General features: G+C 37.8%; 1 protein-coding gene, 1 long non-coding RNA gene and 1 other non-coding gene across 4 annotated transcripts; all 3 read left to right on the forward strand.

Moving 5' to 3' along the window:
- Positions 1–24,587: 24,587 nt before the first annotated feature.
- On the forward strand, positions 24,588–78,621 carry LOC131164580 (uncharacterized). Its single transcript, XM_058121875.1, has 5 exons — positions 24,588–25,378; positions 26,405–26,441; positions 39,250–39,486; positions 40,140–40,187; positions 77,932–78,621. Exons 1-5 carry the CDS (start codon positions 25,044–25,046, stop codon positions 78,421–78,423), a joined length of 1,149 nt encoding a protein of 382 aa, XP_057977858.1. The 5' UTR covers positions 24,588–25,043; the 3' UTR covers positions 78,424–78,621.
- Positions 28,299–31,601, forward strand: LOC131164581 (uncharacterized). Of its 2 annotated transcripts, XR_009139285.1 has the most exons (3): positions 28,299–30,469; positions 30,599–30,860; positions 31,018–31,601. It is a non-coding gene; the product is annotated as an uncharacterized LOC131164581 (long non-coding RNA). The 2 variants fall into 2 exon arrangements; XR_009139284.1 differs by having other exon boundaries at positions 30,036–30,860.
- A 17,231-nt stretch (positions 78,622–95,852) lies between the features above and the next one.
- LOC131165190 (small nucleolar RNA R71) lies at positions 95,853–95,958 on the forward strand. Its single transcript, XR_009139506.1, has one exon. It is a non-coding gene; the product is annotated as a small nucleolar RNA R71 (small nucleolar RNA).
- Positions 95,959–118,011: the final 22,053 nt, after the last annotated feature.

Consider the following 118,011-nt stretch of genomic DNA (forward strand, 5'->3'; position numbering starts at 1 on the left):
GGAAATAGTAGAGCCCCGTAATAGCCATACAGAGGGAATGCTACGACACAACGTGGCGGTCAACAGGGAGTACGACCCAGGCTAGGGTGTATTCTCTGACTCCTAGTGATGCTGAGAACGCTGGTGACGTAGTCACAAGTATCATTTACATGTTTTCTCATGAAGTTATTGTATCATTTGACTCCGGGGCAACACATTCTTTTATTTCTCGAGGTTTTGTAAAATTGTATGGATTAGAGGTACAATTGTTAGATTATGAACTAATGGTGGCTACATCGTCTAGATCTGTGGTCGGGTGTAGCAAGGTAGTTCGTGACTTCCCGGTTAAAATTCGAGGAAGGGTGCTACTAGTTGATCTTGTGGTGTATGACATGTATGACTTTGATATCATCCTAGGGACGGACTGGTTGTTTTCCAGTTATGCCAGTATCGATTGCCACATGAGGGAGGTGTTGTTTAGACCGCCAGGAAAGCAAGAATTTCAGTTCCTTGGATCGTGTGTGGATTCTACACCACGGATCCTTTCTACTATGCAAGTTAGAATGCTACTCCTTGAAGGGTGCCAAGGGTATCTGGCGTTTGTGAAAGACATGCTAGCAGAAAAACTGGAATAGGAGATGATTGCTATAGTATGCAAGTTCCCTGATGTGTTTCCAGAGGACTTGCCAAGGTTACCTCCGGACCGTGAAGTGGAATTTGCTATTGAGTTAGCTCCAGGCACGACGCTGATATCGAAAGCTCTGTATCGTATGGCTCTAGCTAAAATAAGAGAGTTGAAAGAACAGCTTCAGGAGCTGCTAGACAAGGGGTACATTTGACCCAGTGTTTCTCCTTGGGGAGCACCGGTCTTATTTGTGAAGAAGAAGGATGGGTTGATGAGGATGTGCATCGACTACCAAGAACTGAATAAGGTGACAATAAAGAATAAATATCCGCTACCCAGGATCGATGATTTTTTTTACCAACTCCAAGGTACACAGGTCTTCTCCAAGTTTGACCTACGGTTTGGGTACCACCAGCTGAAGGTGAAAGTGGAGGACGTTTTGAAAACTACATTTCAAACTCGGTATGGCCATTATGAATTTATGGTTATGCCTTTTAGTTTGACTAATGCACTTGCAGCATTTATGGATTTGATGAATAAGGTCTTCCACGAATATCTAGACCGGTTCGTTGTGGTATTTATCGATGATATCCTAGTGTACTCTAGGAGTGCTGCAGAGCATGAAGTTCATTTAAGGCTAGTATTGCAAATGCTTTGGGATAAGAGGTTGTGTGCTAAATTGAAGAAGTGCGAGTACGAATTACATTTCTAGGGCACGTAGTGTCTAAAGAAGGTATATCAGTGGACCCGAGTAAGATTGAAGTAGTAGTGGATTGGGAGAGACCGAAGAGTGTTTAGGAGGTTAGAAGTTTTTTGGGTCTTGCAAGTTACTACCATCGGTTTGTGGAAGGATTCTCTAGTTTAGCAAGTCCTTTGACGAAACTCATGCGGAAGAACGTGAGGTATGATTGGACGGATGAGTGCGAGCTGAGTTTCTAGGAGCTGAAACGGCGACTGGTCACTACTCCAGTTCTAACTCTTCCATCCAGTGATGGTGGCTTCGTTATTTATTGTGATGCTTCAAAAGGGGTCTAGGTTGTGTTCTAATGCAGCAAGGCAAGGTAGTTGCTTACGCTTCTCGTCAACTCAAAGAATACGAGAAGAACTACCTGACGCATGATATGGAGTTAGCAGCGGTAGTGTTTGCGCTGAAAATTTGGAGGCACTACTTGTACAGTGAAAGGTGTGAGATTTTTACCGACCATAAAAGTCTTAAATACTTTTTCACCCAGAAAGAGCTCAACATGAGATAGCGTAGATGGCTTGAGTTGATTAAAGACTACGACTGTACTATTAGTTATCACCCAGGAAAAGCTAATGTGGTAGTTAATGCTCTGAGTCGGAAGTCTATTGATGCATCAGTCTCAGCAGTGGAGGTTCAGCATCAGATCTGTATGGACCTTAAAAGGTTGAGTTTGGAGGTAGTAGAAGGAAAACATCAGGCTATCCTTACTAGCTTGGTGGTACAGCCAACTTTGTAGGAGAGGATCCGTGTGATGCAGAAGGAGGATCCCGAGTTGGTTGAAGTTACGAAAGGAATTCAGAAGGGGTGAAGCCGGATTTCAGTGTCTCCGGTGATGGGATATTAAGATTTCGCGGCAGGGTTTGTGTATCGAATGATGTTGTGATTAAACGGGTCATTCTAGAGGAGGCACATCGTTCACTTTACACTGTACATCATGGTAGTACGAAAATGTACCAGGATTTAAGGGAATCTTTCTGGTGGTCTAACATGAAAAGAGAGATTGCCCGTTTTGTAGAGTAATGCCTGACATGTCAACGGATCAATCAGAACATTAGAAAGTAACAGGACCACTTCAGCCACTCGACGTTCCTGATTGGAAGTGGGAACATGTCTCGATGGATTTTGTGACGGGTTTACCTACGGCGGTGCGTGGGCAGAATGCCATATGGGTTATAGTGGATCAGCTGACGAAGACTGCACATTTCATTCCAATCAGAGTCAGCTACTCACTAAATAGGCTAGCAGGACTTTATGTGCAGAAGGTGGTACGACTCCACGGTGTCCCTATTTCTATTGTTTCATATTGGGATCTGCGTTTTACATCTCGTTTCTTGAAGGGTTTACAGGATGCCTTGGGATCGCGACTGACGTTCAGTACGTCTTTTCACCCGCAGACGGATGGACAGTCGGAGAGGACTATTCAGACAATAGAGGATATGTTGTGAGCTTGTGTACTGGATTTTGGTGATAGTTGGATACGATATCTACCGCTTGTTGAATTTGTATATAACAACAGTTACCAGGCGAGCATAGAGATGGCACCTTGTGAGGCTTTGTATGGTCGTCGGTGTCGATCTCCGTTGTACTGGGATCAGGTAGGTGAGCAGAAGATACTGGGTCCAAAAATAGTTCAGCAGACCTCTGCGAAGGTCGAATTAATCAGGGAAAGGATCAAAGCAGCTCAAGGTCGACAGAAGAGTTATGCTGATACTCATCGACGAGATTTTGAATTCGAGGTAAGAGATATGGTATTCCTTAGAATCGCTCCGATGAAAGGGGTGATGAGGTTGTGGAAGAAGGGGAAGCCAAGTCTTCGGTATATTGGGCCTTTTGAGATCCTTGAAAGGATAGGTTCAGTTGCTTATTGAGTGGCTTTACCTCCAGCACTATCCAGAGTTCATGATGTATTTCACGTGTCTGTACTAAGGAAGTACATACTAGATCCATCACACGTACTAAGTTACGAACCTCTAGAGATCAGCGATGCCTTATCGTATGAGGAAGTACGAGTGCAGATATTGGATCGGAAGGTGTAGTAGTTATTTACTCAGGAAATACCTCTCGTAAAGGTATTATGGCATAACCATGCAGTGGAAGAAGCGTCATAGGAATTAGAATCTGAAATACGCCAGAAGTACCCACAGTTATTTGATGATATATAAGTATGTATAGTAGTGTAGATGGTATAGATTAAATGGTATGATCTTTGGGAGAGTTTTGTTTATGTATGTAATCTTCTGAAGTATCTTTTGTGTAACCACGATATTCTTCCACCATATGTGAGGGTATGTAATGAATTTGGGCCAAAGTCACTTTGTAAGTAACGATCGACTCTTTTGTAAAGCGGGACTATAAGAAAAGATTATGTTAGCAATTGTTAGTAAATTTCGAGGACGAAATTCTTATAAGGAGGGGAGATTGTAGAAACCTAAACCCAAAATGAGCTGGGTTCGTCGACGAAGGAGTCACGTTCGTTGATGAAGTCCTTCAAAGCCTCATTGACAAGCAAATACCGAGCGGGTCAGAGAAATATCCGAAACTTGGGCTCGGCAACGAAGGAATGGCTTCGTCGACAAGCTGTGTGGCAGATTCGTCGATGAAGACGCCTCCTCGTTGACGAGTTGGACTTGGTCAAAGGCCCTATAAATATCTATTTTGGTTGCTTAGGAGCTAAGTTTCTTCCCAAAAGCTCTCTCTCTCTCTCTCTCTAACCTGCGATTTTCTTTCTCCCTCTCTTTAAGATTCTTCGTCGTTCGTCGTCCGTTTCCAAAACCGGAGGGTACTGCGTGGATCAGAAGAGGAAACTCTACACTTTTAGCAGATCAGATCGTCGTTTCGGAGATTTTTGGGTTTTCCCAAAAATCGAGGTAAGGATCTGATTTCAGTTTTGATTCGATATTTGGATGGTAGTCGAAATTATAGTAGGGTTATGTTCTATGGTTTTAGGTTTCCAGGATCCCGGGTTGTCAATTTGAATCGGTTTTGTACGTAGTTTCGTTTCAAGTTTAAGGTAAGGGGAATTTGATTACAACAGCATTTTTGGAAAACTAAACCGCTAAAAAGCTAGTTTATACTTATATGTATGATTTAACTGCTTATTTGCTAAATTCTACCAGGTAGAAATGCCGGTAATACGATTTTACGATTTTTGGTAAAAACGAGGATTTTGGCGTATAGTTTCCAAACTTTACAAAAATCACTTATTTGCATTTAAACTGTAGTAGGAGATGCTTAAATCCTTTACTTTTCCATTTAAATGAAGTTTACTGAACTTTTTATCATTTAGCAGTTTTTTGGATTAAACTCGCGTGGTATATGTTGAAATGGAAATGTATGAATTTTCTATACTATGTGTATGAGATATAGGGACTGAAGTTCCAAATTTGTTATACTGAAAATGTAGAAAATAGAGGCCGGTTATACACCGAGCTATATCAGTGAAACAAAAAGGGGTAAATCGAGTGGATAGGCGTCGGTTTGAGCCCGATGTGATTATTTGAACTTGTGAAAATACTGGAATTGCACATGTTACTATATTTTGCTATAAATTTTATATATGATAAATGGAACCACAGCTTGCTACCAAAGGAGTTTAAAGATACTCCAGTAAAAGGGGTTGAAAGATACTCCAATGTGAGAAGTTGAAAAAGCTTCATTAATGGAGTTGAAAGATACTCCCAATGGCAGGGAATTCCTCAGCTGGAAGGGTACAGTGCAACCACACATGTAAATCAATGTGGGTACATAGATAGTCGGCTAGCAGGAGTAATGAAACCACTGGTGAAATAATAAACCAGATGGGGGCAGTTAGACTATATATTAGATACTTGACAAATGCCTGCACGAACAGGGCATTGTTGGAGATATCAGTGCATAACCCGTGTCACGGGGTAAATCGGAAAAACATGTTATGACAAGCTGGTCGTTGTTCTAATATTCATATGCATGATTTAAATACTAGAATGTGCGAATAAATCTTATATATTGCAGTATTGTAAAGAAATGTTTTATGTATATATATATGGGTTTTATTCAAATATGCATATGTGGTCACACACTGTTATAACACTTTCTCCCTTACTGAGAGGTGTCTCACCCCATTATACAACCTTTGATTTCAGGTCCATCAGGACGTCGATCCTAGTTGCTTAAGGGACTTTAAGAATTGTTTTTGGTTGTAGCATACGTAAGTAGTTTATGTGTATATTGAACTTAGTAGGAATGTCTCTTTTGGGGTTGTATTAGTGTTCTAAGTCTGTATAAATGTATTTAAGGATACAACAGTAAACTTTGGTATATGTCTATTTGAAATCCCGATGAATGTTTAAGTTTTTCCGCAACATTTACATTCTTGTTTTGTATGAGTTACACTCGTATGTCCCTATTTAGGGCGGGTTGTCTATGTATCTTGAACATGTACAGGTATTTGCTATGAGTGAGTGACACCTGGGTCCATATTAAGGGTCGGGTCATTACACCCAGCATCTCGATCTCCCTTCTAGAAATCCTATCAGACATCAATATATGAATTCGAAGATAGGGATCTCTTCTTCTGTTTTGCCTCTGCCTCACACTCCTGTATATTGATCTCAACTGCCATGACTCTATCCACCAGCTCAGAGAAACTCTGAGTCATCAATGCCACAACCTGAGCGCGTATCCTTATTCTTAATCCTTTCTCAAACATCCGAGCTTTCAGAGGCTCGTCCGGGACCATATGTGGAGCAAAACGTGATAACTCCACAAACTTAGCCGCATATTATTGCATCGTAAAGGACCCCTGAGTCAAGTGTAGAAATTCTTTTGATTTCGCCTCTCGGGTGGTAACCGGGAAGTATTTGACGAAGAACACCTCCTTGAAATGACTCTAGGTAATAGATGTATACCCTGGCCGCTGCTCCTCCACCAGTTTTTTTTACCTCTACCATCTTTTGGCCTCCCTAACCAGTTTGAAGGTGGCTGTAAGAACCCGACTTGATGTATGTAGATTGAATAAATGAAAAAGGGTGAAAAGGTAAATTTTGTAGGTTTCATCGACGAAGGCCCTCGTACTATTCGTCGCTAAAATTCAGAGTCTTGTCGATGAATAGATACCGAATGTGTTGTAAAATATCAGAATAGGGTTCGTCACCGAAGGAGCCGATTCGTTGACGAAATGTATGGAGGGTTCATAGACAAAGGAGCTGATTCGTTGCCGAAGGCGCCATCTCTTCGATGAGGTTGGACGAATCAAAAGGACTATAAATATCCTATTTTATTGCTTTATGGCTAAGTAAGCTAAAACTCTCTTTCTCTCTCTCTCTCTCTCTCTCTCTCTCTCTCTCTCTCTTCGATTCTTCCCTGTTCGACACCTAATTCGATGATCCGATATTACTGTGTGGATCAGGGGAGGAATCTCTTCGAGAATAGTGAATCAGATCTTTGTTTCGGGGATTTTTGAGTTTTGACCCAAAATCGAGGTAAAGGTTCGATTTCAATTTCGTTTCGATTTATATGTAGTAATAAAAACTATAGTGAAGTATAGTTCTTAGATGTTTAGGCTTTGGGAACTCGGTTCGTAGTTTTGGAGTCATAGAGTTCATATTTTGGTATTTGGGAAAAGGTAAGGGCTGTTTATATCAATTATTTTTGAAATCGGGATCGGTAAACCTATAGTTTACGATCGTATGTATATTTTGATTACTTATTTAGGAAAATCTATCGAGTACAAATGTATTTTCAGGTTACAGTTTTTGGGAAAATTTGGAGGTTTCTGGAATCATCTCTATCTTCTTGGAGAAACCATATGTTGTATTAAAAATGTAGTATTGAGATGACCGTACCCATATTTGTATTAAATTGTATTCTTGAACTGAAAATGATAGGATTTGCGGTATACCAAATAAGTGTGGAATGAACTGTTGTATGTAAAATGTTCCAAATTTTGTAAAAACAGCTAGGGGCGGCTAATTACCATACGCTGATGAGTATAAGGACATGAGTTCCAAAATTGTTCCAAGTTTTGTAAATTAGTTAGGGGCAGCTAATTACCATACGCTGAATCAGTTAGGGGCGGCTAGTTACCGTATATTGATGTCATGTCTCGGCTAATTACCGTGGGCGATAATGTCCGACTCTATATCCTAGGGTGCAAAATATCGCTTGTAATTTTCGACTGGTCACCGATGGGTGTGAACTACATTGTAGTGGCAACGGTATCGCTGTGAGGTTTCGGTTATCACAGGTTATTAGGTGCTCGTATTGGCATCGTTATCGTTGTGAGGCTTCGATTATCGCAGGGTAATTAGATGCTTAGTGTGACGACACTGACCGTATGTTTGGATATCGTATGTACTAGAACTGGATTGTGAAAAATACCGAAAATGTATTGAACTGTATTGTACTATATTATATTGTGTTATGTTTTACGCCGAAATAACACTCGTATGCCACACACTGATATCACACTGATATAACTTGCTTTCTTCCTTACTGAGAGGTGTCTCACCTCGAATTTACAAATATTTTTCAGGTCCTTCTAGTAGCTGAAACTAGCATCCTAGCGTCCGGAAGCGTGGGTGTCAATTGGCTGCGTTTAGTACCTGTGTAAGTACGGGTTTTGTAACCAAATTGTCATTATTGGGTTTTGTAGACACCCAGAGTATGTATTGTATTTTGGGAACTTATATTCTAGTTATGTATAGACTATGGTATGGTATGATGTACGTATAGAAAGAATATTTATGCTGCGTATTGGATTAGTATGGATATGTATGTGAATGTGTATAGGGTGTATATGAACCCCACGAGGTCGGACCCTCATTCAGTTTAGTATCATCTATGTTTTAATTGATACAGAGACAGGTTAGCTTACTATATTCACACCGGGGACACATCTGTGGGTTTGGGGTGTGACAGTGGCGTATTGTACCTTTTGTTCCTCAATACAGTGTAGCACAGTCAGGTGTTCCTCCATCTTCTGAATCCAATCCTTAGCTACAATCGGATTTGAACCCCCTTCAAAGTCTCCAATAATAGGAAAGGTTACTCGCCCATACAAGTAGTTTCCCTCTGCTCTAGCATCAACTGAAAATACCAGGGCACTCGCCTTTCTCAACAAACTCTTGGCAGAAAGTTTTACTTTGCCATATATATATATATATAATTAAATTAATATATATCATTCATCTTATCAGATCTCATTCCACATATTCGATACACGGTCCACACGAGACAAACATCATCACATAGTCCACATAGGACAAACATCATCACATGGTCCACACAAGACAGACATCATCACAAAACACATCGTGGCCCTCACAAGCACCACTAACCATCAGTACAAATCCCCATGACCTACTCGTAGTATATTAGTAGAACAACCTCCTCAGGCTTGCCAATGCTCTACCCCAATATATAATGATGATATACGAACTGCTCAGGCCTACCAACGTGATTACATCAAGGCAATATAACGAACTCCTCAGGCCTACCAACGTTATATTGTGATACAAACGAATAATCACACGCATACCATGTGACAACCCGAATAAAAATGGAATTTAAATAATAAAAAGGAAAGGAGATTATCAGAGGACTCATCGATGAAGTCAGGATTCGTCGATGAGGGTAGAAGAGAATTCATCGACGAAGACTGAATTTCATCAACGAAGTAATACTAAGAGAGTTTTGAGCCGACTGTATTTCGTCGATGAGGACTGAATTTCATTGATGAAATTATTGAAAGATTCGTCGACGAATGACGTGGCTCGTCGACAAATCCAGTTCTATAAATATAAAAAATTTGAATTTTTAATTTCACCCTTAAGCAAACTTTCTCCTTTCTCTCTCTCTCTCTCTCTCTCTCTCTCTCTCTCTCTCTCTCTCATTGATTTTGGGCCGGATTTATGCCGGATCGACAATTCGAAGTCACCACGATGCTCCTGGGGAAGTTCTCTCCAAATCTACTGAACCGGATCGTTGATGAAAGTAAGTTGGAAATCATCCCTAAGTTGAGGTAAGGTTTTTTAAGCCAAATTTGGTCTTGTGGTAGTTATAAGAAATGATGTACATGTAAAAATTTTGAAATTTAGTATTGTGAGTTTTCATTTTCAGGGTTTTGATCAGAAATCCTACAGGTGTTAGGCTAGGATATTTTAGGGGGCTTTCTCAGTAGCTAGGTAAGGGAATAAACTAAAGCAGTTACTTTTCACACAAACTATTATTATTTATGAGTGACTTAATTTCCTGAAAGTATTTACGGTATTTGAATATTATGGAATAAATGTACGTTTGAGAAAATACTGCTAATGTGATGAAATGTATATATATGTATGAGATGCCGGAAATTAAGATTTTTAGAATATAATATATGGTTTTATACAGAAAATGTGTGGCATGAATGTTATTTTCCATGAAAGAATATTATGATACGATGATGATATGAATGAAATATGTTTTGAGAAATTATGAAAGAGTACAGTACATTACAATGTTGAATTACATGATAAATGATTTATTTTTAGAATGATATATATGATATGTTCAGCACGAGGTCGTAATTATGATATGTTTGGCATGAGACCGTAATTATGATATGTTTGGCACGAGGCTGTGAGTATGAAATGTTCGGCATGAGGCCATAATTATGAAATGTTCGGCGCGAGGCCGTAATTATGAAACGTTCGGCACGAGGCCGCTATATTATCATGCACTATATGTTATCAAAACCCGAATGTTAGTTTAGTTCAGTTCAGGAGCACGGTATCATAGCTTATAGATCAGATGTTTATGATCAGATTAGTGCTAACCATCCCACGAGGGGGTGGGAGATGGATAGTCGATGTGGCTTTTAGTAGAGTGTGGACGTCCACCTGGCAGCTTAGACCAAGGTGTGGCGGGATCATCATACTTACAGACATTTTTGACTCGGCAGTGGTCAGCTAGCCATTGTCGGGTCCCACCTTCGGGCTGCACAACCCGTCATGGGGGGTAATACATGACATCAGCTAGCTATTCATCCTGGGTATGTTTTCAGTATTATCAGTTATAATAGATGCTTTATGTACGTTATGATTTATTAATAAATATGAAAATATATAAGAATTTAGTATGTTATGATGAATGTTTACCGATAAATGAAATGTACTGTATATGAATAATTGCATTAAATGTTCATGTTGCCATACGACTGTATTTAGTTTATTTTTCCTTACTGAGAAGTGTCTCACACTCGAACTTAATATATTTTTCAGGAGACCCTGAGTAACCAGCGGGTCGTGACCGCCGTTGAGTTTACTAAGCTACCCCGTTAGGAGGGTAAGCAATGTACTAGGATCAGAGTTGTTTTGATTATGGGATCCTAGATGTATTTTGAAATATTTTGGAAGAATGTAAGTAGATACAGTATTTTGGGAATGTAGATAACTCTGGTATTGTGCTTCTGGTATTATGTTTTATGGATGGATGATTGAGATTTTATACTTGCTGCTGCTTAAGTTTCTGCTGTGATTGACAGGTGTCCTTGTTACCCACGGGCTAGGGCCGAATTTTCCATTTATTATGTTATATTCTATTTTAAGAATTTGAGGTCGTTACATTTGGAATCAGCGCCTAGGATTCTAGGTTCTGTAGACTCTAGAGCGCAGTAGTAATAATACCAGAGTATAGGATAAGGAGATTTGAGGTCTGGTTTTGTAGGTTAGATGCAGGACTTCCGTGGTGGTTTATGTGATTTTCCTGAGGTGATGATTTCAGGAAAGTCATTGTAAACTATCGTCGGGTTGGGTATCTAGGTTGCTGGATTGAACCTTGAATTAAGATCAGGAGTGATGAGTTAATTAGGAAAATATATTATATGAGTTGAGTGAAATGTATAGGAAAGGAGGTTTTGAGTTAAGTTACATGTTTTTCAGGATGAACCCTGGTGGCAATAATGCCCATGCCAGTGGGAGTGAGGGTGCTGGACCCTCAGGCGCTGTAGGTAGTGATTCAAATGCTGTTTTACGCAGCGTGGCACAGCAGGTTATGGCAGAAATTGCCAGGTGTTCGAAGGAATAGGGTGGTCCATCGGCAGGCCACAGTAGTTCGATTGAGAAGTTTATTAAGATGATTCCTCCGGCTTTCTCAGGAGGGACAGAGACTGCAGTTGCTAAAAACTGGGTGCAGGAGATAGAGAAAATATTTTCAGTGCTGCAGTGTTCAAAGGAGCAGAAGGTGTTGTTTGCCACTTATAGACTGACGAAAGAGGCCAAAAGATGGTGGTCAGCAGTGAAACTTTTAGAGTAGTAGAGGACTATACCTGTGGAGATGACGTGGGAGCGGTTTAAAGAAATATTCTTCGACAGGTATTTTCTAGCCTCGTCTAGGGAGGCTAAGATTGAGGAGTTCCTGAATCTGAAGTAAGGACAGCTGTCAGTACAGCAGTACGCGGCGAGGTTCATCGAGCTATCTCACTTCGCCCCATACATTATTCCAGATGAGGTGAAGAAGGTACGACAGTTTAAGAGAGGCTTAAGGAGAGAAATATACAAGCAGGTATCGATTCTGAAGTTGCAAGATTTTGTCGAACTAGTGGATAGAGCCACTATAGCAGAGATTAGTTAGCGGTTGGAAGCTGAGGAACAGAGACAGAAGAAGAGATTCGCACCTTCCGGTTCCCAGTAGGGAGTCGGTCGTGCTACGTGGAAGAGAGGTGGCTATTATAGAGACCAAAGACAGAAGATCGAGAATCGCGGTTTTCAGGGTGTGCAACCATCTCCAGCTTGCCCATCTTGCGGGAAGAGACACCTAGGGGAGCATCATGCCGGGCGAGGTGTCTGCTAGATATGCGAGGAGCCAGGACATATGATGAGGGAGTGTCCGATGCAGTTTGGTGCTGCTCCTGCTCCTAGACCTGCACGAGGATGTCACCAAGCGCCACGAGGAGGCCAGCAGAGGAATATGGCCCCAGCCAGGGTTTTCGCTTTGACACTGAGTGATGCTGAGGCGGCCGGCGACGTGGTGATAGGTACTATTAATATGTTTTCATTTAAAGTTGTTGCACTTTTGATTCTGGAGCCACACACTCGTTTGTGTCCTTGGAGTGTGTTAAATTATGTGGGGCGAAAATGCAATCATTAGATGTTGAACTGTTAGTGGCAACACCGACTGGGTCAGCAGTGAGATGTAGTAGGATGCTCCGTGGTTGTCCAGTTGACGTTCAGGAGAGAATTTTATCTGCTGATTTGGTGGTGCTAGATATGCACGGGTTTGATATCATCTTCGGTATAGATTGGCTAGCGGCTAATTCTACTATTATAGATTGTTGTGCTAGAGAAGTGATATTCAGACCTCCAGGGAAACCAGAATTTAGATTTATAGGGTCACGAGTGCAATCTTCACCACAGATGATCTCAGCTGTTCAGGTAACGAGATTGCTCCAGAATGGCTGTCTGGGATTCCTAGCTTTTACGAAGGAAATGTCAGAAAATGAATTGAAGCTTATCAATACGCCTGTGGTGAAAGAATTTATGGACGTGTTCCCAGATGAATTACCAGGTTTACCACCTGATCGTGAGGTAGATTTCCCTATTGATCTACTTCCAAGTATAACGCCAATCTTTAAAGCACCATACCGAATGATGCAGCAGAGTTGGCAGAGCTGAAAGATCAGTTGCAGGATTTTCTTAATAAAGGTTTCATACGACCCAGTGTATCGCCGTGGGGAGCTCCAGTACTATTTGTGAAGAAGAAGGACGGGTCTATGAGGATGTGCATAGATTACAGAGAGATTAATAAAGTTACCATCAAGAACAAGTATCCTCTACCCCGTATCGATGATTTGTTTGACCAGGTCCAGGGTACACGGGTGTATTCGAAGATTAATCTTGGGTCAGACTACCATCAGGTAAAGGTGAGAGTGGAAGATGTATTGAAGACGGCTTTTAGGACCAGGTATAGACATTATGAGTTTTTTGTTATGCCATTTGGTTTGACGAATGCTCCTGCGATATTTATGGATTTGATGAATAGGATTTTTCATCCATATTTAGATAAGTTTGTGGTTGTTTTTCTTAATGATGTACTGGTTTATTCGAGAGATACATTTGAGGCAAGTCTTGCAGATGCTTAGGGAGAAGAAGCTGTATGCAAAATTTAGTAAATATGACTTCTGGCTCGAGAAAGTGGTGTTTTTGGGGCATGTTATCTCAGGAGATGGAATTTTTGTAGATCCTAGTAAGATTGAGGCGGTAGTGAATTGGGCTAGACCGAGGAACATCCAAGAGATTAGGAGTTTCTTGGGGTTAGCTGGTTATTGCGGTCGTTTTGTCGAGGGATTCTCAGCTTTATCAGGGCCTTTGGCACGACTGACAAGAAAGAATGCTAGATTTGAATGGGATGACAGTTGTGAGCAAAGTTTTCAGGAACTGAAGCAGAGGTTAGTCACAACGTCGGTATTGATCATCCCATCTGGGGGTGAGGGGTATACTATTTACAGTGATGCGTCCTTAAAAGGACTTGACTGCATATTGATGCAGCATGGCAGGGTAGTGGCGTACTCGTCTAGACAGTTGAAAGAGTACGAAAAGAACTACCCTACCCACGACGTTAAATTAGCTGCAGTGGCACACGCATTGAAAATTTGGAGGCATTACCTGTACAACGAGCAGTGCGAGATTTTCTCCGACCACAAGAGTTTAAAGTATTTTTTCACCTATAATGAATTGAATATGAGACAGAGAAGGTGGTTAGAGTTGATTAAGGATTTTGACTGTACTGTTAGTTACCACTCAGGGAAAGCAAACGTGGTAGCTAATGCACTGAGCAGGAAATCTGGGGTATCAGCGTTGACAGCTATGGAGATCCAACGTCCAATCATGATGGATCTAGAGAGACTCGACATTGAATTGATAGAGAGTAATACTCCAGTATGTATCTCTAGCCTAGTGGTACATCCTACGCTGTAAGAAAGAATTAAAGCCGCCCAGAAAGAAGACCTAGAGTTAGTTGAGGTAGTGAATAGAGTGCAAAGTGGTCAGGGAGAGGAATTCTGTATTTCAGATGATGGAGCTTTGCGGTTCCGTTCCAGACTGTGTGTTCCTACTAATGCTGACATTAAGAGGACTATTTTAGATGAGGCTCACCAATCTTTGTATACGGTTCATCCTGGCAGTACGAAAATATACAAGGATCTGCGAGAGTTTTACTGGTGGAGTGGAATGAAGAGGGAGATTGCTGAGTATGTAGCCTAGTGCTTGACGTGCCAGCAGGTAAAAGCTAAGCACCAGAGGCCGGCAGGTAAAAGCTAAGCACTACAGGTTGGCAGGCCAATTGCAGCCGTTGTTTATCCTAGAGTGGAAGTGGGATCATGTATCCATGGATTTCGTTTCAGGGCTGCCATCGACATCGCATGGCTAGAATGCAATTTGGGTGATAGTAGATCGGTTGACTAAGTCTACCCATTTTCTTTCTATCAAGATCGGCTTTTTCCTCAACCGATTGGCAAAGATTTACGTTCAGGAGATAGTTCATTCTCATAGGGTGCTTGTATCTATTGTGTCGAATCCAGACCCGCGATTCACATCACGATTTTGGAGGAGCTTGTAGAAGGCTCTGGGGTCTCAGTTATCATTTAGCACGACATTCCATCCTCAGTCAGACGGGTAGACTAAGAGGACGATACAGATACTAGAACTCCGTGTATTTGTTTTAGATTTTGGGGGTAGCTGGACTCAGTTCATACCACTGGTAGAATTCGCCTATAATAACAGTTATCAGTCCAGTATTGGCATGACACCGTTTGAGGCCTTGTACGGTAGGAGATGTCGATCTCCTTTGTATTGGGATGAGATAGGTGAGCGGTGAGTTGTCGGTCCAGAGCTGGTACAACAGGTGTACGATAAGGTTTGGCTTATCAAGGAAAGAATCAGTGCAACTTAGAGCTGACAGAAGAGTTATGCCGACAATCGCCGTAGGAATTTGAAATTTGATGTAGGTGGTCACGTGTTTTTGAAGATAGCTCCGTTAAAAAGAGTCATGAGATTTGGTAGAAAGGGTAAACTTAGCCCTAAATTCATCGGTTCGTTTGAGATTTAAGAGAAAGTTGGGCTGGTGGCCTACAGGCTAGCTTTGTCACCTACACTATCCAGGATACATGGCGTATTCCATGTATCTATGTTGAGGAAATATGTCTCAGATCCTTCTCATATTATCAGCTATGGTGAGTTAGAGCTCAGTGACTCGCTAGTCTATGAGGAGGTACACGTGCAGATTCTGGACAGGAGAGAACAAGAATTACGTAGTAAGAAGATTCCTCTAGTAAAAGTTCTATGGAGGAATTATGAGATAGAAGAGGCTTCTTGGGAACTCGAGGAGCAGATCAGACAAAAATACCTGCAATTGTTCTAGGAAGATCAGATGTAATTAAGAAATGTGAGTAATATATAATATTTCTTTTGCAGGCACATGTAATACTTTAGTTAGTATGTGATCTTTTAGTTTTGGGGGAAATTTTCTTTTAGTATATGTAATCTCCCAGAACTTGAGTTGTAACCACATTTTTCCTCCTCCATAAATAAGGGTAAGTAATAAAGTAAGTAGACCATTTTGCTTAAGGGATGATAAACTGTGTGAATAGTAAATTTCGAGGACGAAATTTTATAAGGAGGGGAGAATGTGACAACCCGAATAAAAATGGAATTTAAATAATAAAAAGGAAAGGAGATGATCAGAGGACTCATCGACGAAGTCAAGATTCGTTAACGAGGGTAGAAGAAAATTCGTCAATGAAGACTGAATTTCGTTGACGAAGAAATACCGAGAGAGTTTTGAGCTGACTGAATTTCGTCGACGAGGACTGAATTTCATCAATGAAATTATTGAAGGATTCTTCGACGAATGACGTGGCTCGTCGACGAATCCAGTTCTATAAATATAAAAAATCCAAATTTTTAACTTCACCCTTAAGCAAACTCTCTCCTCTCTCTCTTTCTCTCTCTCATCAATTTTGGGCCGGATTTATGTCGGATCGACAATTCGAAGTCACCATGACGCTCCTGGGGAAGTTCTCTCCAAATCTGCCGAAGCGGATCGTTGGTGAAAGCAAGTTGGAAATCATCCCTAAGTTGAGATAAGACTTTTTAAGCCAAATTTGGTCTTGTGGTAGTTATAAGAAATGATGTACATGTAAAAATACTGAAGTTAAAAACCGTGAGTTTTCATTTTCAAGGTCTTGATCAGAAATCCTACAGGTGTTAGGCTAGGATATTTTAGGGGGCTTTCTCAGTAGCCAGGTAAGGGAATAAACTAAAGCAATTATTTTTCACACAAACTATTATTATTTATGAGTGACTTGATTTCCTAAAGGTATTTACAGTATTTGAATATTATGAAATAAATGTACGTTTGAGAAAATACTACTAATGTGATGAAATGTATATATATGTATGAGATGCCGAAAATTAAGATTTTTAGAATATAATATATGGTTTTATACATCAAATGTGTGGCATGAATGTTATTTTCCATGAAAGAATATCATGATACGATGATGATATGAATGAAATATGTTTTGAGAAATTATGAAAGAGTACAGTACATTACAATGTTGAATTACATGATAAATGATTTATTTTTAGAATGATATATATGATATGTTCGGCACGAGGCCATAATTATGATATGTTTGGCACGAGGCTGTAATTATGATATGTTCGGCACGAGGCCGTGAGTATGACATGTTTGGCACAAGGTCGTAATTATGTAATGTTCGGCACGAGGCCGTAATTATGAAATGTTTGGCGCGATGTCGTAATTATGAAACGTTCGGCACGAGGCCGCTATATTATCATGCACTATATGTTATCAGAATCCGGATGTTAGTTTAGTTCAGTTTAGGAGCATGGTACCGTAGCTTATAGATAAGATGTTTATGATCAGATTAGTTATAACCACCCCACGAGGGGGTGGGTGATGGATAGTCGATGTGGCTTTCAGTAGAGTGTGGATGTCCACCTGCCAGTTCAAACTAGAGTGTGGCTGGCTCATCATACTTACAGACATTTTTGACTCGGCAGTGATCGGCCAGCCATTGTCGGGTCCCACCTTCGGGCTGCACAACCCGTCATAGGTGGTAACATGACATCAGCTAGCTATTCATCCTGGGTATGTTTTCAGTATTATCAGTTATAACAGATGATTTATGTACGTTATGATTTATTAATAAATATGAAAGTATATGAGAATTTAGTATGTTATGATGAATGTTTACCGATATATGAAATGTATTGTATATGTATAATTGCATTAAATGTTCATGTTGCCACACAACTGTATTTAGTTTATTTTCCTTTACTGAGAAGTGTCTCACCCCCGAACTTAATATATTTTTCAAGAGACCTTGAGTGACTGGTCGGTCGTGACCGTCGTTGAGTTTACTAAGCTACCCCGTTAGGAGGGTAAGTAATGTACTCGGATCAAAGTTGTTTTAATTATGAGATCCTAGATGTATTTTGAAATATTTTGGAAGAATGTAAATAGATACAGTATTTTGGGAATATAGATAACTCTGGTATTATGTTTTATGGATGGATGATTGAGATTTTATACTTGCTGCTGCTTAGGTTTCCGTTGTGATTGACAGGTCTCCTCGTTACTCACGGGTTTGGGTCGACTTTTCCATTTATTATGTTATATTTTATGTTAAGAATTTGAGGTCGTTGCACACCATATTATTTGTCACACAACAAACTCAATCAGCCAGTATTCACAACATTCAATATTTACCATAAGCTGTACTCATAGCTAATCATTAGTTCACAAATCAACAGTAAATTCATCATTCTATACTCATATCAGGTAGTTAAAATTATGAAAAATTGTATTCCTGCCACACAATTTCTTTTCCATATATATATAAATCAGAAGTTAATATTTTCCTAAATGTTCAACTATTCAAATAAATCATACTTAAATATAAATATTTTATATTTTCAAAGTAACCAGTTTAAACTTTAATAAAAATCCTACCATAATAAATTCCCCTTACCTGTTTCCTAGATTACGCCTGCGAAAACCCTGAAACGACGCCGACGATACTCACCCGGATCCTAATTCAAAAACTTGAATTTATCAACTCAAACTTCAACAAAATGCTATTTTATCACTCCCTAGACTCTATACATTCCATATTAACAATATAACTTAAAATATCCTATTTACCTTGATTTTGGGATGATTCCCAAACTCCTCAAACTAAAACTCTGTTCCGGCTAAGTTGTAGAGAATCTCCCTAGGATCAACGTGATAACTTCTGATCGTCAAATCGGGGAGAAACGGAGCCAAAATCTTAGAGAGAAGGTGGGAGGGTCGTTTTTTTTAGAGAGAAATAAAAGAAGAACAAATTTCCTTGCTTTAAATGTGATTTTCGCATATTTATAGGTGGCTAGCCACTTGGCTTCGTCGACGAGCCTAAGAAGACCATTCGTAGACGGGATCGAGGGTTCTTCGACGAATTTCAGAATACTTGGAACCTCTCCTAGGAAATCCTCGTCAACAAGACACACAAACTCGTCGACGAGAAAATCAACATCGTCGACGAGAAAATCAACATCGTCGACGAGTCCCTGCTTGATTCTTTTAAAATCTCTTTTCCCCCTTACTTTTATTTCCCCCCTATTCCATTTATTATCTTCCTTATTATTTTAACAGTTAAAATTTTTTGGGTCTTTACAATATATCTTTCCATTTCTTCTGGGATTAGCTCTTAAGCATCTCCATCTTGCTTCTCTTTTTCATGCTCAACCTTGTTGCATTGTAACACCCTTTCTTTTTTTAGTAGCTAAAGCTTTTGAAAACTTCATGAGGTTGATCCATGTCTTTCTCATTCTTTGACTACTCATAAAACAAACTATAAATTGAGTGCCAAATTCTTTAAAGGTTAAGATTAACCCTTACTTTAGACTCGTCTACCATGTTTGTGTAGAGTTCATGAGGGTGGTTGTGAAAGCTAGACACATGAATTTATGATGACATTTGAGATTCTGTATAATACCACTAGAGCCTAGAAGGTCTCTAGGTGGTCTATCGGGTCCATAATGTCATTGTAAGATTCTACAACTGGCATTGTACCCTTATTAGTAGATGCTTATCTGTTATTTCCTTTGTGAATGGAGTCTTTTCAATCACCCATCAAATTTGTGTTAACCAAATTTTTTCTTCCACAAACCTTTGATTCAACTTGCCAATTTTTGCTTTTAGCACGAGTTGGTTATTTATCATTTTCTCTCCATTATGGTTGTGAATTGGTAGATTGCAAGCCCCTTTTTTGACCTAAGGCATCACACCCTAAGAGTCTAAAATGTTCTTTGTGAGCAACTTTATATAATCTTACATGATCTGAAACTATTATTAAGGAGAACACGATCTAAGGGAATCCTAGATTCTTGTTCCTCTTATCAAGAGAGATGACCGAGATGGAAGAATACTAAAACATGTTCCCGACCACTCCTTGACCTACTATCCCTTTCTTATTATGGCAAGGCTATGAGCAAACCATGTTTTATAGCTTTGCCATAGATGACCCCATACTATTGATGAGGTTTCTAAGTAACCTTCTTGGTTAGGGGTCTCTTTGGTCTCAATGTCCCTATAAGGACAGAACAATGGGATGACTATGGTCGGGACTTTCAGAAAAATCCTCCAATGCTTATATTGTAAGGGCTACAAAAAAGAAACCAAATAAAACTAAGATGATGTTAGATAAAATTAAGCGTTAAGAGCTAAACATTGAATTCTAATATGTTTTTTTGTGAACTAGTTTTAAATTGAACTTAAACGAGTTATTGAATTTAAATATTGAATTAATTTTGACATCTAATATTTTAATGCTTGTTGTTTTCAAGATAACCTTCTCAACTCATAGGAGCATAAATATTTGATAAAATTTAAAAATAGTGATAGAAAATAAATTTTAAATTTAACATAAATAATATTTTTGTCATATATATGATTAATAATTATAAATAAAATAAAATAAAATAAATTATTTTCATAAAAATAAATTTTATTATTTAAATTTTAACTACCCGAGGTGTTGAGTGTTTTGCTACCAAATAGTATGATGTATGATTGATTGACTTATGTAGGCAGTTAGCTAAGACATAAACTGTATTTAGAGGTCATTTATCAACATCTAAAAATATGTTAAGACTTGCTTTCATCTTCTCCCTATTGACAACTACCTAGGAGTTCTAACTGTTACCCCACCTTTAGTGACAACTCATTTTAAGAGGCGATGCATGTACCTTCCTTGTATGTCATACATTTCTCCCATCTTAATAGAAGCCCAACAACACATGTTAGATTACACTATATACATATGAAGCAAATAAGAGCTCTCTCAATTGCACCTCCTGGGTTCGATTCTTCCCCTAGGCTCCTGATTTACCTTCTCGTGGTGTTGTGGGAGCAGTGTCACGGGGCGTGGGATTAGTCACGGACCGTAAAACGGACGTGAACACCCGGGTGATATCCAAAAAAAAAAAAAAAAAAACAAGAGCTCTCTCTAAAATCTCAATGCTAATTTTAGTAATTTAAATTTAAAATAAAATAAAATTATAAAAACAAATTTAAAAATTTTTACTATAGTTTATTAAATAAATAATATATCTATTGAAATGGCACACATAATTTAAGATATGATATTTAATACTCTTCTAAAATAATAGATTCATTAAATGTGTGGGTTGGTGCACAAATAAATTGCTCACTTTGTTTATAATTTATCCTAAATTGATCAATTTAATTTTACTCTTCATTCCCGATTCCATGCATTCCAAGGAACACACTATTTGTTAATAGTGTGATAAAAATATACTTGAAGTAATTTATTTCTATACAAAAATAAAATTTATTATTTAAATTTTAACCACTTGGGTGTTGAGTGTTTTGTCATTTTAAATTTTTACAAGTGATAAAATTAGAAAATAGACCTTTGAATTTCGTTTGATTCTATAAAAAATTTTAAGAAAATTCAGAATTACCCCCAAATAATATAATGTCTAATCAATTCACTTATTTAGTGAATTAATTTAGACATAACCTATATTTAGAGGCTATTTGGATCCAACATATGTACTTCGGGTACTTTGTGTTTTTTCCCCTTTTTAATCAAAGCCCAACACCACTGGTCTCTTGGATCCCAAAAATCTCAACGCTAATTTTTAGTAATTTTAAATTAAAAATAAAATAAAATCATGAGAACTAATTTTAAATTTTTTTCTACTATTCATTAAATAATAATAATATATCTATCAAAATGGTTCACATAATTTAAGATATAATATTTATTGGACCCTTTTAAAATAATAGATTCATTAAATATGTGGGTTGGGCCATAGATAAATTGCTCATTTTGTTTTAAAAATATACTAAATTGGTCAATTTAATTAGTTTTTGTTAGTAGTGCGATAAAAGTATATTTTAAATAATTTATTTAGAGGTTAGCCAAACTAAATTGAGCAATTATATCTTGAAATATAATAAGATAGAGTAAAGATATTATGTTTTCAATATACTATTGTCATTTTAGAATTATTTTATAATAATATTTTACTCTATGAAGTCATAAAACAATGCTTAAAGAGTTGAATAACATAAAATTTTCAAATTTTGTATTATTGCACAATAATTAAAAAATTAAATAAGCAATTATTGTGTGTCTCTCAAATGTCTCTGTAAGTATATATATATATATATTTTTTAAATTCTACCATCACATCATTTCAATGGTAGGGATAATACTAACTCATGTATGGCAAGGGTTCTTAAAAGAACTTGAATTTTTTTTGAAAAATTAAATAAAATAAAGAAACTAGTTTGAAAACCTCTTCTCAAACCTTCTTTGTCATCGTTTAGGAAACACTTTGAATTGACTAACCCTTTTCTTTTTTCTTGCACCTTTTGCCTTGCTCTTCAAACACCCTAATTATCTTTTCATTGGGAGAAATCAAAATATATTCACTAGATTTTGAGTTATGAAACCCTTTTCACTTATCTCTTCTTTGGAAATTTCAGGGTTTACACAATAATACCTCTTTGAGCTCAATAGACTAATTCTCTATTTATCAACATCTACTTCTTTGTTAGTGTCTTTTTTTTAATCTTCAAAAAAAAAAAATAAATTCTCCCATGCCTATTCAAAGAGTTTTCTTGGGATATGAGAAAATATGTTTCACAAAGTTTGAAGAATACAAGATAGAATGATATTGCTTAGAAAATTAATCTAAAAGCAAATAATTGCTACACCCAAAATTACTATCAAATTTAGTCTTCAATTTTCATGAATGCTATACTTACCTTCTAAATTTTACCTTTTTTTTACTTACCCATTGCTATGTGGGTATTTATATGCATGGTACAATCATTGAAGACAATAAATAAGAAAAAGTGTGATGTCCAGTAAGTATAACATTATTTTTTATTTTCTAATTCATCACCCCTTTTTTATTTGCTAATGATGCTTCACTGTCATTGTCATTATCCTTGAAAGCACTCCTTATATAAATTGGGTTCTTTAACTTCATATCTACTAGAACTTACTTTTAATGGGACAAATTTAAGAGTCTTATAATTTAGGGAATGGTATGTTATTTCCATAATTAAAGTAATTGCTTTCACAGGCTCGAGGTCCACATCCCTATCTCAAGAGATTGTAGAATTGACCATCTTAAATATCAAAATTAGCCCTCAAATTTATGAGGTAAGTTCACTGAAAACTAATTTGTGTAATTAGTTCAAATTTGGATTATTTTTATTTTACTACTTGACGGAGATCATAGTAGCATTATTCTTGTAATTTTTTGTTTTGGATTTCTTTTTTGTTAATATTTTTATGAAATATCTAGGGAATATTTCTAGGAAATTAGGGTTTCAAGTTTAGAAAGAGTATATATGGTTTTAATTTAAGCCCCAAGTCATCAAATTCCTTAATACCTAGTCACGCACTTTTAATTAAATTGAGTTTTTGTTATGTGTGCTTATAGACATTTTGATCCTTTGCAAGAATTGCCCTTCCCTTCCATGCACTCCATTTTCCTCTCTCTCTCTCTCTCTCTCTCTCTCTCTCTCTCTCTCTCTCTCACACACACACACACACACACACACACACACACATATGTTCTCTTTCGCATCTCTCTATTAGTTGGTATTGAAGTCAAAAGTTGATCCAAAATCTATCATGATCACTTTTTACTCATATCGTTGATTGGTTGTGAAAGAAATAAACAATATCGAGATCTTGCATCGTTGATTATTCATGAGAGAAATCAACAATCATCCGCAACCCACTACTATCAACCTTAGTTTTATGAGAAAAAACGCAAAATTTTTTCCCCTCAATCATCATCATCTTCAATTGAACCTTTACCATCTACTCAGCACCTTTTCTCTTTTCCTATTTATGTAATCTTAACCTCGACTTATTGCTTAGACTCGTAACTCTTCCAATTGTCATTGCCTGACAATTGTCATCGTCATCATTGCCATTATCATCCAACATCTCATATGCACTTATCTTTAGAAGGCCAATCACAAGAAAAAAAAAAAAAAAAAGGGAAAATAGTGAAAGTGGAGTGATTTCTCAATTATTATGACAATAGTTAGAGAAAGAAAAAATCTATAATACCTACTTGTAATGCAATTTTTGTACTTTAATTAGGGTAGAATTATGAATTAAAATTTTAAAATATTTTTATAGATATAGTGATCCCTTCCGAGCATCTTTTTCCCTTCTTTACTTATTTCTTTCATTTTAATCCCTTTATTTCTGAATCGCACTTGTCTAGCATATCAATATCATCGTAAATGCTTTCTTCATTCTACACATATCAATTAAATGCACATAATTATACGAAATTATATTGAGATATGAACCAAGCTTGGATTTTGCTACAAGTGGGTTTCGGTTTTGAGTGGCTTTGTTGTGAGGTTTTTTTCCCTACACTTTTGTGAAAGCAGCAGAGGGAGAAAAGTGAAATTATGAAACCCATGGAGTGCGAAAGTGAAATTGTAAGAATCTTGAAGGACTCCTCCGAAACTTCACTCTTTTCCAATGCAACATCCACAGGGTCAGGTGAGAAACAAATTTTGTTTTTCTCTAAAAGCGAGTTCGTGTTAGTCATAGACACACGGGAGCGTATGCACTGCATAGGAAAGTGGGAAGCGGCCAAAAAGTGTGCTCCATTAGAGAGATCGATATTGACCACCAAACCCTGTGGCCCTCCCTCTGCACACTGACATATATAATGAAGTCATGAACCTGAACCCAGCAGTCCTCGGGTTTTTCTCTAGCTTAGCCACGCTCTTCCCCGACCTTCGTCACTGGGCTCTGTCCCTCCCTCTCTCTCTCTCTCTCTCTTCTCCCATAAACTTCCATGCTCTTACACAGATTTAGCAAGGCAATCAGAAAACGTAACGCCAACGTACTGGCCACACTTTCCACCACACCACAACTACCCCTGTGCAGCTCATGAACCCCATCCTTCATTTCCTAGCTATTCCCTTACCAAACCCATAAACGCTCCTCAACAAGCTCGTAAACTACCCCATTTCACAGCAAGCCCATAAACCCCCCCAGACTCTGTTTTCTGTGTCTGCTTCTCTCTCTGTACAGTCCTTCACATGCATTCAAGCCGTCAATGAATTGGGTCTCTGCGTTTCATCATCTGGGGGGGAATGGGGTGCATGTTTTCTCGTCTGGCGGCGAAGTTCGCCTTCTTTCCGCCCTCTCCGGCGACCTATGCGGTGAAGAAGCGCGAGGACGGAAAGCTCGTGGCTGTTTCAGCGATGAACTCGCCGTCGATGCCGCCGGCGTTCCCACACGGCGACGACAACTCTCTCGATGTTTTGCTTCTAGACACTAAGCAGGGGAACAGGATTGTTGCCTTTTATCTGAGAAACCCTTATGCTCGCCTCACTCTGCTTTACTCTCATGGCAATGCTGCGGACCTTGGCCAGCTGTACGATCTCTTTGTGCAGCTCAAGGTCAATCTCAGAGTTAATCTCATGGGGTTAGTGCTCTTCTACCACTATTAATGAATCTTGTGTTGGAGATGACTATTTTTCTCTCTAATCTACGGAGTGAGCAAATCTTATTACCTTTTTTTTTTTCGTCTCCTCTTTTTGAAAATTTTCAGTTTCACATGAATGGATTCCCGCTTTTCCCATGTGGCGATTTGTCTTTTAATCTTTATCTCCGTTGGATCTTCTGGTTTATGTTTAAAATACGTTGCTTTTTAGTCTGATGCAGTTTTGCGGTTTACCTTCCGTTGCTGCCCTCAGATCTGTAATCTGTGCTATTTATTTATAGTTAAATATATGAGCCTTCTGCATATTTACTTTGAGATGGGTTTTCCTGTTCAACAAGGTGAAAGTAAAGAAGGTGGGTTAATGGTTACCTAATTGATGAACAGTGTTTTCCGACTTTTTTTTCTTTATGGTATTTAATTTTTATATTTTTGGGGTTTGAAGTGATTGATTTTGACTGCTGAGCTTGGATGGAGACGGCGCTCAGTTTCTCCTTGAAAGTTGTGCCGTAGGTGACATGTTAAGATATAATCTGTCGACTACTTTCGTATCGATCTAGTAAATTTCTTGCAATGGAAATTTGCTTTTTGCTTGCGGTCACTTTATGACTTTAGAGCAGGCGATACTCCACGATTCTTCTTTTCATTATACTTCAAATATACGACCCTTGTATATACTACGTTTTTATTTTTATTTTTTCCCTTTTAATCTTGAAATCCGTTGTCCGAGTTTATGAGATTGACATAGTAAAGCATATTTAATTTATCCATTTGGGTGTCGTTCAACTGTTTCTCTCTACGCCACTTTTGATCCCAAGAGATTCAACCAATTCTGGATTTTAGTTACTGGGTCTTCATTCTGGTTTGCATTTGCCTCCTTTTTTTTGGGTGCAAATAATGAATTTTCACCTTTGTGTTTTTGGTTTTTTCCTTGAATTGCCCACGTATGCACCGTCATTATCTTTATTTGGCAGTATTTGATGTTCCATATCTTGATTTTAATATATGCAGATACGACTACTCTGGTTATGGAGGCTCTAGTGGTAAGGTAAGAGTTTTTTTTTCCCCTTCCTCTGAAGCCAAATAATGATTTTGTAGTTATATTAACATCTGCTACCACTGCAAATTTGATAACGTAATACCAGCAGTTTCCCTTCATATTGGCATCCCTGTTGATGTTATGCCAATCGAAACTTCATTTCTGGGTATCCAACCAGGTAATGGTAGCAAATTAGAATACCATAATAATTAAGAGTGTGTGTTAGCGCAAGGTCTTCTCTTGTTTCCAAATCCTCAATGCTAATTTGAGGTGTTTCTGAGTTTAAAAGTAGAAAATTACAAAAAAAAAAAAAAAAACAATTTTTAATGTATTGTAAGCAAATAGGCCAAAGTAAATAATATATTATGGTAATATGAAACAAAATTTAAGATAACATTGGATTTTATTTTTGGAAAATGGGAAATGCATTAAAATGCTAGTTATTTTTATTATGAATCTGTCAATCTTCGAAACATAGTAATAAGCCTCTCTTAAAAAAAATGAAACAAAACCATGTAGTTTTTTCCTTATCCCTTTCCTAAATTAAGAAACTAAAAGATCCCCTCTTCTCACTTGCTACCCTCGACATGGTTTTTCGGAGAATCTCCAGTACTCTCTCTCTCACAATGAACGGGCTGCACTGTGATCACCACCACCACCGGCTATTTTTCCCTAAGCCCCTCATCTCTCTCTCTCTCTCAGTGTTTGGTTGTGTTGCGGGATAAAATTGGCGGTGACCGGTGGGATTGCTCTCCGACTTTCATTGACTTGAAAAGGGGAAAAGAAAAAAGACTTGGAGGACCCGGGTTGTACTCTGGGGGGACTGTTGCGGGATAAAATCGGCAGTGACCAACGGGACTGCTCTCCGACCTCCGTTGACCTGAAAAGGAGAAAAGGAAAAAAAGTTTGGAGGACTCGAGGTGTAGTTCGAGGGATCACTTTGATGCTTAATTAAGGAAAATGCTTCAAAGAGGTTAAATATAATAGTAAGAATGGGTGCTGAATGACTTACTTTGTCCTCGTCCCTGTGTCCTTTCTTATAGTGGTTAGAGTTGACCCAAGGGGGTATGACCATTTATTGGCTAGTTATGGTGTGGGCGTGAATCGCTGTGGCCTTTAAGGAGCTGATGATAGCTTTTAATGGCACGGGCGTGGATCGCTCTGGTGTGCATGGAGTAGAATTCTCAAGAATAGCTGCCCTTGGGCAATAATGACCTTGATCATGGCTGTTCCTTAATACTCCATTATGATAGATGAATTGTTTTAGGGCTAGTATATTTGGGACATATCAGTTGTCTCCTCCCTTAGTTTCAAATTTCTAGAAGGAATTTTAAAAGTTGCTGTCTTCTCATATATATCAGTTGTCCTCCCCTTATTATTATTATTATTATTATTATTATTATTATTATTATTATTATTATTTTTTAAGGAATATCTGTTGCTCGGCTGGTTGACGTCAACCTGGTTCGGCTGATCCGAGCCGATGGTGGGGCTCAAACGGCTTGCTAAGCCGAGGGGGAGTGATACAACTTTTTCGAGTCGATCTGAGAGGGGTCGACTGATCCGAGCCGACGATGGGGCTCGAACGGCTTGTTGAGCCAGTCCTGACGAGATTTGGTTGATTTGAGCCGTAGTGACGCGCTGCTTATGTCGAGCTGATTGTTTTTGAATCATCATTCTCGAGGATTTGTGCTGAGCAGACATTTCCGACTAGCTCTGTTCGCTCGTTTGTGCCAAGTAGATCCTTCCGACCAGATTTTGCCGAGCAACCTCATGGGGGAATTTTGTTCCCCCCTGGCCCTTGCCGAGCAGCTTCTTGAGGCTTTGCTTTGAGCAAATTCTGCCGAGCAACTTTCTTGGTGGCATTTTGCTCCGGCTAGATTTTGCCAAGCTGATCTTGATGACACTTTCTTCTGAGCTGTTCTTTTGGAGTATTTTTTGTCGCGCTATTTTTTGAAGCATTTCATGGCACTCTTTGTCGAGCTTTTTGTGGCGGGTTGCTCTCCCTAGCATCTGTTGCCGAGCTGGTTGTGCCAAGCTGCTCTTTGAGGTGGTTTTTTTTTTTTCTTTTTTTTTGCCGAGCTGCCCTTCGAGTTACTTTTTGTCGAACTGTTTGGCCGAGTTGATCTTCGAGGCAATACTTGCCGAGTTGGCTGTGCCGAGCCACCCTTCGAGGCACTTTATGCCAAGCTGCCCTTTGAGGCACTTTTTGCCGAGCTATTCTTCGAGACATTTTTTGTTGAGTTAGGCTTAATGGCTTTTCTTACTGAGTTGGCTGTGCTGAGTTGTTCTTCAAGGCACTTTTTGCCGAGTTAGTTGTTCTGAGTTGCTCTTCGAGGCATTTTTTGTCGAGCTGGTTTGTGTCAAACCGCTCTTAATGGCTTTTCTTGCTGAGTTGGCTGTGCTAAGCTACTCTTTGAGGCACTTTTTGCCGAGCTAGCTGTGCCGAGCTGCTCTTCGAGGCATTTTTGCTAAGCTACACTCTTTGTTTGCATGTGAGCTTTGTTCTGCTAATGAGCTCTGCTAATTTGTTAGCTGTTGTGCGGCCTCACGAGCTGTGCTCGTCAATTGGGTCTTATTTGTCTAATGAGTTGTGCTTATTTGTTGGGTTGTTGTGTAGCCTCACGAGCTGTGCTCGTTAATCGGGCCTTGTTTGCCTAGTGAGGTGTGCTCATTTGTTGGGCTGTTGCGCGGCCTTATGAGTTGTGCTCGTCAATTAGGCCTTGTTTGCCTAATGGGCAGTCAATCTGACCGCTTTGAAGCGAGTTGAAGTTTTTTTCGATGTCCGCCGTCTTGCAAAATTTTAATAAATACTTGTCAAATCGGTTGTACCTCGAGAAGTAAAAAATTCTAGCACCATGTCAGCGTATGTATGGGGATTTGATATCTTTTCCCTTGAGATGCACACCTTGTTGATGCGTTCCCGGCTTCTTGAGATGCTAATTTTCTCGGGGATTCATGTAGGCTTTCTATATAAAGGTCGTGGGCTCCCTCATTTGCTTCTCATCTCATCCAAGGGACCTTTTTGGCTTCTAGGTACGCTCTCCTTCTACCCTTGGCTGCTTTTCTCTGCTTTTGTGTGACATTGTATGTTTGTCTTGTTCTTCATGTTCTTCGTTGTTCTTATGAGAAGTTTGCTTTTTTGATCTTTTTCTGCATAGTGTCTGTCATGTTTTTATACAAAATCTACTCGTTTGATCTTGTTTCGCACAGTATCTTCTGTGTTTTTGTGGGAAGTTCACCTGTTTGATCTATTTGTATACTTGCATAAATTGCTTGTTTCGTATTTCGATTTTGTCATGGAGTTCTCGGCTCCCCCAGCGAGGGCTCCCGTCACGGTGAGGAGTGCTAGGTGTGATTTGTCCTCCTCAGACATACAGAATGTCCGCTACTTCTTTGCTATTCCTGCAAACATTAGTATTAGGTTACCTACTAGCTCGGAGTCGGCTCTTGATCCTAGCCCCAGTGAACTCTATTTGTAAACAGACTATTTGGACTTAGGACTTAGACTTCCTTTTCTTCCTTTCATTTCTGAGGTGTTACGTTTTTACTGCATAGCCCCTTTGCAGCTTATTCTGAACTTGTACCTTTCTATGGTGTGTTTTGCTGTCCTCCTGCTCAGAAAAGGTCATCAGCCCACAGTGTCTCTTTCAGAGCTGCTTCCAGATGAGGACGCACTTTGTGGAGAAGGAACTATACTACTTCAACTTTTTGTCGGATTATAAACTTTTTACTTTGGGCAGCTCTTCTATTCACGATTGGAAGTTTCGATACTTCTTTGCATCCGGAGAGTTGAATCATATTGGGCCTCGCGTTTGGTCTGCTCCTCTTAATGGTGATGTTCTCTTCACTTTATTTACTTACTACGTATGTAGGAGTTATGTGTAGGTACATGTTGCTTACTTGTTTTTTCGTTTTCTTTTAGCTCGGGTGCGTCATATACTTCCGACGCTGTCTCCCGCTGAGCAGGCCACTCTAAAAGAGCTACGAGCCCTTGGTCGACAAGGGATAGTCCCTCACGAGGAGCTGCTCAAGGAGTGAGTCTTTTGTGTAGTGAGGGACTGGCCCCGTTTCTCCAAGTCTTATCTTATCTTTGATCTCATGATGTATATATTTGAATGTCCCTGCGGTTTTTTGTAGTCTTACCTCTTGTTCTCCCTTTGCAGATATAGAGTTTAACAAGTACGAATTTCTCATGGGTGAAGCTAAGAAACAAAGGGCGAGCAGGAGTACGAAGAAGAGGAAGGAGCTCGAGGGGGAGCTGTCTCAGAGGGAAGCGGCCATTGTAAGCGAGAGTGAGCCTCTTGCTGCGTAGAATGTTGCGGCAGCGCATCTTCCTAGTCCGACCGTGTTTAATGAAGCTATCTTTCCCGAGCCGACCCGTTCTGCTCCTGCGCTGCATAGGGCGGTTCACTTGGAGGATTTTGTGTAAGCGCAATGTTCCCTTCCAAACATTCTTTCTGAAAAGATTAGACATACCACATACCAAGTACCTTTGAAACTCATGTTTTTTGACTGTGCCTGTCCATCTCCCCCCTTTCTCCTTAGAATTTTTAACTTGTTCTTTCCTTTTGTTTGTTCTCAGTTGGCGACCATGACCTTGGCCGAGGAAAAAAAGGTTACCGAGATGTACCGGCAGACCTTGGATGCCAGAGAAAAGTACGTTGTTGCCCAGAATGATCCCCGTGAGGCCAAGTTTCGCGAGCGGGTCCTTTAGGAAGAAATTGAAAGGATCTGAAAGGAGGAGGTTCTTGCTGCTGCTACGGTTCTTGCTGCTGATGCTGTCAGAGCTGCGGTGAGGGAGTATAAGGATTCATCATGGTTCATCATGGACACTGCCAAAACTTATCGTGTAGGTTTCAGGAGGTGCTGGGAGCAGGTCAGGACCATGCACCCTGACCTTCTTGGTGGTGTGTGTTCACATGGGTACGGTCGTGAGAGTCCTGAGTTCGTAGACGAGATGAACGAGGTGGATGAGGTGGAGAAAGAGGTTGCAGAGGGAGGCAAAGCCAACTGATCTACTGAATAGTCCAACTTCATAGTTTTATTCAATATGATGTAATGCACTTTTGAGTTTCTTGGTTGTACAACTTTTGTATTTGAGACTTACTATTCCGTTGTACAACAGTTGGTGAAATGAAAAAGTCAAAGAGTAATATTTTTTCAGCACATTAAAGTTCCATGTATTTTTCAACTCCTTTGTCTCTACGTCCTCCAATTTGTATGTCCCCGACTTTATTTCCGCTGTAACTCGGTATGGTCCCTCCTAGTTCGGTTTTAGCTTGTTAGATCTTGGTTCTGCTGGGCTGGTTCGCGCCTTCCCGAGGACTAGATCTTTGGGGTGGAACGTTTGCACTCTTACGCAATTATTGTAGTACTTCACCACCTTTTGCTGGTATATTGCAATTCTCACACGCGCCTGCTCTTGCCTCTTCTCTAGGAGGTCTATCTCTGCCTAGAGCTCTTCATTGTTGTCTTGCTTGTGAAAGTATTGTCTTCGCTAAGAGGGGATCCCCACTTCAATAGGGATAATGACTTCTACTCCAAATGCGGGCATAAATGGGGTTTCCCCTGTCGCTGCTCGTTGGGTAGTGTGGTATGTCTAGATTATAGAGGGGAGCTCTTCCACTCACCTACCTTGCGCAGACTTGAGTTGTGTCCTTAAACTGTGTAGTATCGTTTGGTTCATGTTTTTCACATAACTATTACTTTGAGGATGTGCTACTGATGTGAACAAGAGTTTAATGGACTGGTCGGAGCAGAATTTCTTGAAGACTCATTATTGAACTGTCTCTTGTGGTCCGTGACTATGGCCCATGGGATTCCGAACCGGCAAACCACCGACGTCCACACAAATCGTGTGATGTTCCGCTCGATTATGTGAGGTAGGGCTTCGACCTCTACCCACTTTGTGAAGTAATCAATTGCCACCAACAGAAATTTCCATTGCCCGGTTGCTTGAGGTAGTGGCTTCAAGATATCTAGTCCCCACTGAGCTAAGGGGTAAGGACTGGTCAAATGGGAGAGGAGATTGGATGACATGTGTGGTATTCCCGCGCATCCGCTAGCACTTGTCACACTGTTTGACGAACTCGACTGCGTCCTTTCTCATCGTGGGCTAGTAGAATCCTTTTCGTAAGGCTTTGTGAACTAGAGCTCTGCTGGCTAGATGATTTCTGCATACCCCTTCGTGGATCTCCCTTAGTGCGTATTCTCTTTATTCATCACTTAGGCGCCGCAGGTATGGCAGCGTTAAGGACCGCCTGTACAACTCTTTGTCTATGAGTGTGTACCTTGGTGCCTTCCTCCTCATCTTTAGAGATTTCTTCTTGTCCTCTTGTAGGGATTTGTTGGGAGGTATCGCAGAAGAGGAGCTCTCCAATCCCCCTCGTTGACTTCAGATGTCAGCAAATCTACACTGCCCTCCTCGTATGAGGGTTTTCCGACTCGCTCTAGGTAAATAGCATCCATCCATTTTGGGTCTGTGGCTGAGGTTAATCTTGCTAATGCATCAGCCTTTGCGTTTTCGACCCTTGGCACGCGCTTTATATCGAAATGAGCGACTGCTTTAGCTTATTCTTGGGTCTTGGTTAGATACTTCTTCATTTTCTGATCCCTAGCCTCAAATTCTCCTTTCACCTGCTCCACCACTAACTGGGAATCACTTGATACCTTAATTTGTGCTACCGTTAGTGTCTCCGCCAAGCGTAGCCCTGCTAGCAGAGCTTCATACTCAGCATCATTATTTGTTGCTGAGAACTCAAACTTTGGTGCATATAGGGTCTCCGTATCGTTCGGTGCCGTGAGGATAAAGCCCGCTCCTCCTCCAGCTGCGTTAGATGACCTGTCAACGCGTAGCGTCCATATCTTTGATTTTTCATTTGTCTCGGGGATCGTTCGACTGTGAAGTCAGCTAGTACTTGGGCCTTGACGGCAAACCTTAGTAGGTACTGTATGTCGAACTCGCCCAACTCAATTGACCACTTCTTTATCCTTCCTGAGCTCTTTGGCCGTTGGAAGATTTGCCTCAATGGTTGGTTTGTCAACACAATTACCTTGTGCGCCTGAAAGTAAGGCCTCAATTTCCGTGTAGCACACATGATGGAAAAGGCTGCCTTTTTTGCTTTATTGTAATTCTTCTAAACTCCGCTCAGCACCTTGCTAGTGTGGTATATGGGTTTGTGTTGCCTACCTTCTTCTCGGACTAGGACCGAGCTGATCGCATTTGGAGTCGAAGTTATATACAGGTAAAGGTCTTCTCCTGCCTTTGCCTTTGTTAGTAGCCGCCGGGGTGGGGGGGGAGCCGAGATACTGTTTGAGTTGTTTAACGGCTTTATTTTGCTCCTCCTCACATTGAAATCCTCCTTTCTTCCCTAGTGCCTTGAAAAAGGGTAGGCCCTTTTCCCTCGAGCAGGAGACAAATCTGCTCAGAGAGGCTATTCATCCTGTCAAGATTTGGATTTCCTTCTTTGTTTGAGGGGCCTGCATTTCTAGCAGCGCCCTTATTTTGTCCGGGCTGGCTTCTATCCCTCTACGTGTCACCATGAACCCAAGAAAATACTATTGAATTTTTCATTTCACCAAATGTTGTACAACGGAATAGTAAGTCTCAAATACAAAAGTTGTATCACCAAGAAACTCAAAAGTGCATTACATCATATTGAATAAAACTATGGAGTTGGACTATTCAGTAAATCAGTTGGCTCTGCTTCCCTTCGCAACCTCCTCTTCCTCTGCCTCATCCTCCTTATCCATCTAGTCTACAGACTCAGGACTCTCACGACCGTACCCATGTGAACACACACCATCCAGAGGAAGGTCAAGGTGCATGGTCCTGACCTGCTCCCGGGACCTCCTGAAACCTACACGATAAGTCTTGGCGGTGTCCATGACGAACCGTGATGAATCCTTATACTCCCTCACTGTAGCTCTGGCAGCATCAACAACAGCAACCACAACAGCAGGAGGAGCCTCCTCCCTTTGGATCCTTTCAATTTCTTCTTGAAGGGCTCGCTTGCGAAGCTCAGCCTCATGAAGATCATTCTAGGCAACAATATACTTTTCTTTGGCATCTAAGGTCTGCTTGTACATCTTGGTAACCTTTTCTTCTTGAGCCAAGGCCATGGTCGCCAGCTGAACAAACAAAAGGGAAGAACAAGTTAAAAATTCTAAGGAGAAAGGGGGGAGATGGACAGGCACAGTCAAAAAACATGAGTTTCAAAGGTACTTGGTATGTGGTATGTCTAATCTTTGCGGAAAGGGCATCTGGAAGGGAACATTGAGCTTGCACAAAATCCTCCAAGTGAACCGCCCTATGCAGCGCAGAAGCAGAACGGGTCGGCTCGTGAAAGATAGCTTCATTAAACACGGCCGGGTCAGGAGGATGTGTCGTCGCAACATTCTCCGCATCAGGAGGCTCACTCTTGCCTACAGTGGTTGCTTCCCTCTGAGACGACTCCCCTTCGAGCTCCTTCCTCTTCTTCTTGCTCCTGCTCGCCCTTTGTTTCTTAGTTTCGCCCATGAGAGATTCGTACTTGTTAAACTCTATATCTGCAAAGGGAGAAGAGGAGGTAAGAGTACAGAAAACCGCAGGGACATCCGGATATATACATCATGAGATCAAGTGTAAGATAAGACTTGGAGAAACGGGGTTGATCCCTCACTGCACAAGGACTAGCTCCTTGAGTAGCTCCTTGTGAGGGACTATCCCTTGTCGACCAAGGGCTCGTAGCTCTTTTAAGGTGGTCTGCTCAACGAGAGACAATGTCGGAAGAATATGTCGCACCCGAGCTAAAAGAAAAAGAAAAAACAGGTAAGCAACATGTTCCTACACATAGCTCGTGCATGCGTAGTAAGTAAATAAAGTGAAGAGAACATCACCATAAAGAGGAGTAGACCAAACGCGAGGCCCTGTATAATTCAACTCCCCGGATGCAAAGAAGTACCGAGACTTCCAATTGTGAATGGAAGAGTTGCCTGGAGTAAAGAGTTTATAGTCGGACAAAGAGTTGAAATAGTACAATTCATTCTCCACAGAGTGCGTCCTCATCTCGAAGCAGCTTTGAAAGAGAAGTGCTGTGAGCTGATGACCTTTTCTGAGCAGGGGGATAGCAAAACAAGTAAGAGAAAAGTACGAGTTCGGAACAAGCTTCGAGGGGGCTATGCGGTAAAAACGTAAGACCTCAGAAATGAAAGGGAGAAAAGGAAGTCTAAGCCCGAAGTCCAAATAGTCGGTATACAAACAAAGTTCACTGGGGCTACGATCAGGAGCCGACTCCGAGCTAGTAGGTAACCTAATACTAATGTTTGCACGAATAGCAAATAAATAGCAGACATTTTGTATATTTGAGGAGGACAAATCGCATCGAGCACTCCTCACCGTGATGGGAGCCCTCGCTGGGGGTGCCGAAGACTCCATGACAAAATCGAAATACGAAACAAACAATTTATGCAAGTATACAAATAGATCAAACAGGTGAACTTCCCACAAAAACACAGAAGATACTGTGCGAAACAAGATCAAATAGGTAGATTTTGGATAAAAACACGACAGACACTATGCAAAAAAAATCAAAAAGGCAAACTTCTCATAAGAACAACGAAGAACATGAACAACAAGACAAACATACGATGCCACACAAAAGTGGAGAAAAACAACCAAGGAAAGGGTAGCAGGAGAGCGTACCTAACAGACAGAAGGGACCCTTTGGGTGAGATGAGGAGCAAATGAGGGAGTCCACGACCTTTATATTGATAGCCTACACGGATCCCCGAGAAAATTAGCATCTCAAGAAGGCGGGAACACATCAACAAGGTGTGCGTCTTGAGGGCAAAGGTATCAAATCCCTGTACATACGCTGACGTGGTGCTTGAATTCTTGATTTCTCGAGCCACGACCGATTTGATAGGTACTTATTAAACTTTTGTAAGGTGGCGGACATCGGGAAAAGACTTCAACGTCGCTTCGAAGCGGTTAGACTGATTGCCCATTAGGCAAACAAGGCCCAATTGACAAGCATAGCTCGTGAGGCCGCGCAACAGCCTAACAAACGAGCACAGCTCATTAGGCAAACAAGGCCTAATTAACGAGCACAACTCTTGAGGCGCGCAACAGCCCAACACCCACAGACAAACAAAGAGCGCAACTTAGCAAAAGTGCCTCGAAGAGCAGGTTGGGACAACTAGCTCGACAAAAAGTTTCTCGAAGAGCAACTTAGCACAACCAGCTCGGCAAGAAAAGCCATTAAAAGCGGCTCGGCAAAAACCAGCTCGGCAAAAAATGCCTCGAAGAGTAGCTCGAGATAGCCAGCTCGGCAAAAAGTGCCTCGAAGAGCAATTCAGCACCACCAGCTTGGTAAGAAAAGCCATTAAGACTAGTTCGGGAAAAACCAGCTTGGTTAAAAATGCCTCGAAGAGCAGCTCAGCACAGTTAGCTCGGTAAAAAGTGGCTCGAAGGGCAGCTCGGCATAGCTAGCTCGGCAAATATTGCCTCGAAGAGCAGCTCGGTAAAAAAAAGGCTTGATGAGTAGCTTGACACAATCAGCTCGGCAATAGATGCCAGGGAGGGCAGCCCGCCACAAACAACTCGGCAAAGAGTGCCTCGAAATGCTTCGAAAAATAGCGCGGTGGAAAATGCTCCAAAAGAATAGCTCGGAAGAAATTGTCATCAAGATCAGCTCTGCAAAATTTGGCTAGAGCAAAATGCCTCCAAGAGAATTGCTCAACCGAATTTGCTTAGAGCAAATCCTCGAGATGTTGCTTGGCAAGGGCCAAGGGGAACAAAATTCCCCCATGAGGTTGCTCGGAAAAATCTGGTAGGAAGGTTTTGCTCGGTACAAACCAGTGAACGGAGCTGGTTGGAAATGTCTGCTCGGCACAAGTCCTTAAGAATGGCGGTTCGGAAACAATCAGCTCGGCATAAGCGGCGCGTCATTGCGGCTTGGATCAAGTGAAACCTCGTCGGGACTGGCTCGACAAGCCGTTTGAGCCCCATTGTCTGCTTGGACTAGCCAACCTCCCTCAGATCGGCTTGGAAAAGCCATACCACTCCCCCCTCGGCTCGGCAAGCCGTTTGAGCCCCACCATCGACTTGGATCAGCCGAAGCAGGTTGAGGTCAGCCAACTGAGCAGCAGATATTCCTTATAATAATAATAATAATAATAATAATAATAAGGTAATAAGGGGTGGACAACTGATATATATGAGAAGAAGACACCGCAACTTTCAAAATTCATTCTGGAAATTTGAAACTAAGGGGGGACAACTGATATGCTCCAAATATACTATGCCTAAAACAATCCATCTACCATAATGGAGTATTAAGGAGCAGTCACGATCAAGGCCATTATTGCCCAATGGTAGCTGTTCTTGAGGAGTCAACTCCATGCACATCAGAGCTATCCACGCCCGTGCCATTAACAGCTATCATCAGCTCCTTAAAGGCTAGAGCGATTCACGCCCATGCCATAGCTAGCCAATAAATGGCCATACCCCCTCGGATCAACTCTAGCCACTATAAGAAGGGACACGGGGAAGAGGCCAAGGTAAGTCATTTAGCACCCATTCTTATTGTTGCATTTAGCCTCTCTGAAACATTTCCCTTAATTAGGCATGACAGTGATCCCCGGAGTACACCACGGGTCCTCGAAGCCTTTTTCCTTTTCACCTTTTTTGGTTAACGGAAGTCAAAGAGCAGTCCCGCTGGTCATCGCTGCTTTTATCCGGCAACAGGTTGCTTTGTAGTTGCCACCGACACAATACCACCATTGGCCACGACCCTAGGGTTCCTTGAGAAATATTGTTTAGAGTTTAAGTTATAACTACATTTGATTATGTTCGTCGCTTGACATGTTAATTACATATTTTTACCTTAAAACTACCGTGAATTGGTGAATTTAATTTTTTATTCTTAATTCATGTTCCTTGCATCCCATGGTGGAATTTATTTATAGACTAGTTGGTTGAATTGTTGAGCAATTAGCTGTTGAGATAAAATAGGAGAGCAAAAAGAATTACATTTATAATTTATTTTTGTTAAAAGAATTATATGTACAATTTATTTTGGTTCAAATAATTATATATAAAATTTATTTTTGTTCAAATAATTATATATAAAATTTATTTTTGTTATATTTTGAATTATAATTTTTATGAAAATATTCCATTGATAAAACTACGAACATGTATATTTCTGTGTTTAAAAAAAATTAAGTAGTCAATGTAAGTGGAAATGAAGATCTCTTGTCCTCTCCTAGGTTGTAGTTCTTTCTCTTCTCTTAGTATGTTTCATCTGCTGCGATAAAACAATGGAAATGATAGAAAACGAGGTGTAGCATTTTGGGGGTGACAGTTAAATTCTGGAACAAATTAGCTTGAGGGAAATTGATTCATGTGTAATTGTAGAAAAGGAAATAGAGAACCCCAGTTTCTATTTTATATTTCCCATTCGAGTTGAAATTTGGAAACATGCAATTCATGATGATCATGAATAGCAATTATAGGATTATATATGATAAATCTCTGCTTCTTTATATGAAGGGACTTGGTCTTCGACTCAAAGATCTGCTAAATTTATGATCTGGTGAATACTAAATGAAATACAACGGTACCATCTGCGAGAAACAAAGTTAGTAAATGCTTGGCTACAAAATCATTTGATGGAGTTGGTCTTTTACATAGTTGAGTTCCTGTAGGCATCTATGAATGGTGGATTGGCTAGCTCTTACTAGTTGGAGTTTCCTCTGGTTTAATATATCGTTTGAAAGGCATATCAATTGCACTATAAGTTCTTAATTGTGTTGTGTTCTTCTGCTTCAGCCAAGTGAATCCAATACATATGCGGATATAGAAGCAGTGTATGAATGTCTTGAGACTGAGTATGGAGTTGGCCAGGAAGACTTAATTTTATATGGACAGTCAGTTGGAAGTGGGCCAACCCTGCACCTGGCAGCTCGGTTGCCAAGGCTGAGAGGTGTAGTTCTGCATAGTGCTATTCTTTCTGGCCTTCGCGTGGTCTGCCATGTAAAGTTCACGCTTTGCTTTGACATGTATAAGGTGAGGACCTCATGTTAGTGAGCACTGTACCTTAATGTTGGTTAATTTATGGGGAATGTTCTGCCGATTGGGCAATTAGCATGTGTGTATATACAGCCACATCAGTTTGGTTTATATTCTAATATTTTTATTAAAGTCACTTTTATACCCTACAATTACTTTATTTGTTTTTAAGAATTCTAATTGTATCACTAGTTGGGGCTAAATTATCTCCTTGGTTCTAGTGAAAGACTTGGCCTCTTAATGAATTATCACATTGCAAGCAAAAAGTAAACAAAATTCTATGGATGTTGAGGTTATGGAAAATAATTAGGCAGACTGATTCAGACTTTTCTAGGCTGTTTAGCAAATGTCAGAATCAGACCATCCAATTAGCTCTCTGGTCTATCTGCAAATTTTTAATATATGTTTTTGAATCAGTTGGCCTTAAACCTGTGATTTATCATGGTCTGTGAAAACTTTCAAAAGGCTTGTGCTCTGTGACTCCATGTGTGCATGATACAACTGCTGGGTGCTAGTATGCTGATATATTGGTAACACCGTAATTGACCCTGTTAGACTGATCTAACAGCTAAGTTAAATTTGATGATCATGCATTGATTTTGGATTTTTATGCTTCATTTTTTAACCATTACTTGTCCTCGTAAATGCAGAACGTGGACAAAATCCGGAAGGTGAAGTGTCCGGTGCTAGTGATTCACGTAAGTACTCATGGACACTTAAATGATTACAAAGCTCTTATATTTTGGTAGTTTTCTTTGCCTTCTAAAGCTTGCTCAAAATTTAAGAACTTGAAACTTTGTATTCTAAATGCTTATATTTCTTTCGGGAAGTATGTTATCTTTTGGATGATTGTTGAAGCAATGAATTTTTATTTTTATCCTCTTAATTTTGTTCAATTGTATGATGGCATTTACACTGATGCATCATCCCATCAAATAAGGGTTGTTATCTATCCACCTTGTGGAATTTATCTTTGACCACAAACCATTACAATTTCTTGTGGAATTTATCTTTGACCAAAAACTTTTACAATTTAATGATTATGATTGGTGACCTACTGCTTTTCACTGCTTTGTTCTTCCCCCCCTCTCACCTGGGGATCATTGTGGTTGGCAAATGGGGGTGTGAAATTGTGTGTCAGTGCAAGATGGGAGTGCTTTCTTTTTTGAATTCTTGGGCATTTTAGTTTCATTTGTTTTTTGGGATTAATATTAGGTTAGAGCCATTTAATTGCAAACTGAATATCCGTCTTTGTGCCGATTATGTGCAAAAAAAAGGTATTTTTAGTCATTGGCCTATTGATTGAAGCAAAGGATATTCTTAGTTTTAGCTTCAGTACTGCCCTGTTTTACATTTGCTGGCAAGTTGGTGATTGTTTGGATCTCACTTTTGCAGTTCTTTTCTAAAAAATACTGAATTTATTAAGCGCTGATAACAAGTACTGTGCAAAAAAAGTGCTGAAGGTTGTAACTATTGTTTGGTTGCATTTAAAATTAAGTACTGATGAAATAAGTGGTGTTTGGACATTCAATTTATTATAAGTCCTGTGTGAATTTATATTTGTTATAGTGCATCAATAATAATTAATATGTTATAATACATAATAAATTATTATTTTCTAAATAATATTTTTAATTTACAATATTTGTATTTTTCTAATTAATAATTTAAATAATAATTATTTTAATTATAATTTTTAATTAACATTTAAATATTTTGTCTAATTAGGTATTTAGTTAAAAATTTTAATTAAAATTTTAAATATTTCCTCATTAACAAATTAATTAGAAAATTTGTGTGAAAGGGGAGAGGAGAATCTGGTGAGCAGCACCAAATCTGGCAGTAGACTGATGAGGGAGAGAGGCAAAGGTTGGGGGTGGGGGTGGTGCAATGGCATGGCAGAGCATAAACCACATCTGGCCATTGATGGTGGTCAAGGGCAGAGGACGAGGAAGAGGTTGGTGGCAAAGGCTTGAGATGGTGGCGGTGGTGCGATGAGGAGGAGGTCATTGAAGATGACTGAGGATGGAGGAAGAGGAGGAAGGAACGATGGTTGCATGAAGAGGAGGTCCTTGGGGTGGCCAAGGTGGGGGATGAGGAGGAGATGGTGGAGTAGCAACAACCTGCATATCACCACAATTGGGAGAGGGCTCGGTGAGGGGGGAGGAAGGAGAAAGAGAGAGGGAGAGAGCGATAGATAGATAAATGAGGGAAGTTACATATTTGTCCAGTTTTATTTGAAATTTACAGAATTGCCCCTGCATGTATTCAGTCCACTTTTGAGTTGCCAAAAAGCCATCTTCACTTGCTTTTCAAAATCCACTTCTAAGGTTCTTAAAAAAATAGTTTTAAAAAAGCACATTTGCAAAATACTTATTATAGTACAAGCCAAACACCACTCTTTCATGAAATTACTTATTTTAAGTCATAAGCACTTTTTTCAAGTGCTCCAAAATGGGAGCTTAGCTGTCTTAGTATTGGATTTTATTGTATTTGATTTGATTTGTTATGTATATTCAATTCTATTATATTGTTACTAATTACTACCGTATTGAGTTAGCTTTACCCCAATGTCTAAGTGATGTAGGAGAGGAAGCAGATGTTTGGTTGGATCATTTTGACCCAATTTGGAGAGCAAAATCAAAGAATATAATCAAGGGATTGTTGGGTTATGCGTATTTGAGGCTTCATTTGTAATATTGTGTTTTAAGGGTTGGTTTGTTATTTAATATTTTGTTTGGTGCATATGTGTAATTTCTTGTGTTTTAGGCTTTCTTATATGCAGGGTGTGAAAGCCATGTAGGAGTTAGTTTTTGTGAATTTGAATTGAGAATGGAATATGTTTCCCCCAATTGTATCCCTTTCTTCCTTTAATTTTCTTCGTCCTTCTTCCTCTTCCCTTCTCCCTGCAGTGCCTGCACTGCTGTTCTGTTCATTGCCCTTCACTCTTATTTCTCTCTCAAATTCCCTCGTTGCATTGGGCATACATTGCTGTTCTGCATCACTAAGATTTGTAACTATTGCATACTCTTGTATCTCTATTTAAACATGTCAATGAAGCAGAGGCAGTTGAGCCTCGCCGGAAATTTACCTGATTTCAGAGCATGGATCATAGTTCCCAAGCAAAAGGTATCAAAAATCTAATTTTATATTTCAACAAGCTCTGCCTTCCTAGCCTTGTGACTAAAGTTCATTTTGCCAAAGACACGACAACCAATGGCACTAATTGTCAATAAATTCAAGAGATCCTTCATCACCCTGTCACCTAAACTCCTCGGATAACTCATGACAAATTCTGGTTTTTGGTCTTCCTAATGTAGAAAATTACCCCACTTGCATCACATGATTGTTAACAAGCTTCAAACCAAGAATAAATTTGCTTTTCCTGACAAATCAGCCACAAGACTTGATGGTGACAGTTGAGGTGAACATACTTGGATGAAGTGTAACACAATGCTGCTATCTTGTATCTTCAGTTCCATTGCACTGGAGTCTAGAGCTCCATGATAGTGTAGCTTATTATGATGTTACCTGAGACATGATTGATCTGAAGGAGAGGTTCTCACAAGGTAATGCCCCCCCGCCCTCTCATTCTGAAATTGAAGTGTCAAATAGCTAATGGATAACATGAGGAATTGATTGCTGCTTTCTTTATGCCATGCTGAAATGTATGTGGGACGAACTTTTTTAGCTGAATTTGGACTTATACTCAACCACCCAAAAGTGTGCATAAATTTTGGAGATATGGAACGGTGTCTTACAACCCCCACCCTCCCCCTCAAACTCACACAACCAATATGGGATGACTTCAACAAGGCTATTGCGGAATGCATTTTGTATGAAACGACAACTTGCGCACACCATTATCCACAAGTGCACACGATTTTTGAAGACGAAGAATGCCTTAAAATTGCTACTTATTTTATTGTACGTAATTGCACTTGGTGCTGCAAAGGAATTTGTTGCCAAAAGATATGGGGAAAAAGTTAATCAATTCCTTGTGGGATTGAATGACACCTATTGCATGGTGCAAGAGAGGAGAACCAGCTATGGTTCTGTTTAAAAAATAAACCTCATCTATTTAAATTGCGGCCTTTTCTCTAAAGAATTCTATAAACTTTCACTCTAACAAAATTTGTTGTAGTGTAGATGAAGGTAGATAATTTCCCTCCCATATTGGCTAGCAAGCCTCTCTTAATACCTCGATGGCCAACATCAATTGCAGAAAATTTCGGATATGTAGAATCCTCCTTTGCTTGATGGGATGGAGAAAAAGCACCACAACCATATTGAAGAAGGTATCCATGTCATCCTCCCCCCCCCCCCCCCCTCTTTTTATTTGTGAATCTAGAAGGATGTTAATGTAAAAATCCTGAGTATTTTGGGGTAAATTAGCGAGGTATATATGTAAAGGATTGTATATTATTGAGAGAGATTCCTTTAGGAGGGAGATTGTTTCCATATTTAGAATTCCTGATTGTATTATAAATATTGCGTATTGGCTTGTACAAAATTATTCAAGAAATACAGAAAACCTATTCTGATTTCATGGCATCAGAGCTAGGGTTTCTAGACCTAGTTAGCAATGGTAGACGGCGCTGTCAACAACAGAGGGTCAAGCACCTCTGAAGCTCTCGACGGCGAGATTAAAGCCACCTCCATCGTGGGTTCGAATGGTCTAGACAACTCCTTTCCGCTCTTGGTGGAGAGATTAAACAGAAAAAAATTCCGTGAATGGGCTCAGTCCATCAACCTTGTGATTGAAGACAAAGGAAGGTTGGGATACCTTACTGGCAAGAGGAAGAAGCCCACCTCAACCGATGCTGCAGCTCTGCAGAAGTGGAGGTCCGAGAACCCCATGGTGATTGAATGGCTCGTAAACCCCATAAAGCTCTCAATCGGCAAAACCTACTTGATCTTAGCAACAGCGAAGGATGTTTGGGATGCCGCCTGAGACGTACTCGGATGTCGAAAGCTACTCCCAGATCTTTGAGATAAAGACTCGACTATGGCAAATGCGGCAAGGAGAGAGAGACGTCATCGACTACTACATGGAGATGACGAATTTTTGGCAAGAGCTCGACCTGAGTGTTGAGGAAGAATGGGAATGCTTTGGGGATAGTACTCGCTACAAGAAGAGACTTGAGAACGAACAAGTCTTTGATTTCTTGGCTGGACTCAAATGCAACCTAGACGATGTGCGAGAAAGGATTCTCGGCTGACGCCCTCTACCTTCGACTCAGGAAGTCTTCTTGGAGGTGAGGCGTGAGGAAAGTCGTCGCAAAGTTAAGCGAAAGGCGCTGACCGAAAATAATGGGTCTGAGATTTCGGCCCTAATCTCGAGAACTCATGCGGGTATATACCAAAAGATGCAAAAAAGGAGACCATGGTGTGAGCACTGCCGCAAGCCGGGCCATTTTAAAGATAATTGCTGGGAAATACATGGGAAGCCTGTAGATTGGAAGCTGAGAAAAAATAAAAAAAATCGTGGTTATCAAGCTGCTATTGATAACCTAGCTGAGAAACCACAAGTGAGAAAAATAACAATTCCACTTCAAGTGGCGCATTCAGTCCAAAGCAGTTGGAGCAACTCTATAAAATGTTCTCTACCATTCAAGGATCAGGTTAGTCTTCCACAAGTATTCCCTCTGGTTCTTTAGCCCATTGAGGTAATTTTTTGACAGCCTTAAATACCATATCTCATTACAAATCGCCATGGATAATTGATTTTGGTGCCTTTGATCATACGACTGATTCTTATCATATGTTCTCATCTTGTTCACCATGTGATAGAAATTTGAAAGTTCAAATTGCAGATGGACCACTTTCATCTGTTGCAGACAAAGGGAGTATTCGAATCTCTGATTCTATAATTCTAAAATCTGTCCTACATGTCCCTAAGCTGTCTTGCAATTTGTTATCCATTAGGCCAATTGACAAAAGATTCCAATTGTTCTGCTAAGTTAGTTTCCTCACATTGTATTTTCCAGGACCTATCATCGAGGAAGACGGTTGGCAGTGCTAAGGCGTGTGAGGGACTCTACTACTTTGAGGAGGCAAATACGAGTGAATAATGCAAAACTGCTATTTGTGATTCTGCATCTGTTTCTAGAGATAGTGAAATTTTGTTATGACATTCTAGAATGGGTCATCCAAATTTTCAATACTTAAGACGTTTACTTCCTTTCATTTGTTCAAATAAAACGTCTTCTGAATTTTAGTGTGAGATTTGTGAACTTGCAAAACACCAACGTAATTCCTTTTCAAAGTTCACATACAAACCATCCAGACCTTTTACTATGATTCACAGTGATTTATAGGGGTCCTCACGCTCTTTTAATCGCACTTAAACGAAATGGTTTGCTACTTTTATTGATGATCATACACGTGTTTGTTGGGTTTACTTGTTGAAAGATAAAACTGAAGTCTGTTCTATTTTTGTCAGTTTCCACTCCATGATTCAGACACAATTCTAAACTCACATTCAAATTCTACTTACTAATAATGGTACAGAGTATTTCAATGATATCTTGGGACATTATCTTCAATAAAATGGAATTGTTCATCAAAGTTCCTATGTGGATACCCCTCAACAAAATGGGGTTGTTGAACGTAAAAATAGGCATATTCTTGAAGTAGCTCGGGCATTGATGTTCACTACAAATATGAAAAAATATTTTTGGGGTGATGCCATTTTAACAGCTACATATCTCATTAATCGAATGCCTATTCGAATTATTTCTTTTGCAACTCTTCTCCAGAAACTCCAGGAATGGTTTCCCAAGACTCGGCTCCACTCCAATCTCTCTTTGAAAATATTTGGATGTATTGCATTTGTCCATGTTCATGCTCATAATTGGGATAAATTTGAATCTCTTGCCATTAAGTACGTTTTTATTGGTTACTCTCTTACTCAGAAATGCTACAAATGTTGTGATCCTATCATGAAAAAGTTGTTTGTTAGCCTTGATGTCATGTTCTTTGAAATCACTCCTTACTTCCCAAAGCATTCTCTTTAGGGGGAGAAATGGTGTGAAGATCGGTTCTTTGATTTCTCTATTGATGAATTTGTGCCATACATTGAGTCTGCCATTGCATCATTTTCGGACCTGTCATGTGCAAAAGATCACTTAAACTCAGGGAGAGATGTTGAAAAACAAAATGACAAGGAAATAGTTGTTTACTCAAGAAAGCCAAAAACAAAGAACAAGGAGAGTCTCATACCTGAGGCACCAAGAGAGTTGGAACTGGTGATAGCTTCGAGCAGCCACGAGTCCACGCCCAATCCCGATCAGGTAATAGATGGCCATGAGCTTCCTTCTGTTAAGTCTGCACCTAATTACATCAATTTACCCATTACAGTTAGAAAACAAACTAGGTCATTTGCTCTACATCCCTAGTCAAAATACATGTCTTATAAAACTTTGTATATAGGGTATCGGGTTTTGATCTCTAAACTTGATAGGATAAAAATTTCAAAGAATATCCAGGAAGCCCCGGAGATTCTTGAATGGAGGGAAGCTGTCGTGGAGGAAATGTGGACCTTGGAAAAAAATGGAACTTTGGATGTTATGAATTTTTCGAGAGGGAAGAAGCTAGTAGGTTGCAAATGGGTCTTCACAGTGAAATATAGAGTTGTTGGGACAATTGAACGGTATAAAGTCCGACTTGTTGTAAAAGGGTTTACAAAGATCTATGACATTGACTACACAGAGACATTTGCACCAGTAGCAAAATTGAATACAATTCGGGTCCTCTTGTCCTTGGCAGCCAACTTAGATTGGCCATTATAGCAACTCGACATTAAGGATGCTTATCTAAATGGCGAGTTAGAAGAAAAAGTCTACATGATGATACCACCAGGTTTCAGTAAGAAATGTTGAAATCTTGAGCATCCTTGGGTATATCGAGTAAATGAGGAAAGTAGTAAATGTAGAAGATTGTATATTATTCTGTAGGAAGATTGTGTACTTATTTATAATCTTTGATTGTATTCTATATTGTAAGGTTTGCATGTACAAAAAATTCAATTGAAGAAATACATAAATTGATTTCTGTCTTCATGGGATCAGAGCTAGGGTTTTTAAACCTTAGCTGACTATGGCCAGGGGCACTATCAACAACAGAGGATTGTTTTCCTCTGAAAATCTTGACGGCGACTCGGAAGCCACATCCATTGGGGGTTCGAATGGGCTAGAAAACTTAGCCTTTCCACTCATAGTGGAGAAATTAAATGGAAAAAATTTCGTGAGTGGGCTCAACCCATCAAATTGGTGATTGAAGGAAAAGGAAGGTTAGGATATCTTATTGGCGAAAGGAAGAAACCAGCCTCTACCGACATTGTAGCCTTGCAGAAATGGAGGTCCGAAAACTCCATGGTTACTGCTTGGCTTGTAAACTCAATGAAGCTGTCAATCGGGAAGATTTACTTATTCTTGCCAACGGCGAAGGACGTCTGAGACACTGTTTGTGAGACGTATTACGACATCGAGAGTTACTCTCAGATCTTCGAGATAAAGACCCGATTTTGGTAGATGAGGCAAGGCGAGAGAGACGTTACCGAGTACTCATGGAGATGACCAATCTTTGGTAGGAGCTTGATCTGAGCATCGTGGAGGTGTGGGAATGTTCCGGCAACAGCACATGTTGCAAGAGACGACTCGAGAACGAACGTGTCTTTGAGTTCTTGGCTAGCCTCAACTGTGATCTGGACAACGTGCGAGGAAGAATCCTTGGCCGACGACCCCTGCCATCGACCCGAGAGGTGTTGATAGAAGTGAGGCGTGAGGAGAGCAGAAGACACGTGATGCTGAGACCATTGATGGGCCATATTGGGCTTGAAGTACTATTCTCGAATTCGAAATCAAATGGGCCTAAAGTCTCGGCCTTAATTTCAAAAGGCCTTGTGGGATTTGGGCAAAAATCACAGAAGGGAAAATTATGGTGCGAGCACTGTTGTAAGCCAAGTCATTCAAAAGATACCTGCTGGGAGATTCATGGAAAGCCTGCAGATTGGAAGCCGAGGCAATATCAAAAAATCGTGGCTATCAGGCTACTACTGATAATTCAATTGAGAAGTCCCAAGACAAGAAAAATAACAATACCACTCCAAGCGGTGTATTTAGTCCAGAGCATTTGGACCAGCTATATAAAATGTTTTTCCTATCAATTCAAACATCGGGGCAGTCTTCCACTAGTTCTTTAGCCCAACAAGGTAATTTTTTATCAGTCTTAAATTCTATATCCCATTACAAATCACCATGGATAATTGACTCGGGTGTCTTTGATCATATGATTGATTCTTATCAATTGTTGATGGATCTCTCTCACCGGTTGTAGGCAAAGGAAGTATTCGCATATCTGATTCTAAAACTTTAAAATCTGTCCTACATGTCCGTTAGTTATCTTGCAATTTGTTATCCATTAGCCAGTTGCCAAAAGATTCCAATTGCTCTGCTAAATTTGTTTCATCTCACTGTGTTTTTTAGGACCTATCATCGGGGAAGATGATTGACAATGCTAAGGCGTGTGAGGGACTCTACTACTTTGAAGAGGCAAATACGAGTGAACAATGTAATACTGCAATTTGTGATTCTGCATCTATTTCTAGAGATAGTGAACTTTTGTTATGGCATTCTAGGATGGGTCATCCAAATTTTCAATATTTAAGATGTTTATTTCCTTCTATTTGTTCAAATAAAACGTCTTCTGATTTTCATTGTGAAGTTTGTGAGCTTGCAAAACCCCAACGTAATTCTTTCCCAAAATCCACATACAAACCATTTCGCCCATTTACTATGATTCACAGTAATTTATGGGGGCCCTCACGCTCCCTTAATCGCTGTCATACTAAATGGTTTGTTACTTTTATTGATGATCATACTCGTATTTGTTGGGTTTACTTGTTGAAAGATAAAACTGAAGTCCGTTATATTTTTGTCAGTTTTCACTCCATGATTCAAACACAATTCCAAACTTGCATTCAAATTTTACGTACGGATAATGGTACAAAATATTTTAATGATATCCTGGGACATTATCTTCAAGAAAATGGAATTGTTCATCAGAGTTCTTGTGTGGATACCCCTAAACAAAATGGGGTTGGTGAAAGGAATAACAAACATATACTTGAAGAAGCTCAGGCATTGATGTTCACTACAAATATGAAAAACTATTTTTGGGGAGATGCTATCTTAACAGCTACACATCTCATTAATCGAATGCTGAGTCGAGTTCTTTCTTTTGCTACTCTCTAGAAATTCCAGCAACATTTTTCTACCTCTAGACTCCACTCCAATCTCTCTTAGAAAATCTTTGGATGTACTGCATTTGTTCATGTTCATGCTCACAATCGGAATAATTTGGAACCTTGTGCCATTAAATGCGTCTTTATTGGTTACTCTCCTACCCAAAAAAGCTACGAATGTTATGACCATGTCTCAAAAAAAAATGTTCGTCAGCCTTGATGTCACATTTTTTGAAACCACTCCTTATTTCCCAAAGCCCTCTCTTCAGGGGGAGAAGTGGAGTGAAGATCGTTCTTTGATTTCTCTACTACTAAATTTGTGCCATGTAATGAGTCTCCTAATGCATCATTTCCTGACCCATTTACTGAGTCTCCCATTGCATCATGTCCTGACTTGTCATGTACAAATGATCACTTAAACTCAGGGGGAGATGCAGAAAACAAAAGGAAATACTTGTTTACTCAAGAAGGCCAAAAACAAAAAACAGGGAGAATCTCATACCTGAGGCACCACAAGAGTTGGAACTAGTGATAGCTCCGAGCAACCATGAGTCCACGCCTAGTCCTAGTTAGGTAATCAATGACCATGAGCTTTCTTTGGATAAGTTTGCACCTGATGACATCAATTTACCCATTGCAGTCAGAAAACAAATTAGGTCATGCACTCTATGTCCTTGGTCAAAATACATGTCCTATAAAACTCTGTCTACAGGGTATCGTACTTTTACCTCTAATCTTGACAAGATAAAAATTCCAGAGAAAATTCAGGAAGCCCTGGAAATTCCTGAATGGAGGGAAAAGCCGTTATGGAAGAAATGTGGGCCCTATAAAAAAATGAAACTTGGAATGTTATGAACTTGCCGAGAGGGAAACCAGTAGGCTGCAAATGGGTCTTCACAGTAAAATATAGAGTTGATGGGATAGTTGAACGATATAAAGCCAGATTCGTTGCAAAAGGGTTTACACATACTTATGGCATTGACTACACTGAAACATTTGCACCAGTGGCAAAATTGAACACAGTTCGGGTACTCCTATCCTTGGAAGCTAACTTAGACTGGCCACTACAACAATTCGACATTAAGAATGCATTTCTAAATGGCGAGCTAGAAGAAGTCTACATGACCATACCACCAGGTTTTAGTAAGAAAGGTGAAGAAAACAGAGTATGCAAACTCAAGAAGTCCTTGTATGGACTCGAACAATCTCTCAGAGCTTGGTTCGACAAATTTTCAAAAGTGATTAAAAATTAGGGATATCGACAATGACAAACATATCACACTATGTTCTTCCAATAGTCTGAAAGTGGTAACAAAACAACTCTGATAGTATATGTTAATGATATAATTCTATATGGAGATGATACAGTGGAGATGGAAAGATTAAAGAAAGTCCTAGCTGTTGAGTTTGAAGTTAAAGATCTGGGACAATTGCGTTACTTCTTGGGAATGGAAATTGTTAGATCAAAAAAGGGTATCAGTGTCTCTCAGCGAAAGTATATTCTTGATCTCCTAGTTGAAATTGGCATGCTTGGTTGCAAACCTAGTGAAACTCCGATTGAAGCGGTAAAGAGGGTCGAAGAATGTGGGATACCAGTTGAAAAAGAAAGGTATCAGAAATTGGTTGGTAAACTAATTTACCTATCGCATACTAGACTCGACATTGCATTTACGGTAAGAGTGGTAAGCCAACACATGCATTCACTGAAAAAGACTCACCTAAATGTTGTGTATAAGATCCTTAGGTACCTCAAGGGTTCTCCGGGCAAATGACTTTTCTTCAAAAAATGTGAAAGCAAGGAAGTAGAAATCTTCACAGATGCGGATTAGGCAGGATCAGCGGAAGACAGAAGGTCTACCACTGGATATTGCACCTTTGTATGGGGAAATTTGGTAACTTGGAGGAGTAAAAAACAGAATGTAGCGACTCGAAGCAGCGCTAAAGCTAAATTCAGAGCAGTTGCACAAGGAATATGTAAAACACTATGGTTACGAAAACTCTTAGAAGAGTCACAAATTCAGGTGAAATTACCTATCAAACTCTATTGTGACAACAAAGCAGTCATCGGTATCTCTCTCAATGCAGTTCAACATGATAGGACTAAACATGTGGAAGTAGATCGACATTTTATCAAAGAGAAGGTTGAAGAAAGAATTATTTGTGGGGCTTATGTACTTATCAAGGAACAAACTGTAGACATCTTTACTAAAGGGTTAACATGACAGAACTTCAATGATTTCATTGGCAAGGTTGATATGATTAATATTTATGATCCAACTTGAGGGGTAGTGTTGAAATCCCAAGTATGCTTGGGTGTACCCATATTGAGTAAATTAGGAAAGTAGTAAATGTAGAAAATTGTATATTATTCTGTAGGAAGATTGTTTACTTATTTAGAATCCTTGATTGTATTATATATTGTAAAATTGGGATGTACAAACAATTCAATTGAAGAAATACCGAAATTGAATTTCGATTTCAAGAAAGGTGAAGAAAACAGAGTATGCAAACTCAAGAAGTCCTTGTATGGACTCCAGCAATCTCCCAGAGCATGGTTCGATTGATTTTCGAAGGTGATAAAAAACCAAGGCTTTCGACAAAGGCAATCTGATCATACTATGTTCTTCCAACAGTCTGAAAGTGGTAAGAAAACAATTTTGATTGTGTATGTTGCTGACATAATCCTAACTGGAGATGATACAAAGGAGATGGAAAGATTGAAGAAAGTCCTAGTTGCTGAGTTTGAAGTTAAAGACCTGGGACAAATGCGGTACTTCTTGGGAATGGAAGTTGCTAGATCATAAAAGGGTATCAATGTCTCTCAGCGAAAGTATATCCTTGATCTCCTAACTGAAACTAGCATGCTTGGATGCAAACCTAGTGAAACCCCAATTGACGTAGTAAAGAGGGTTGAAAACTACGGAATTAATCTATCTATCACATACCAGACCCGACATTACATTTGCGGTAAGTGTGGTAAGCCAACATATGCATTCACCAAAAAAGACTCACCTAGATGCTGTGTACAAGATCCGCAGGTACCTTAAAGGCTCTCTGGGCAAAGGACTCTTCTTCACGAAATGTGAAAGCAAGGAAGTAGAAATTTTCACAAATGCGGATTGGACAGGATCATCGGAACATAGAAGGTCTACCACCGGATATTGCACCTTTGTATGGGGAAATTTGATGACTTGGAAGAGTAAAAAATAGAATGTAGTGGCTCAAAGTAGTGCTGAAGTTGAATTCAGGGCAGTTGCACAAGGGATATTTGAAGGACTGTGGTTACGGAAACTCTTGGAAGAATTACAGCCTCCCGGTGAAATTCCCTATCAAACTCTATTGTGACAATAAGGCAAGCCATCAGTATCTCTCTCAATCGAGTGTTCAACATACATGACTCTGCATGTAGAACCGTGGACCGAACTTTATCAAGGAAGGTTTAAGAGAAACTATTTGTATGACTTATGTACCTACCAAGGAACAATATTGGAGACATCTTTACCAAGGGTTAGCCGATAAAGCTGATGACTTCATCTGCAAGTTGGATATAATAATTCTAGATCCAACTTGAGGGGAGTGTAGAAATCCCGAGTACTCTTGGATTAATTTAGGAGGTATATCTTGTTAGAGATTATATATTATTGGAAGGATTTCCTTTAGGAGATTGTTTCCATATTTAGAATTCTCGATTGTATTATAAATATTGTGTATTGGCTTGTACAAAATTATTCAAGAAATACAGAAAACCTAGGATTTTTAAGGGATATTACGGGAGTTTTGCTCTTTAGAGGTTTCTTCATCGTTTGCAGTTTGAGGGGGGTAGCACGAGTATCGATGTCGGTTGGCTCACCTCAAACATGGAAGTCCCTCTAACACAAGAGTAAGGGCTCAAGAAGGAAAAGGTTGCTACAAAGCCTTGACCAAGGATTGTTTTGAGGCTTTGGCTGGACTTTTTCCCCAAGGCTTCGACAAAAGGATGTTGTGAACCCTCAATTAGGGAAGAGGAGGCTATGACTACAACTGTGGCTAAAGGTGGAACCTCGAATAGAGATGATTGTAGCGGCTCGCCTATTGCTTGTTGTCTATTGCATGAACTCAACAAAGGATGTTCCTTTGCTTGTTGTGTGGCTGACCAAAGCATAATCACTTGAGGCTTTTGCCTTCATATTTTTCTTGATTAGGCCTTGCTCGTGTACCATAGAGTATAAGGTGGAAGGAGAGGGAAAAATCACTTGGGATATCAAAACATGGAAAGAAAACCTACCTTTTGAGAATAGCAAGTTTTCCTCTAGGATCAAGGGAACTTTGCGCATGATGGACATGACCTTGTTGTAATGCTCGAAGTTTGACACCCATTTTCCAAGCTAGTATGGTTGATGTTGATGTTTCCATCAAGTGTTTAGTATTTGGGCTATGTTGAAATGAGTATTGGGTATTGGTGGACACTTGATCATATTGAAGTGCTCGTAGACCTCATCTATTCCTTGTCGAAGCCTCTTTTCCTTGCTCAAGATCCACTGGACGACATGGATTTGGCTTTGGTAGACTCTAGAGGAGAGAGAGAGGTTGAGGAAAGGGGAGCTAAGGAATAGGAGAAAGGCTGAGAAATTAAGGAGAGAGTTGGAAGATTGGCATCGTTAGTGAACTACGACAAGGGAACCAAGTGTTTTGGGGGCTCTTAGAAGTGTAAAATGAAGCTTCTCTTATGGAATGTTAGCATTGTAAGAGGAGAGATAAAAGATTTGGTAAATGAGGTCAGTCTTGACATGTTGCTTCTTCGAGAGATTAAGTTGAGAGAAGTAAACTCTTCCTTATCAAAAGCTTTTGGGACTCTAGGCACAAAGATTAGGTGGTTTTACCTTCATTTGGGGTGTCCTAAGGTCAAGTTGTGGCTTTAGGTTACGAGGGTGGCCTTCATTAAGGATTGCCTTAGGAGATCTCTCCCTTTTTAGAGACTAAAGGCTTAGGGGAATGGTGGTTCACATTAGTTTATGGCCCGAGTTCATCCTCAAGAATATTTTTTTTCTTTGATGATTTATTAGTGGTAGGTGTTTTTGAACTTTGCAGTTCATGTTGGGTGGTGGATGAGGATTTCAATGTTATTAGTAGCTATAAAGATAAAAATAGGGGTTCAAGGAAGTATTGAGGAGGTTTTTTTTTTTATTTAGGAAAATGAGCTTAGGGGCATTCCTTTAAGCAATGGCCACTTTACCTGGATGGCATCTGGAGATAGGGAGGCTTCCTTTTGCATAGACTGGCATTATCACTAATAGGTGGGAAGAAACTTTTCCACATCCAGTGCAATAAATCCTTTCTAGACCTTCCTTTGACTATTGCTTTATGCTCCTTAAGTGCAACTCGCTGCAGTGGGGACCCACCCCAATTTATTTTGATAACATGTGGTTGATGCATCCCTTCTTTTAGGAGTGTGCGCAGGAATGGTGGGTAGGTGTCAGGTTAAGGGGTGGGAGGATTGTAAATTGATGAAAAAGCTTAAGTATGTCTAGGTGAAGTTGAAACAATGGAATAGAGACATTGGGTATATTAAAGAGACAAAAAAAATCCTTTGAAATTGTTGGGTTGGATAGGCTAGAGGAGTGTGGTTTGCTTGAAGACTAGTTGGTGAACCCTATGCATTGAGTTGGAGGTGCACTTGTTGAGAGAGGACATTATTTGATGGTAGAAAGCGAGGGTGAAATGGGTTAGGGTGGGGGATTGCAATTACACATTTTTCCATTGGGTGGCGTGTGGGAGAAGGTTGGAAGGCTATATCAAGGAGTTGGAGTTAGATTTATGAATGTGGTGAGGGGGTACTCTTAGATTAGGGTTGAGATTACTATGGGTTTGTTTGGTATCATTGTCAAAAGTTATGAAAATGAAAACTAGGGACAAAAACTAAAAACCTGAAACAAAACTAAAAATTGAAAACCAACAACATATTTGTTTAATATTTATAAAACTAAGTAAATTAAAAACTTGATTAAATGAATGTTTATTTTTTTCCTTGATTCAAATAATGATTAAAGAATATGTGGTAGTTAATTAAAGTACAAAATAATGCAAATTAAAAATGCTATAATAAAAACAAAATTATTTTAATTATTTTACTTAATTATTATATTTCAAAATTCACTTTACAATAATAGTTTAATTGTCATTGAAAATTAAAAAATAGTAAAAATATTTTGTAAATGACTTTTATTATTTTTAAATATGTTTTGAAAATTTATGGAAATCTTTATTTTAATTATTTTTTAAATTAATATAATCTTTTTATTTTAATTTTAAAAAAGTATGAATAAGATCAATGATTTAATTTGAAAAAAGTTAATTATGGTTATTAAGATATTTTGGTAATAGGAAAAATATAAAATCTAGTTTTGTTTTTTCCTTTTTGCAAACAACTGGAAATCGACAATAGAAGTAGAAAACTGACAGCCTAAATAAACAAAGTTGCATAGTCTATTTCTTTATTGTATGGGAACAAAAACTGAAAATGGAAAAAAGAAATGATGCCAAACGTACCTTAACTTTTACAAACGGTTGTTTACTAGGTGCTTGTGAATATATTGATGGAGAGTCTCAATTGGGCCTCATTGAGATGAGCTCAATGGCTTGAGCGATCTTTCAAAGTCCGAGAAATTTAAAAACCGGTGTTTGAGTTGAGCTAGGATAGGGTTGTTGGTCTCGATTTCACAATTAGCTTCTTTTTTAGGAGAACTAGGAGGCATTGCAAGAAGACATCTTGAGGTTTTTCGAGGAGTTTCATCATATTTGAGTGTTGCATAATATTTTGAATTATACCTTTCTAACCCTAATCCTCTAGGTAGAGAGGTCCTTAACAATTAGGGACCAGACCTATTAGTGTTGTCACTATTGTTTACAAAATTCACTCCAAGGTCTTAGCTAAGAGACTTTTAGTGGTTTGGGGGATACAATTACCATGGCATGATTTGCATATATTATAGATAGACAAAAATGCTTGTGGCTAATGAGGTGGTTGAGGATGTGAGAGGAGATGGGGGCTTCTATTTAGGTTGGATTTTGAGAAAGCATATGGTATTGTAATTGGGGCTTCTTAGATGAGGTGATGTGCAAGAAAGATTTTGAGGAGGTGTGGAGAAAGTGGATCAAAATTTGCTTGTGTTCAACCAATTTGTCATTTATTGTCGATAGACAACCTAGAGAGTGGTCTAGAGATGCTTATAGGCATAGGCAAGGGGACTTTTTGTCTCCTTTTTTATTCACTAAAGGGGTGGATTCTTGAGTAGGATGCTTGCATGCTCAAGGTTTGAGGGGCGATCAAAGGAGGACGTGGAGGTGGCTCATTTTTAATTTGCTATGAAATCATAATGTTTGTTTAGGACAATGTTGCTAAATTCTGTAATGTCATTATCTTGCTTAAATCTTTGAAAAGATCTAGAGTAAAAAATGTCCAAGAGTGGGGTGTCTTATACCATTTTGGGCGTTAGGAACTTAAGAGAGTTTTAAAAACATTGATAGGTTGTGTTTCCTTCAAGTGGTCGCGTTCTTATCTTGGTATCCCTCTCAAGCAATTCAAACTCCTTGGCCTCTTGAGGTTTTATGATTGAAGATGTGAGTAGGAGATTAGAGGGCTAAAAAATGGTGTATTTATGTCTCAGGGTTTGTATCACCCTCATTAGTGCCTCACTTTCTAATCGTTAAAATACCAAATCTTAAGCTATTTGGTTGTGGGCTAACAATGTATATCAAGCTTTAGCACTCCCCTGCACGTGTAGCTCGACAACATGTAGAGAGACAAACACACGATAGATACATCCATTGCAGGGAATGCGACCTTTTTTTTAAACCCTCACACAATAAACGTAGGCAACATACTGAAAACCCAGGACCTTCTGGTAACCCACTTTGATACCATTTTAGTATACCACTTTACCTAAAAGCTTAATTTGTTAGGTTGGGGGCCAAATATATATCAAGCTTTAACACTACATTGCTATTTATTTCTTTTCTTTGTTTGGAGTGCCTTGAATAGAACTAGAGCTATGGAGTGGTTGATGCGCGATTTCTTGTGGTTAGGTTCTACGGAGGGTAAGATAGACCATATGGCACTAGGTGATTAGAAGCAAATATCTCCATAGAAATGGGTGGGGAACTAGAGGAACTAGTATTATTTCTCATGGAAGTTTTTGTCTCAGGTGGCATGTCAAAATTTTCCTCTCACCTACTTCTAATTGGGAGCATTGTTTGCTTATTGGAGGATGCCTGGGTCGGTGGTGGCTCTTTGGAGCTGAAGGCCCATCATTTCTTTAAGCTTTCTTCTCTCCACAATGCACTTGCCAAGTCATTCTTTTCTTCTAAGGGGAAATCTCGTTTGCGGGACGTTCGTTTTTTCAAGAATCTAAATGAAAGAGAGGTTAAATGGGCTTACAACCTTACTTTCTGTATTGGACTGTTTTGTCCTTCCAATATAGAGAGGATGAGAGAGTTTTGGGGGGTGATTCTTCATGGCTGTTCTAATTGAATTTTTATTCTCACCTCTTGAAACCTTTTCCCCCAATTTGTTCCCTTGGAGCCACATCATTTGGAAGGCTAGTGCTCCGTGGAAGTTTCAAAGTTCAGTTTTGGGGTGTTTGCTACTCTTACTTTGGTGAAGCTTGGGCGATGCCTCGGAATGTGGGAGATATCTTGCTAGTGCAACATTGAGATTTTGGATCAAGTAGAAAGGGCTGCATTTATGGAGTGGTGCACTATTGACTATTGTATGGACTCTTTGAATTAATAGCAAAGCAAGAACTTTTTAAGGGCCTTTTTTTTTTTTTGGGGGGGGGGGGGGGGTCGTAACTTGTTCACCTAGAGCACATCTTGTTCTCTTCCTTCTTTGCATTGTTGCGATTTTTAAACAAAAATTTCCTTTTATTTCAAAAAATAAAAACAAAAAGAAATCTACAAATGGGATCTTGAAAACTTGTGTCGCACATTTGGTCCAACACTAGGGAGAATCAAAGGTGGTCCTTGGTAGACAACTGAAACGTGTAGAGAGGAATTGGGACTTGAGCTCATGGAAGATATCTATGGTTGGGTTTTGGAAGGTTGAAGGGGGTGTTTATTGAAAGTCAAGCAGTATGGAAGGGGGATCAATTGCACCATACCAAATTGGGGAGCATCGGAGTGCATACTATAGACTTTTATCCCGCAACTCATTATTCTAAACATTGCCAATGAATTGTGGAAGTTAAGATCCAATTCAAAAGGATGCTTGGCCACACATCCCTATTGACTTACTCGAACCACAAGGGTCCATTGAGGGTCAATATAAAATTATGTTGGTAGGCTTGTCAGTCATTGAGTAGAGGCACTACTAGTGGCAAATTGTAGTTAGAGGTGGACAAGAAGGCATTTGATGGGTATTGATGGACCACTTCCAGGATGTTCGTGACTGGCTACTTTTTAAGGATCCACAATAGGTCTCCTACATTATCGAATTGCCTTTCAACATCAAAGGGACTGACTAGGTGACAAACTCTGTAGGTATGGGGATTTGAGGATAGAAAGCGAGCTTTCACCCTTTTGGGGGCTGCATTTAGATGTCTTAGTGAATTTATGAATGTTGGATGAAAGATAAACTTGTACAACTATTATAGGACGAAGGCTTCCTATTCAGTATTAAGTTGCAAGGGACCATGCCTCTCCTGTGTTTTGCTTAAGAAAAGATGAGTTAAGTCGGCCCCATTTAGTGTCAAACTATTAGGTTGGAAAGAGTACGACGCAAACATTTTCTTCGGTAGTAAGGTCACTAGGGGTGGGAGAAAGATGACTAAAATGAAGGATGGTTGAATTCACACTAATAACCTGAAATGCGTTGAAGGCTTGTAGAGGCAGATGATGGGAGAACTGGCTGTGACTAAGGTGCAGTCAGGTATAATTTTCTCCTTCTCTCTCTCTCTCTAGTGGGACTAGAACACACTCTAGACTTGGTTGAATCATTAGATTTGCTCTTTAGGAATGCTCATCCATATGAGAAGGGTGTTTCGGTTTAGGCATTCATGTCGAGGATTGCACGCTATACGAACAAGTCCTCTTGGTGATGCTTGGAGTTATTGTTGGACTTGGCCAACTCTTGGGTTAAGATCATAGGGCTGAGCAGTAGCTATCGCTATAAAGAATTAGGATTTTGCGTGACTTGGTGTTAGGCTTGTGCACCAAGTAGGTTGCTTCCTCATTTGAAGTTGGCTATTTAGTAACTTCCATCACCATATTCTTCTTGGTCGTGCACGTTGGAGTTGTGGATTCTTTGGGATGACAATAGTAGGGGTTTCATCACTTTCCATTGGAGAGGGTTCACAAAGTAAAGGTGTTGAGCAGGTGGTAGGTGACCTTTGGTACACCAACACAAAGAGTAGGTCTAGACAAACTTGGCTTATAGATAGAAGGGTCACAGGGGCAGGAACAGATGAGATAACATAATAGAAATGAAAAACCTTGTGGAAGTAACAATGGTGAAAGAGAGAAAAGCTTTAGAAGGAAGGCAATGGAAGGAGTAACTTGTAAAAGGGGGATGAGGCTATGTATAGTCCAAGATTGGGGTTTGGAAGTTAGATCACTAAATTTTAAAGAGACATTTCATTGTGTGTGGCAATGATGTGCAAAGTTCTTGAGTCGGATTTGATGTTGAGGAATAAAAGGGAAGTGATGGGCAAACATTCAGGAGCTTGACATGTGGCAGAACAATGTTTGACAACAATTAATTTGATGGAAACACCTTATCATTTATTAAGGACAATTCATTTGCCCTAAGGCATTGGAGGCATTGTTTAGCCTAAATGAGCTCTTGTTTGGTAGTAAGCCACACATATTTGACACGGGTTTTGGGCCATGTGGCTGCCCATCACATGTGGCCTAGATACTAGAAATTATGGTTGAGTATCTTTTTGGAGCATCTAGAATATGAACAATTGATCACCTTATTTGGCAAGAGTCTTGAGAAATTAAGTGACAAGTGGCTTGGATACTAGAAATTATGGTTGATTGTCTATTTGGAGCATCTATAATATGAACAACTGATCACTTTATTTGGCAAGAGTCTTGAGAAATTCAGTTGAGAAAGCTAGTGATATATCCTTGGTTTATCATTTGATTCCCTGTCATTTAATTTCTAGTGCTCTTTATACTTACAATCATTGTTTAAATCCATAGTTACCTTTCCATTACATTCGCTTAAGTCTCTAGTGTTACTTTCATCTTTTATGTTGTTCCTCTTTTGGGAATTAATTTTCATATTGCAATTGTGCTTCTTATTGGGGTGGCATACTTGGAGTCCCTGAAAATATCTCATACTTAAAAACCACCCATTTCCCAGGATGAGGAAAATTGCTAGAAATAACAATTTTCTTTTGTAGATGTCACTCACAAAACTTGATGGCAACAATTGAGATGAACATACTTGGATAAAGTGTAACCCTAGATTAGGTGTGACTCAATGGTGTTATCTTGTATCTCTAACTCTATTGCATTGGAGCTCCATGATAGCATGGTCTATTATGACAGTACCTGAGTTGATACATGTGGATTGATTTGGAGGAGGTCCTCATAGGGTTATGCCCCCTTTCATATTGGAATGTGTAAAACAGCTAATTGCACAGTAGAAGGAATTGATTGTTGCTGCTTATTATCGCATGCTAAAAAGTTAGTGGTAGCTGAACATGGACTCATAAACATGCCATCATCTAAACGTGCACAGGAATTCTAGAGATTTTGGAATGCTGCTTTATCCCCGCCCCCGCCCCCGCCCCCTTTAAAAAAAAAAAAAGAAAAAAAACTCACAACCAATGTGATGAATCCTGTAAGGCCTTAGCGGAAAGCATTTTATACTGAATGATTTATGTGCATCATCATGCATAAGTGCACACGACTTTTGCAGACAAGGAAAGCATTTTATACTGAATGATTTATGTGCATCATCATGCATAAGTGCACACGACTTTTGCAGACAAGGAAAATGTTCCCATTAACTTGGTACATATTCTATTGTACCTCATTGTACTTGTGGGAATGAGATGGGAAAAAAGTTCATCAATTCCTTGTGGGATTGAATGAATCCTACAATGTGGTGCAATAACAGATTTTTAGTACCGACCCTTTGCCAGCATCAACAAGGAGCATATCTTTTGGTTTTAGGAGTGGAGACACCTCAATGAATTTTCACTATTAAAACTGCTGTCTTTGCTCAAACCTAGCTAAAGGACAAATTCTAGCAAAGGGCACAAATAAACCTCAATGTCAAAATTGTAAAAAGATAGGCCATACTAAAGAAAGATGCTTTGAGCTTGTCAGTTATGCAATAGGTTGGAAAAACAAGGAGAGAACATTAGGAGGAAATCTTGCTCCAAGAAATTTCATTGACAATGTCCCTCTTCAATTTGATCAAGCGCCATTATGAATACCATTCTTGGTATCATCCTCTCCAATGAGTGGACTCACTCAAGAAGAGTATGATGAATTCGTGTCCTTACTCTCTTTTGGTTAGTGTACTAGTGTAGCCAATTTTGTTAGCAAGTCCACAAAATACTCTAATGAATATTTAGGTTGGATTTTAGGTATTAGTTTCTCAAACTGTCTTGTTTCACACGGGTCCTGTTAGGTTGATTCAAATCCTTCCCATTATATTATGCTAGTAAGGTTAAATAATTGTAGTGCTTTGTGCTGTTTGTGGTTTGATAATCATACTTAAATATTTCCTTCATTTTCCTTCTTTTACATGTAATATTTTTCTTATTTTGCGTCATATTAGACCTAGTCAAGAGGAAGTTTATTGGAATGGATGAATTGTGAGATGGTTCATAGTTTATACTGGAGGAACTCCACATTCCCCCAGCTACTACTAGTGTGGTTCGCAGACTCAACTTGAGGCATAAATGTTCAAGCCATTTTTTTTTTTTTTGAATTACTATCTTTAGTTCCCTAGGTGTCTACATTGTCATCCCAGAATTTTAAAATTTTGTGTACGTTTGCCACTCGAAACGCCTTCTCTTTGCATTCCAATAAATTTGAGTTACCCTTTGTTCTTGTTCATGTTGATTTCTAGGTCCATATTGTGCTCCATTTTTTTGGTGCTCAATATTTTTCTCACCATTGTGGATGATTGCACTTGTGTCACTTTGATTTTCCTGGTGTAGCAACATTAAAAGCCCATCAATGTTCTTTATCTTTTATAACGTTATTTGGATTAAATTTGGCCGAACCATTGAACAATTATGTATTGATAATGTGCACAAACTCGAAGATGGTCACATATGTCTTTCTTTCAACAAATTAGAATTTTGCACTCGACCTCTTTTGTGGATACTTCACAATAGATGGAGTCAATAAGCAAAAGTATTGTCATCTTTTAGAGGTTGCTTGTGCTATGCATTTTTAACCTAGTCTGCCTATCAAGTTTTGGGAGGATTTTTTCTGGACAGTTGCATAATCATTTACATCATGCTAATGCCATCTAGGTTAGATGAGATGAATGGTTAAAAAGCGTTGTGCCATTTTAAAATTGTTAATATGTGCTCATTTAGTTGTGTAAAACAATTTTTATTTTCTATTTCTAATCTTTCAAAAATATATTCTTCCTTGTTTTCCAGTTTTTGAACATGAAAATGGTAAACTTGGAGGATAATAAAAAGGTTTTTTTCAAGTTTTCTGTACAAATGTTGGAAACCTAGAAAATAAAGTGGCATTTTTGGAATTATTTGAAAATCTAAAAATGCAAGCGAGAATTGCTTTCCACGACAAAGCACGCGAGGTTCCACAAAATCCTGATTTCTCTTTAAGTCTTGCTCCCCTATCTTTTGTGATTTGTTAAAATCTCATAAATGGCAGTCTCTTTCTACCTTTCTCCTTAATCCTTGTACTCTCGCCATATTTAATGATTTCTTTCTTTGTGCTCAAATTTTCTATGATTGCATCCTTAAATTTTCCCTTTCATCTCTTGTGATCCTCAAGTGTTTTGTTTCCCTCCTTGGTTGAAACATGAAAGTTGGTCTACAAAACTATGAAAGTGACATGTGGAGAGGGGAGAGATTCAAACTAGAGGGTGAAAGAGTCAAATGTGAAAATGACTTGAGAGATTTTGTTGGAGAATCTCAATATGTATTTTTTGGCTTATGTGAAATGTTTATTATTTTGTTCAATAGTATTTTATAGTGTTAATTCATATTTTTTTTGCATAGAAAAATTCTAAGGATAGTGGCAACTGACACAAGTGTCCAATCCTACCACCCTTCGCATCGCACACATACATGTTATATGTTAGTACAATGCACATAGGTTGCATGGGTTACACAGTCGCATCATTATTCTATGGGGCATCTTTTAGAGTGTAGTTGCTAAATTTAGTTGGAAAATAGAACTAGATTTCTTGTGATGGTCCTTTGAACGGAAACCATGAAAGAAAATAAAGCTTCATTGGGTAAAAAAATGAGTTGTTCTTTATGGTTCATGGTTTTTCTTGAACCATGATATGCATTAATGACCTGATACTGGAGTATCTTTTCAAAGTCACCGATGTGCTTATGTCTCTTTATTCTTCCAAATAGTTGAAGTTTAGAACTCTGAAAATTCAAGAACTAAATAACTTTGAAGGGGGAAACTAATGCTAAAATATATCTCGTGGCGTTCAAAAGCAGCAAAATAATCACATGATTTGAAGAGAAATTGATAATTTTCCATTTTTTCCCCCTAGGATTCTATCATTTAATTTTAGTTGCGGATGGAAAGGGAATGCAAGAAACTTGGAAACTACCTTAACAATCAAAATATAGGAAGATAGAATTTTTTTAAATTTGATGATGTGGGAATAAGAAGACCATGAGATTGTAAGATATTGTAAGATATTTTAATCAAATCGATTCAATCATTAGACAAATCAAGTCATGCATTATTTGAATGCTTGACATTGTATCATTGAAGATTAGATAAAATAGTGATCATATCTCAACATTATTACATTGCCTCTAGGGACATTTATCATATTGTTTGTTGGATACATCCAATTACTACCAATGCATCTCTCCATAAGATTCATTTAAAAAATCTCTAGTTATCAAGAATTTCTAACCATAAAATGGAACAACATTTATGGGTTTATTTTGGCTTAGCGTTGCTTGCTAATCTTCTCTGCTTATGGAATTAGGGAGAAAACCTGTACTTTTTGATTGGAGGGAGATGGTGGCTTGAAGTAGCTTAAGATGTTTTCTTTTCACTCATAAAACTTTTTTTTTTTAATTTTTTTGTTTTTTTTATTATGCTAGATCTCCATTCAAAATGTGATAATGGAAATATCCTAATAACAACTTACTGAAAATTCCATGATATGTCAGATGAAACACTGATAAAGATTCTGTGTTTTGGGGGAACAATTTTATAACAAATTACAAAACTAGGTGAATCCACATCTTCGTGCTGCGGATGATCCAAATCTACATATTGAAGATGTGGAAAACTAATGTTTGTTTAAAAAGAAACCCTTATATTTCATGCATTGATTGTCGATTGGTAAAAAAATTGATGTCTGCATTTTGAAGACACAAAAATAGAAGAAGATAGTCTCGTTTCATGTGCTCTCTTGGGTTCCTTAAAAAAAATGTTGTGTGAACTACATTGGCGACTTCAAAATGTAAGCTTCCAATTTGATTTTGCCTGTTATTTAATTTTTATTTTGGTTGAAAGGCTTGCATGCCTTTTATATATAATTCATGCCCTTTTTAAAAAATATTTGCATGAAAATTATTTCCATAATTACCTTATCTACATTATTAACATGAATATTTCATGAAAAGAAATCCACATCTCTGTGCTGTGAATAAATGAAAGTCTACATATTGAAGATGTGGGCAACTTGTGTGTGTGTGTGTGTGTTAAAAAAAAACCTCTTATATTTGATGCATTGATTGTCGATTGGATAAAAAAAATTGATGTCCGCATTTTCAAGTCACAAATATAGAACACAATCTCATTTCATGCGCTTTATTGAGTTCCTTGAAAAAAATTTGTAGACTACATTCACAACTTCAAAATGTAAACTTCCAATTTGATTTTGCCTGATTTTGTGTTAATTTTGGTTGAATGGTTTGCATGCCTTTTATGTATAATTCTTGCAATTTTTTTTTAATATGTGCATGGAAATTATTTTTCATAATTTTCTTATTTGCATTTTTTATATGATTTTTGCATGAAAAGAAACTGAATTTTTTTTTTCAGTACTTTATTTTTTTCTCTACATTTTTATTAAGATAATTTGTACATTTTTTAATAATGTAGGAATGGGGCATGAATATTTGTATTTTATATTACTTTTTCATGAGAAAAAGGTTTTAACTGTCTTTAGCTTTATTAGGATTATTTTTTCGTTGTTTTGAATTAAACATTAAAAAATTTGTATTTTATTTTTACATCAATTTTTCTTGAAAAATGGACTTACTTTATTCATTGTTTGTAATTCACATAAAAATAAACAATATGCATGCAAATTGTTATTTTTTTTATTCATGCAAAAGTCGCACATAATGTTCGTCTCTTAAAGCCATGGTCATCTCCTATAAAATGGTAATTGGTGCCATTATTGTTGTGGTTTTGCTCCCTCAGATGTCTACATGTCCTCATCCTTGGTAGCAGCTAGTATCTCATAATGGAAACTTTGATCTTGGGTCACCCCATCACAGTTGTGTTAGTCCTATGTACAAAGGTTGTTGTGATCCACTTAGATGTACAAATGATGGCAAATGGAAGAATTTGGAAGCCTATATATCCGAATAAGGAAGTCTGCAGTAGCCTGGAAAAAAAAAAGAAAAAAAAAAAGATGCAGTAATTATACGATTATATATAGGGATGTACATGGCATTGGTGCTTGCATGTATTTTCTATAAGATATCTCTACGTGTAAAAAAACATTAGTCTAGCGTAATCTGGACTACACCATGTCAATGTCAATGGACATAAGATCAAAAGTAGGTCGTACAATGGAAAAGTGAGCAATTTAGTGAACAATGGAGTGGCATATATGTTGAAATCCCAAGTATCCTTGGGAATATTAAGTAAATTAGGAAAGTGGGTAAATGTAGAAGATTGTATATTGTTCTATAGGGAGATTGTTTCGTTGTTTAGGATATTTGATTGTATTATATATTGTAAGATTGGGATGCACATGATTTAGAATTCAAGAAATAAAGAAATTTCATTCTGTTTCATGGTATTAGAGCTAGGGTTTCTAAATCTTAGTTAGCAATGGTCGACGGCGTTGTCAATAGCTGAGGATCGTGCTCCTCTGAAACTTTCGACTGTAACTTTGAAGCCACCTCCATCGTGGGGTCTCTCGGGTCGGGTCCAATAGTGGCATCGCGGCGACTTGGAGAACTCCAATCGCAGCCGGCGAACAAGACCTGCATCGATTGCTCGCAAAAGAACCTGCAATGGGTGTTGGTATCGTATGGCGTCTTCATGTGTCTCGAGTGCTTTGGCAAGCACCACGACCTTGTTGCTCACATCAGCTTCGTCCAATCGGTGACATTGGACTCCTGGTCAGAGATCTATCTCAAGAAGATGGAGGATGACATTAACGAGCAGCTTAATGTCTTCCACAAGCACAGCGGCGGCCATTTCGTGGATGACCTCCTGAACTTCTCGTCCGACATAGGCAATGACAACAACAATGATGATAGAACCAAAGCGGGTCTACTTTCTTCTATTTCTATCTTGACCAAGCTGGACCTCGATGATTGCAACCGTTCGTTCCTTGAAGTTGCAGAAGAAGAACTGGAATGGCTATCGAACAAAGTTGCCTTCCCAAAGCAACGGAGCTTAGTGTCAGTTCTTGAAACGAGCAATAGTAACAGTACTGGAAGGATGCATTCAAACTCTCACAGGAAGGTAATGGAGATGAGAAAGCTGAAGCAGAGTGAGGTGGTGGCGACGAAGTCTTTGGATATGTCCTTACAGGATAAAGCGGCAATAATTGCAAATGATGCTGCAATTAAAAACTATGGAGGGTAGCCTTTTATTGATGGAAAAATGTTGAGGCAAGGCCTACCTAGTTCGGTGGATCAGACCTCATTTGGTTATTGTACGACTTCGTCTTCTACAAACATTTTTTCGGGTTCTTTAGCCCAAAGAGGTAATTTTTTGCAAGCCTTGAATATAAACTCTAAATTCAAAACTCCTTGGATTATTGATTCTTGTGCTTCTGACTACATGACCGATGCCTATCATCTCTTCTCATCATATTCACCATGTGCTGAAAATTTGAAAGTTATTGCAGATGGATCTGTCGCAGGCAAAGGGACAATGCGCTCTTCATGTTCCTAATTTTTCCTACAACTTACTATCCATTAGCCAATTAACTAAAAACTCCAATTGGTTTGCTAAATTTCTTCCATCTCATTGTGTTTTTCAAGACCTATCATCGGGGAAGACGATTGGCAGTGCTAAGGAGTATGAGGGACTCTACTACTTTGAAGAGGCTAATATGAGTGAACAATGTAAAATTGCTATTTGTGATTTTACATCTGTTTCTAGTGATATGAAATTTTGTTATGGCATTCTAGGATGGGTCATCCAAAATTTCAATATCTAAGATGTTTATTTCTTTCCATTTTTTTCAAATCAAATGTCTTCTGAATTTTAGTGTGAGTTTTTTCAATTTGCAAAACATTAGCGTTATTCCTTTCCTAAATTCACATACAAACCATCCAGACCCTTTACTATGACTCACAGTGATTTATGGGGGCCCTCACGTTCTCTTAATCGTACTCACACGAGATGGTTTGTTACTTTTATTGATGATCATACACGTGTTTGTTGGGTTTACTTGTTGAAAGATAAAACTGAAGTCCGTTCTATTTTTGTCAGTTTCCACTCCATAATCTAGACACAATTCTAAACTCACATTCGAATTCTACTTACTAATAATGGTACGGAGTATTTCAATGATATCTTGGGACATTATCTTCAATAAAATGGAATTGTTCATCAAAGTTCCTGTGTGGATACCCCTCGACAAAATGGGGTTGCTGAACGTAAAAATAGGCATATTCTTGAAGTAGCTCGGGCATTGATGTTCACTACAAATATGAAAAAACATTTTTGGGGCGATGCCATTTTAACAGCTACATATCTCATTAATCGAATGCCTATTCGAATTATTTCTTTTGCAACTCTTCTCCAGAAACTCCAGGAATGGTTTCCCAACACTTGGCTCCACTCCAATCTCTCTTTGAAAATATTTGGATGTATTGCATTTGTCCATGTTCATGCTCATAATTGGGATAAATTTGAATCTCTTGCCATTAAGTGCGTTTTTATTGGTTACTCTCTTACTCAGAAATGCTACAAATGTTGTGATCCTATCATGAAAAAGTTGTTTGTTAGCCTTGATGTCATGTTCTTTGAAATCACTCCTTACTTCCCAAAGCATTCTCTTTAGGGGGAGAAAGGGAGTGAAGATCGGTTTTTTGATTTCTTTGTTGATGAATCTATGCCATACATTGAGTCTACCGTTGTATCATTTCTTGACTTGTCATGCACAAAAATCACTTAATCTTAGGGGAGATACAGAAAAGCAAAACAACACAGAAATACTTGTTTACTCAAGAAAGCCGAACACAAAGAACAAGGAGAATCTCATACTTGAGGCACCAAGAGCGTTGGAACCGATGATAGCTCCGAGCAACCATGAGTCCATGCCCAATCCTGATTAGGTAGTAGATGGTCATGAGCTCCCTTTTGATAAGCCTGTACCTGATGACATCAATTTACCCATTGTAGTCAGAAAAAAAAACCAGGCCATGTACTCAATATCCCTGGTCTAAATACATGTCTTATAAAAGCTTGTCTACAGAATATTGTGTTTTTATCGCTAGCCTTTACAGGATGAAAATTCCAAAGAATATTTAGGATGCTTTGGAAATTCCTAAATGGAGGGAGGCTGTCATGGAGGAAATGTGGGTCTGGAGAAAAATGGAACTTGGGACGTTATGAATTTGCCGAGAGGGAAGAATCCAATTGGTTGTAAATGGGTCTTCACAGTGAAATATAAAGCTGATGGGATAGTTGAACGATATAAAGTCAGACTCGTTGCAAAAGGATTTACACAGACTTATGACATTGACTACACAGAAACATTTGCACCAGTGGCAAACTTGAATAGAGTTTGAGTCCTCTTGTCCTTGGCAGTTAACTTAGATTGGCCACTACAACAACTCAACATTAAGAATGCATTTCTAGATGGCGAGTTAGAAGAAGAAGTCTACATGACGATACCACCAAGTTTTAATAAGAAAGGTGAAGAAAATAGAATATGTAAACTCAAGAAGTCCTTGTGGACTCAAGCAATCTCCTAGAGCATGGTTCGATAGATTTGCAAAAGTAATAAAGAATCAAGGATATCGACAAGGGCAATCAGATCACACTATGTTCTTCCAATAGTCTAAAAGTGGTAAGAGAATAATTCTGATAGTGTATGTTGATGATATAATCCTAAATGAGGATGATACAGTAGAGATGGTAAGATTAAAGAAAGTCCTAGCTACTGAGTTTGGAAGTTAAAGACTTGGGACAAATGCGGTATTTCTTGGGAATGGAAGTTGCTAGATCAAAAAGGGATATTAGTGTCTCTAAGTGAAAGTATATCACTGATCTCCTAACCAAAACTGGCATGCTTGGATGCAAATTTAGTGAAACCACGATTGAAGTAGTAAAGAGGGTCGAACACTGCGGAATACTAGTTGAAAAGGAGAGGTATTAGAGATTGGTTAGTAAGCTAATCTACCCTATCGCATACCAGACCCAATGTTGCATTTGCGGTAAGTGTGGTAAGCCAACACTTGCATTCACCAAAAAAGACTCACCTAGATGCTTTGTACAAGATCCTCAAGTACCTCAAGGGCTCTCTGGGAAAAGGACTCTTCTTTAAGAAACGTGAAAGCAATGAAGTAGAAATTTTTACAGATGCAGCTTGGGCAGGATTAGTGGAAGATAGAAGGTCTACCATCGGATATTGCACCTTTGTATGGGGAAATTTGGTAACTTGGAGAAGCAAAAAACAGAATGTAGTAGCTCGAAGTAGTGCTGAAGCTGAATTCAAGGCAGTTGCACAAGGAATATGTGAAGGACTTTGGCTACGAAAACTCTTGGAAGAGCTACCGATTTCGATGAAATTTCCTATCAAACTTTATTGTGACAACAAAGCGGCCAACAGTATGTATCTCAATCCAGTTCAACATGATAGGACTAAACATGTAGAAGTGGACCGACATTTTATCAAAGAGAAGGTTGAAGAAGGAACCATATGTATGACTTATGTACCTACCAAAGAACGAACTGCAGATATCTTTACTAAAGGGCTAGCACGACAGAACTTTGATGATTTCATTAGCAAGTTGGAGATGATTATTATCTATGATCCAACTTGAGGATGAGTGTTGAAATCTCGAGTATCCTTGGGAATATTGAGTAAGTTAGGAAAGTGGGTAAATGAAGAAGATTGTATATTGTTCTGTAGGGAGATTGTTTCCTTGTTTAGAATATTTGATTGTGTTATATATTGTGAGATTAGGATGTACATGATTCAGAATTCAGAAAATAAAGAAATTTCATTCTGTTTTCAATATACAGGTGCAATTATACTCCAACACGGAAGAGGTTTGGAAGACCCTGCAATATCATCACCCACATTAATCTTCGAGAATAAATTCTTTTTTATTCATTTAGAACTTATTTGAGTTTGGTGATACATAAATTTTGGTGCAGACCATGGGAACTTACATCGGTCTCATCCAATAACAACCTGTGTATGGTTTGAAAATTAATTGCCAATGGAAAAAAATAGTAGTGAAATAATATTCATGTTTTTGGTGACATGTAAGAGTAAGTTACTCCAATGAAAAAGTTATTTAGATTGAAATCACTAAATAAATAATCATACTATGATATCTTGTGATCTAGCCATTTATGTTATGGAAGACTCTTGTCAGTTAGGCATTAGTAATGAAGTTGTTGTGTTTGTCGTTGTACATATCTAACAACCTCTTTTTATTATTTATCTAGTGATTTCAATCTGTGTAACTTACTCTAGCATGTAGCTTAGAACATGAAAATTTATTTGATTGCTGCTTTTTTCTTAAACAACTAATTTTCAAATTGTGCACGGGTTGACATCATTGAATCCGACCAATGTAACTTTTGACTATCTACCTTGTGTCCAGAATTTAGGCATTGGCGAAGACGAGGCTGTCAAAAACCAAGAAAGACATTCTTAGATGCCGACATGACAACCCATGTTAGTGATATTATATTAGAGCCTTCCAAATCTCTTCCAACCATGCGTCAAAAAAGGCTATGTTGTGTGTATAGGAATCTTGGTCAACATGCAACTATATAAGCCATTTCACATTCCTAATGCTTCCATTGTGATTGTGCCATCCTTGTGCAACTTCTTGGAATGTGATGGTGATCGTTTAGTCAAGATAGTCACCTTAAAATGTGGTCACCAAGATAGGGCGAATCATGTGTTGCCTAGTCACCCTAGTTACTAAGTAGAGAATTGCCTAAAAGTGGCATAAGTCAAACATTGCAAGTGAAGTACAAATCATCCAAGGGATGAAATTGCTTATCATAAGGTGATACAAAAGTTGTAAGTAGCTACTTAGGCGATAGAGACCACGCATTCATCTGACAATGATAGTCACCTAAGTCATTATGTGAAGTTCGCCCATCATCAGACGACAAGGCAAATAAACATTGGGAAATATGTCAACTATAATAAATTGGACCTTTAATGTTATGAAATGATCCCAATTTATAATTAAGTTTAAAAATGTTTTAAAAATGTCCTTTTTTATTCGGATTTATTATTTTGAATTTATATTTGTAATCATAGAATTAATGTAGGGTTGACCTAAGAAGGGTATAAATGTGTATAATGGTTATTGTAAGGCGATCTCCATCTCAACAAACATAATTCAATAGCCTAGCGCTAAACAAGTCCCAATGCTTTTATCCTTTCTATCTCTTCATCTCTCTCCTAATTTCCTCTTCCTAGTCTCTTCCCTCTCTATCTCTCCTTATCTCCTCTAATTTTTCCTCCTTTTTTTCCCCCTCTTTCTATGATCTCTATGATTCTTATCATCCTTATCCTTGCACTTTTGATGAAAGTTGACATCAAGAGTTCATTTACAAGGAATCTACCATCTACTCATCTAAATTCACGCCATCCCTTAAAAGGTATTTGATTTTTAATCAAACACATTGTATGAGCTTACTTTTGATTTATGGCCACCAAACTGACTGGTAGTCAGGACTATGTTGGCCTAGTGGTTTTTCACATGTTGATGAATACATGCAAAAACCTATGCTATATAGACCTCTTGTATATAGTCTTGCATTCACTGAAACAGTCTCCCCTCATATGGATACATGTGTTTCTCAATTCATTGAACTACCATCATTCATATATCTAAGTGGGTTTTTGAAACACTATTAAATGGGAGGAGTGACATAGAATTATGTTGGGGTGACTTAAGATTGTGATCTTGATTATGGGATACCATCGACTGCTTAGAATGAGATCATAGTTGAGTAGAAATGCGATAATGGTGTAGATTTACCTCTGGAATTGTGACTATAGTAGCGCCAATTTCCATTCACATGAGACGAAGTTATAGGACAATGAAGTCAAAGTTACAAGACATTGAAAACATGTATGAATTTTATATAAACAAAAAAAAAAAACAATTTTGGTGCTTATTGTTAATTTTCATACAAATATCCGATTGCATGGTGTTTTTAAAATAATGAATAAATCATATTAACAAAAAATTAAGTATTTTTTTCTCATGCAAGATTTATGCAACAATAAGAAAATTCATGTTCCATTCAAAATAACTCACTAATAAACTTAAAAAGTTTCAATTTTTAATGCAAAATGTATATAAAAATACAAAATTAATTGTCCTTTCATTCATGCAAATTTTTTTTTAAAAAAATGCACAAATTATGTGTATAAAGAAAATAATGCACTTAGCATAAAGAAATAAAATGTATAACTTTTTCATGCAATATTTTTAAAAAAAATGCACAAATATGGAACTCATGGAGAATCATTTTCATAAAAATTATGAAAAATTAATAATAAATTATATGAATTTTACTTAAAGGCATGCGAGCCTTTTGACAATCAAAATATACAGGGAAAAAAAAGGTAAAATCACAAACTGGTGAAAAGGTTAAATCGCCTGCGTTACTCAGACTTTCAATGGTCAACATTTAAAAAAAAAAAATCTATCAAAGAGCCCACATTCTGAAGGTCTTGAACTTAGTTGACAGCATTTCTCTTGTTATTTTATTTTATTTATTTTTAATAACAAACTTGAGGCAATGCAGTGAATGAGATGTCTTCTATTTCTGCGTTTTGGAAATGCTGATGCCAGTTTTTTAAAAAAAATTTAACCGACAGGGTCAATGCACGGAATGCTATTTATTTATTTTCATTTAGACTTCTGCATCTTGAAGATGCTTGTTTTGGCTGTCCGCATCATGAAGATGCCGGATTCACCTAGTTTTTAATTTGATTAAAAAGAGTCCCTAGTCCCATAATTTGTTTCCTGTGTACATTTTTTTTGTTAAAATGAAAATTCTAATATTTATTTGAATATTAAAGTTTTTCTGTATAGATGTTCATTCCTTAGTTTCTCTCAATAGCCATTACATGGCATGTTCATGAAGCTTTTTTTGGGTAAAAAATTCTTGTAGATGTGAGGCCTCCATCTTGTAGCCAAGCAGCATTTTCAGGCTCTCTAGATGCTATAGCAGGGTTGTAGAGCTTCACAATCCTTGCTAGCTTGTCCACTTACATTGACAAGTGAAGAGTAAATCTTTTGCCTCTTGTAGCATCATCATTATTGATTCCAACTAAAAACTCATTATTCTGAAGTTATGTTGCATCAGGAAAGCAAATGGCTTGCCACTGGAAGAGAGATTTATTGGCAATTACATATGCCTTACTTCTTTTCTCTAGTTTGAAGGAGCCTCTTGAGGAATTGACCTGTGCACTAGTAGTAGGAACACAACTTATGATATTGGTGCTGGATGGTATATCAGATTACACACCAAAATGATATGCATCGAGTGTGTATGATGTTATAACAGCTTGGATTTATTCTTTTGAATGACACGTCACTTACTGCAAATAATATATTTTTCACCCTATTTTGTCTCACTTTTTTTTGAAGATTTCTAGTGGACATTTGCTTTCCACTCTGTAGGATGCATTAGTTTCTGTCTTTTGACAGGAAACGACGATAGTTGTTGATTTTTTCTTGCTATTTTGCTAAGTTTCTTGCTGCACTGCACTGTTGCACATCCAAGCTATATTATCAAGATTGTTCCTTTATCAATTTTGTTTTATTGGCCAAGACAATGCACAATATCTGTATTAAATGGTCTATTAAGTTAACCAAATTTGTAAATATTTAAATTTTTGAAAATGGAAAAACAAATGCACATAACTACAGCACCTCAGATCCCTGAATGAATAAAGTTGGGCTTAAAAAAAAAAAAATACTGTGTTGATTGAAGAACATTTGGGCATAGGTTGACTTTGAATCTTGGTTTTTGAGGGATTGAAACACTTGAATAATGTTAACTATTTAAATGTTGAAGCTGAGGAGGCTTCACTGTTGATATTGTGTGAAATGAGGAATAGCTTCCCAAGAGGGGGGGTGAATTGGATTCTTTTTAAATTTTAATGATTTTTAAGCTATTGATTTTAATTACCCAGAAAACAAGATATAGAAACGATAACTACACTTAAAAATACTGAAATTTAAATTCACAAGTCAATTAATGAAATCAACGTAATTCAATCACTCAACCAAAAATATTAGAGTTTTAGTTGATTTTTCTGTAAACTCTTAGTATGCACTTTACTTGATCAAGATTTACGCAGATTAAACAACGTACTCCCTTTTTGGGTCCGCAAATGATTAATCAAAACGTACTTTTTAAATATCAAGTACCTTTATTTCTTTCTCACTTAAGAATCTGCAATCTGCACATTTAAATCATACCACAATAGCAAGTAAATAATATAAAGTAAAAGAGAGAGAAAGACACAAGATTTTTACGAGGTTTGGCTTCAACACAGCCTACGTCCTCGCCTTTGGCAAAACACCAAAGGATTCCACTATATCAGTTCTATTACCTGGTGGAACAATACCAATTTAGAACCACTCCTTCTGTCAGGCTAAAGCCCGCCTTTCCAAACAGTAACCCTTTGTTTGGTCCAACGATTTAACAACTCTGAATCGTTTAAGAATGATGATAAAGAAATTTGTGTACAAAAGAGAACTCTCACAATAGAGTAGATTAGTACAATGATCAGCTCACTTATACTCCAAAGTAATTCAAATATAAAAAATTTGAAGCTCAACGCTTAGTATGAATTACCAAATGATTTTTTAAAGAAAATGAAAGATTCTGATTTTTTAAAGCTTTGCTTCAAAAATATAAATCAATATTAGATCAGAAAGTTTAAGCACAAGAAAATTTTAGATCCTTTGAGAAATTTGAATATTTGAAAATCATTTGATCTAAAAACCTTTGAAAAGTAGCTTGATCTAAAAATCTTGAAAGTTGTTTGATCTTAAATTTTGAAGATTGCTGGATCTGAAACTTTGAAGATTTCTGGATCTGAAACTTTTGTAGATTTCTGGATCCGAAACTTTTGAGAATTGCTTAATTTCAAAAACCTTTCAATATTACCTCTATGATCATTATTTTAAACTTTTGAAGCTTTTAACTATTTATAGATGTTTTTAGAAGCCATCCATTACTACCAAAGATTCCTAAAATTCATTTCCAAATATTTTGAAATAAATATGTTTAAAAACATGGATTAAAAAATCTTCTCTTCTTAAGCCATTTTTATGTATTAAAAAAAAAATTCTTTTTAGAGTATATATGTTTAAAAAAAAATATTTTTGATTTTCTATGAGCTTCAAACCACTTTATATTTGAGTTTAACCTTTGAAGTACTTACATTAAGAACATCCTAAAATATGATTCTTTAATCTTCAGTCTTGTTCTTCCATTATCTTTGTTGTTTCAATCTTTTATTTGAGCTTTTCATTAGTATAATTTTATTTCTCATGCTCTTTGTAATCCATAAGCTTTTCTTTGTGTTCTTCAAGGATTCTTTGTAATCCATAAACTATACATGTGTTCTTCAAGAATTCTTTGTAATCCATAGGCTTTTTTATGCACTTGGGCTTTGTCACTTTCCTGAAAAAATTTTACTTGAAACATATTAAACATATCATTGATTTGTTATCATCAAAATAATAATTGTAAGCCTTATTAGGCCAACATTGTGGCCAATAATTTTTCTGCTTTAATGAATACTGGATTTCATGGTGATTGTTTTGAAAAATCAGAAATCAATGTGCCTATAAAGTAAACAAAAAACAACTCAAAATAAACACCAAGATTTATATGGTTTGGCCTTGAAAGCTTACATCTACAAATGAGGGAGGAGAATTTTCAATATGAATCAGAAGATCAGAATCACTCAAAATACTTAAATCCTAACCCTTGATACACTCAGTTTCATGGAAGTACCGCAGAAGAAAAAAATGTCCGAATCTTACAATATGTGTGTGTGTGTGTGTGTGTGTATGTATGATCCACAAATACAAAATGGGTCGTTGGCTTTGGGTTAAGTATAAATTGTGATGAGCCCTTTCTTTCAGTGGGTTCTGCCTTTACCTCGAGTTTTGCCAATTAGGGCCTGAGGAAAGAATTCAAGATATACTCAACAGTGGCCATAACTGCCGGAAATGATGCTTAGCACTTTCATAGGAACCATGGTTGTGCCATGTAATACCTTTGGCATTGGTTTGTATTTGAAATGAGGCTACGTATGGTAGTTAGAGATATGAAGATGACATTTCGTATGATTGTGATTCTGATTGTGTGTGTAGATGGTCTGCCTCTTTCTGATACTGCCATTTATTAAGCATCATCTTTTTGTCCGCCAAAAATATAACCACAATAATGCACATCTTACCATTTTCAAGTATCTTGGATTTGTTGCACTAATAACTTGCCGAGCTTATTTATTTTCCTTTTTATAACTGCCTAGTTATTGTAATTCTTGAAGTGGGATGGATCAACAATTACAGGGTACAGAAGATGACGTAGTAAATTGGTTACATGGCAATAAATTGTGGAAAATGGCACGAGAGCCATATGAGCCCTTGTGGATTAAGGGTGGTGGACATTGCAACCTGGAGCTCTACCCCGATTACGTTCGTCATCTTTGCAGCTTCATCCATGAAATGGAGAACATCACCACAGCTGTCCGGCTCAAAAAGATCCGGCAGAGCCTCCGCTTACAGGAGAGGTCCAATACTGCTATTACAAGTGCTTCTATCAGGTGCTGTAGACTTAAATTCAGAAGACCAAAATGCCCAGAATGTTCAAGGCCTCGCTGCTTAAAGTGCTTCTGGAGGCCCAAATGCCCTGGATGCTCAAAACCCAGCTGCATAACTTGTATCTGTCGACCCAAATGCCCCAAATGCCCCAAATGTCCTAGACCTGGCTGCATAAAATGTTCATGCTGGCGATGGTTTGCAGGGACATGTAATGGGACGGATAGAAGGCAGGATGGCTAGTCTTTATGCATGTATAGATTGCTAGACCTGCTAACATACCTTGAATCTGTGCAGTAGTGGGTGGAACCCGAGGAAGTGGTTTATTAATTAGATATTGAGAAACACATTCTGATGAAAACATTTCTCACAAGTGTTTTATAGTCTTATTAACTGTGGGGTATGCACTTCATCGAAAAGTTTTCCTTTCCTGGTTAAAAATGCTTTCTCGGAAACAAATTTATTAGCTTTCCTGTTGCTCAAATTGTCTCATGTTTACGGATGAGTTTGAAATGCAAAAGAGAGTTCTAGAAACTTGGGGAGTTATTTAAACTTTGGGGACAATATCATTTTATTCATAAGCTGATTGATCAGGTTCTGTAACAATAATTAATAATGGATGTGTTGTCTAGTGTTCTGGTGAAAGAATTTGATCCGGGTTAACAATGCAGCTGGAAAAAACAAGATTGGCTGCATTTTTGTATGTGAATGGGTCTCTAAGGAACGAGAATCAAAGAGGGAGAATATTTTCACTTTTATTTCCTGTTCTTCTGAATGCCAGCCATTGTGCATCAATCAGCCGGTTGAAATGGTTTGGGTTACTTTCCAAGTTTTTAAGTAGTGGGATGGTGTCTAACTGAGAATATTTTCAACTGTGCAAAGTATGCAGAAAAACTACATATGAAGTTAGGACGGTTTGAAGTGGCAGAGCAACTGCTTCTGTGGGATAAGTCTTTTTGGTGAAAAATTCCACTTAACAAGCAGTGAACATGATCTTGCTAAATGTGAGTTGAGCTAAAAAAATGAAGACAGTTAATCAGCTAAGCTGAAACTCCTATGCCTTCTATCGACGTCACAAGGCTATTGATGGGCAGTCTACAACTGGTTTTGTTTTATAGGTTTCCAACTCCGACTTCCTCTATCGAGTAATTCAAACTTTTGGGGCTCAAAATTTGTATCATCAATGAGCCCCAAATACAGAAAACTGGGGGGAGGGGGGTGCCAAGAAAAAGGAAAGCAGCTATACTCTACATAGTGAGAATACAGACCTAACAAATTACAACCCAACAAGAGGGCATTGTTCTGCAAGCCAACTTTAGAGCTAAAAGCCCAGGTTGGACTAATCAAAGCTAAAACTCCCGTCTTCTATTGACTTGGTTAGGCCTGAGACTGCTGTCACTGAGTTCGATCCCCCTATTGAACAATTTGGCTTAGTCAAGTTTTCTGCCTCCAAGTTTGTATCATCAATTAGCATCATCTACAGAAACGAGCACAAAAGCTATGGTTGCTTTGCTCTACAAGCCGAGGTTGGACTAATCAAAACTAAAACTCCTGTCTTCACTTGACTTGGTTAGGCCTGATACTAAGCACTGTTTGATAGGTCTTCTTTTTGAAAGTGTTGAACTCTGATCCCCCTATTGAACAATTTGGCTTAGTCAAGTTTTCTGCCTTTGTATCATCAATTAGCATCATCTACAGAAACGAGCACAAAAGCTATGGTTGATTTGCTCTACAAGCCCAGGTTGGACTAATCAAAACTAAAACTCCCGTCTTCTATTGACTTGGTTAGGCCTGAGACTAAGCACTGTTTGATAGGTCTTCTTTTGAAAGTGTTTATAGCCGAGGAATAACGTCTCAACAAGAGGGAATTGCTCCTTGTAGCAATCATAATTCTTGCCCAGCTTGGTTTGCTCAAGTTGTACTGGTGAAGTAGACCTTAGAGATCCCAAGGTTGTAGGTTCAATTCCCCACTTAATTTGTCTAAAGAATTATCAGGGGTACATTAATGGGCGAGCGGCAACGATTTCACCCCTAATTTGGTGCCACCTAGGTGGGTTCGAAGGGTTTGTCTAAGTAGGAGTTTTTGGTAAACAAAAAATTAAAAAAAATTCAGAACTCTTGGGATAGGTTTAGTTGTAGAAAATTATTTTGTTTTTATTTTTTATTTTTTTGTTTTCAAAAAAATATAAAAATTAGAACTCTTAAGCCGGAAGCTTGAATTTCAAACTTTAAATTAGGATTTGGGTGATTTTGGACAAATTTCAATATAATTTTATATTACATCTTATCCAAATCAAATACAAATCAAAATCTATGAACTCTCTTTATAGGTTTAATGTTGGTTTGGTTGTGGAAAATATTTCTTTTTTCAATTTTTTAAAAAAAGTTATAAAAGTTTAAGTTTATTCTTTAGTTTTTAAAATTCATGCGAGGTAGAAATAAAGAGTTCGTAAAATATTTTAAATTTTTTATTTTTAAATTCATAATAATTATAAAAATACAACTTATTTTTTAATTTTTAAAAAATTATATAAGGTAATATTTAGGTCATAGATTTTGAGTTTTGGGTTTGAAATTACAAAGATTTTTAAGAAACTCAATATATAATATACACGAATCAAAGTCCAAAGCCAAATTCCACTCCTGTATGCAAAGTAAGAACTAAGAAGTTAAAAATCTAGAAAATAATAAAAATATGTTTTACATTTTTTTTTTTTTGTATAAATCTAGAGGATGAGAAAATAAGATGAAACTTTTATAATTATTTTTAAAACTAAAAATGAAAAATAAAATTATTTTAATGAGTAAATGGTGTCAAAACCTTTTATAGTTGTTCATTTATTTCATACAAATGTTGTTTAATTGAAAAATTAACTAAATTTTAATTTTAGAGCTAAAAAAAGCCTAATTGAACTTATGTAAGAAGTAAAAGCCCTACGGGCAAAAAATAGGTAAAATACACCATGGTCACTTAACTTTAACTATAAATCCTAATACCACTAAATTTAATTTTTTGCCCCATGGTCACCCAACTACAATTTTGTTGTGGTAAGCCTCTTTACATCCACTTTAAACAACTCTCTGACATGTATGCTAAGCTGGAGCTCATTTTTTTTTTTTTCGTGGATATGTCGGGTTTTTAGGGTTTGTGCGCCAAACTAATCCCACGCCTACACCAACTGTGCCCTCAGCCAACACGTAGGAGGTAAATTGCGGACGTATGCTGCAAAGGGTAGGGTTTGAACCCCAGACTTCACCTTTGTCCAAGGTCGCCTAGTGAACCTCCTTACCACCTAAGCTTATACCCCGGGGCAATTGGAGCTCATTTTTTGCCTTCAAGGTAGCGTGGGTCTCAACCTAGCACACACCACATCATTTCCCTCCAAATAGAGGCACGTGACTCTCACTTTATCTTCTCCTTCTCTTCTCCTTTTGTAACACCCTCCTCGATGCGGTGAATATTTTAGGGTTTCAAGGATTTTGGTATCCGAATTTTGGGAATGTCCATCTCTAGCTCAAATGCAAATGTTCCCTATTGCCATTGTAACTTAGGAGCACATATGAGGACATCATGGACAAAAGCTAACTCAAGAAGGAGATTCTTTGGCTACCAAAAGCATGGGGTAAGATGAAATCTTGATCTTGCTTACAATCTCCTTGTTATTTTTTCACTCTTGGAAAATTCCATCTTGATTATCCTCATTTTCTTGCTCATAAGTCAAATGTATGTTTTTTAGTGGGCAGATACCCTATAGAAAATCATTCTTGGCGTGTGATTAATGGATTGCTTTAGAAAAACAAAAGGCTAGAGAGAAGTCAGAGGCTACGAGGGATTTTGATTTTTTTTTATAGGGATATTTTGTACAAATTTCATTTTCATAATTTGTGTGTTTTTGTTTTCTATTCGAAGGGGAACCCCCTTAGTCTAAACCCAAACAACTATTTATTCTATTATTTGTTCAATTTTGTACCCATGCCCACTTGAATTAATGGAAAAAGCAAAATTTTCTCTCTTTTTTTTATTTTTATTTTTAAAGATGGATAAATTACCTATGAGTTGTTATCCAACAATACCTTAATTCAAATTTACCTTTTAGGAAATACTTGTTGCCACTTGCCCATATTATTCATCTAGGTTTGAGTGGGTCTGAGTCATCTTTCTATTTTAGGTTTGATATTGTTTTTGTGCCACAACTAAAATCTTAATCTGGTGCTTGGTTGATAATTGCAATGAGTGGTGTGAGAATTATGTTGAATTAGCTGAATAAATCCAATAACTTATTCTTGTTGCCTTTATAATCTCTTTCCCTCTTTTCTAGCCTCATCTTGTTCAAGTTGTATTGCTTGGTCACCTGAGTTTGCTAGTCTTAATATTGTCTATAGCTTCAATTTTCTTTTCTTTTCTTTTTGGTTCAATTTCTAGAAACAAACATTTTGTAAAGAAGTTTGTTGGGTAGCATGCATGTGTCACTTTGTTAAGGAGAGGTTGCCGTTTTATATGGCACTAATTAAAAAGCATAAGGTTGTAAATTTTTTTCTTAATTTAAAAATTGCAACTAGCAATGGCGATTGGACATTATTCACAAGAACAATATAGCGGACAATGTACACAAACCAAAAATTAAGTATCTTAAAAATAAAACAAAGCCACAAAGCTAAGCATTTCAAAGTTGTGTTATAAACCACAATAAACATGTTTGTCACTCCAATTACATGAACAATTAAGCAGTTGTCCAATACAAAAAGTTTCCTTAACAGATCTGCCCAGCCACCCTTTAGATCACTGCACCATCCCATGTTGCTTTCCTATATATCTTGAGGGTACTAACTTGCCCTTTGGTTTTTCGGTAGTTGTTTGTTATGGAGGTGCTCTCCCCTCAATTCCCCATGTTCCCTCTATTCCATGCGTTCTTATGCTACTGCTTTCTTGTTGTGATGCTCCTTGAAAGGGGTCAGAAGGACCATCTTTGACTGTCCTTGACATTGCATTTATGGTGCCTTTAAATGTAATGGTTTGATCTCTACCTTGTATAGTTAACATTGCAATTCAATTACTCATAGGTATTTTTAATTATTAATTCAGAATAAGAAAATAAAGTAAACACTCACATCTGACATCCACCTTGCAGTTATTATAGTAGATGCTCCCTCCTTTGTATGTTGTGATTGTCTCTTTGCTTATACTAAATTGAAAATAACATTTAAACATGTATAAAGAAGTGGATTTTCAGTCATAGAAAATGTGCTTATGGGTAGCTTAAGTCTTATTTTTTGTTCCCTATGCAGGCTGTTGTTCCTATTCTGCTTCTTATTCTCCTCCCTATTCTTTTGTTTCCTCTGTTGCCTCTTCTTTCTTTTTTGTTTTTTTGGAGGTTGTTGTATCCCTCTTTCTCTTGCCTCTTTTGTGTTCTACTGCCCCTTTATTCCTCTTCCACTTGCTTCTCCATTTTTGGACCTCTTGTTGTGCCTTTCTTTCCTAGAAATAGAACATGTCATTTTTACCCATATTTGGTCATCTTCTTAGGATTTTTCAATTTGACTGGCTCCCTTTTCCTCTTTGTTTGCTTTTTGCTCTTTTCGAAGTACGGTTGATGTAGGGGCTTCATTGGGGCCAAGGTTGTGGTTTGCCACAACCTTGGCCTATATAGGGTTTATCACATGTCTACATATCCTTATGAAAATCTCCACCCTATAGCAGTCATCAACAAATGATTCAGGGTGCATACCTGCATAATTCATGCAGAAGAATGCATGAAGACAAGGGATACCAATTAGGTCCCACTTCTCACAGCTGCATGTGCTTCAATCCAAGTCAACAACAAGACACTTGAAACAAAGCCCCACTTGACCATTTGGGAATGTACCTCATGGATAACTCCTTGCCTCTATCCAAATTTTAAACTTTGGTGCAAATCTTCTGAATGAACTTCTTCATTGCATCTCTTCTCATATATAGTCTTCTCATCAAATAGTATTTGACCATCTCTAACAAAGTCAGTATTGACTTTTCCCTTGCATCCAAAACACACTTATTGAAGCATTTAGAAAGATTGTTAAGTAGCATGTCACATTTGGGTTGACATGAAAAGTGTGACCTTGACCATTGAGCAATTGTCCTTTCATATAGCCATTCGCCTTTGGAGAAACCTTCTTTATCTCACACATTTGGTGTTTAAACTCCTACACATATGTGCTTCTTGCTGCAAACCACAAATAACCTTTTTTAGGGTTTTTCTTTATTTTCCTTGCATTAAAAAAAATAAAGTGGCAACTCCATGTTTTTGTTGTTTTACCCCTATTACTTCAAAAACTCTTTCTTTCTCGTTTAGGGACAGTCATTCCCTTTTCATTGGCACCCCAAATAGAACTTGATGTCGACACCTTGCCGACTCCGCTGGGTACATTTAAGGTCGAGTCGCTTGAATTTCACTACAAAAAATAAGGTTATTAGTATTGAATTTCACAATACTTATTAGTGATGACTTAATGACGCTTTCAAATTCGTCACTAAAACGACGGTGACAAATACTTATTAGTGACGAATTCTAAAACCGTCACTAATAATAGAGTATTAGTGACGGTTTTATTCCGTCACGAAAAACCTAAGTCCATCACTATAAATTCTTCATTTTATCGGCTGAAAATCGTCACTTAAAGTCTAATTATTAGTGATAGTTTTGAAATCGTCACTAATACTTAGTAGTGGCACTATTAGTGATGGTTTCAAAACCTTCATTAATGCTTACTAGGCCTACTATTAGTGACGGTTCATATATTTGCCACTAATAGCCCAACATGCTACTTTTAGTGACAATTTCAAAACCTTCACTAATTCTTACCTATGGTACTAATAGTGACGGTTGTAGAACCGTCACTAATACTTTAAAATAATTATTATTTTTAAATCATTCATTAATTTCTATAAAAACTTGTTATTTATATTAAACATGTAATTACATTTTAGCATATATAATATTAAACCATAATTACTAAAAAATTCATAAATTGTTCAAAATTCAAATACAAATTGTTAGCCTTGGAGGCTACATGAGCTAAATTATCATGTTTTGATGATAACAACTCATTAGTGGTTTTAGATAAACTAATCTTCGCATATCAAGCTATGATAAGTACAAACTCAATTGCAAATATTAAGTAAACTCTTCATAGGTTATACATCATCAAAAAGGAGGAGATTGTTAATCTTAATGGCTACATAACTATGTTTAATGTGTTTTGATAATATTTATCTATTTGGTGTTCCAAGTGTATCCTATCTTTGCAGATCATGTTAAGTGTAGGTACTTGTGACAAATGCATGAAGGCATTGGATCAAAGGCAAACATCAGACCGAGTAGACATTTGAATAGGAAAGATCAAAAGGACACCCACTCGGAAGTACTCAATCAAGCACATACAAGGAAGATTATATTGAATTTATATGTGATGGGGATTGTGTGAGGTAGGAACATTTTGTAACTCTTGCCGTTTTGTTTCAAGCTTGATTTTTGAGCAAAAGTTGAGCGAAATTGCATGTGCATACTAGGACACAAGAGTATATAGGATTTCACTAAGTCACAAACTCAATACTCATGGTTTTCAGAGATAGAACAAAGAGTTTGACAAAATATCCACTCAAATATGGTTTCAAATGGGACAAGTGTTAAGTGGTATTTGTCCTATTAGCTTTTGTATACTTTGTCCAAAACGAGTTTTTTGTCCTAAAGACTCAAGAAAGTCAAGTATATTTTTATAAAAGACATACTAGCATATAAGATATCAAAATAAGCTTTCAAATGCATTTTCATTCACAAGATATCTTATGTTCAAATGAAACTTCATAAGGACAAGTATTAATCATCATTGGATTTAATATCTTTCATATACTTTTGTCCAATTAATTCATTAAAAGGCATATTAGTATGAAAAATAAGGCAATTAGTCGACTAATTAGTTTTATTCGTCGACTAATTAAACCAGTAGCCAAAGTGAGTTTCTACCTAGTCAAATTGTCGACGAATTGGGGTAAGTCATCGACGAATTGGGGGAACTTGTCGACGAATTGGAGCATATCATCGACGAATTAATCTAGTAGCTAAATGAATTTTCTACCCTGGAAACTTGTCGATGAATTGGGGTAATTCGTTGACGAATTGGGTATAACCGTCGACGATTTGCATTGAGACCTGAATCCAACGGGCAAAAAAATGGCTAGTTCTCGAGCCAATCAAATGAGATTCACTCCCAACATTCAGATAACGGTTAGCTAATGCATTTGGCTATTAATACAAGTCCATAGACTTGACTAAAAAAGGTTTTGAGGGTTTACAAGTTTTTAGTGAAAAACATCTCTTAAACATCAACCCTAAGCACTTTGCATTTTAGTTTATCATCACAAGTGCTCAATTTCTCTCTTGTTCTCTAAGCTTGTTTGATTCATTACTTGATAGATTAGTGTGAGAATTGTATTGTATTTGATATTTGTGATGACCCAAAAATATATATACGATTAAAGCACAATAATAATAAAATAATAAAAATGGTCATTAAGTTAATATCAATACAGAAGTATTTTTCTGTAAGATCCTTGATTTCATATTTGATGCCTAAGAAAGACCTTGTCTTAGTGAGTGCTCAGAGACCATTGCGGCTCAGTCGCTCCCTGGAGGTCGGCCTGATCAAAATGGAATTTCATAGGATAAACAAAGTAGACACTGTTTATATACGTAAATAAGTACATAAAATAATGTTTTGATTGACATAATTTGTAGAAATATATGATAAAATAATAATAATATAAGTATCCTATGTATGGGGCCCACATGAGTCCCGAAGCCATGTGGAGGTTTACATGAGTCTCAAAACTGTGTAGGGCTCATAAAATCGTATGAGGATTATTAGAGTTACATAGGATCCATTTGGGTCTCGAAGTTGTATGGGGTCCACAAGACCATGTGGGGCCCACATGAGTTTTCAAAATTTAAATTTAATTCTTCTTCAAAAATAAATAATAAAATAAATAAATACTAAAAATAGTTTAAAAGTAATAACAATGATAATAATAATTAAGAAAAATAATAAAATAATTAATTAACTAATTGATTAATTAATTAGGCAAGTGATTAATTAAAAATTTATTTACTGGGAATGGTGGCAAGCACTCCCACATGGCCTCCATCCCCATCCCATACTCAACCTATACCTTGCTCATCCCTTGCTCATTCTTTAATTTTTAAAAATTATAATTTCACTCATCTCCCCACACTTTTATAAATTTCATTTCTTCCCCAAAATTTTCCTATAAATAGGAAACTTTTAACCTTCATTTTTCACAACAATTTTTCCAAGAAAGAGAATGATTAGTGAGTGAAAGAATTTGTGGTGGAGAGAGAATTTTTGAGTAAGTTCTCACTCACCCACTCTTTCCGATCTCATTTCTTAGAGATAGTTATTGTGTTTGTAGCACAAGGTAAAAGAAGAAGGTAAGTAAATTTTGATTATATTTGTTTTTTTTATTTAAAATTCATACCCGAATTTATTTTATAAGTAAATTTCAATTATGTTAATTAGTTTCACAAAATTTTCATGAGTTTATTTTTACGCATATTTAATTATACCAATTATATCTTTAATATACTTACATCTATTTTTGGGTTAAGAAATGTTCTAATCCCCTCGGATAAATTTTCAGCATTTCTTTCTATTCAAAAATACAATTATATATATTTTTAACACGAAAATTGTGTGGCATGAGTTTATTTATACGTTGCATTATTTTATGAAAATATGAGTAAAGATGAGATTTTCATGATATTATTTTAAATTGCATAAATTATAATAAGATGATTTTAAAACCCCTTATGGCAACGAAAGTTCAAAGTTACAGATGTTCGGTACCGCAACTTAAAGTTTAAACGAATCAGAGTGCACCCACACTATTTACAGAGTGGTTATTTATGTTAGTGAATTTCTCCTGAGTGCACACCTGGTTCCGGACCAGGACTTAATAAGGAAAATCTCACTTAAAGTTTACGTACGTTGATTTAGTTTGGTCGGTCAGCCAGCTAAGTCCAGTCTTTGGACCGCACAACCCAGTCATAGGGGTAAACATGACCTACGACATATAGGCCTAGGGGTTATTTTTACAATAATGATTATACATATTTAATTACTTGTACAAAGTTATTAATAATTTGAAGGAAAAATGTAAGTTTACATGAAAAGGATCATTCTTATGCTTAAATGACGATATAAAGAAAACGTATAAGGAAAAGTATATGTATGTTTATCATTAAATATTTTTTTCAGTTTTAAAGTTAAAAGTTTAATTTAATAGTTATAGTATATGATTATAAAATTTTACTGTTGTAATTGATGGTAAAAGTTTTATGCAGAAATTTTTAAATTTATATTTATTCTAGAAGTAGTTTTGAAGTTATAGTATTAAATATTGTTTTACGAAATTTTTAAAAAGCTCATTTTGGTCACACACTAATAATAATCTTATTTACTTACTGAGTGTCGTCTCATCCTAATCATATTTTTATTTTAGATAACTCTGAAGGACATGTCAAAAATCAGGCCTAGCAAGCATGCAGGTAGGGATAGAAAAATAAAGATTGATTAGAAATATTAGTATGATGTCAGATATTTATGATTGTGTAATTTTTCTTCTTTTAAAATAAATGATTGTAATATGGATAATTAGCGCTCTAGTTTAATAATGATTGAGTTTATTTGCTTCCGCTGTAAATCAATAGTAAAAAGTTAATATTCCAGACCCCTCGGGATTGGGGTGTTACAATATTAGCTCATTTAAGGGATTGGTTCCAGTATTGAAGAATTGGGGGAACTTGTCGACGAATTAATCCAGTAGCTAAATGAATTTTCTGCCTTGAAAACTCGTCGACGAATTGGGGTAATTCGTTGACGAATTGGGTATAACCGTCGACGATTTGCACCGAGACCTGATCCAACGAGCACTTTGGCTTGTTCTCGAGCTAATCAAATGAGATTCACTCCCAATGTTCAGATAACGGTTAGCTCATGCATTTGGCTATAAATACAAGTCCATGAAAAACATCTCTTAAACATCAACCCTAAGCACTTTATATTTTAGTTTATCATCACAAGTGCTCAATTTCTCTCTTGCTCTCTAAGCTTGTTTGATTCATTACTTGATAGATTAATTTGAGAATTGTATTGTATTTGATATTAGCTCATTTGAGGAGCATTGATTTGTATCTCTTCTTCTTGTTATAAAGGGATTGGTTCCAGTATTGAAGATTCTTGGTGAACCGTTGTTGAAAGTTCTCAATGGACCAATCTACAAGGCTTCTTGGTGAACCTTGCAGCTCTTAGTGAGCGTTGAGGGATTTATTCCCATGTTGTAAGGCTTCTCTGCCGGTGAAGGAATTTGATAGTGGATTGTGGAATCCTTGAGCTGGTCTCAAGGCGTGGACGTAGGCTTGGTGTCGAATCATGTTAAAACACCTATGTTAAGCTTCTCTACCCTATACTCCTTATTTTGTGTCTTGTGCATGATTTACATTTGATATATTATAATATAATTGCTTGTATCTTACAAAGAATTTTATTTTGTAAAGAAAGCCCAAAATATGCGAAAGAGTCCATTCACCCCCCCCCCCTATAGACTCTACTCCCGCGACAACACAAATTGTTCAAAATTCAAATTCAAATACTAAACTCCATTCTGTTCAAATAACAAAAAAATACAAAAGAAAAAAAGAAGCAAAAAGTTGCATCTAACTGTAGTGTTCGACATTGTCCTCATTTTTTGTGACAGTCTGGAAACCCTACAAAGTAATAATTATATAAAAAATTAGTATACGATTTTTGAATATATATGTACGTACCATAAGTAAAAATGATTTGATAGCAAAATGATCAGACATAGTTAAACAAAAAATGATACAATTTTAAATAGCTAAATTTGATTAGTATGCCCGACTCGGTTTGGACCTTGTATGCCTAACTTGGACACATGAGTGCTAAAAATCACTAAGTTTATTTGTATTCTAACTTTACTTCTGAGTGCACCAAAAGCTCTTAAGGAGGAGTTTTTGGGCACCATCATTTTCGACAGATCCAGATTAATGTGTTGGGACTGACCCTACTCAATTTGGACCTCGTATGCCCGAATTTGACACCTTAGTGCTTAAAATCAATTAAGTTTATTAAGTTCACCTCTAAGAGCATAATTTTCAATCAGGGAAGCATTTTTGGGCACTATCAGCTCTGACACGTCGAGCTCAATGTCATGAACGTGTCGTGACTGACCCCACTTGGTTTGGATCTCATATTCTCGACTTGGATACCTTAGTGCTAAAATTCACTAAGTTTTCTAAGTTTGTTTGTATTCTAACTTTGCTTCTAAGTGCGTAAAAAGGTCCCGGGAGTGAGTTTTTGAGCACCGTCAACTTCGGCACATCCAACTCAATGTGACAGACATGTCAGGACTAATCCCACTCGGTCTGGATCTCATATGTCTGACTTTGACATTTGAGTGCTAAAATCCACTAAGTTTGCTAAGTTTGTTTATATTCTAACTTTACTTCTAAGTGCGCAAAAAGCTTTTGGGGAGGAGTTTTTGGGCACCGTCAGCTCCGAAACGTCCAGTTCAATATGACAGACATGTTGAGACTAATCTCACTCGATTTGCACCTCGTATGCCTAACTTGGACACCCGAGTGCTAAAATCTATTAATTTTGCTAAGTTTCGTTATATTCTAACTTTACTTCTAAGTGCACAAGAAGCTCTCGGAGAGAAGTTTTTAGGAACCGTTAGCTCTGACAAGTCCATATCAATGTGATAAAAGTGTCAAGACTGATCCACTCAGTTTGGGCCTCGTATGCCCAAATTTGACACCTAAGTGCTTAAAATCAACTAAGTTTAATAAGTTCGTCTCTAAACGCATAATTTTCAATCGAGGAAGAGTTTTTGGGCACCGTTAGCTATGACATGTCGAGCTCAATGTCACAAACATTTCAAAACTGATCCCACTTGGTTTGGACCTCGATGCTCGGCTTGGACACCTAAGTGCTAAAATCCACTAAGTTTGCTAAGTCTAATTGTATTCAAACTTTGATTCTAACTGCGTAGAAAGCTCCCAAGGAGGAGTTTTTGGACACCCTAAGCTCCGACACATCGAGCTCAATGTCATGGATGTGTCAGGACTAACCCCACTCGGTTTGGACCTCGTATGCCCGACTTGGACACCTGAGTGCTAAAATCCACTAAGTTTGCTAAGTTTTTTTGTATTCAAACTTTGCTTCTAAGTGCACAAAAAGCTCTCGAGGAGGAGGTTTGGGCACCCTTTAGCTCTGGAACATCGAGCTCAATGTCATGGACGTGTTAAGACTAACCCCACTCGGTTTGGACCTCGTATGCCCGACTTGGATACCTGAGTGTTAAAATCCACTAAGTTTGCTAAGTTTGTTTGTATTCTAACTTTGCTTCTAAGTTCACAAAACGTTCCTGGGGAGGATTTTTTGGGTACCGTCAACTCTGGAAGGTCTAGCTCAATGTGACAGACATATCAGGACTGATCCCACTTAGTTTGGACCTCGTATGCCCAAATTGGACACCTGAGTGCTTAAAATCAACTAAGTTTGTCTCTAAGCGCATAATTTTCAATAATGGAGGAGTTTTTGGGCACCGTTAGCTTTGGCACGTCGAGCTTAATGTCATGGAATTTTTGGCACTGACTCCACTTGGTTCGGACCTCACATGCCCGACTTGGGCGACTGAGTGCTAAAATCCACTAAGTTTACTAAGTTTGTTTGTATTCTAACTTTACTTTAAAGTGCGCAAAAAACTCTCGCAGAAATGTTTTTTGGCACCGTCAAGTTTGGCACATCAAGCTCAATGTCACAGACGTGTCAGGATTGACCCCTCTTGGTGTGGACCTTGTATGCCCGACTTGAACACCTGAGTGCTAAAATATGCTAAGTTTACTAAGTTTGTTTGTATTCTAACTTTGCTTCTAAGTGCGCAAAAAGCTCTCGGGGAGGATTTTTTTGGCACTGTCAGCTTTGACACATCTAACTCAATGTGACAGACGTGTCAGGATTAACCCCACTCAGTTTGGACCTCGTATGCCTAACTTCGACACCTAAGTGCTAAAATTCTCTAAGTTTGTTAAGTTTGTTTGAATTCTAACTTTACTTGTAAATGTGCAAAAAGCTCTGAGGGAAGAGTTTTTGGGCACCGTTAGCTCTGACAGATCCAATGTGATGGACATGTCGGGACCTACGAGCTCATATGCCTGAATTGGACACCTGAGTGCTTAAATCAACTAAGTTTACTAAGCTCACCTCTAAGTGCATAATTTTCAATTGGAAAGGAGTTTTTGGGCACTATCAGCTCTAGCACGGCGAGCTCAACATCACATACGTGTTGGGATGGACGCCACTTAGTTTGAACCTCGTATGGTCGAGTTGGATGTTTGAGTGCTAAAATATGCTAAGTTTGCTAAGTTTCTTTATAGTCTAACTTTGCTTCTAAGTGTGCAAAAAGCTCCAAAGAAGTAGTTTTTGGGCACCGTCAACTCTGGCACATTCAGCTCAATGTGACAGACATGTCAGGACTAACCCCACTCAATTTGGACCTCATATGCCCGACTTGGACACCTGAGTGCTAAAATCCACTAAGTTTGCTAAGTTTATTTGTATTCTAACTTTGCTTCTAAGTGCACAAAAAGCTCCCGGGGAGGATGTAAAAACAAGTGAGAGGAGTTTTCCTCACTCCTAAAACAAATGACACAAACACACACAAGTAACATTACATCCTTAGTAAATTGACATTAGGAAAGAAAGAACAATAATAAAAAATCATGCAAGTAACATTACATCGTTAGTAAATCAAAAAAATCAAGATAAAACAATTAAAACAACTCTAGCCACATTCCCCCACAGAGAAAGAACACACACACACACACACACACAATAGTATATAGAAGAAGACGAGGCTAAGGGGAAGGAGGAGGAGCAGAACACAACACTTGGGAGTGACGGTTGCTTGCGGCAATGGTCCAAACGACATTGGGGTATCGGTGGCAGTAGTGGGAGGAGGGAACAACGCAGAGGAGGAGGGAAATTTGGAGGAAAATGCGGGAAAATTTTGGGGGAATCACCGCGGGGAAATAAAGTTTTAGGTTTAAGACTATTAGTGACGGTTTCAAAATCGTCACTAATAGTCTAAAAACCATCACTAATAATTAAATAATTTATTTTATATATATTTTTAATTAAAATAAAAAAAATGATCATATTGATCAAAATACAATTTAAATAAAAATATTCATAATTTTTTTAAAAAATTTACAAAATGATAAAAGCCAATTAGAAAATATTTTTACTATTTTTCAATTTTCAATAAGATTGTTATTTTAGAGTGAATTTTAAAATATAAACAATTAAGTAAAATAATTATAATAATTTTAATTGATATTGTTATACATTTTATTATTTTAATCATATTTTTTTTACATTTTAGTTGATTTAAAGACAAAAATAAGTCTTTTTTTTACTTAAGCTTTTAATTTATTTTAATTTAATAAATTTTAACCAAACAGATTACTGATTTTTTATTTTTAGTTTTTTAAAATTATTTTTTATAACTTTTTATAGTGATAGCAAACGTCTATAAATTTTCCCTATATTTTAATTTCCAAAACCAAATTGGACACCTTTGTTGTATTTCAAAATTAGAAGTTTAAATGTCTAAAATAATATGCACAATTAAATTCCTAAGGCCAAACTGTTGGACTCTCCCAAGGGTATTATTCACCCTTATCATTGTGCAGCTGAGACATTATACTTTGCTGTAGACTTGGAATAGACAAAGGCCATTGAACAATTGAGATATTGGCTTTAAGCTGTGGGCCTTAAAGGGGTAAATGTGTTTAGCCTGCGTTGTTTATTGGCCAATGAAATGTCCATAATCCCTGTCCTACATTGAATACAAGCATTGGTTGTGGCTAGGAATGGCCGTCCTAGAAGAGTAGGGATCGAATTTGTGGAAGACTTCATATCTAAAATGATGAAACCGACAGGATAATGGAATTCTCTCACCTTTACCACCACAACTTCTACCACACCCTGGGGTTGCTTAAGAGATCGATCAGCAAGACTCACTATTATTGAGGTGGGCTTTATCTTCCCAAGGTCAAGTTATTGATAGGCCGAGTATGAAAGGATGTTCACGCTCGCCCCTAAATCTAGAAGAGCCCTATCAATGGTGTAACCATCAATTACACATGAAATGGTGGGTGAGCCGGGATCTTTTAGTTTAGGAATGAGGTGCCTTAGTATCATGGAGCTCATGTGTTCGACCTTCTTGACTAGACCATCCATATGTACCCTTGACTCTTGCTCCTGCATTGATAAGTCCTTAAGGAACTCTATGAATGCGGGCGATTGCTTAATGTTATCTAGGAGAGGCTTGACAATTCTTACTTGTTTAAACATGTCCCAGATGGATTCAGTTGAGACCTCTTTCCTAAATATAGAAGGTGCAAGGGGATTTGCTGGGTGTGCCACTAAGGAGCCATGAAAAGCCCTATGGGGGGCGAAGTGGGGGTTGGTCCTTCCAGTTGTAGGTGGGGGACTTAAGGGTTTGTGTACCCAACTAGAGGAAGATAGGGTGCACGAATCAGCGTTGGGCACTACCCTCTTTTCATCCTCATTCTCTCCCTTACCCGGTTGCTCCTTACCTTGTTTATCTATTATCCTGCTACTTTGGAAGGTGGTCACCACTTGGGCTTGCTCAGGGTATGATGAGGGACCAGCTTTCGGTTCACATTCCACCCTATATTGTCCCTTAGGATTCATTATAGGCTGACTTGGCCACTTGCTCTCGTCTCGCCGACTCAAGGTAGCAGCTAGTTGTCCCAAGGTGGCTTCTAGCTTCGCGATGGATTGAGAGTGAGAGTGAAGGAGTTGTTGATCTACTTGGCGATCAGCCTCAATGTTCTTAAGGGTTCTTAGCACCGTCATTTAAAATGTGTCATATTTAGGCATAGGTGGTGACTACTGTTGAATGGTTGAAGATTTGGTGGCTGAATTTGGATGATTTTGGAAATTTTGTTATGGGCTTGGAGGCAAAGAATTAGGGGCTTGTAGAGGTCTTTGGGATTGAAAACCTAGAGCTTGTGGCCTCTAGGAGAAGTAATGGTGCTGTTTCCACCCACGATTATAGGTATTCGAATAAGGGTCGTTGGACGATTTATCATACCAATTTTGGGTGGCTTTCACTTCCTCCTATATAGGCTCAGGTTAGGAGTATGCATGGGGGCAATTATAACATGTATGGAAAGGGTCAGAGCAAATTGCACAAACCTCTGCACACGCTATTGTCTGCATCCTAAGGACAAGCATTGATCTAATTTTTAGATATGACATGCAGGGTTGGGGCTAGGTCTTGGCTTGTGGTCAACTCGTAAACTCGCTTAGGTTTAGAGGTTGATAGATTGGGTAGTTTACGAGTGGCAGCCATGTGCTGCTGAGAATTTTTAGCCAAATTTTCAAAGAGAATCCAGACTTCGTTCTTGTGCTTTGTAAGGAAAGTACCTTCGCACAATGCATCAACCATGGACCCATCTCTCTCAGCTAACTCTTTGTAAAAAGTTTGAACTAATTGCCACTTGGGGACCTGATGATGTGGGCATTTAAGGAGCAAGTCCCTGAAATGCTCCCAAGTCTCAAAGAAAAGTTCCTCATCCATTTGTGTGAAACTCGTGATTGCCCTTCACAGTTGGTTAGTCTTCCTAATTAAGAAATACTTTTTTAGGAATTCAAGCTACATGGTGGCCCAGTTGGTCACTAAATTCAGCTCCAAGGACGTCAGCCAATATTTGGCCTTATCCTTTAGAGAGAATGGAAAAAGCCTAAGGCATAGGGCGTCATCACTAAAATTAGGTATACGGATGGTGGAGTAAATCTCCAAAAACTCATCCAAACGCTGATAAAGATTTTTCAGTGGAGTTCCTATGAAAGTTGGGAAGCATTGAGATGATTGAAATCTTAATCTCATATTACGCCACTTGAACATCTGGAGACCGAATGCAGGACAGTGATGTGTATGCATTTGGTATAAAGTAGTCCCTAAGCGGAAGTGGTTGCTCTCCAACCATAGGTAGGTAGGGAGCTTGGGGTTTTGGGATTTGTTCAGTGGGAACCGGTGGGTTATTTTCGGCCATGACTTTCAGCTCAGACGACTCGGCCTTCTTTAGATTAGAGATTGGTTTCCTAAGGGACCTACAGGATTTTTTCAATCTCAAGATCTATGGGAATTATCTCAGATTCCAAAGAATGCAAACCAAACATACACAATTTTTAAGCACAAATATTCAAACTTCGGAAATGGTAAACAAAAATAAAAATAAAAATAATAAAGAAGGTGAAAATAAAAGGAGAGCAAATAAAAAACACAAGGCAATAATACTCTAAAGTGGAAGTTGGCTTATAACCGTAGCCAAGTCCTCGGCAACGGCACCAAAATTTGGTAGGCTCATCAAGGTTTGGGTCCTTAACTGCCAACGATAAAATTTATACTACCTAACTATCCCAAGTTCAATAGAAAGTGGGGAAGTTGGGTGTTGATCCTCAAGGACTTGAAGCACAGTTAGTAAGCTACTTCCAAATTAATTTACTATAGCCTTGTACGAAAAAGAAGTAAAAAAATGGTATTTTTTTCAATGGGTGAAATCTAACAATCTACTGAAAAGCAAAAGAAAGAAAGTAAATCTAACACTACTGGAAAGCAAGTAAAACCTATGTTACCCTACTCCTACAAAGCAGTGATGATGGCTGAATCAGGCACTGGACGCCATGTCTATGACTAGACTCCTTCAGGCTTCCATAGAAGTACCAATCCAAGAATATTAGGCCAAAGTAAAAGGACGTACGAGGGCATAGGGTAGCAAGGGTGCACCAACCGTCCGAAGCATGGTCGAGAATCAGAGTATACCTTATCTCAACGATCACAAACACCTCCGGGGAATCTGTGGCCAACTATTTCCCTCTGACGAAGATGTAGTAGTGCTTATCCTTATCTGCAACCTTTCATCACACACACAACAATAAATTGAAAGCAAGTAACGAAAGCAGTAAATTAAAAGCAAGTAAAGAAGAAAGCATGTAAAAAGATCATCCCTTTGCATTCAGCACATCCGTCACTAACTCCAGGAAGTACAAAAGAATATCGTGTAATATACACAGAAGCACAAGAACGCCGCCGGTTGTCACAGGTCGTCGGACACTTCATGCACAAACCGAAACAGGAATTGAAATCTATTCTACTCCTAATCTAAAGTGGCTATCAATGACATCTTAAGTCTATCACTAACCTAAGAGAGGCCAAAGAGGAACTCAGAGCTCATGTTCGTAGTGAATACTTATAGGCTCTAGGGTTTACGAGGTTTGTTTTATAAGTTAGGAAAGTTTGCAACAAATCTCATATAGAAGATCATTGTTGTTGACCAAGTCACCCCTATGTCATTCTTGTGTGCGCCTTAGTCAAGACTCGCGGGAAATCAGGAATTAGAATCTTCAATATCTTCGACTACGTCGCGCCTTAGGGTTTTACTGGTTGAGTTGATAGTCGAGACTTGCAAACTCTCGATCTTCAAGAAATCTCAGGAACTTGACATGGTCGCCCCTTAAGGTCTCTTGGTCGAACACTTCATCGAGGCTCTCGGTAATTCTGCTCTTATTTCTAGCTCAGTATCTCGATGCGGTCGCCCTGGAGAGTCACTTGGTCAAAGACATGGTCGAACCTTGTAGCATTTTGATCTCAGTCCGAACCTTAGAGTCTGTAGTGGAAGACTAAGTCGCCCTTATGTGTTACTGGTCGCGCCACATGGTCAAACATCGCCTTCTTATCCCTTAATGATCTGAAGCTTTAGAAGCTTGACTAAGCATCCGATTTGGCCAAGCTTCAAGAGCTTGGATGAGTTCTCCCAATCCTCTTTGGCTTCTTGTAATGCCTAACTCCCTAATTTTAACCTTTTTTTCCTGAAAAGACAAACAAACCTTGCATAGCTCTGAACAATAATAACTCTAGGAAAATACATAATAAAATGAGGATAAATAAAGCTAAATGAGGATCTAAAATCATGCATTTTAGGGACTCATCAAAACATAACGCGTGTATAAGTACAATTGGTCACCCCAACTTGGTCCGGACTACCAGAAGGGATATCCTACTCTTCAATGGCCCAATCGACTACCATTCACCAACACTCTATCTAAGAAGTGTGGTGGCACTGATATAACATAATAGTTGTGATATCGTGCTCTGAATCTGAACTAATCCACCAGGGTTTTGCTACCATATAATACAATTCATATAATATAGCTGTAACATAAATCTCATTTTTATAATTCTACATAAAACTACCATATCATATTTCTGTATAAACTCATCATTTCATAACTAATCATGGCATTAAGCCTGCTAAACTATCATAATATATTGATCACGACATTAAATCGGCTCAACTATCGTAACATACTGAACATGGCATTAAGCCGGCTAAATTGCCATATCGTACTGAACACGACATTAAGCTGACTGAACTATCATACTCACAGTAAATCTTAAATGATAATTGGTGCTTAGGCACAATTATTCTAAGCCTACCCATATGATCTTGTATTAAATTTTTTGATTGTTAGGATCTATATGGTTGCTTTTTCTGGTTTAAAAATGTGAAATGTTCTTTTCTTATATGTTTACCAGAAAAATGTAAGCTTGCTTGACCTTAGTGTTAAGATTATTTTTTTTACAAGCACAATCCCCAGTACTTATTGATAATATCAAAAAGGGAAAAAAATATTTTTGGCAAGAAATGACTTTAAAAGATACATTTTATATCATGCTTCAAATTTGAAGGCATTCATGACATGTTTTCTAAATTCAATTTTCTTGTCATGAAATTTCTAAACCTTAAGGCCTTTGTTGTTTAAATGATCTTCTTAACAAAGGAGAGTTGTTTTTAGCCCTTTTTCAAATGACAAAAAGGGGAGAAATTGTTGAGCAAAATTTACTTGTCCTCCTGCCTCAATCTTGAGAAGGCAAAATAGAAAGTAATTATAAGGATAGAGTAAGTAACAGCGACGACAGTTGTAGAATAAGAAGATAATAGTGGCCATTGCAACTGCCTCCTACCCTTTTGTTATTCATATTTGGAAAATGATAAACATGATACTTGTTATAAAATTGTAATATATTTTATGTATCATATGACTTTGAAAGCTTTTAACTGAATATTGTTTCAAAGTCAACTTCAACACATAATGCACATTAAACCAAACTGAAATTAAATGCTTAACTTAAAAATTTAGAAGCCTTCTTGTTTGAATATGCTTGAAATATATTGTTTATTTTTTATTTTTTTGAAATTATGCATATTGTTAGGGGAAGCCTTTTCAAGCCAACCCAATTTTGCTCCTTTGTTTTTCATCATAAAAAAGGGGGAGATTGTTGAATTTTTGAGTCTTATCCTGTTTTGATTATGAAAAATCACATCATCTAATTTGTCTTTAAGTGAATGAACAAGTTTATAGTTTTAGGACACAAATGACAGATGAAAAATAGAAGCCATAAAACTCTTACAAACACATTCTTGGTGTATTCCATGGAAATCAGAAGAGCAAAAAACTAGAAGACTTGTGTTATTTTTCAGTTGTAATAGTAATTAGGTTTGAATTGTGTATGCATATCTCATGATTTAAATTGAAGCTCATATCAACCTTAGATTGACCTTAGGAACCCAAGAATTTCATAAAAACCTTTTATACTCAAAGTTAATCAATCACACAAGGTTTAAAGTGATTTTGAACTTAAAAGAAAGCAAAACTCAAAAATATATACAGGTCAGTCGACCGAATAGAACAGACTTGGCCAAAAATCATTTTTACAAAGGGTCGGTCGATCGAATGGTTCATTTCGGTCGACCGAACAAAAGACTTGGACAAATATAAAGGGCCCAGTCGACTAGACTCTCAAGCCCAGTTGACCGACCTTCATACGAAGGTTGATCAAGCAAATTGGATCATAAGCCCAGCAGACCGAAGTGCGATAAAAAGGAAATTGCCTTAGGGTCAACCGACCAAACCATGGGTCAATCAACTAGACCTCTCAGGATCAGGCTAATTTGAGCCTCCAACGGTCATAAAAATTTGAATTATATTATTATTTAAATGTCCAATGGTCATATAACGGCCATATTTTGAATTTGCCTATAAATATCTTACCCAATCACTTTGAAAATGTTAGAGAATTATATTAAAAGATTTATTGATTATTCTTTGATTCCTTCTTTTATTTTATACTCATTTCAAAGATAAAATTCTTATTTCTCCTACTTTCTTCTTAAAAATCATTTTTGAGAAAATCTTTTAAGTTATTTAAAAAGGCTTGAGCATATATTTAATCTTATATATATTTTGCTTGAAAGCCTTCTTGTCTCTCATATTTCAAAGTTCAATAATTATTTAGAGAAAACCATAGTTTCTCCTATTCATTTCCTTTGAAAATATTTTTGGAGAAATTCACCTAGGTTATTCAAGAGAGCTTTAAGCATATATCAAATTCATATATACTTTCTCAAAAAGCTTCTCACTATTTGATTTTATCAAAGGTCATTTTGAGAAAATCATTTTTCCAAACTCTCACATTTACTTGCAAATCTTTTGAGAGGAAAAACCCTAACTCTATTGAGCTTCATTTTTAATATCATTTGAGAGTGTACATAGTTTTTCAATTGTACAAATCAACTCTAAAGGAGTATTTTATTGTACACAAAATTTTTTTCAAAACAAGCTCTTCATGGTTCGAGTTATGAATCGTGGCCAAGTGAGGGTACATCACTTGGAGAGGTGACTTTGCCTAGAAGGAGTGGTTTACTGAAACGACTCGAAGAATAATGGTATTTAAACAATAAAAAGAAAGGGAAATGGAAACCAGAAATAGAAGAAGGTAGTCAACGACGATGCATTTTGGAAAGGATAATCCCGAGGAATTTTTTTAGCTCCTCGTCGACGAATATAGGGGACTCATCGACGAGGGTATAACAGGAGCTCGTCGATGAGAAAATACCGAGAGAAGAATTTGGGCTACTCTGAATTTCATCGACGAAGGGTAAGGTTCATCGACGAAATTGCTTAAGGACTCGTCGACAAGATGACGTGGCTTGTCAACGAATCCTGCAGTATAAATAGCCCTAAATTGATTTTAATCGCAGAAAATCAGCCGCAAACCCTCTCCTCTCCTCTCCTCTCCTCTCCTCTCCTCTCTCTCTCTCTCCTATGGCCCTTTCCCCTTCTCTCTTCGATTTTGACCTCGTCAGTTGCCGGATCGATGATCTAAAGCCACCACGACGCTCCTGGGAAAGTTCTCTACAAGTCTACCGGAGCGGATCGTCGGTGGGACTAAGGTAGAAATTATCTTAAATTCAAGGTAAGACGTTCTATTCAGTATTTGGTTAATTGACAGTTGTAGGAAGTGATATACGTGTAGAAATACTGAACTTTAGTTTTGGGGAATTTTGTTTTCAGGGTGTTGAACGGGGAACCCTGCGAGTGCAGGAGTGTTTGATTTAGGGGCTTTTCAAGACACGGGTAAGGGGATAAACTAAGATAGTTCTTTTTAAGAAAATGTATGTATATATAGCATTTGATTTCATGATAGTAAATATGTTCATATATATAATTTATATTTGAGAAAACACTGCTGAAAATGATGGTATGTTGAATATATGAAAAATCTGTTCAGTGTGGCATGAGTAGAAATTGTTATGAAATACTGTTTTTTGAAAATGTGATTATGATACAGATTTTTATAATGGAAAACCGGCGTATGTGTTGAGATTTTTATATATGTTTGTCGGCGTACGGGCCGAACTATGTGTATGATTTGCCAACGTACAGGTTGTTCTATGGATGTGAGTTTCCAGCATACTGGCTGAGCTATGTATATGATTTTTCGGCGTACGGGCCGAGCTATGGATGTGATTTGCCAATGTACGGGCTGTGCTATGATATAATTTATCGGCATATGAGCCGAGTTATGGTAAAATGTGAAATACCGGCATACGGGCCGATGATTTTTCATGATATACGTATATATGCAAAATGATATGATTGATATGATAATTAATTATATGAGATATCCATATATCACAGTTCCAGTATATGTTATATGATATCATAACCTGGTTGGCTTGATCTAGGCTAGCACTTGCACGGTACCGTTGCTATGTATCCATGGTCATCATGATCATGATATCTGTGTTAACGCCGCTGTACGGAGTGGTGTGAGATTGGATGGTCGATATGGTTTTTAAGAAATGTGTGAGTGCCCCTGGTATACGGACCAGGTCTGTCAGACCCATCAGACTTACAAACTGTACTTTTGACTTGGCAGTGGTCAGCCAACCATTGTCAAGTCCCGCCTTCGGGCCACACAACCTAGTCATGTGGGGGTAATACATGACAAAAACCAACTAACCTACTAGGAATGTTTTTGTATTATTATTATTATATGAGATGAAATATATTTATGAAAATGCAGTATGTTCTGCCATGTTTTAATGATATATATATGTTTTCCCAGATTTGACATAACAGTTTATCGAATATGTTCTGTATGGTATATGTATAGCACGGAATACTCATGGTGCCACACACTAGTATTAGTTTATTTCCCTTACTGAGAGGTGTCTCATCCCAAAATTTTATAAACTTTTCAGGAGCCCCTGATAGAAGAGCGATAAAAGCCCCGCTGATCTAGTGTTATTGATCTGCCCTCTTTGAAGGGTAAATTTTAGTAGGGACAGTTGGATTTTGTGGAAAATGTCCCTAGATCTTGTTTTTGGGATGTGTATACTGAAATACAGTGGATATAGTGACTCTGATATTTATGGCATTGTGATGGATGTTTTCGTATTTATGGTAACGTGATTGTATGTTTCCCTGCTGCTTAGGCTTCTGTTATGTGTTCTGATGTATCCTTGGTACCCACGGGTCCAGGTGGATTATGATCTGCTGAGATTTGTGATATTGAATTTATTATATATATATATATGGAAAAAAAAATGTGGAAATTAAGCAGGTCGTGACATTTACTGTGTGATCTATACTGAGCGAGGGTACATCGTTCAAAAAGGGGGGCTCTGCCCTATTGAAGGAGTGTCGAGCATGAGGTATCGCTTGAAGAGGTTGGTCCACCTAGAAGGACTGGTGTAGAGGGTGGCTCTGCCCTATTGAAGGAGTGGTAGAGTGATAATCCTTGGGAGTTTGCCAAAGGTGAGGACGTAGGCGGGGATAGCCAAACCTCATTAAAATATTTGTGTCATTCTCTCTTTCCCTTATCTCATTTATATTTCTGCAAGTGTATGTTTATATTTATACTATTGTGATTGTATTATATACACACATTTAATTTTGATTGGGATATTGCTTGGTGAATCGGTTAAATTATTCCGTAAAATTTTTTAAAATCCAATTCAACCCCATCCCCTCTTGGGATTACAAAAATCCTCTCAAATTTCACTAGCACAATGCATATGCCTTGATAGAAAACTCACTGCATGCATGATATCTAGCCTGGTTGTAGTTAAACACATTAGGAAGCCCATTAGGCTCCTATACAGCCTTTCATCCACCTTTTTAGCTCCATCTTATCTGCAAAATTTCTCCTTTTGATTCAATGGAGTTGCAGTTGGCTTTCACTCTTCCATGTTGAATTTTTTGAGGACTTCCTTTGCATATTTATCCTAGCATAGAAATATTTCATTTTGCTTTCGACATACCTGCATTTCTTTCATTTCTTCTTTAAACTTGTCAATCAGCTCCTTGTTACTTCCTGTAACGAGTAGATCATCAACATACAAAGATACTAGAAGTATTTCATCATTAGTCTTCTTTATATATAAAGTAGATTCACTCAAACTTTTTTCAAAGCCTAAGTTCACTAAGTGTGCATCAATTCTGCTATACCAAAACCTTGGTGCATGTTTTAAACCATATAGGTCTTTTTTCAATCAATATACCTTCTCCTCGTGTCCTTGAAAACAAACCCTTGAGGTTGCTCCAAAAAAATTTCTTCCTTCAAGTATGCATTCAAAAAGGCTTACTTGACATCCATTTGGTGTATAACCCAGCCTTTTATGCAGCAAGAGCTAGTAACATCCTTATGGTATCCAACCTGGAAATTGGGGCAAAAGTTTCAAAAAAATCTACCCCAAACATCTGGGGCATATCCCTTGACAACAAGTCTCGCCTTGTACTTGTTTACAGAACCATCAGGATTGAGCTTGGTCCTATAAACCCACTTGACTCCTATAGCTTTCTTTTGTTTAGGTTTGTCGACCAACTCCCATGTCTGGTTCTTTTCTATCATCTCTAACTCCTCCTTCATTACAACTATCCACTCTGAAATCTGTATATTCTATTATACTAATATTTTATAATCTGAATAATAATCTAGTAAAGCATATAATTTATACTGATAACCATGCTAAAATTTCCTAACATAACATATTTCCCTTACCTGACTATATGAGCACTAACTACTATTTACAATCCCACGTGTGCGACATTCATAATTTCAACATCCTAAGATAATACACTTATAATTTCCCAATCAACCAACTGAATTCACCTAAATAATTATCACATGTATATTCTCCCCAAATCCATAGGTGCATAATTTATAGACTATAAACCATGCATCATTTTACCTCAGTTCCTGAAATATCACCCACTAGGGTCCTCAACCCTTGCCTGTAAGGTCTCAAAATACCATATTCCTAAAAATATAATACCCTGATTTTACTTCACAAAATCCCAGTATATTCTCATATAATACAAAATCTGAGCTCAAATGAATTTAGTAATACTAACAATACCCAAATATTCTACTTGCCCTGATTTTGGGATGGTTCCCAAATGTTTCAAATCAACATTTCGCTCCGACTATGTTGTAGAGAATCTCCCCAGGATCACCGTGATAGCTTCTGATCGTCGAACCAAGAAGAGACGGAGTCAGAAACCTAGAGAGAAGGCAGAGGATGCGTTTTCTAGAGAGAGAGAGAGAGAGAAATGAGCTTGAAATTTTCGTAGAAAATATGATTTTTGGCTTAATATAGAAAGCTTGTCCATGTGGACTCGTCGACGAACACCTTCTCCTTGTCGACGAGTTTTATGTTCTGGAAGCAGTCCTCTCAGTAGTTTCTCGTCGAGGAGGCACGAGTTCTCATTGAAGAGCCGAGGGCCCTACTCGTTGACGAGCCCTTCTACCCTCACCGCAGAGACCCTGCTGAAATCTCTTTAAAATTTTCTATTTCTCTCTTTTCTTTTATTATTTAATTACCATAATTCTCTGGGTCTCTATATTCTCCCCTCCTTATAAAAATTTCATCCTCGAAATTTACTATTTGTATTGACACCATCCTTTAAAGAAAATGGGCTACTTATTTTATTACTAACCCTCACTTATGGCGGAGGAATACCGCGGTTATATAAGTAGTTTTGGGAGATAACAAATATATTCATAAAAGAAAATTCTCTCAAAACCAAAAGCACTACCTATCTTTTATTCTAAATTCTAAATTATAATTATACATTCGTCACTCTGTACTAAATAAAATAAAACTATCATTATTTGAACTATACAGATCACTATTGTACCCCACTAAACAGGTGTGGGTATTTCTGTCTGATTTCTTCCTCAAGCTCACATAAAGCTTCTTCCATGACATGATTTCTTCACAGGACTTTTACTAGCTGAATTTTCTTACTGCGCAATTTTTGTTCCTTCCTATCTAAGATCTGTACTAGAGTTTCCTCATAAGATGAAGCCTCACTGACTTCCAATTCTACATAACTAATGACATGGGAGAGATCTGAGACGTATTTCCTTAACATAGATACATGAAATACGTCATGTATTTTGAGTAGAGCTGGTGGTAAAACTAGCCGATAGGCAACTGACCCAACCTTTTCAAGTATTTCAAATGGGCCAATAAACCTAGGGCTCAACTTACCCTTCTTCCCAAACCTTATAACTTCCTTCAGTGGTACTATTTTCAAAAACACATGGTCACCCACTTTAAATTCCAATTCCCAAAGGCGAGTATTTGCGTAACTTTTCTATCGACTCTAAGCTGCACTGATTCTATCTTGAATAAGACGGACTTTATCGTACGTCTGTTGTACTATTTCTAGCCCTAAAACTCGCCTCTTACCTAACTCATCCTAGTATAGAGGAGAACGACACCTTCTACAATAAAGTGTCTCATAAGGTGTCATACCAATGTTGGCCTGATAGCTGTTATTGTAGGCAAATTCAACTAACGACAAATATTTGGTCCAACTACGCCCAAAATCCAATACACGCGCTCGCAGCATATCCTAAAGTACCTGGATTTTCCTCTCTATCTGACCATCTATCTAAGGATGAAAAGCGGTGTTGAATGCTAACTGAAACCCCAAAGCCTCCTGCAAGCTCTTCCAAAACCGTGATGTAAAGTGTAGGTCACGGTCCGAGACTATAGATACTGGCACTCCATGGGGTTGAATAATCTCCTGAATGTAGATCTCTATCAATCTATTCATAGGGTAGCTAACTTTAGTAGGTAGAAAATGGGTTGTTTTCGTCAGCTGACCATGCGGCGTCGGCGGTAGCCCAGTAATAAAATCCATGGATATGTGGTCTCACTTCCACTCAAGGATGTAAAGTGACTGCAACTACCCTGCTGTAGGGGTGAGCAAACGGTCGGTTCGGTCAAATTCGGTCAATTAACCGAATTAACCGAAATTTTCGGTTAATGATTTTTATTAACCGAACCGACCGAATAAGAGATGTTAACCGAACCTCACCCGACCGAATTACCTTTTCGGGTAATTCGGTTAACCGAATTTAACCGAATTTATTTTAAATTAATTATTAAAAATAGATTATAATTATAACTTTAGTCTTATTTTTACGCAATCTCAAACTTTAGTCTTATTTTTACGTAATAAAAATAATCTTAAAACTCAATTCATAATTTTAATTTCTCTTAGAATAATCTTTCCCCCATCCCGCGTATATATATATTATTAGTTTATATTTAAATTTTAATTTATTATTATTTCGGGTAATTCGGTTAACCGAATTAAAATTTCTTTTAACCGAACCGATAACCGATTAACCGAAATTTGGTACATCCATAACCGAACCGAACCGACCTATTTTTTAACTGAACCGAACCGACCGAAATTGATCAGTTAATTCGGTTAATTCGGGTTTCCCCAAATTATGCTCACCCCTACCCTGCTGGGCTCTGATGCTCAGCCTTAACCTGATGGCATGTTAAGCACTGTTGCACAAATTTGGCAATCTCCCTCTTCATGCCACTCCACCAGAAATACTCTTGTAGATCCCTATACATTTTTGTACTGCCAAGATGAACCGTGTATAGAGATTTATGAGCCTCCTCTAAAATTTTTCTACTAATATCATCATCTCTAGGCACACACAATCTGGTGCGAAACCTTAAAGCTCCATCATCTGAAATATTGAACTCCTCTCTCTGACCACCCTATACTCTGACTATTACCTCTGTTAATTTTGGGCTCTCTTTCTGTGCAGTTTTAATCTTTTCATATAGCAAAGGCTGCATAACCTGGCTAGCAATAAATGTCTGGTGACCATCCTCCACTAACTCCAAGCCAAGCCTTTCCAACTCCATCTGAATTGGGTGCTGAATTACAGCTACTAACTACGCTATACCCTCTGATTTACAGCTCATTGCATCAACTACCACATTTGTTTTACCTAGGTGGTAGCTGATGGTGCAATCATAATCCTTGATGAGTTCTAACCATCTCCTTTGCCGCATATTCAACTCTTTTTGCTTAAAGAAGTACTTTATACTTTAATGATCAGAGAATATCTTGTATCTCTCACCGTACAGGTAATGCCTCCAAATCTTTAGTGCGTGTACCAGTACAGCTAATTCCAGATTGTGGGTAAGGTAGTTCTTTTCATACTCTTTCAACTGTCGGGAGGCATAAGCTACGATCCTACCATGTTGCATCAACACATAGCCTAGCCCTTTCAAAGACGCATCACTGTAAATTACATATTCATCACCTCCAGATGGAATTGTTAGTACTGGTGCAGTGACGAGCCGCTAATTTAATTCTTGGAAGCACTACTCGCATTCATCATCCTATGCAAATCTGGCATTCTTCCTGGTCAGTTGCATCAAAGGCCTTGATAATCTTGAGAATCCCTCTACAAACCGATTGTAATATCTTGCCAATCCTAAGAAACTCCTAATCTCCTGAACATTTCTCGGCCTTTCCCAATTTACCACTACCTCTATCTTACTGGGATTCACTGAAATTTCATCCCCTGATATAATATGTCCCAGAAACGCAACTTTCTCTAACCAGAATTCACATTTACTAAACTTGGCATACAATTTCTTTTCCCTGAGCATATGAAGTATCAGCCCTAAGTGTGTCTCATGTTCCTCAAAAATCCTTGAGTAGACCAGTATATCATCAATGAAAACCACAATGAACTGTTCTAGATATTAATGAAACGCTTTATTCATTAAATCCATAAATATTGCTAGTGCATTAGTTAACCTGAATGGTATCACCAAAAATTCGTATTGCCCATACCTGGTTTGAAATGTTGTCTTTGATATGTCCTCGGCCTTGACCTTCACCTGGTGATAACTTGATCTAAGATCAATCTTGGAATAGACTCGCATACCCTGAAGCTGATCAAATAAATCATCTATATTGGGTAGTGGATATCTTTTCTTAATGGTTACCTTATTTATCTCCCTGTAATTTATGCACATCCTCAGAGACCTGTCTTTCTTCTTTACGAATAGTACTAGTGCTCCCCTAGGTGATACGCTAGGTCTGATAAACCCTTTATTCAGTAGATCCTACAACTAATCCTTTAATTCTCTCAATTAGCTGGAGCCATACAGTAAGGAGCCCTAGAGATCGGCACTGTCCCTAGAGGTAAATCTATAGCAAAATCTACCTCGCAATCGGGAGGCAACCCAGGTAGCTCTTCTAGAAAAAAATTTGGAAATTTCCTTACTACTAGTGTATTGTCAAGTTTCGATTCATTTTCTAACACCTCCTTTACAAAAGCCATAAACCCTTGAAATCCATCCAAGAGCAGTCTTCTCGCCTACATAGCTGACACTAACTGAGGTGGGGAACACACCTGCGATCCCACAAATTTAAATTCTTGCTTGCCTGGTGGTCTGAATATCATCTCTTTCAGATGACAATCAATACTAGCATAGTTAGTTGTCAACCAATCTTGTTGGTCTTACAAGGCTTAACATCTTATTTTGATGCTAACAAATAAGTAGAACTTAACATGTTTTGTTTAAGTGATGTATTTTCAAGACTCAATAATGAATGCAAGGTTAAAGAATTCATGAAAGTTTGTACTTCAAAGAAGGATGATTATATCAAACTTGAGGCATGGATGAAAACTTGAAGATCATGAGAACATTGATATAAAAGAAAAAATTTCAAGAATGAAAACCCAAGTGATCAACATGGAAAGCTCAAAGATGATATATGATCATGGAAGAACAAGGACTTACTTGAAGATCAAAAGAATAGAGTTTTGAGGATGTCTATATGTAAGTACTTCATGTAAACTTCAATATAAACTGAATTGAAGCTCTTATAAATCAAAAGAAACTAAGAAATATATTTCTAGAAAAACCCTAAAATATGTTTTGAAATCAAAATAAAGAAGGTCTTAAAAGAAGAAAAGTTTTTAAATTAAATATAAGTGAAATCTAAAAGTCAAGCGACTGCCCATATAGGTAGTAGACTGCCACATTTTAAAAGAAATAAACATAGGAGGCAGTAAGGTGCCAGGCGACTACCTGAGCACTGCCAGACGCCTGGGTGGTCAAGTCAAGTGACTGCTTGGGTTATAGCAGGTGACTACCAGCCTTCTGGGTTGTTTAGTTTCCTCTATGGTAGACGACTCGCCTACCACTCGACAAAGTTTTTAAAATTCTCAACGGGAAGATTTTTTAAATGGATTTATTGGACACTACTCTTTTGAAAAACCTAAGGATTACTCCAAGTAAACTTGGGGACAAGGAATTACCTTTTAAACATCTATAAATAACCCCAAACTTCAAAGATTTCTACACCAATAAATTTTACAGCAATCAAAGTTCTCTAAAAGCTCTCAATCTCTCTTATGTTCATCCTACTTCCACTACTGAGTTGGTGCTGATACGAATTCCGAAAAAGAGCCTTCAAAGTCAGAATATTTCAATACTTGAAAGATATATTTGGTGATCTAAACTCAATTGAGCTTTAATCCTTTTATATTGATTTACTTTGAAGTATACTTGTGCTGAAAATTGTTGTACTAATCAGCTCTTTGTGTGAGCAAATTCTTTGTACACAAATATTTGATTTGTATGTTGTAGATTGATGAATCCAAGGATTGTTTGGATCATTGGCTAAGTAAGGGGATATTGCTTAGAGAAGCAAGCTCTAGCCTTTGTAAAGAGTGACCGAACGACGGTACATCGTTTGGAGAAGGCGGGCTCTAGCCTTAACCAAGGAGTGTTGTAAAGGTATTGTTCCGCCCGTCAAAGAAACAGGTTTAGTGAATCCTTTGGTCGTTTTCCAAAGATGAGGACGTAGGCTGGGTATAAGTCGAACCTTGTAAAAATCTCTATCTCACTCTCTTTTTCCCTTACTCTTTATTTTCAGCATATTTAAATTGCGTGAATGGTTTAATTGATAATCATATATACAACATAATACATGGGAGTATGTTACTTGGTTAACAGTCCAAGGATAAATTAACTAAGAGTTTAATTGAGTTCTGAATATTGAGAAGAGTGTAGATATTGTGTTGATTGGATGTTGTATTACACATCATATTGAAAAAGCAAAACAATCAATATAGGGGTTTATATCAGCAAGTACAAATTTTATATATACAGGGCTTATATAAACGAACAAACTATTTTAAGTGCTGCAGATAACTTGTGCTTGGAAAATCATTTGGTTATTTGTTTTCAAATTGTGAATAATTGGCTTGGTTACTTGAATGATTGGTTTGGTGCTTGGTTGTTTACATAGTTGCGTTGATTGATTGAATTAAAAGAACTAAGTTCTTGAGTGATTAAAGAATTAAACAAACAAGTCAAGAATTAGCTCAAAGAAATAAAAGAAGGTTAATGATTCTTAAAAGGAATTAAAAGAAATTTTTATAATCCAATTCACCCCCCCCCCCTCTTAGGACTACACCTTACTTTTCAAATTCATACCCAATATCACATCAAACTCATGCATATCTAGCACAATCAGGTCAGCTGGTAAAACCCTCCCCTGAATTTCTATTGGATAACCTCTGAGCACTCTACGACACTTCATCACTGACTCTGACGGTGTAGCTACTGATAATTTCACATCTAATAATTGAGTCTCATTTACAGACAATTTAACATAGGCCGCAGAGACAAAGGAATGAGTAGCACCTGAATCAAATAAAATAATGACTGGATATGGTAAACAGTAAAGGTACCTGTCACCACATCTACGACAGTATCAACATCTCTTGGCGTCAAAGCATAAACCCTCATCAGGGCTACATTCCTCTGTTGGCCTCCACGAGGCGCCTGATAACCTCCCTGGTAGGGTCTAGGAGCTGGGACCTAGATTGGCGGTCCTAGGCATGCTCGTGCCATGTGGCCGAATCTCCCATAATGATAATAGACGTCTCTCCCTGCTTGGCACTCTCCCAGATGTCTCCTTCCGCACATCTAACATATAGGGTAGGTCTGCACACCTTGGTTCTCACGTGGTCCCGTCACCTGCCTCTGACCTCCACTGTAAAGGTCTCCTCTCCATGGGCCCCGGCTGAAACCCACCTGAAAACCTTGAGGCATGGACCTTTTTCTTTGACTCTGAGTTGTGATGTCTCTCTACATGCCACTCTCAATAACCGCAGCCCTATCCACGACCTCCACGAATGTCTGAAACCGAAAATCGATAACCTGCTCAAATAAGTTCTACCTAAGACCTTCTTCAAACTTCCTCACTTTTTTCTCCTTGTTTGGTGCCAAATGTGGGGCAAACCGAGACAACTCAATAAATCAAGTTGCATACTGTGATACTATCATCTGCCCCTGAGCTAAGTGCATGAACTCTACTGCCTTTGCGCTCAAAATGATAGTAGGGAAATATCGCTCAAAGAACAATTCCTTGAATCGACTCCACGTCACTGGCATAGGATCCGGTCTCTACACCTCAATCAACTTCGCTGATCTCCACCAGCGTTTTTCCTCCCTTGTTAGTTTGAATGTCGCGAATACTACCTTCTGTTTATCTGTACATGGAAGCACTGCCAACGTTTCCTCAATGTCTTGGATCCAATTTTCAGCCACAATCGGATCAACTCCTTTAGCAAAAGATGGGGGCTTCATCCGCATAAACTGCTTGATCGTGCAGCTACGCTCCCCTGAGCTCCTGGATATCTTAGCTATCACCTGCTGGGTGATACTGCGCAATACTGCATTAGTATCTCCACCTCCCATACTAGAACCTTGTGCTCCATCACCCCCAAAATTCATACCACTACTCCCTGGGTCCATCCTAAAAAGACAGAGAACGCAATTTAAGGACCCTATCAACAAAACCTCCAATCCTTTTCTATACTCTAGTATTACTTCCGTTGCACTCTAAAGTCTACAGAACCTAGCAACCTAGGCTATGATACCAAACTGTAGCGACCTGATTTTCATGCCATATTTTTTTTCCACATACATAAACTGTAAAGTCTCACTGCTCTGATATCTTCCAATTTAAATCAAACCATCAACACGGACCAGGTAGGGACCGTGGAACCTGTATAACCATAAACTAACTATGTAGCGGGAAGCAGAATACATATAACCACGTCAATATATACAATACCAGAGTGTCAGAATTTTCCAGAATATGCATACATAACCATTCCCAATATACCCTCATCTGAACCTAGGGACTACTCAAAAATAACTCTCCAAAATACTCACCCTATAATCAGGGCACTACTGTAGTCCCCTCTATCTGCGAGCCTGATCTGCTCGCCTAGTTGGATCACCTGAAAAAAAATGTTAAATCACTGGAATGAGATAACGTTCAGTAAGACGAAATATGTTATTTCTAGTATGTGGTAGTTGGGTTTACATAATTGTAAAATCTGATTTAAAAGTACTGCAAATAACTGGGTCTGAGAAAACACGTATAAATAATACACAGTATATCTCATACCTATGTTGTTAACATAAACTGTTTTTCTAAAATTTCTATTCATAATAAATCTAATATTCATAGGTATGACTACGGTTTCTGTAAATCTGGATATATGTATAATAACTAAGAAAATTTCCCTAGATGGATAAGTGCAAGTCATGATTTAACCCCTCATGACAGGGTTGTGCGGCCTGCAGGCGAAACCTATCATAGGTTAGCCGACCAAGATAAGTCAACTGAACTCTGAAAGTCAAATCAGCCTCCTTAACCCTAACTAACAGAGAGCATGTCCAAACATAAGCTCGATCGACTGCTGAAAATCCACATACTATCTGAGTTATGTGGTTGCACTCTGAACTAAAAATAGCTACGGTACCGTACTCTACTGACTAAATCTAGTCCATCAAGGTCAGATACTATATATATATATATATATATATATATATATAAAACTGATATTTCTATATTACTATTTTACCATGATTTTGAAATAACCATAACACTGTAAAACTAATCTAAAAATCTGAATATTTAATATCTGTATATCTGAATATATGTATGAATATCTGAGTATCTAGGTGTTATGGTTCTAAAATCATGGTATCTTGGAAATACTATGAATCATGTTTCTGAATATTTTGTAAAATTTCTTTTTGTACGTATACTGAAAATTCATCATTCTATAGAATATGTATATTTCCTGATATTTTCTACTAATATACTGTAAAACATGGTATTTGTAAATTGTATAAATATTGTACTAATCTGTTATGAGCTCATGTCACACAATTAAATAATTAGATTCACATGCTCTGAAATCTGTATTTTCAGTTATACTAATATTTTATGATCTGAATAATAATCTAATAAAACATATAATTTATACTGATAACCATACCAAAATTTCCTAACATAGCATATTTCCCTTACCTAACTATCTCAGCACTAACTGCTATTTACAATCCCACGTGTGTGGCATTCATAATTTCAACATCCTGAGATAATACACGTATAATTTCTCAATCAACCAACTGAATTCACCTAAATAATTATCACATGCATATTCTCTCCAAATCCATAGGTGCATAATTTCTAAACTATAAATCATGTATCATTTTACCTAAGTTCCTAAAATATCACTCACTAGGGTCCTCAACCCTTGCCTGCAGGGTCCCAAAACACCTATTCCTGAAAATATAATACCCTAATTTTACTTCACAAAACCCCAGTATATTCTCATATAATACAAACAATACAAAGTTCTTTCATGCTTTTGGGAATCAGAGGAAGAAGTCTATGATTCATTCTTTGAAACTTCCGAATGGAGAAGTGTTGGATTCTATGGAGGCTATCCATGAGGGTGCAGTAAGGTATTTTTGAACTTTCTTAACAGGTGTAAGCCCCAGTCGAACAGCTAACCTTGTTGATATAATATCTCTTATGGTTTCTGAAGAGGAGAATATTGATCTTTGTCGTCAACCGTCTGAGGTGGAGGTAAGAGATGCTATTCTTTCTATCCCAAGAAATAGTAACCCAGGTCCGGATGGTTTTGGTTCGGCTTTTTTCCATGATTGCTAGGATATTGTAAAAGAAGACGTGATCGATACAATTAGAGATTTTTTTGCTAGGTCTCCTCTTCCTAGATTTTATTCTACTTCTTACATTGTTCTAATCCCAAAAGTTCAGAATCCTCAGAGTTTTGACAAGTTTAGGCCAATTAGTCTACAAATTTTTTTCAAAAATTATTGTTACAAGGATGACAGGTTTATTGTCTGCTTTGATTTCTCCGAAACAGGAAGTTTTCATTCCTGGTAGAAGTATATTTGAAAATATTATGTTGGCTCAAGAAATGGTTCATTCTCTACATAAAAAATCTAATGGTGGAAATGTAATGATCAAAGTGGACATGGCTAAGGCATATGATAGGGTTGATTGGTATTTTTTAAACGTGGTTCTGAAAAGCTTTGGATTCTCATGGAGATTCTGTGATTTAGTGGCAGAATGTGTCTCCTCTCCTTAGTTCTCCATTATGATGAATGGCACTTATAAAGGTTTCTTTAAACCTTTTCGAGGGCTTCGCCAAAGAGATCCTCTATCGCCTTATCTATTTATTATTTTACCAGAAGTTCACTCTCAGCTTCTAAAGAAAAATTTCATGGAGAATAAGATAGGGGCTTACTATCATCCTCGTGGGGCGCCTTTGGTGTCTATTATTCTCTATGTGGATGACATTCTTATTTTTGCCAATGGTAAGAGAAGTTTCATTTGAATGCTTATTAAGACTCTGAAGAAATATGAGGATTGGTCTGGTCAATTGATAAATAAAGAAAAGTCAAGTACTTTTTTGTCAAAGAGAATTGATTATGCTCGGAAGAGATCTTTGTTAAGGACGATTGACTTTGCAGAAGGAGGTCTCCCTACTACATACTTGGGTGTTCCTTTGGTATCAGGTCGTCTTACGGCCCGTATTTTAGAGCACCTAGTTGATAAATTGAGGAAAAAGATAGCGGGTTGGAAATTTAAGCTTTTATCTCAAGGGGGTCACCTAACTTTAATTAAGCGTGTATTGTCATCAATGGTGGTTCATCAATTAGCGGTATTGGACATTCCAAATACTGTCTTCACAAAGATAAATTCTATGTTATCGAATTTTGTCTAGAGTGGAGTAAATGACAAAAGGAAGAGGAATTGGTATTCATGGTTTAATATATGTAAGCCTGTTGGTGAGGGTGGTTTGGGCATCAGGGATTTGAAGGAGGTAAAAAAATCATTGCATATGAAGTTTGTGTGGAGATTGTTAACTATGGATAATTTGTGGACTCAATTCTTTAAAGCCAAGTATTTGTATAAGAAACATCACTTGAGAGAAATGAAACTAGATAAAGGAACCATATTTTGGAGATCGATTGTCCGTGTGATTCCTGAAGTTTTAGAGCATGTCTGTGTTCAAATTAAAGAAGGGTCGGCTTCTTTCTAGTTTGATCGATGGTTAGCCTCCGGTCCTCTTTGTGCTAAGGTTCAGGAAATCAGTAACCATAAGCTTCGAACACAAGATTGTTGGGATAGAGATGGGTGGAATGTTGATTTATTAGTGGATCTGTTGGGTGAAGATAAGGCTGAGGAGGTAATGAACTCTACTATTTCTTGCAAGGAGGGTCCAGATACAGTAATTTGGGAACCTTCAACAGATGGGAAATTCACCACGGCAAGTGCTTGGGAAATTATAAGGAAGCGTAAAGAGGAATTCTCAGTTGCAAAATGGATCTGGCATCCTATGTTGCCCAAAATGGTGTCAATTTGTATGTGGAAGTCTTGGTTCGCTTGTCTTCCGGTTGATACTCGTATTAAAGAAGTAGGTGTTCAGATGGCCTCTTGATGTGATTGTTGTTCAAATGCCAAGATTAAATCTCTAGACCATGTGTTTTGCACTGGATCTTTTTCCCAGGAGGTATGGAAACAAGCAGCAGTGGCGTTGGGTGTTAGTTGTATGGCAACAAGTACTTGGAAAGGTAAAGTTAATGTCTGGTATAGTTATGCAAGACGGGCCTCACAATTAGGCATTTTGGTAGGTCTTATACCTAGTCTCATCATTTGAAGACTCTGGACTCGTCGATGTAGAGCCAGGATGGAATCAATTCATGATTCGATGAGAACTGTGTGGCTTGATATTAAATATTGGTTGAGATCCATTTTAGACAAGTTAAATAAATGTGCACCTGCTTCTTGCACGGATATTGCAGTCCTTCGTGCTTTGGATATTCAAGTGAAAAATGTGGGGGTTCGTCTTCCTCGTGTAGTCAGATGGTGTAAACTTGGGATAGGTTGGGTTAAGTTGAATGTGGATGGGAGTTGTAGAGATAACCCAGGTAATTTTGGTGGTGGAGGCGTAATAAGAGATGAAAAAGGTTTAGTTAAAACAGTTTTTTCCTCATTATTGGGTTATGGAACAAATAACATGGCTGAATTGAAGGCAATTATTTTAGGGATTAATTTATGTAAAGAACTCGGATTTGATCAAATGGAGATTGCATGTGACTCTGCTTTGTTGGTTCAGTGGATAAATTCTAGGAAGTACTCGGTCTGGAAATTATGGGATTTGTGGGAAGAGCTTATGCTAGCATTGAGAGGCATACAGTTTAAAGTGGATTATGTTTACAGGGAGGCGAATAAAAGTGCAGATTTCTTTGTCAAACAGGGTGAATCTGGTATTTCTCAATCATATAGTTGTCATGATGATCTTCCACAGCAAGTCAGGGGAATGATTCGATTGGATTTGTTCGGATTTATTTCTTTGCGCTTGTAATGTTTTGTGTTTATCTTTCAGAGTTTTGTTTGTTTTCTACTTTATAGTTTTTTAGTTTTTGATTGGTTGCTGGTCATTAGTTTATTGGTTTTGATTATGTTGGTTAAGGTTGTTTTAGGGTCTTGGTGTTTGTTTTTAATGTCCCAAAATCTCAAGTTTGGAACCACGGTATTCCTCCGCCATAAGTAAGGGGT

The sequence above is a fragment of the Malania oleifera genome, chromosome 9 (genome assembly GCF_029873635.1).
Source record: "Malania oleifera isolate guangnan ecotype guangnan chromosome 9, ASM2987363v1, whole genome shotgun sequence".
Classification (NCBI taxonomy): domain Eukaryota; kingdom Viridiplantae; phylum Streptophyta; class Magnoliopsida; order Santalales; family Ximeniaceae; genus Malania; species Malania oleifera.

Coding starts and splice junctions, on each gene's coding strand:
- LOC131164580 (XM_058121875.1), top strand. CDS start 25,044: ATGGGGTGCATGTTTTCTCGTCTGGCGGCGAAGTTCGCCTTCTTTCCG. Junction 26,442..39,249: donor ATGGAGGCTCTAGTGGTAAG/GTAAGAGTTTTT, acceptor CTTCTGCTTCAG/CCAAGTGAATCCAATACATA. Junction 39,487..40,139: donor TTTGCTTTGACATGTATAAG/GTGAGGACCTCA, acceptor TCGTAAATGCAG/AACGTGGACAAAATCCGGAA.